We start from the raw sequence: 144179 nt of genomic DNA, 5'->3' as shown, positions 1-144179 counted from the left end.
GAAACTTCTGGATTCGTCTGGTTTCTGTTGCTGTGACTAAATACTGATTGGATGTACCTTGAAGAGCAAAGGTATTATTTGGCTTGTGGGTCACATTCCGTAATTGTGGGAAACCAGCTGTGGGGAAACTCCAGGAACCTGGGGGCAGGAACTGAAGCAGAGACCATCAAGAATTCCTGCTTACTGCCCGGCTTCCCATGGCTTGCTCAGCTATCTTTCTCATACAACTCAAGACTACCTGATCAGAGATGGTACTGCTCAGAGTGGACTGGGATTTCCCACATCAATCATTAATCATGAAAATGCCCCCAGCAGCACCCACACAGGCCAAATGGAAGGAGGCAGTCCCTCAGTTGAGGCTCTCCCTCCCCAGGTGACTCTCATATGTATCAAATTGACAAAAACCTACCCAGGACACTAAATAAGTGAATAAACAAACAAGAAACTATCTACATCCACCTAGAACCCGTTTGTGATGTTAAGTTAGCTCCAGTGGGCATCTCCTGCCTCCAACCCGCACTTGGCCTTCCTTGTCCAGGTTCTTCCTGCTCAGTCCTTCTCGAAGGCCATATCACTTTGTGTTAAAATGTTAACGTTTCCTTATTTCTTCTCCACATTGCTGGATGTACATCTATAGCCCTGTATATTATTTTTGTCTTATTTCACTATTTTCCTTCCTTTAGAGTACAATTGAAGTGAGGGAGGACCAATACTATAAACAGAAGAGTCAAGACCACGATGGGAAACCCACAGAATCAGCTGACCCGAGCTAGTGAGAGATCACTGACTCAGGTCTGACAAATGGGAACCTGCATAAGACTGAACTAAACTCCCTTAATATAGGTGACAATGGTGTGACTGGGACAATATATGAGGTCACTGGCAGTGGGGTCCAAGATCTAACTCTAATGCACAAACTGACTTAGTGGAGCCCATTCTATATGGAGAGATACTTTTGCTCAGCCTGGACACAGGGGTGTGGGGGGTGGAGAGGTGTCTTGGTCCTGCCTCAACAAATGAGGGGACAGACTTAGACTTCTTAGGGGAGGCCTTACCCTCTCTAAGGAGAAGATGGGAGGTGGGGGAGTGGGAGGAGGAGGAGAGGAGGGAGGGGAACTGGGATTGGAATGTAAAAAATAAATTAATTTAAAAATTTTTTTAACTAAAAACAAATAAATAAATAACTGGACTGCTCCACTAAGTGTTTTGTTTGTTTTGCTTTGATTTTGTTTATAATGGCAGACTCTTCATCCATAGTTAACCTAATAGACTGTTTTTTCTTTTTCTCCTCGAATTTCTGTTTAAAGGCGCCTCAATCAGGTGGACATTGTCTTTCAAACACACCCCTCCCTACCTCCAATGCATTCTTAATTGCTGCCAAGTCATCATGGATAAACATGAAGTTTCATGTGAACAACCCTTGCAAACTCCCTTTGTGTCACTCAGAAAAAAAACATCAGTTTCTTGTCTTTAACATGTATAACCACCCAGTTCCTACCTCTTGTCATTTTGTGACCACTAAATCAGGAGGAATCTACAGCAGTTCATACAAATGCCCTCTGGAACCCATCTGGCTCTACCCAAACAGCCTGGTTGGTCCTTGTTTCTGTCTACTGTATATAGTCCAAAACCACACCCTCCTCTCTGCCACTGTCTACACAGCCAGAACCCCAGGCAGATCGGAATCTAGGCCGGCTCTGTTCTTATTCTATTGGCAATGAAGGAGCAAGTTGGGAATGTGGGGCTTCCCCAAAACCTAGTTCCAAGCTATAATGTCAACTGTAAGAATAGTCAGTGGCCCTCTCTGTGAGAAGCTATCTTCTCAGAGTTCCAGATGCTAGACGTCCAAGCCCAAAGATAATTCCCCAATATTTATTATTTATTATTATAGGCTTCAAGTTCTTTACTGCCTCTCCCTAGCTAATTGCCCTCAATTTCGTACTTTAAAATGTCCGAGCTTCACTTTCTTTCTTTATTTTTATTTTATGAGTATTAGTATTTTGCTGGCATGTATGTCTTTGTGAGGGTGTTGGGTCCCCTGGAACTGGAGTTACAGACAGTTGTGAGTTGTCATATAGGTGCTGTGAATTGAACCCAGGTCCTTTAGAAGAGCAGTCAGTTCTCTTAACCAATGAGCCATCTCTCCAGCCCAAACTTCACTTTCTTTATAAGTAAATTGGACACAACCATTAGTATTCTGTAGATCTGGTGTGAAGAATAAATAAGAATAAACAAAGCCAGAAGTGATGGTGCATACCTGTAATTTTAGCACTTGGGAGGTGGAAGCTGGAAAATCAAGAATTCAATGATTCCCTTGGCTACAGAGAGAATTCAAAGACTAGATAAGACTGTATCAAGAAACCAAAAACAGGGGCTGGAGAGATGGCTCAGCGGTTAAAAGCAAGGACTGTTCTTCCAGAGGTCCTGAGTTCAATTCCCAGCAACCACATGGTGGCTCACAACCACCTTGAATGAGATCTGGTACCCTCTGCTGGCATGCAGGCACAAGACTGTATACATAATAAATAAATAAATAAATAAAATCTTTTTAAAAACATAAAAATAAACATATAGAAAGTACTTAGACCCTGGCGTGTGTGCACACACATAAATACACATGTACATGTACACATTTACACATATGCAGAGTCAATAAGATGGTAGCTTTTATTATTCCTCAAACTGCCTAACTGGGAACATAGCATAAAGTAAGTGCTCCATACATTTTATCATTCTTTGATTGGTGATTTGTTTACATCAACAAGTCTATGTTGTGTATCCTGCCCCCAAAGACCCAGCAGAGGAACAAAATGGGGTAAATGCCCCTCACAAGGCTTGAGCAGCATTGACAGTTCAACAACAGAATTGGGAGTGTGAGGAGATAGCGAAGCTCTCGATTGTCACTGATACTTGCTTGGGACAAAGAAGTCCCAAAATGGTCATCTTCTCACCCTTCCAAACAACAGAATTGTTGAGTTGAGAAAGTTGACTAACAGATTCCCGGAAGAGTGATTATTCAAACAGGCGAATGGTTGAGTGTCCTCGGCATGCTTCAGTATTTTCCACCACTGAGAGCTTTGGAGTCTCAACTGAACCATCAATTCTCCAGCTCAAGGGCATCACATCTAACATAGGGACAGAAAGGCCCATTAGCTCACGGGCTGAAAGGAAAGCTCGGTGAACCCCGTACATTGTTCTCCTCTGACACAGGGGCCACATTGGGGGCCCTTATTTCATTGTTCCCTCCAATTTATGAGACAAGCCTTGGCCCTAAAATCAGTGAGAGTGAGAAATGAGTCCATGGAGAAATATGTGGTTTGAATCCAACTGTTGAGATGGGAAGATTTGTGGGTAATTAGTTCATTTGCTCCGGGGGTTGGACTGGAAATGCCCAGGATTAAAGCCCAGCTTTTGCTATTTGTCCTGGAACTCCAATTCCCTCTCCAAAGTCCTAGTTAATTTAATGTCTATATTTTACTAAATCAATAAAGTCCTCAGAGCCCTCTCTCCCATGTTATTTGACACCTATGAATATTTTAAAGAAAAAGCAATAATAAAAAATTATACCTACATTCTCCAGCCATACCTAACCTATTTTTTAACTCCCAAATATTTGGTCAAATAATAACCTGTATTTACTGAGAATTCATCAATTGCCAACAGTATTTTAAGTAATTTACAGGCGTTACCATTAATCCTCATAACAATCCTATGCGATATATGTTGTCAACAATCTTGTTTAATAGATAAGGAAACTAAGGGACAGGCAGCTAAGTAGCTTGCCCAAGTTCATAGAATGGAGAGATGCAGAATTGGAGGACAGACTAACTAGTCAACATTCCTACCACCATGCCACGTAACCCTGGGCATAGTCTATGTTACTGTACCTCTGTGGCTTTGTTTACACTGTTCCCGCTCCCTAAATTCTCTCCTCAGTTCTGATTTACCATTTAGAAAGCTACTACTTGAGTCATCAAGATGGCTCACCAGGTAAAAGTGCTTGCTTAAAAGCCTAGCAGCCTGAGTTAAGTTCCTGGGCTCCACTTGGTACCAGAAGACTGACACCCACAAGTTGTCCTCTGACCACCATGTGTGCACCCAAGTACACATAAACACAAACAAATAAAGTGATAAACAATTTTAATTTTCTGAATAATAAGGTTACTATTCAACCTTCACAATCATATTTTTGAGATAATAATACAATTAAATCATTTATTCCCCCCCCATTTCTTCTCTGTACGTACTCCCCTCCCCTGCCCCACCATACCCCTCCTTACTACCTTTCACACTCAAAGACGGTGGCTTCTTTCCCTGACTCAACTAGAAAGTTAGATCTGCCCTCTCCATTTGCTCCCAGAGCACATTACTTAACACAGCCCTGTTTCTTCTGCATGAGATTATGGGTTCACATATCTGTCTGTCGCCACTACATCATATGAGGCCAAGGACCCTCAGAGATAACTCCAAGACTAAGCATGCATGCATGCATTCACACAAACATACATACATACATACATACATACATACATACATACATACATACATACATTTATCAAATTACTGCCATTCAAAAACAATTCCTGTTGAAGGTAAATTAAAGAGCAGGATTTGGGGACCTGGGAGATGTCTTCTTGGTGGGTAAAATGATTGCTCCACAGGCAGGAGACCTAAATTCCAATCTCTGATAACACATCTGTAATCTCAGTGTTTCTTCGGTGAGCTGAAAGGTGGAGATTGAAGAATACCAGAAACTAAACCAGCTAGCCTGGCATATGAGGCAATGAACAAAGAAACCTGTCTCATACGAGGCAGAAGACAAGAAGCAACACTCCAGGTTGTCCTCTGACTTCCATGTGCTGACAGTGGGACACACGCATGTCCGTGCTCACATACAAAAATCTACTCGGTCACATACAGAGAGAGAGAGAGAGAGAGAGAGAGAGAGAGAGAGAGAGAGAGAGAGAGAGAGAGAGAGGCACACTTACCATACACTCACAAAAGTAAATAATAAATAAATAAACGTGGGGTGGGGGAGATGCAGGTTTCAGTAGTAACCTGGTTAAATCTGGTGAACAAAGTAAACTATGTCAATCACAGATTTTAATCATATAAGCCAGGTGTGGTGGCACCCACCCAAGAGGCCAAGGCAGGTGGATTTCTGTGAGTTCAAGGCCAGCCTGTTGTACATAGCAAGTTCTAAAACAGCCAGGGGTACATAGAGAGACCTTGTCCCAAAATAACAAAAGTAAATAAATAAAATAAAATAAAATAAAGCCACCTTTAACTTTATATGAAATAGTTGGATCTAACTTCCAAAACACAGATTTTTCCAAAACTGAGTAAGATCCTCATCCCTAGAGACTTTTGTCTCTCACCACTCTCTTTGAGTATTACCTGAACAACTTCAAAGGGCACTTGCTGTGCTCCTGGCCTCTTCTTTTATCCCATCTAATTTGTCTACCACAGCATGACCAAGATGGAGTGAACTATCTAAGATAGACCGCCCCCTACCTTCATCCATGATGATTTCATATCAGCTCTCAAACGTCATTATTCCCACCTCTCCTTCACGCAGTCATATGTGACCATGACATTCTTTTGGTGCGTGAGACCCCCATTTCCCTAGCTGAAGTGATGCAGTTTAAATATCTAAATAATATTGTTTTCCCCCATCAGAATGCACCACTGAGGAAAGATGCTGAAGTCATCTTACAGGCTCAAAGCAGAGAAATGTTAAACTCATTGGTTTTCCATGCTGACCAAGTTCTATTTGGCTGGAAGCAAATAAATCAATCGCATCATTTTTCACTTAATTAGCCTTGAAGCTGCTGGCTTGGGCTTTCTCACTGCCAAGCCAGCACAAGGCTTGCCTTTGACCCTTCCCCCAGCCCCTGTTCATTAATTAGTCAGTAGAGGGTGCCACTCACAGTTACGTCTAAGTCCCTCAGGCGCTTCCTCTGGGCTCCCTGAGCCCTCTGCTCACGTTGGAAACAGTAGCTTCTCTTATTTCTTTTCCGTAGAAGGGATCGGTATCCTCACTGAGTTCTGCAAAGGCACAGATAATGCTCACTTGTCACCTGTCCTCATGCTTTGGCATAGAGTGGGGACTTCATTTTCCATCAGTGACGACACCTCATAAAGCACATTTAGGAACTAAATCTAAACTTGCTTTTTTCCCTAAATAACTGGACAGAGGTCCTGCTGGCCAGCAGTACAGTACAACCCCTCCAACGTCTTCTCTTTAGCTATATATATTCAAAATTCTGTTTGTATCCAGCAGAACCCCATATCTCTGAAAAAAAAACTCTTCTGAGAAATGCAAAAGGCAGACATGACTGAACCTCTCCTTGGCACCTTGATTTAGAAATCGGGCTGGCTTGATTTGTGTTCCTATAGACACTTCCAGATGAAGTGAGTTATGACTTGATGACTGACAGAACTCCAAGTTTTGTGTCAGGGAAGGTAATAAAAAAGGGTCCCGATACCCTTCACACCCACCCCATCATCATCACCAACAATGCCAGAGCCGGTGTGCTTGGTTACAACTGTCTGGATCTGCCCTCAGGGTCCCGCACTGTCCAAACAGTTAAGAGAACACCACCTTTGACAGAAGCCTGGACAAACGCAGGCAAGATCTGACTGTTGCTTAGCACTGGGTTAGGGAAGAGATAAAAGGGCAGTGAGCCACCTCCAACCACCTCCTGGCTTCCTGAAATGTATGTCTTACTGAATCAATTAAGTTATCTGAGTAGTCCTCCTCAGTTTCAACAATTTCTAAAATATCAGTCTGTAGGAAGAGATGTATGCTCTTACACACACAGCCATCAGCTCTAGCAAGGTTAGGAGCAAGTATACACCTAACCTTGCAAGGTTAATTCTAGCAAGTTAGCCAGCTTGACTGGTCTATTCTGTCCACTGCCAGGACTATCAGAAAAAGAATCTTCACCTGCAGGGTTCAAAGCATTGTTTTTTGTGCCAGATGAATCCATTCAACTCTCTCCCAATCCCCTCGCCTGAAACAGGCTCTCCATACTCGGTCCTTCGGGTCTTACTCCTTCCTTGATACTGTCTCCAAATCACCAACCCATCTGTAAGCTTCTAAACAAGTACTCAACTACTATGCCATGTCCCCAGCCCACTTCTCTGAATTTCTACAGGACCAGTTATTGAGTGATGCAACATCTCCATGCTGAACACACTTAGATATCCAGCAATGAATCAGTGAGGCTCTGCCTCCTGACTGCTGAAGCATCGTGACCATCTGCCTCGCCCTTTTCACCATGATGGTCCATAGCCTTTCTTAAAATGTAAACCCGAAATACCATCTCCCATAAAACAAAAAGTAATATTGCAACTCAGACTTTCCTGCTAGTCATATGACCAAATGGGTATGTGCAAATCACATAACAACAATAAAAATAATAATAGCTAATGTACCTGAGCATTGACTGTAGTGCTTAGCACTTTGTATGAGTAGCTAATTTAACTCAGCAGCTCAGTGAACTGGATATTATTGTAATCATTGAGGATGAGGGAATTGAACTTTAGCCCAAATTTGTACATTTTTTTTATTTTTACAAAATTATAGTTTCACGTGTCAATCCCTTTTCCCTCTCCCCCTTCCCCCCAACTCCCTACCAGCCTCCTTCCCCCTCCGCTCCCCATAGAGGGTAGGGCCCTAGAGGGGCTCCCCAAATTCCACATCATCATCCTGGGCCAGGCCTAGGCCCTCCCCCATGTGTCCAGGCTGAGAGTGCATCCCGTCACGTAGGATGGGCTCTCAAAATCCCTTCTTACACCAGGGAAAAATACTAATCCACTACCAGAGGCCCCATAGGGTGCCGAGGCATCTTCGTTGACATCCACTTTCATGGGTCTGGATCAGTCCTCTGCTGGCCTCCCAGACAGCAGACTGGGGGCCATGAGCTCCCCCTTGTTCAGGTCAGCTCTTTCTGTGGGTTTCACCAGCTTGGTCCCAACCCCTTTGATCTTCATTCCTCCCTCTCTGTAACTGGGTTCCAGAGTTCAGTTCAGTGTATAGCTGTGGGTGTCCCAAATTTGTACTTTTAACCAATAAACTAATTCCATGGTTGTGTAAGATTTATACAATCGTGTGTATATACACACAATTATATATGAACACTTGTAAGTACAGATATACGCATGTATGCATATGTAATATTTTGAGACAGGATCTCAGTCTGTCCCCCTCTTTGGTCTCGAATTCTGAAATTTGAGTGACCCTCCCCACTCAGCATTCCACATGGTGGTACCACCCCAGGAACATGCACCACCGCACCACCGTGCCTAGCTCATAAAAATCCTACATAAGTCATTGGAAATCTTATTAATAAATTCCAAATTAGACTCATAGAATTCTAATCCTCAAAGGATTTTAGCACTCAGCTAGTCCAACCATCCTACTTAAAGACAAAGGAACCAAGTACCAATGATGTGACATGACTTCCCAAGACTAGGTGGTTGGTAAGAAACAAAAGTACTTAAGACTACAGCAATGAGGCTCTTGCTCCTGAGATATCTCTATGGTTCCTATCCCTCTCCGTGCTCCATTCTCAACCTTCCCTCCTCCACACAAGGTGGACATCTTCAAATTTCTTCTCTAGTAGACTTGGTTCAAGTCTCACGTCTTGGGCTGTTAACTTGTCCCACTTGGTTGAGTTAGGCTCATATCAGCCCTCAGCTTCCTTTCCTTCTGTCCCTTCCCTGCCGTCTCCTCTTCTGTACTCTTTTGTACTACTGCATCAAGACTCCTGATGCCAGGTTGCACTGACCCCTGCCAAGCAAAACAAATTCGAATGCTTCTTGCGTTGTGGCAAATTGGACAATAACTGAGACTGCAACACAGAGGGCCCAAGCAGGGCTGAAGCCAAATTATCCTCCATGTGTGACAAAGGAGACCTCATCCCTGCTTCCCTCTGGCTCTTCACAGCAATCTCTACCTGTCCTGGGTTAGGGAAGTGGAAGAGCTAACTAATTACAGTGAAGACTCTAATCCAGTCACAATCTAGTCGAGCTCTCGGCTGTCGATAGCAAGCAGTTTTCAAGACACTTTGATCTCCTTGGTTGTCATTGCCAATGTTGCCTACATCAGTCTTCCTGGAAGGAAAGGGACCAGACCTGTGTACTCATCAAGCCAGAAGCTATCATAAAGACCTGCATTCTAAACAGAATCAAAAAGATTGTAGCGGCCTCAGGATGTCTCACTTGATGGGGAAACTGAATGCAGGTTCTTTGGAGAAGAGGACGATGGTCTAGAGATGACTCGGTTAATAAAGCTAGGCCAGCCCAGGGCCAGAGCCCGCTTAAAGCCAGATTCAGCAGCAAGCATCTGCGATGCCAGTACTCTGATGAGGATTTACGAGGCAGAGACTCCTGGGAAGTTTAAGGACAGGCTAACCTGGCATATGCACCAGCAAACAACAAGAGACCCTGTCTGAGAGTGGAAGATGAAGACAGCCACTCCCGACTGTCCTCTGATCTTCACACATGGTCTGCAACATACGTGTGCCCGCACTTATATACACAGAGACACGGAGACACACATATACACAAAGGTTTGGTGTTTTTTTTTGTTTTGGGGTTTTTTGTTTTTTGTTTTTTTTGGTTTTTTGGGGGGGGCGGGTTTCAAGACAGGGTTTCTCTGTGGCTTTGGAGGCTGTCCTGGAATTAGCTCTAGTAGACCAGGCTGGTCTCAAACTCACAGAGATCCGCCTACCTCTGCCTCCGAGTGCTGGGATTAAAGGCGGGTGCTGCCAACGCCCGGAGGTTTTTTTTTTTTTTTTTTTTTTTTTTTTTTAAGTTTGACAAGAGGAATAGACATCTCTCTTCTATCCAGCAAATAAGTATTTTTACTTTATTTCTAATCATCAACGCTAAGGACAACCCCCCCCCCAAAAAAAAGGCCAAATAACTCAGAAGTCAGTGTCTTCCTTTCTTCAAAGTTAACTGGGACACATCTAATAACTGATCTCCCCAGACTCCAATCCATTCTTAGAAAGATAAATACGTTTGTCTACTCAGCAAATCCTGCTTCAATGTGTGCACCACTGAAAAGCAAAGATGAGCAAACACCTGGCCCCTGGAAGTCCAACACAGAATGGACCATTTCAGGCTAGTATGAGAAATAGTGGATATATGAAGTAAGAGTCTCGGAGGGGCATGCCACTGTCCCATACAAAAGCTCCTGCGCACACCTGTTTTTCCCTATGTTAGCAATCCACAGTCCTCACCAATATTCCACTCATTTCTCTCCAGTCCTGTGATGGGAATTACTTCCCCTCCCCACATCCATATAACTAACCTTGACCAATAAGATGTGAGTGGAAGTGGCAAGTTGTCTTCAGATGGAAAACTGTAAGCACTGATGCCTTCCTCAGTCCACAGTGCAATGTGGCGTATTGCAGTTCTAGATGCTGAGGGCTCCATCAGTGTAAGTACAGAAGGAGGAAACTGAGAGGAGAGCTGCCGCCCTGGGATGGACAAGACATCTGTACTGCTTTTATCCCCTATGACTTAGATGCGTGGGTTTGCCGCATGCTGTGCCCTTCCATATTGCTTAGGCTGGCACTCAAGGCCTTCCCGTAAACCAGAGCACCTTGTCTTCTAGGCTTTTCTTCCACAATATTTACATCAATAATATTCTTTAGCTGAACTACAGCCAGCGTGACCTGGCAGGCGAGCCTCCCCTCAAGTTGGTGCTTTTGCCCACACTGTCTTCCTCCAAACCAAATCTGCCAGCTTTACAAAGTTCAGCCCAGAAATGAATCTACGTGTGAATGTAACCACCTTATATGTATCTGTCATAGATATTCTTCTTAAAGAATGACCTGGATATCTGGCCATTTACTTGTTCCTATCCCTGCCAAGGCTGTAGCTGGGCTTGGGGGTTTGCTGGCCTTTGTGCCCCACATTCAATACAATAGTTGAGGAATGTCATTCTCCCTGGCTGGGTTACTCCTGTAAGCACTTTCCGTGAATCGTTTGTCTTATTTCTCCATGAAACTATGGTGAGTTCCTTCTCCCTAATATTATAATCTGAACCACTGCTAACTCCAACCTCCAGCTTTATCTCGGCTTTCTATTTCTGGCTCACTCTCCGAGTCCTCTTCACTTTCTTTTCACCCACAGCCTCTGTGCTAGTTGTTGGCATCCTTTCAAAAGTCACTTGTCACCAAGACACTAAACTGTGAAGATTGCATGAGATACGCTTCTGAAGGGTTGGGGTACAGGCATGGAGCAGTCATCAAGCTCCCTCCCCACCCCAGGAGCTCCTTCTGCACAGCAGCCCACCCATGACACAAGCCAGCCTCCACAAGCCAACACCTTACTGCACACCTCTAAGTTGCTTAAGAACAGCTGAAGTTGTAAATGATAAACATTGTAGCTCCTATCTTACAGAGAGTTCGGTAAGGCTTAGAGACTGGCCCAAGTAATCCCTGGTATACAACAGGCACTCAATAAATGTCCACCACTGTTATTGCCATATAGCCAATCGGGTCATACCTGGTCCCTAACATAGTACCCAGCAGCCATCAGGTCACACATGGTCACACATGGTCCCTAACACAGTACTCATAATGGTGAATGGTCTTAGGAACCTAACATTTCTGTTTCCAAGACTTGTATTTTGCTGAGCTCGCCCTGCAGCATCCTTCCTACTACCTACTCCCCCTGACCTGGGTGTCCTTACTCAACATAGACCAGCGCAGCAATTCTTTCCCTGTATCACCTACACTAATGAGAAATACCAGCAATGTCTTTTGTAAGTTGGTAAGGGAAAGAGGAAGAATAAAAAGGTTCTCCCCTCACGTACAAAACCCTGGCAGGCCCTGAGGATGCGTGCTGCAGTCTAGGTTTCTGATTCCGGCTGCTGGTGGGGATGCCAGAAATTCAGCTGCTAACAGCAGCAACTCATGTCTTCCGTGCTCAGCCTCCCACATCTGCTCTTGGGCTGCAGAAGGGGGAAGGGAAGGCCCGGCACAGGAGGCCTCGGAGCAGATGGCAGCTCCACTCCCTGTGGATGGCTTCACTTGGGTAATTATGCCAGATGAGGAGGTAGGGAGGGCCCCTTGCCCAATGGTAATTATCCAAGATAAATAAACTGAGCCCTGCTTGGAGAGCTGGGAGGAGATAAAAGATTAATACTAGTGGCTGCTGGTCACAGGACACCTACGAAGAGAAGCCCTTTTATCAGTCATTTTTGTTAGCTCTCCCCACAAGCCTATAAGGTGTGTGTTTTATGATCACTATTTTACATTAAAAAAAACAAAAAAGGAAAAAAATAAAGTTCAGAAAACATGAAAGCCATCTACCAAGAATATACAGGCAACAGGGAACAGTTTCGAATCACAAAACTTAGTGTGATGCAGAAGCCCTGGTTTTTTCCTGCAGAACCACATATCCAGGATGCCAAGCCTGATCAAACAATAAAGATTCCTTTCACAGTACAAGTCTGTCCTTAATCTATGACACACACTAAAGTGGCTCTGAGCAGCTAAAGACAAACAAAGCGTCATTCCTAGCCACAGAGGCTCAGTCTAGGGGAAAAATAAAAAGACATATCGACACCATTGCATGGCTACCCTTTCCCAAGAGATGGTCACCTGGATGACTTTTGCTGCTGTTGTTCCTTCCTTCGTTCCCATTGTTCCTAGGCCCCTAATGGGCCATAGGGAGTGAAATGGTTTTGACAGAGTTGGGGGAGGGAAGAAGGGAGGGAGGGTATTGTGAATACTGTGTGATAGCTAATATCAACTGTTGGGGATTATCTTGATTAGGGTAGCACTATCTCCTGGCCTGAGATCCTGACCCGCATAAAAAGGAGAATGTGGGCTGAGCATAGGTGTGGTGTTTGGCCTGAGAGTGGCTCCCACGGGCTCATATGTTCGCACACTCAGTCCCCAATTGGGAAGGATGAGGTTTGTCCTTGTTGGAGGAGGTGTGTCACTGGGAGAAGGCTTTGAGGGTTCCAAAGACTCGTACCATTCCCAGTGTCTTTCTTTCTCTGTCTCCTACTTGTGGATCAAGATGTGACCTCTCAGCTGTTCCTGCAGCCATGTTTTTTGCCCTAACCTTTGAAAGTCTTAAGCCCAATTAAATGCTTTATTTCATAAGCTGCCTTGGTGGTGGTGTTCTGTCACAGCAATAGAAAAGCAACTAAGACAAGAGGTATACATCACTCTCTGCTTCCCGATTATGTGTTTGGTGTGACCACCTTCTCTGCTTCCTGGTTATGTGTATGGTGTGACTACCTTCTCTGCTTCCTGGTTATGTGTATGGTGTGACCACCTTCTCTGCTTCCCGGTTATGTGTATGGTGTAACCACCTTCTCTGCTTCCTGGTTATGTGTATGGTGTGACCACCTTCTCTGCTTCCCGGTTATGTGTATGGTGTGACTACCTTCTCTGCTTCCCAGTCACGTGTATGGTGTAACCACCTTCTCTGGTTACTGATTATGCTTATAGTGTGACCACCTTCTTCAAGCTCATGCTGTCTTGATTTCCCTGCCATGGTGGACTGTACCTTGAACTGTGAGCTAAAATAAACCCTTCCTTCCCTGAGTGTTTTTGCCAGGGTTTGTTATCACAGCAATAGACAAGGAAAGGTCAACTATCCACATAGCCAAGTTTTGTGTCTTTGAATCCAGCCAACCACTGATAGAAATGAGGGTGAGGGAACCATTTCTCTACCAAATATGTATGGACTTTTCACTGCCATTATTACCTAAGAAATATGATGTGATAAGTGTTATGTTACATCATGTTTATACTGTATTGGGTATCTTAAGTAATCTAGAGATGTCTTAAGCATATGAAAGGAGATACATAAGTTCTATGCAAATACTATGCCATTTTATGTGAGGGACTTAAGTGTCTGTAGACTTGGGTGCTTGTGGAGAATCTTGGAAGCATTCCCTTGCAGATGGATGCCAAGGCATGACTATCCACATGTCAGAACAGGGATCTCTACTCTGAGCTAAGAGCATACAATATGGAGCTTGTCACTCTAGGGACTTTGGCTACCAATACTCGGAGCTTCCGTTCACAGCTCAGAGATAGAGTCACACATCTGTTCCTTTTATTTGACAGGAGACACTGTGGCTTATCAAATGTCTTCCCACTCTTGGTCTCAAATGTCATCAGGCTTCCCATTGCCATTATCATCCTCCCTGAACACAAAAGATAAGGTCATAAGGCTAAGACTGGAAAGAGCAATTCCACGGTCACACTGGTTCTTAAAAGGCTCTGTAGTTGTTCCATGTAACTTCCCCAGATGGGACAGAAGACTTCCTGTCACTCTCCAAGGTTCCCTTTCACTGTGAGAGACCTATGCTACGTGAGGTGGTCTCAGAGACAGAAAAACATGAGACAACAGCCAAATAATGATTTGAAGTTGAACTGAACAAGGATGGGAAATAAAAAGAGTGAAGAATATAATGATCCGGTCTCACTGGTGGATTTTTTTAGTAAGTCCCCATCATCATTAGGCAATGGCTCTTTGGAGCAGTGAGTGAAGAAAGACCAGGAGTCTACACACTGGGCATATACATTCTAGGAAGAGGAAATAATCAGCACATAAAGAAACATAATAAGGTGGACCTGTGCAATGCCCCAGTGGTAAAGCATGGACCAGGAAAATCTAGGTTTGGTCCTCAGCACACTCATTAATGCCATGTGGCCATGATGGTCCCCGCTCTCAGGATCTGGGGACAGAGGCTCCCTAGATCAAGCTGACAAGCCCTGGGCTCAAATGAGAGATCCTGTCTCAATATATAAGGTAGAGCATAATCAAGGAAAGCATGTGATATCTACCTATGGCCTCCACGAGCATACATCTGAACAAACACATACATGTACACCATACACACACACACACACCTACACATGCAAAAAAAAACAAAAAGATGCATTACATTAACTTTAGGTATTGAGAAGTTCTTTTGAGTGTGTGTGTGTGTGTGTGTGTGTGTGTGTGTGTGTGTGTGTGTGTGTGTATACGTATGTGTAGAGGAGGGTGTATGTGTGGAGGGCATCCTCGTGAAAGTACAATTCCCTGTGTGTATGCATGTAGAGGACAGAGAACAATGTCCATTATCTTCTGTCTCTCCACCTTATTTTTCAGACAGGGTCTCTCACTGAACCTGAAGATCACTGTTCAGAGATTTGGGCTAGCCAGGAGCCTCTGAGATCTGTCCATCTCTGCTCCCCCACAGCACTGGGCATAAATTAAGCAGAGGGGTAAAATAACCTGATTTATGCTTTAGAAAGATGATCATGGCTGCTATGTAGAGTTCAGGTTAGAGGAGTAGAAACGGGAAAGCATGTTAAAATATTATGAATGAGACTCAGTATATTAAAAAGTAATCTATGATGATGAAGGAAGGTTTGCCCCATAAATATAAGACTAAGACAGCACTAAGAAATCCATGGAAATATTTTCTCACAATTTCTAAATGACAAAAGCACATGGTTATCTCAATAGAGGTAGTAAAGGCATTTAATAAAACCCAAATGCACTCCAAATAAACATTTTAAATGTGAAAATATAGACAGGTTGCTTCTCAACATGATAAAGAGGTCATGCTTTCCACTGACATTATTTTTGGCTGTCAAGGGTTAGAAGCCTAAAACAAAGATGCCTGTCATTTCTATTATGCTTTATTGCTTTGTTTACGATGTTCTAGACAATCCAATAAGACAAGAAACATAAATAAGAAGCATCAACTTGGAAAGAAGATTGTCTTCTCTGATAAACAGCTGTATTACTTTTTCCTGAGACGCTAACCTTTGATATGAGCCTCCATTGTGTTGAATGTCTCCTATTTGCCAACCACACAGGTCCTGAAGCACATTAGGGAAGCACATTTCCGATGGACAGAGACAATAACTTTCCTAGCTAGTGAGCTGGGGAGCTGCAGTGTGGAGGTGAGTTTGTACTTACAAAGCCTATGTTCTATGTAGCGTTACCAAAATACAAAAAGATGAAGCCAAGAAGCCACTGCCAACTTGCTTTCTTATATGCCTCAGAGCTGTGGAAATTCCAGACCTCATTGGGATGTAAGAAGAACCTAAAGCTCATTAGCATTTCAATTGTCTTGGTGCTAGAGAGGGTGATGTTGTTGGAAGCTGACACTGGCCCCCTACCCCCAGCCTTGGACCATTCCCCCTGGGAAGAGACCTCAGAGCCTCAGATGCTCTCCTGAAAACACTCTAATTACCCTGTATTCCAGTGTGAGCCTTAGCTGTTCCAGGAAATGTTTAGATTTCAAAATAAGGAAATGTTTTACCCAGTTGAATCAACAATAATTTGAGCCATGTGAACAATACTTCAACAGTGGAAGGGATGGCTCTTTCTCTATTTCCCTTGCCCTCTAACCTTATGCCACATGTCACACACATTCCTCCTATGCTAGAAATAAACCAGGACACTATGGTGAGTCTCTGGAACTGTGCTATCCCTGACCAAAACTTATTGCTGCTTAACTGAGGTGGGAAGAAGAAAGAAATCTGGACCCTGGAGACATGACTTCACAATCTGATTGACACTCAGGAATGCTGCATTATCTTGAATCAAATCACTCTGCCTTTTGAAGCATCCGGTGCCTGGTGAGACCATGAACTTTCTCTTCCCCTTTTGGATAGCAGCATCAGAATAAATATATCTCTTCCCTCTTTCAAATGAAACCCTTAATTCAAGAAACTGCATAGACTGACATCTCTCTATATTTTCCTCATTACTCTTGAAACGCCAGCACCTTGGGCAATAGACAAGTCATCAGCTGTCTCATGTCTAGTGAATCCAAAGCGAGCAAGCCCAAACTGGCCTCTCCCCAGCTGCCAGTCACTTTGAAGTTTTTCACTGTCTTGGGGAAGTTTTCTTTCATTCCACCATAAAAGCAGGCAGCCTATGTGACCTGGCCTTGCTCCCATCTCAACCCTCCACTACTGAGCAGGTGTGGGACAGGAGAAGAAGGAAGGATGGGGGAACTCAAGGATGGAAGGACCTGAGGAGGAAGAGAAAGGAGGAACCCTTGGAGAGGGGCCGAGAGGATGTCACAAGAGACTGCCTCACTGAGTGGGTATTCAGAGCGGTTCTTCTCCTGGTGCCTGAAGCACCTTTGTGGTACCATGAAGATCAAGCTCTCCCCATTTGTCTCAACTTACATTCCAGGCACATCTCTAGCCATTGTGAAACATGGCATCCCATTGTTTGTCGCCGTAGGAAGCCTGCCCTTCCAAAGGGTCTCAGTTTACTGCTTACTAAGTTTGCCAAGCACTCTGGAAGGATGGCCAGGACCTCGGACAGCAGCCCCTTTGCCTCCCAAACCTTTCAGAGTTCCTACAATCCTTCAATCTGCCTCTTCTGGATTTCAGCCATACCAATAATAAACACTGGTTTTTAAAACAAAAAATGGAACTATCTAATGCACAGACAGGAGTGTGTGTTCTACAAAATAGAAAAGCTCTTTAAACATGGCTCCCGCATCCCCTACAAGTTGCCCCGTTTATCATTTATGACAAGGTGTTTATTAGCAGTAGAGCAGTAAATGGTGAGTGAACATCTGAACACAGGGCTATGAACGCCTGTAAATCACAACTCAGCGCAGGCAGCTACAGGCACTGGGACCACCCCTCAAGTCACTACTCTAGAAACATGGCTGGCTTCCATCTGCATGGAATTGTTTACCTTCCATGCTAGAGAGGGCTTTTCCCTGGGAGACTTGGTCTCTCTGGTGTACTCTGTTTAGAGTGCCTACTATGTGCCAGATGCTGAATTCAGGCTCAAGCTATCAAGGAGGTCACAATCCATAAGCTAAAGGCAGGGAGCTGGCCCCCACAGTCTTTGCTTTCTCAGGTCCTGGTCTTGTCAACACGATGGTCCTAAGCTCATATTTTGGCAGGGTTGGAGATGTGACCTGGTTGGTAGCATGCTCTCTCAGCATGTGTGAAGCCCTAGGCATGAATAAACCAAGCCCAGCGGCATAAGCCTCTAGTCCTAGCACTTGGGAGGAAGTGGCTGAAGGAATAAAAGTTCAAGGTCAACCTCAGGTGTATAAGGAGTTTGAGGCAGGCCTGGGACATGTTAAGACTCTGTCTCCAAGACAAGAATGAAATACCTTTTAAAGCTAATATCATAGTTTGAGGTAAGGGTGTGTATGCAGTACTGGGGATTGAGCTAGACAAGTTCTCTACAGAGCTATACTTCCAGCCCAGTTTTTTGTTTTTTTTTCCTTTTTGTTTTTCCCAGTCTGGAAGTTCATACTTCATGTATAGGACCTGTCAGTTCCAAAGGAAACCCCATTTCCCCCAAATTCTTGCAGTTAGATAAAAACCAGCATTCCTGGGGAACTTGTGAAGCTAGTTCCCATCTACCCAAAGGAACCATCTTCCTTATTTCCAGCAGAAGGGACAAATGGCTGTCTGTGGCACCTATTAGCATACCAAAGCATATGATGGCCTCCAGGATCCCTTAGTATCACAAGTGCCAGTCACACATTTCAAAGTCCATGCTAGTGTCCTAGCCCTTCTCACCTCCTCTCCTGTCCTAAACTTCCCTAGCTCACAGGATATCTCCCTCTAGCTACTCATTTCTCCCTATAATTCAATTTCAGCTATATTCTCTCTCTCTCTCTCTCTCTCTCTCTCTCTCTCTCTCTCTCTCTCTCTCTCCCTCTCCCTCTCTTTCACTGAATTCTCTTTGTCTTCATCTCTCTCACTTCCAGTCCATTTTTAGTCTACTGCTTTCTCTCTGTGTTCTGGACTCTTCAAATGCCTCTGGTTGTACTCGCCCTCTTGACCATACCACAGAACAGTCATGTTTATATTAGACCCAGTTTGCATGCGTTCCAAAATGAGCTTGGTCATGGGGTTCTGTTTGGTGTTACTCCTGGCACTTTTGAATTCTTGGTGATCATAAGGAAAAAGGCCTGGTGCTGGGTGGGAGGAGTCATTGGGTTTTGGAATTGATGTGGCAGAGACCACATCATCAAAGCACTTGAATTTCACAGCTAGCTGGACCTGCTGCTTCCAGTCTCCCCTGTGTTCCAAGTCACAGGGTAGCAAAGGGCCTCATATGTCACTGGCGAGACATCCTGCCTCCCTCATATTGCCTCACACCTTCCTTTATGCTGAACCCACTGTAACTTTCAAACTCATGTGCGCGAGTGCGCACGTGTGTGTGTGTGCGCACACACACACACACACACACACACACACACACACACACACACACACACAGGTTAGCCCACAAAGCCCCTGTTGCAGCTGGCAAAAGAGTTCATTCCATCACCTATGATATAGGATCTGCCTTCACAAGCAGCTGCCTAAGATAACCAGGTAACACAAGCTGGAAGCACAAAGGAATTAGAGCCCCGTGGATGAGAACTCTGTGCCGATCAGCACAGAAAGATAAGGAGACAGTTATCCATCCTTCTCCCTCTTCTGAGCACATTTCCAAGACAGCGTTTCTGTAAAACTTCTTGGCGATTCCCCACATTTTGGGGGAAATGGCTTATTCTTTTTCATTATACCACAGTGCTTAGCAACACATATCTTTAGTTTGTTGCTGTCATTTAAGAAAGAAAGGATTTTGCCAGATGAAGGTTTGAGAGTATAGTCCATTGTGGTGAAAGAGGCGTGGAGGCAGCTGCTCACATTTCATCTGCAATCAGAAAACAGAGAGATGGGTTTGTCCTCTCATTCCGGCCTCAGTTTCCTTTCTCTGAATACTCACAACCCTGGGGTCCATTCCTGCATTCCAAGAGAGTATAAACTCAATTTTGCCTCAGGCTCCATGTCTAAGGGAATTCAGACCAAGGCATTTCAACTATAAACAACCTCCTTACAAGTTCCTCTCCACCAACCCCACTGCCTCCACAAGGTCTGCTTCAGGCTTTGCCTCAGAACCAGCTTCCAACCACAGGGAGGAGGAAAAAAAAAAATCCAAGACAGAATTTTTCAAAGGCAGCACAATGGCTGTTAATACTTCATCAGTGTCTCAGAAGTTTCCATGCACACTCTTTCACTACCAGTGTTGGGCATCACACTCAGCCCCTGAGGAACCCAGAAAGGATGAAGCATTACCCAGAGACCCTTGGGACCTAACAGGTGATGGTTTTCCTCCTGCCCAGCTCAGAGCATCACCACAACCACCCCGTCTTCTCAGTCTCCCCCGTCATTGCAACATTCTTCTCTCATGACATAGAGAAGATGTCAATACCGCAGCTAGCTACACAAGCACTGGCAATCTCAAGGGTTGCTCGTTGTGAAGCATGGTTGGGTTTTGTGGTTGTGTTGTTTTTATCTTAATCAGCATGTCATTTACTCCCACCTCCCAGGATTTCCACCAGACCCTTATCAAATATGCATCAAAAGGACTGAGGATTGGGCTCTTTTCTTCCTGAACATATTTCCAGGATATGGTACAGCCAGATACACTGCTAAGCAATTGGGTACTTTGTTATCTCAGTATCTCTCTGTGTCTCTGTGTGTGTGTGTGTCTCTGTGTCTCTGTCTTTTATGAGTATGTTTCCCCATCCCACCCCTCTTCTCTCTCTCTCTCTCTCTCTCTCTCTCTCTCTCTCTCTCTCTCTCTCTTCTCTCTCTCCTTCTCAGTATTTCTGGCTACCTAGTGGGTATTCTGAGCAACAAGCATCTCCATGTGGTTGTTTTTCCTAAGCCAGATGCATGTAGCACCTGGCAGCCAGCCGAGCTATTTGAGGAAAGCAGCTTCTTGTCACACATCTCTGCACTCCACTAGCCCAGGGAATCACTGGAGATTGAGAAACAGAGGTATGGAGGCTGGCACTGGACTTCCTCCTCCATAACAAAGTGTGGGAGGTGGGGATGAGATGAGATTCTGCATCCCTCCCTTCCTCTGATACACTCTCTAAGATTCATCTCAGCATGAGATGAGAATACATTCCTTCTCAACTGATAACATTTTGTTAATTTACATATAGATACAGTGTGCCACTCCCATGACAAAAGGAAACCACGAATGTCTCTTTCCTGGCAGTTAAGTGAGTTCAGCACCTTTTCAAGTCTCAGACAAGCTCACCTGACTCCTTTCTGAGTTCTATTGCATACTGTGCAGGGTGTTATCATCTAGGCAAAATCAAGCATCATCTGCTTTCCGAACCAATCCCTGATTGTCCCTCTTTTGTAATGTTAATCACGCCATCCATCCCTTCCTCTGTATCTCCCCAGCTGCACTTTTAGGGTGCCTCACTACATTCCACGTTTCCCTTCACATTACAGTTACTGATTGTTTTGTCTTCTCGGCTGTGTTAAAAGTTTCTTGAGGGTAGAGAGGCAGAATAAGCCACTTTGTCACTGGCAGTACCTTGTATGTCTTAGGCACTCATAAATGTTCCCCTGAATGAATGTTGCCTCAAAAAAGAACAAAAAGAGACAGTGAAACCCTGTTTAAAAAAATAAAAGAAGAGAGAACAAAATATCATGCCTTTCATGTCTCTAGGGTACCAGACAGCTCCCAAGGAAACCTGAATGTACTCATCTTTTGTAAGTTTCCCATGAAGCCCTGGGCTTACCTCTCCATCTAAGTCCCAGACAGTCAGTATCATGCTCTTGGAACTGACTGACCAATGCCCAAGAGATTAGACAAACTCCATTCCAGACCCACCACTTTTCCTGCTAATTATCTTCAATGCTTCCTGAATGAATTGCTGAGCCGTCAGTAGCTCCCCAGGTCTGACATAAGACGACTAAAGTGCAGCTCACTCCACCTCTGCATTAATGAGGGTAGTTCACTGGCCTGAGAATTGAAGCCTGGACACTAGTAGGTTTAACACGGGGACAAGAAGCCTGCAACAGCTCAGAGGGAAACTCTGTGGCTACCCAGTCTCCTCACTGTCTGATAAATAACACAAGAAAATAAAGAGCAAAAAGTGGAGGTACTTACCCAAGGTCATGGTCTCCTTGAATGTAGAAATAGGGTTGGAACCCTGTAGTCCTGATGTTCCTGGCTCAACACATGCTCAAATTATTTTTGTATATTTTTTTAACACAAAGCACCAAAGCAAATGGATTACAGCAGATACAAAACCAAGGATAAAATTTGACTAGTTTATGCATTAGGTATGATAAAAAGGAAATTCTAATGTGAGGCTGGGATTACAGACATGAGCAGAGGGCAAACCCCTATGGAAATAGCCCTACGAGTTTCAGAAGAGCAACAAGCAGGCCCAAGCATGTCACTCAGCAACAGAGCGCCTGCCCAACTTGACCAATGCTTGGTTGGGTTCATCCCTAGCACTGGAAAATAACATAAAAACAAAGCATTTCACGGATGGAAGAAATAGACTGGGTTGTGCTGCACCAGTGGCTCACACAACTCACTGCTGCCTACATAGGGAGGAGAGAAAACTTCAGTGGTGACCAAATGACTGGTAAAGTCTCCCTGGAGGAAGTGGCTGAGGAGCTGCTCCTTTGAAGGAATAACAACGGGTGTGAGAAGTAAAGACTGTTGAGACAGATAAAAATCTGTGGAGGCATCTGGGACAGCCATCACTATGTGTGGGGTCAAGACTAAGGAAACTTCAGGCAAATGTTAGAGTCCATAGTGAAACAAATGCTGCTCTTCGTGGTCACCTCTTCTGACCCTTCTTCCTTCCCTCTGCACAATTATTCTCCCTGCTGAAGTCATCCTAAGCCCAAATCTCTCTCCCCAAATGTCAGTGTAACCATGGCTATTTCTGATATTTCACCTTCCCAGATGACTGGCTGAAGAAATGAATACAGCAATGATACAGAATAACTGGGCATATCTGTTACAACAAGGTACTGAGCGCTAGGTACCAAACAAGAAATGTACAGCATCTAATTTAGTACTCATGGTTAGTATTTAGATTAGGTATTTCTATTATTTGCATTCAACCAAAGAATAACTTGAATGTGGCAAGCCAAACAATGATTGTCCCTCCAAAAATGCCCACGTCCTAATGCTTGGGATGTACGGATATGTTAGCTTTTGGATGTTAAACTATGCTATGAAGAGGCTTTGCCAATGAGATTAGAGACTACTCTCTATTCTCTGTGTGGGACATGATCACAAAGGTGTGTAAAAAAGGAGGTAGAAACACTGAAGTCAAAGAGGGGTGTGGAGTGGTGTGATTAGTGCTGCTTGTAATCCCAGCGCTCAGAAAGTTAAGGCAGGAGGATCACTGAGGTGTGCGGCAGCCTGGTCTACATAGTGAGTTCTAGCCCAGTCTGAGATATATAGCAAGACCCTGTCTCAAAACAGGGGAGGGGGGAGACAAGAAAAGAAGGCCGAAGAAGGGGAGGAGGAGGAAATGATGGAGGGAGAGGGCTAAAGGGAAATGAAAGAGAGAAGTATGATGGAAACAGAAGTTAGAACCATGTACCTTGAAAATGGAGGGAGAGGCTAGGAGCCAAGGGATGCTGGCAGTCTCTGAAAGCTAGAAAAGGTGGGAAACAAATCCTTCCTGGAGCCTTCAAAGAAATGCACCCCTACTGCCTTACGGTTTCTACTGCTGTGATGAAAGACCATTACCAAACAGCAAGTCGGGGAGGAAAGGGTTTATTCAGCTTACACTTCCACATTGCTCTTCATCACTGAAGGAAGTCAGGACAGGAACTCAAACAGGGCAGGATTCCAGAGGCAAGAGCTGATGTAGAGGCCAGGGAGGGTGCTGCTTACTGACTTGCTCCTCATGGTTTGCTCAACCTGCTTTCTTATAGAACCAGGACCATCAGCCCAGGGATGGCCCCACCTATGATGGGTTGGGCCCTCCCCCATTGATCACTAATTGAGAAAATGCCTTTCAGCTGGATCTCACTGAGGCCTTTCCTCAACTAAGGCTCCTTCCCTTCTGATGACTCTATCTTATGTCAAGTTGACACACAAAAATCAGCCAATACACCTAGGATTCATCCCATATGGCCTGTGATTATTAATACTGTCAACTTGATTTGATCTAGAATGACCTGAGAAACAAACCTTTAGACATGCCTATGAAGACCCCCTAGACTAGGTTCACAGAGGTAGGATGACTCAGGCCACAGCATTCCATGGACTGGGGACCAGAACTAAATAAAAAGGACGAAGGGAGCTTAGATCAGCGTCCCTCTCTCTCTGCTTCCTGATTGTGGATGCAATGGAAACATTTGCCCCCCCACACACACACTGCTGCCACCATCATGAGCTCTGTTCTCTCACACTGTGGACCTGAAATCAACCCTTTAAGTTGCTTCCTGTCAGGTATCACAGAAGTGAGACAAGCTCATTCCAGACTTCTGGCCTCCAAGACAGTGAGATGATCAATCCCCATTGTTGAGTCACTGTTTGGGGTAATTTGTTACAGTAGCAGTAGAGAACAAAGACTGCTGTACACAACCTTCACTCTTCACCCACATCTTTGCTACCTAACAGTGGTATTTATTCAATCCAAAGAAATGGTGGGAACTGGTAGACAGAAGTGTGTGTGCTTGTTGCCGGGAGTTGATTTTTCTGTGTGTGTGAGCAGCAGAGTATTATACAAGGTAACTGTAATAGAATGCTTAGAAGTCTGTTGCAATAGCAACCTCTGCTCTGAAGAAAACAATGTCCCAGGTAGTTGACATCTTCCCAGGTGAGATTCTGACCAGTTGCCTAAAGAGTCCTTGGTCAGAATGGACCACGCTAAGCCTCCCTCCTTCCAGGTTCCACATCTTCCCTGGTGCCTTTACACTGGCACCGGTGGCTGCAGTCTTTGTTCTCCAGGAGCCTGCTGTCAAGCTGACTAATTAGGGTGGTGTAATGATCAGAAATGGGAACCATAAAAGGAAAATTGCTGAGCGGTCAGCTGCCCATTAGAGAAGAACTATACTTGTCATATCCATTAACAAAGGAAAGGTGGGGCTTTGCATAAATCTCCCTAACATTGCCTGGTTGGTGTGGCCTTGGGAGACTGAGCAGGGGGTCCTGAAGCAGTTCAAACGCACTTTGCTGAACAAGAGCTACTTTGTATTCCACAGAAGCAAAGCAAGCTTGCTCTGTGGCCAGTCTGCCAGTGGTGGGGTAGCTGAGCGTTTTGTTTTCAAGAAAATGTAATCAGTTCCTGGGAGGCAAACATCAAGATCAGCCTCTGCTGTGAAGAGAAAGTCATTAGCTCTTCATAGACTTCTTCTCAAAAGTCCAAATCCCACTTTAATCAAGAGAAAAACACTTGGAAGAAAGAAAGGAAGATGGCTCAGTGGGTAAAGGTACTTGCTGCCAAGGCTGAGGACCTGAGTTCAATTCCCAGGACTCACATAGTGGAAGGAGAGAACTGACTCCTGGAAGCAGTGTTCTGATTTCTACAAATCACACACACACACACACACACACACACACACACACACACACACACACACAAATAAATAAATGTAATTGGGAGAGGAGAGAAAAACTTCAGATAAATGAGGGAAAGTCTATAAAATCATTGGCCAGCTCTCCTCCAAATACCACATACATTGATTGGCAACTGCCATAGTTTCCATTTCTATGCAATATGAGAACTCTGGTGTCTACACCATCTCCTTGATCTTAAAGGGACCCCAAAATTCTCTGCAACCAACTGTCTGAGTCACAGAAAAAAAACATCAATAAACATCAATATTTGTACCTGCATGATCAAGAACCAGGAGACAGGAGCCCAGAGAAGTCCCTTCCTCCTTCCTGGACAGAGCCTTATTTATGTCCCAACCTTTTGAATCTAATTTTGTAATCACCAGAGGACCTTGCTAAAGGTGCAGTTTCAGATTCAAGAGATTTGAGGCAGGGCCCAAGAGTCATCCAAAAACTTCTGACCCCCCAACTAGACCATGGTGGATTGTTTTAGAAGGAAATGTCAAGACTCACGGTTCTGAAAGGGACAAGTTTTGTTCTACAGGGGACATTTTTGGCAAAGATTGGAATGTTGTCTCAGTTGGAAGGCAGACACTGCTGAGATCTGTTAGGGGGAGGCCTGGGGTGCTGTTAAACACAGTGATGCACAGAATGACTGCTCACAATGAAGACTCATCCAAATCCAAAGTGTCAGCACTGAAGGTGAGAACCCTGCTGTCAGTCAGTGGTTCCCACACCTCACTCTTACCTGGATGACTTGTTAAAGCTCAAACTCCAGGACCCCACCCAGCAGATTCTGATGCAGAGAGGCTAATAAGAAACCTGAATCTGCAGCTGTTGAATGTGCCCGGGTGATGTTCCTGATCCCTGGTGTCCTTCAAGAACCACTACTTGTGATGAAGATCAAGATCCTGGCAGCTTCACCTTGATGCTTCCACTGCCATGCGCAAGAAGCCGGGACTCCTCATTCTGAAACACCCAACACAGAGTTTGTTGAGTTCCAGCTAATAACTGTGTGGTAGTTTGAAATAAAATGGTTCCCAAAGGGAATGGCACTATGAGGAGGTGTGGCCTTGTTGTGTGTCACTGTGGAGGTGGGCTTCAAGATCTCATATATGCTCAAGCCACACTTAGTGTCTCAGACCACTTCCTGTTGTCTGTGCAAGATGTAGAACTCTCAGCCACTTCTCCAGCACTGTGTCTGCCTGCATGCCACCATGTCCCATCATGATGATAATGGACCGAACCTCTAAAACGGTACATGAATCACCACTATTAAATATTTTCCTTTATAAGAGCTTCCCTGGTCATAATGTCTCTTCGAAGCAATAGGATAGCAATAAGATAGACTGTCATGCCCCCCTGTGATGTTTGATCCCTAGAGATATGGAAGAATTCAGGGAAAGAGGGCCAGCTACAACCTGAGGGTGGCTCCCTCCTGGTATGTATGGCCCTGTGTTGAGGTGGAGCCACTATTTTGTTTACTGGTTTGGTTTTGTTGTTTGCTTGTTTATGAATTTGTTTCAGACATCCAGGCTGGCCGAAAACCCATTAGGTACCTGTCTTAGGGTTTTTATTGCTGTGAAGAGACACTATGATCATGGTAACTCTTACAAAGAAAATAAAGTGGGTACTTACAGTACCAGAGGTTCAATCCATTGTCATCAGGATGGGGAGCATGGTGGCATTCAGGGAGATGGGGTGCTGGAGCCAGGAGTCCTACATCTTGACTCAGAGGCAATAGGAAGTTGACTAAAATTCACACTGAGGGAAGCTGAAGAAGAGACCTCAAAGCCCTCCCGGACAGTGACACACTTTCTCCAACAAGGCCACACCTCCTAATAATGCCACTCCCTTTGGGGGCCATTTTCTTTCATCCCACAACAGTACCCAAGAATGTCCTTAAAGTTGTGATTCCCCCAGCGGCTTCCTCTTAAGTCAGTTTCTCAACCTGTGGGTGTCGACCCCTTTGGTGTCAAATGACACAGGAATCGCTCAAGGCCATCAGAAAACACAGGTTATTTACATTACAATTCATAACACCAGCAAAAAATTTTGAGTAACGAAAGTAATTTTGTAGCTGGGGGGTCACCACAACATGAAGAACTGTATTAAATGGCACCAGCATTAGGAAAATTGAGAACCACTGATCTAGAGGCGTGCCTAGGAACTACAATGCCTGGGGCCTGCATAAGGATGTAGCACCAGAAGACACTCCAATCTGAACGACCTAAAAATGAGATTGTACCCTTCACCTTTGTGTGAGCTTGCACACATCACTAGCATTTCCAAACCTTGATCAACACAGTCTGTAGGTTAAAATGATCCAAATACCCACTGGTCCATATGGAGGATTCATTCAAACACCAATATGTGCTACTAACGTCCTACTGTGTGCTAGTGCCGCCTTAAAGAGCCACCCTACAACAGTGAGACACTAAAATTCCTGCCTTGTTCACTCTTGCTAGGTACTCAACATTTTTACATTAAATTTACTCAAGCGACACTAATGGGGGCACCTCTCCCTAAGAAATCTGTCAAACACAGCTTCTGTTTCAGTCACAAAGACAAGCTCCAACAGGCAAAGCAGCTGCATCAGGGAAAACGGAACCCAGTAAGGCCTTCTCTGGGATGAATTACTTTCAGCTCAATGCAGTTACAGCTCTCTGAGCTTTAAATTTTGGGTTTCATCATGACTATTCTGCTACCTTCAGCAGCACCAGTGGTAATGCAGTTACCCAGGGTGACTGGCCAAGGCAGGAGGTGAGATTTGCTGGATTCAGAAGCCAAGTCCTGCTATTCAGGGAACCTGAGCACTGGCAAACCATAGTCAAATGAGAATGTTTGGAGGGTGAGACATGTGGAATTGGGTTTCTTTGTGCCAGCCACTATGCTGGGGACACTGCACAACTCTTGGTTCTGTGTGGATGGTGCTGTAGGCAACTGTCAACCCCTGCCCAAGATGTTAAGGGCCAAGAGGTCCTCCATGCTTTACCTAGAGGAGAGCTGAGAAGTCCTGGTTGGTCAACACAGCAATTGGCCCAGAGCCTCCCCAAGCCACTGTGGTGAATGGGCTGGCTGCTGTGAGGTAATGCTGCCCTTAGTCAGCCTCATTCCTATAGCATACTTCTAGGAGAGATCTGTGTGGTCTGGCTAACCTTGCTCTCCCAGTATCTCAAAACAGTGCCCACTGCTTGTTTATCAGCACTCACTAGACCTCTGCCTCTTTCTGCCTGGCCCCCACTCCGTGGTGTCCATGTCTAATTAAAGTGATCTAAGTGGCCCTCTAGATCTAGGGCCAGAGAGTACTGGCTTGCTATGACTCTCGTTGCACTGAAACACTAAGTTCAAAGCACATATCTTTATCTTTCCTATTGGTCATCTGGAGATTATTCTCTAAAGGCAAGATGGATGTGAAATTTACCAGGCAGGCCCCAAATAAAGTATGAGCGTGGACGATAAAATACAGAAGAAACATTTACTTCCCCAAGACGTCAGCACTAAGAGGTAAATATTATTTAGGCAAATGTTTGCAAATGAGAAATACATGACTAATGGATTTTAAGGAACTTTCTTGAGTCACATAACTAGCCAAAGCCTAGCCAAGGTGTCCTGTGATGGTTTGAATGAAAATGACCCCTATAGACTCATAAGTAATGGTATTATTGGAAGTGTGGCCTTGTCAGAGGAAGTGGTGTGTCACAGGAGGTGGGCTTTGCGGTTTCAGAAGATCAAGCCAGGCACTGGCTGCCTGCTGATCCAGATATAGAACTCTCAGCTACCTCTCCAACACCATGTCTGCCTGCATGCCACTATGCTTCCTTCCATGACGACGATGGACTAAACCTTGGAGCTGTAAGCCAGTTAAATGTTTTTCTTTAGGAGCATAACAGCAATTGTGGTCACGGTGTCCCTTCATAGCAATGGAAGCCCTAACTAAGGCATGCCCTGATTCTAAACTCACCTGCCCTTTTACCTTTCTTGGGAAGAGTGACAATGTTGCATCCATTCAGGAGAAGCCAACTGTTAGCCACCATATGCCTGGCATCCTGACGATATTTGTGCTTGGGAACTTGAAGGAGATAGGCATCTCCTAAAACCTGTACCAAACATACATGCCCTCCTCACTTCCCTCCTAGTCCACCAAAGCCCTTCAGAGTCTAGTGACAGAGATCACAGAAAGGTGCAGCAGCCGAGCCAGCTTGACCTGAGTGGAGATGAAATGGCTCAGATGTCTCTTGTGAGATGGGACGATTAGCCCAGCCTGCTGAGACTTGGCTCAACTGGCCCTCAGTGGCCTTTCTCCCCCCTGTCTGGGAATGGGGGAAGCCATGGTAGCTAAGCTGGCCAACTGAAGCATACCCAGCCTGGAAACCTGCTCTCTTAAATGTCAGCCCTCCCGGGTCCAATTTGCATTTTAACCACCATCTTCACATCACCACTGGGAGAGGGAGAGCGAAGTCAGGGCTTTATTCAAGCCAGAGGAGGTTTTGGCCCTGTATACACTTTTTTTTTTAATTCTTAGCTTTCTCCCCAAGCCTATTCCTTCCTGCTTTTCTATGGCGGTGGCAAGGGCTCACTGCCTTGCAGGGCCCCCTGCCTGAGTCCTTTCTGGCAAGACAGCATAGCCTCAGCTGGGACTCCTCATTAGGCAAGGACTGCAGATAATGGACTTCCTAAGTCCTCCCCCAGTCCCACTAGCCATTCTAGGAGGGGCCACCTCTGCCCTTTCTGCTTTCTCTCCATGCACTGCACAGCACTCTTGCACTGCAGGGTAGCACAGCAGCTCCCCAAGCCTGCAGGGGATCTCTCTGTCTCTGATCTACTTTTGACTTCTGCATCCCAGCTAGCTGCTGAGGCTTTGATCATCCTTCCTGCCACTGACTCACTCTGCTGCCCATGTGACCACCATGTCACTCTCTCTCTCTCTCTCTCTCTCTCTCTCTCACACACACACACTCTCACACACACATTCATATACATACACACATCCACACACATACTCACACACTAATACACACACATATTCACATGCTCTCACACACACATACTCACACGCTCACACTCGTGTACACACTCACACACACGCACTCACATGTACACACACTCATACTCATACATACTCACACTCACACACATACATACACTCACACACCACATTCACATACACACACATACTCACACACACACACATACACACACACACACACACACACACACACCACCCCATGGTAAAATGAAAATGGCTGGCTTCAGACTGGAGGATTGTGTGTAGCTCCCAGGTCTCTGAGAAGCCTTACTCAGGTAACATCTCTAAGTTTCAGCTTCCACACATGAGATACATGGAGAAATTAGGTCCTGCCCACCTCAGAGGTGCGGAATAAGAGGGGTGGTAGGAGCCCAGTGACTGATGCTCCTGTCTTCACTCACGAGTTTAGAACTAATTGGCAGGGGTAGGGGGAGACAAAAATGAACCATCTTTTTTTAAATGTGGTTTTGGTTTGGTTTGGTTTTGGTTTTTTGAGACAGGGTTTTGCTGTAGCTTTGGAGGCTGTCCTGGGACTCAATTTGTAAACCAGGCTGGCCTCGAATTCACAGAGAGCCTCATGCCTTTGCCTCCCAGGTCTGGAATTAAAAATGTGCTCATTTAAATAGGTTTTATTGGCATCTGAAGAAAATGGATTAGATTTTTGGCCAAGGGGCTTCCCGAGATTATTTGACTGTGGGGGTGCTTTTCATTATTTTGATGGGGGGGGAATATGTCTCTAAGTAGCCCAGGCCTTGAACTAGAGATGCTCTTGCCTCAGCCTTCTAAGTGCTGAGATTACCAACAAAGAAGGAATATTTTGAGCAGCACACTGAGCTAACAGATATGTTGTTTGTTCTCCAATAACCACACACCATACTTGAAGCAGGTATACCCAGTACTTGCTACAAAAGAGAGTACTAAGGCCAGAGAGATGAAGCAGTTTATCCAAGCTCAAATTAATAGGCTGCACAGCTGGGATGTGAGCTAAATTAGCCTTGAAGCCCAGGCTTTCAGCACTGGTTTGGATCTGACAGATAATAGTAGCTTGGTCCAGAGGGCAAGCATTGAAGATGCTGAGAAGTGGTTAGACTGGGGATCTGTTGCAAGGGCAGCAGGATGAGGGTCACTCCAGAAGCAGGATGGGAACCCTGTGGCCCAGGACCAGAAAGGGAGTATGGACATGTCATAAGTGCAGTATCATAGATAATGAGAGTGGAATCAGCACTGGGAGCATCCCTCAGCCAGGGATCACTGTACTACCTGCATGGAGAAACCCAAAATATCCAGGGGATCCCCAACACCAGGCACTGAGCCATCCTCGGCCCCTCACCCCTCTCCTGGCAAGATGGCAGGCCAGCTGCACCATCTAACACTTACTGAGTATTTTTCAAATGACATTTTCCCAGTAGGGAAAACACAGCATGCCACTTCAGTGCAAGATGCTAGAACAAAGGAACAGCTCTGGGGCAGCATCAGATCATTCCCATTCAGGGAGCCATGCTGCACATCCCACAAAGAAGATGGTGGCTCTTCTTCCATAGTGTTCCTCAACCATGGCTGGCCAGGTGCTTGCTTGCATTCCAAGAACTCCAGGATGCTGGTGGAGAGAGAGGTACAGACTGAAGAGAAACAGAATCCTTCACCAGAGGCTGTGGGACATGGGAGGAGAGGAAAACACTTCCCAGTGTGGACCCTGACTCCATTGCGGGTGGTGGGGTGAAGGGAGCCTAGTAGGAGAGGGTTGAGCAGTGGTCTGATGTGATGAATGCCGAGTGGTACCCACAAGAGGCAGTCCCGTGTAGCTAGGACAACAGGAGTGCAGCGGAAAGAACAGATGCTGTGCTGAGCCTGCATCAGAGGCTTAGAGGTACCAACCACTGCGAGGCTGCCATGACTACCACTCCATCTCGCAAGGAAGCTGAAGTTCAAAGGGAAGACTCTCAGGAGCAGATAGAACCTACGTGCATGGCTTCCCTGGTGGGAACTATCACCCGGGTGCACAGATGGAACCCACCACTCAAAAGCCTCTCATTCCTCTCCCAGAAAAAGCCCTTTCTATCTTCACTTCCACCCCAACAGGTTACTTATAGAGAAGAGACTGACAACACCAGGTTTACCAGTATCCTGAACCCAGAAAAGTCTTTCAGCTTTTACTTTTTTATTACTGTGTATTAATTATACACAACGGATTCCATTGTGACATCTTCAAACATATGCATAATGTATTTTGACCATATTTACCTCCTACTGCCCTCTCTCGTTTCCGTTACTCTCACTGGTCCCAACTCCTCTTCTGAACTTACATCCTTCATACTTTAGCATCTCTTTTATGGCTCACTGGATTTCTTTAGGGTTGCTTACAGTCGCATGGGTGAGCAGTTATTTAGAGGCACGAAGCACCTTACCAGGGACTGCATCACTGAAGAAAATGCCTCTCCTTCCCTAGAAACCATTCTGTGTGTGGATCCCCGAGGACGGGTGGAGCCTTGGGAGCTGCACACCCCACCAACATCATGTGGGCCCCCTCAGTCTTATATGGGAACACACAGCTTCATGAGTTCAAGACCACAACAACTATGCCACGCCCTGGAGTCAGCACCCGACAGCATTCCGAGGATTCACCAAGCTCTGACATCTTCTCACTCCCACCCCCACCCCCACCCCCCCACCCCACCCCAACTATCATTGTTCCCTGAGCCTTAGGGAAGGAAACATCGAAGTCTCCTTTACGGCTGAGCATCCAATCTTGAGAACAGGATTTTTAGTCGGCCTGGTTATGGGTGGACAGGGCCTTTCTGGTCTGAGCTGGAATGTAGATCAGGACAAGATTAACCCTGGTTTCTCAAGCAGCATCTGCCACAGCTCTCAACACTTCTTACCTCATAAATTCTGATGAGAGAATTACTGGGAAGAAATGCCCTTGTCCTCTGTGCCAGTGCCCTCCCTAAAGTTAGCATGAGCTGAGCAAGCAGCCACCTCCGGGAGACACACTCAAACCCACATATGCTCTTATAGTGTCTAAGTCGGGGAAGGGCCTTTAAGACAAAATACAAATGGCCAGCTGTCGTGATACACGCCTTTATCCCAGCACTTGGGACCCAGGGGCAGGAGGATCTCTGCAAGTTCAAGGCCAGCCTGGTCTACATAGTGAGTTCCAAGCCATCCAAGCAGCCAGGGCTACATAGTGAGATGCTGTTAAAAAGATGAGGAGGAGGAGAAAGAGAAGTAGGAAGAAAAAGGGAAAAATACGAACTACAAATGGCAAAACCCATAATGGGTATGTATAAGGGTACTCATGCTTGGATGAACTCTTCAGCATAACCTACTGAAGAGCTGGGGCTGTGGGAACATGGGGGGCAGGGAAGAACTCTATCTTCAAGATAGCTGGACATAAAAAAGGTTTAGGATCCAAGCTTTTCAATCAGAAAAAAACAGGTTCAAATTGCAGCTTCTCCACGCATTGCTGACTCATCACAATTTACTTAACCTCCCCTAAACCACAAAACTCTTTTTAGAAAGAGAAGTAATATAATATACCTCACAGAATTCAAACGGGGTTTAAAACAAAATAATACTGTGACAGTCATACAATAGGAGTTATCTATACATATGGAGTGAGAGAAATTGCAAGTCTGCCCCCTGGTGGAATGTTAAAGCCTAGCATATTGGTGAATGAAAGAAGTGTAAAAGGTGTCATGGCCAAAAGACACACAGCCCATCTTGGCTGTGTCCTCTTTGCTGCTACAGAACAGAAGGAACTGAGTATCAGTCCACCTGCAACCAGGAGAAAAACCTCCAAAGCTGAGTGTGCAGAAGTCACATCCAAGAGTCCATTAGAGAATGTTCAGCCGGAAGATGGTGATTCTGACTGTGAGACCCTTGCGGGAACAAATAAATCTCTAACATAAAGCAGCCATCAAAGCATCAATAGAAACCTCTCAGGGAAACTGCTCTTTAATAGAGCCTCCCTTTTCATTCCCATTCCCATCCAGCAGCCCTGTACACACACACACACAGACACACAGACACACACACACACACACACACACACACACACACACACACACCAAAAGACCTACAACAGAAATCTCACCTTAACTGAAGTTTTTTTTTTTCAATTAGAAACAAGCAATCTCAGTTCCTTTCTCTCCCCTCCTCCTCTGCCCCCCTTTCCCAACCCCTTTCTGCTCCCCAGGGAGGATGAGGCCTTCCTTGGGGGATCTTCAAAGCCTGCCATATCATTTGGAGCAGGGCCTAGACCCTCCCCAGTGTGTCTAGGCTGCGAGAGTATCCCTCCCTGAGGAAAGGGCTCCCAAAGTTCATTTGTGTACTAGGGGTAAATACTGATCCACTACCAATAGCCCCATAGATTGTCCAGACCTCCAAACTGACTTCCTCCTTCAGGGGGTCTGGGAGAGTCCTATGCTGGTTTCCCAGCTATCAGTCTGGGGTCCATGAGCTCTTCTTTGTTCAGGTCAGCTGTTTCTGTGGGTTTCTCTAGCCTGGTCTTGATCCCTTTGCTCATCACTCCTCCCACTCTGCAACTGGATTCCAGAGTTCAGCTCAGTGTTTAGCTGTTGCTGTCTGCTTCTGCTTACATCAGCTACTAGATGAAGGCTCTAGGATGGCATATAAGGTAGTCATCAATCTCATTATCAGAGAAGGGCATTTAAGGTAGCCTCTCAACCACTGCTTAGATTGTTAGTTGGGGTCATCCTTGTAGATCTCTGGACATTTCCCTAGTGCCAGAATTCTCTTTAAACCTATAACGTCTCCCTCTATTGTGGTATCTCTTTTCTTGCTCTCCTCCATCCCTCCCCTGAATAGATCTTCCTGCTCCCTCCTGCCCTCCTCTCCCCTCCCCTTCTCCCCTTCTCTTTCTTCAAACTCCCTCTCCCCTCCCCCATGGTCCCCATTAGCTTAGCAGATCTTGTCTTTTCCCCTTCTCCTGGGGACCATGTGTGTCTCTCTTAGGGTCCTTCTTGTTTCCTAGCTTCTCTGGCAGTGTGGATTGTTCTTTGCTCTAGATCTAAAAATCCATAAATGAGTGACTACATACCATTTTTGTCTTTTTTGCGACTGGGTTGCCTCACTTGGGATGGTTTCTTCTAGTTCCATCCATTTGCCTGCAAATTTCAAGATTTCATTGTTTTTTTTTTTCCACTGAGTAGTACTCCACTGTGTAAATGCCCCACATTTTCTCCTTCCATTCCTCAGTTGAGGGGCATCTAGGTTGCTTCCAGTTTCTGGCTATTACAAATAATGCTGCTATGAATACAGTTGAACAGATGTCCTTGTTGTACAAATGTGCATCTTTTGGGTATATGCCTAAGAGTGGAATTTCTGGATCTCGTGGTAGATTGATTCCCATTTTCCTGAGGAAACACCATACTGATTTCCAAAGTGGCTGTACTAGTTGGCACTCCCATCAGCAGTGGAGGAGTGTTCCCCTTTGTCAGCATCCTCTCCGGCATAAACTGTCATTGTTGTTTTTGATTTTAGCCATTCTGTCAGGTGTAAGATGGTATCTTACAGTTGTTTTGATTTGCACTTCCCTGATGGCTAAGGATGTTGAGCACTTTCTTGTGTGTCTTTTTGCCATTTTAGATTCCTCTATTGAGAAATCTCTATTTAGTTCTGTGCCCTACTTTTTAATTGGATTAGTTGGTGTTTTGGAGACTAGCTTCTTGAGTTCTTTGTATATTTTGGAAATCAGCCCTCTGTCAGATGTGGAGTTCGTGAATATCGTTTTTCAGTCTGTGGGCTGCCGTATTGTCTTGCTGACTGTGTCCTTTGCCTTACAGAAGCTTCTCAGTTTCAGGAGGTCCCGTTTATTAATTGTCGATCTCAGTATCTGTGCTATGGGTGTTCTGTTCAGGAAGTGGTCTCCTGTACCAATTTGTTCCAGAGTACCACCTACCTTCTCTTCTAAGAGGTTCAGTGTGGCTGGATTTATGTTGAGTTCTTTGATCCATTTGGACTTAAGTTTTATGCATGGTGGTAGATATGGATCTGTCTGCAGTCTTCTACACGCCAGCATCCAGTTATGCCAGCACCATTTGTTGAAGATGCTTTCTTTTTTCCATTGTATAATTTTAGCTTCTGTGTCAAAAATCAGGTGTTCATAGGTGTGTGGGTTAATATCAGGATTTTCAGTTCGATTCCATTGGTCTATCTACCTATTTTTGTGCCAATACCAAGCTGTTTTCAGGACTATAGCTCTATAATAGAGCTTGAAGTCCGGATGGCAATGCCTCCAGAAGTTCCTTTATTGTACAGGGTTGTTTTGGCTATCCTGGGTCTTTTGTTTTTCCATATAAAGCTGAGAATTGTTCTTTCAAGGTCTGTGAAGAATTGTGATGGGATTTTGATGGGGATTGCATTGAATCTGTAGATTGTTTTTGGCAAGATTGACATTTTTACAATGTTGATCCTACCTATCCAAGAACATGGGAGATCCTTCCATTTTCTGGTGTCTTCTTTAATTTCTTTCTTTAATTAACTGAAGTTTTAAGAACATAATTTGTGATCGAATTGACAAACACTCTTGTTTAAATTGACTCTTAGGGCTGGAGAGATGGCTCAGTGGTTAAGATCACTTGCTGTCTTGTAGACCTGGGTCTGGTTCCCAGCACCTAAATGGAAGCTCATAGTTATCTTGAATTCCAGTTCTAGAAGATCCAGTGCTCTCTTCTGGCCTCCATAGGCATCAGGCATGCATGAAGTGCACATACTTACACACTGGCAAAACATGCACAAAATAAAATAAATACATATTTTCTTAAATAGGCTCTGTGTGGTGGGCATGGTGGCCATGCCTACAGTACCAGCCATTGGAATGGAGGGAGGAAGCTGGAGCTACAGTTCAAGACCCTGTCTCAAAAGACAAAACTGTTAGAAAGAAGAGGGGGCATGCATGATGAGGGGTGCAACCCTGTAATCCTAGCACTCAGAAGGCAGAGGCATGAAGATCACCAAGAGTTCCAGGCCAGCCAGAGCTACATACCCTGCTTCAGTAACAAAGGCTGGTGGTTGGGAGCCTGGAAAGATGGTTCAGTGTGTAAAGCACTTGCTGGACAAGTATGAGGACCTGAATTCAGATCTGCAGAACCCAAATGTCCTTGCTGGGATGAAACACCATGGCCAAACCAACTTGGAAAGGAAAGTGTTTGTTTGGCTTACACTTCCATATTTCTGTCCACCACTGAAGAAAATCAAGACAGGAACTCAAACAGCTGGAACATGGAGGCAGGAGCTGATGCAGAGGCCATGGATGGATGCTGCTTACTGACTTGCTCCCCATGACTTGCTTAGCTTGCTTTCTTATAGAACACAGGACCACCAGCCCAGGGGTGCCCCACCCACAATGGACTGGGCCCTCTCTCGTCATTCATTAATTATGAAAATGCCCTACAGGCTTGTCTACAGCCAGAGCTTATGGAGGCATTTCCTCAATGGGGGCTACCTCTTCTCCAGTAACTGCAGCCTGTACCAAGTAGACATAAAAACCACCTGGCACACCAAATAAAGGCAGACATGGATCATTGCATGTAATCCCAGTGTTTTTAATTGGCATAGTAGGAAGGTGAACATCCTTTCCCCTTTCAATACCAGATTGGTACCCTGCATCTCCCATGAGCTGGAGAAGGACTGTGCTTTCCCTCCATAGTCAGCGACCTATGGCTCCCAGAAGCCATTCAGTTTCTTTTATCCTATTGGTCCTGAAAAGCACTATGGCTTTCCTCCCTGAAAGCTCATCTCAGAAGATAGAGTTGTGGCACCCCCACCCATATAGCCTGACTCCCTTCTGCTCCTCTGAGGAACCCCACTTCCCAGAAAAAAGTAGACCCTGCCCCATGGAACCACTCTTATCAGATACCAGGCTGAATCATCCCTGGTTATGGGGGTAGGGTGGGGGGAATCAGACCATGGTGTTCAGCTAGACAGTTTGATGACTGTTATAACTCTTTCCACCAAAAGCCGCCAAGCCCCACCGCCATGTGCGCACTTTATGCCAGACGCCCACCTGAGTTAGGGCCCAAATTAATACACAGAGAGACTTGTATTAGGTTCAAAGCTGCTTGGCCAATGACTAGGATTCTCATCTCTTAGCTCAGTCTTATTTACCATAAATCTATATATTTTATAAGGCTTATCTTATAGAGGATGCCTTTCGCTGGCACCCTCTCTTGCCAGTGGCTCACATGGCGCCACTGGAGGAGGAAGGGGAAAATGGGACACTTCCTGTTTCTCCTTGCTAAATATGAGTCTCCTTGCTATGTCACTTCCGGCCTGGATCACCACTTCTCTACTACATTTCCCAGAATCCTCTTTGACTCCTAGTCCTGTCTAACTTGCTGCCATTGGCCAAACAGTATTTTATTCAACAATCAATAAGATGAACATACACAGTGCATTCCCCATCAGATGACCCTTCAAATTTGTCTGAACCAGCCTGTCATGCATTAAGTAGGTGTGGCCCTCCTCTTCTGGAAGATGTTCTGCTCTCACCAGTTGAGATCATGTCTACGTGGACCCAACCTTCTTAGGCTTTGAAAGCATTCCAAGGACATTTGTGTTAGTTATTTTAATGCCAGCTACATGGGCTTGGGGACTTTCTAAGCATTTTAGTGTTAATTATTTTGCTGAAGTCTGCAACAACCCTGTAGGAAAGCAGGGGCTTGATGAAGAAATTAAGGATGAACTGTTAATCCAGGATTGGGCAATTAATCAACTGCAGGGCTAGACCTAGGAAGACACTGGAAGGGAGCCAGACACAAACATGCAACATGTGTCTGAGGAGATTGAGACTGGGAGGGTGGGTGACAGGGCCTCAGATGTCCTACTTAAACACAGACAAGCTGGTCCTTCCATGCTGCCCCCTGTGAGAGCACTGTCTACACAGGACAAGCCATGGGCTGTTTATATGGTCCTTAAGGATGGGTAGGGCTTGGCACGGAACCTAGCCCAGGGTAGGTGCTCTCTGCGTTTCTGACTTGACTGTCCTCCAGCCCTTCTAAAGGTTTAGTGTGACTGCCGTGGCTTGCTCCCAGTACCTAGTGACCAGTGCTGAGACAGACTGACATCCCATGATGTTGAGATTGCAGGATCAGGCTGCAGACCCCACCACACCAAGCTACAGTCCACAGTCACCATCAGCTGCAGCCCATTTCCAGACCACCATGGTGGTCTTTAAGCACATGTGCCTATCACACTATCATGGGGTCTGCCAAGCATCCCATTAGGAAAGCAGCAGACTGTTTGGGGGCAGGTTCACAAGAGCAAGTCCTCTGTGAGGGCAGAAGAAGACAGGGAAAGTACAGTCGGCAGTTCTGACCCAAGAAAGCTTACAATCTGCTGTGAAGTGACAGTTCTCAGCCATCTCAGGGCAGGGTAGGTGATAGTCTAGAGCAGTGATAGTTGGAGGGACTCAAAGAGCCTTAGACCCTGTGGATGAAGCCAAATCCTCTGGAGGAAAAAAAAAAACAGTCTGAGAAAACCATTAAGACCCTTGGATAACCAGAGCTCTTTCTGACACAAAATGCCTATCAATTCATATGCTTATTATTATTATTATTATTATTATTATTATTATTGTTGTTGTTGTTGTTATTTCCCTAACTAGGATGGCCTTGAACTACAGGTTCTCCTATCCTTACCTTCCGAGCACTAGGATCACTGGTGTGAATCAGCCCCTGGCTTGTGCAGTGATTGGAATCAATTTCAGTACTTAGCACATGTTAGCCAAACAGTCTACCAACTGAGCTACATTGTCAGCTGGAAATGCCTAACAACAACAAAAAAAATGTTCTGCTTGATGCATAATTGAACACCTAAGGAATCGAAGAAATTTTGCAGGGGCTGAGAGGAGGAATTCAAAAGGTAAGTGTAAGACATCAGAGAACACAACAAACATTTTTCTTAAAGCTACAATGCAGGCAGTGAAATTAAAGACTATGGATAAGCTTTAAACAGCAGACTAAAGACATAAGTAAATTGTGAATTCCAAGGCTTTGCTTAAAGATAGTAACCTTCTGTGCTTTTTAAAAAGATGAATAATGGGGGCTGGAGAAATGGCTGTGTGGTCAGGAGCTCTTGCTGTTATTGCAGAAACCTAACTTTAATTCACAGCACCCACATCAGACAGTTAACCAACTCCAGTTCCTGGGGTGGTGGTGGAAAGAGATCTGATGCCCTCTTCTGGCCTCCACAGGCATTACACCCATGTGCCCAAAGGTCCCCTCTCTCCCCTCTCTTTTCTCTCCCCTCTCTCTCCTCTCTCTCTTCTCCTCTCTCTCTGTCTCTCTCTCTGTCTCTGTCTCTCTCTCTCTCTCTCTCTCTCTCTCTCTCTCTCTCTCTCTCTCTCTCTCACACACACACACAGATTATATGGAATCACTTCCTTTTAAAAAATTAACAATTGGCCTAATAGTGTTGGCCCATGCCTTTAATCCCCGCACTATAGAGGCAGGTGGCCAGCCTGTGAGTTGGAAGTCATGGTCTACAGAGCTAGTTCTAAGACATCCAAGGCTACACAAAGAAACCCTGCATTAAAAAAATATAATTAGAAAAATGAGAGCTCAGAAGACAAAGGAAAGAGCCAAAGGGCTCTGATTTCACATCATGGGCAGCACTGGACCTCACCACAGACTTAGGACAGCGGTTCTCAACCTGTGGGTCGAGACCCCCTTTGGAATCCAGAGACCCTTTTCACAGGGATCACATTTCATATATTTACATTACGATTCATAACAGTAGCAACATTAGTCATGAGGTAGGAACCAAAACAATTTTATGGTCAGGAGTCTCCACAACATGAGGCACTGTATTAAAGGGTTAAGGATAAGAAGCACTGCTTTAGAAGAAAAACAAGCTGCTTTACTAAGTCAGGGTGTCTTTGGTACTTTGGTCGCTACTGTATGCCCCTCAACCCAACCAACCCTTACTGACAAGCACCTTCATTCCTGCCTGGTACAGCGAGTGGCCTCACTGCTAAGACAGCAGATCTGGTGACAAGGTGACAGACTGACTTGAAGTAGAGGAAATCAACAGTTCTCATGCAGCTTGCAGGTTCACAGACATAGCCTGCCACCCAGCTGATGCTGGCTTGAAGGGACTCAGGAGGGACTCTCCCATTGACCTGACAATGAGGGTTAGTGCCGATTGTTAACTTGACAGAATCCAACAACACCCGGGCCTCTGGGCATGCCTGTGGGGGATTAGCTTATGTTACCTGAAGTGGGAAGGCCCTCCCTCCCCACTGTGGGTGGCACACAGTTCCCTGCCTTAGGTTCTGGACTGTCAGTAGAGAAAGAGCATCAACAGCAGTAGACTGCATCTGTTGCCCTCATCTTCCTGATTTGGATGTCCCTACGATTTCAACTTCCCCACAACTTTGCCTTGGATGGTGAGCTGAAATAAAACCTTCTTGCCAGGGCATTTTTTGATCATGGCAACTGGGAAAGAAACTGAGTAATACTTTGGTCTGAGATGAACTCAATTAACTTTCAATACCACCAAGGCTAGCTGCATATGGTACTGAACTGAATAGCACACTGGGAGCGTTATACTTTTGTTGTTCTTAATTCACCTAATTCGCACTGTGTCTGTCAGCTCATGTGATCTACTAAGCCCTGAAATCAAGAAAGGTGGCGGCCACATTCTCAGTTCTCAAAGAGGACCTGCCAGAAGCCCGTACAGTCCCAAAGCCTGCAGAAAGTTATGCCCAGAGGCAGGCTCCATGATTCTATGCCAGACATGTTCCCTGCTCTCAAGGAACTGCTGTTCCAGGTAGAGCTCATATGAGGTGGCATCTGTGTAGCCAAGTGGCATCTCCCTGCTGTCTGTTCTTAACTGCAAGAATTAAAGAACTCCAGTGTTTCCCTCTCTTTTCCTTGGATTGCAGTGATTTTTACTATTCTGGTCTCCATCTGGTCAGTGGAGGCCAATGCAATGCATGGGACATGCCCAGGAGAAACAGCATTACTGATGTTAGGAACACTATGGCTTATAAGGCTCCATGTAGCTAAATGCACAAGGTCCTGTCCCGTAGAGCTGATCCAACTCACCCAAACAACTTGTTACCAATGATTCTCTTCCGAGGCTTTACAGAATCAGAGTTCTCAGCAATACATCCCAGTGATGTTGTTAAAAAATAAACACACACACACACACACACACACACACACACACACACACACACACACACACACACCTGATTCTGATAGCAGCTTGTAAAACTACTATGCTAAAAACAATTGTAGCCTTGGGCCTGGGAAGATGGCCATACAAGCATGAGGACCTGAGTTCAGATTCCCAGAATCTACTGGGTGCTGTAGCATGAATCCATAACCTCAATTTATGCAGAGACAGGAGGATTCCCTGGAGCTCACAGGCCAGCCTAGTCAAATGAGTGAGCTCCATGCCTAGTGAGAGACCCTGTCTCAAAAAAGTAAGGTGGAGGCCTGGGGTGGTGATGCACACCTTTAATCCCAGCACTCAGAAGATAGGAGGCGGATCTCTGTGAGTTTGAGACCAGCCTGGTCTACATAGTGAGACACTATCTAATAATAATAATAATAATAATAATAATAATAATAATAATAATAATAATGCAGAGTAATTGAGAAAGACACTTGACAACTTCTGGCCTACACACACACACACACGCACGCACGCACGCACGCACGCACGCACGCACGCACGCACGCACTCACTCACTCATTCTTACACACTCATGCACACATACATCATCCATGCTCCCTCTCCCTTGCCCATCCACACAGGTTATAGCCCTGGAGAAATTAAGAGCTTCTACGTGCTGTAGTGGAGGTTTATATATTTTACAAAAAGAGAGGGGATGGGAAAAGTCATATTAGTAGTTAATACTTTTAGGGGCACCTACTTACCTGTAGGCAATCAAATGAGACAGTCCCAACAACCCAGGCCACCCCCTCCTGCTGCCACCTGAATCCTCCCACTAGATGGCAGACACACACCAGACAGACGCTCCATAGTTTAGTTTAGCCATTCCTAGCAGCTGAAATCAGTTTCGCCGTAATCCAGGAACACAGACACATTCCTAGCATGCTTCACAGGTCCGTTTTAAGGACAAGTGAACACATGACTAACACTGGAAAAGTTGAATGTAGTTTTACTGCAGGGGCTGGATACTGCCGAGGAAGTGGAGCTCCTGTGAACATCCATGGCGGTGAGCTGTCAGGACATGCTGGTTTGCCCCAGCCAGGACAGTCAGAACTCAACACACTGAACCCCTGGCGGCTTCCTTCTGGGCAACAAGTCACCAGTACCACTGAGTCCAAACAAGTCCTCACAATAAGGACAATGCCCAGGGTGGATGTGGTGACATGACTCTCTCTCTCTCTCTCTCTCTCTCTCTCTCTCTCTGTGTGTGTGTGTGTGTGTGTGTGTGTGTGTGTGTGTGTGTGTGTGTGTTGACATGACAATTGGCATATATAGAGAACATTTTTATGTTCTGCCTCTGATTGCTATCTAGTCCTGAGATGTATATGCCAGGGCTTGGTCCTGTGTCAAATGGGTTCCCACAGCTATTTTATTTTAGCTGATGGTTTACTAAAAGTGTATGTAAGCACACACACACACACACACACACACACACACGGGAATAGACTAGGATCTAGCATGGTGTTGTTTGGTTTTGCAGTGTTGGGGACTGAACCGAGACCTCTTGCTTATGCTACAGGTGCTCTAGTACCAAGCAAGGCGCATCACCAGCACAGAGAACCCCCTCCTTAAACTGTTCTTTTTTGAGGGGTAGGGAGTATCTTTGTTTGTTTTGTATTTTGTTTGTTTGTTTTTTGATTTTTCAAGACAGGGTTTCTCTGTGTAGCTTTGGAGCCTATCCTGGCACTCCATCTGTAGACCAGGCTGGCCTCAAGCTCACAGAGATCTGCCTGCCCCTGCCTCCCAGGTGCTGGTATTAAAGGTGTTCGCCACCAACGCCTGGCCCAAAGCCACTACTTTTTTTTTTTTTTTTTTTTTTTTTTTTCCTTTTGGTTTTTCCAGGCAGGGTTTCTCTTTGACTTTGGAGGCTGTCCTGGAACTAGCTCTTGTAGACCAGGCTGGTCTAGAACTCAGAGATCTGCCTGCCTCTGCCTGTTGAGTGCTGAGATTAAAGGCGTGCACCACCACCGCCCAGCGGGGAGCAATCTTTGAGACAGGTTGTTAGTATGTGGGCCAGGATAACTTCAAACTTGCCATCCTCCTGCCTCAGTTTCTCCAGTGTTGGGGTCACAGATATGTACTACAACACCCAACCTTTAAAACGAACTGTAAGATCCAGTCTCTTGAAGCTGACACTGTCATATATCCCAAGATCCGTTCTACTCTTTGTATTCAACACTTTTAAACAGGTATTAAGTTTCCTGCAAACCTGCCCCATTAATGTCTTCATTAAAGCGGTGCTAGTTTGGGGCTAGAAATGGCTCAACAGTTAAGAACAATGGCTAGGAGGCTCCCAACCATCTGTGATTCCAGTTCCAAGGGCAGCAGGCACACAAGTATTCCACAGATAAGCATGGAGGCGAAACACCAGTACACATAAAAATAATTTTAAAAAGCAGCAGCACTGCCCACCAGGGGAAGAGGGGACACGTCAGAGAGAGGCTCCTGTTGAGATCTATCCAGTTTCTACATGGGATGGCCTGGGTCAGCAAAACAAGCGGAAAGATGGGATCAGCAGAGGAACAGATGGAAGGACTGGGGCAGGAGCCCTCGGGGGCTGCAAAAAGCACAAGTCAGTTCTGTGCAAGCCCCTGGTGGTACGTGACGTCGGTCTTTATAAATAAGAGTCAATTGAATGTGACAGCGCTTTAATCCCAGGTGGGCTCAGGTAATGAGAGGTGGGTCTCTTGGAGCTCAGAGGCTAGCCTGGTCAATGTGGCAAGTTCCAGGCCAGCCTGGGCTACATAGCAAGACCATTGTTTCAAAAACAAACAACAAACGAGAATAGAAAGGCTGGAGATGGCTCAGCAGTTAAGAGCACTTACTGCTCTTTCAGAGGATCTGTGTTGAAGTGCCAGCACCCACACAGTGGCTCACAACCATCTGTAACTCAGTTCCAGATCCAATACTTGCTTCTGGCCTCCTTGGGCACTGCATGCACACAGTATACAAACACATGCAAACGCTAGTGCACATAAACCTTTTAGAAAGATATGCACACGCCTTCACTCATTTCAAAATGTTACAATTGACGAATACTTTCTTCCACTACACACACCTTCAAATTACTCCATTTAAGTTTTGTTTTCACTTTCAATATAGAGAACTGGGTAGGTAAGTTGTCTGGGAAGGCAAAAGAGGTAGAGGCTCTACAAACGACATTGTTGAGAACAGAGCCAGTATTCCAAGATTCGCAGCCTCCCAGAAACCGAGGCCCAGTGGTTCACAAGATAGAAAGTGCGAGGCAAGTAACATTAGGAGAGCCAGCTGGGGCCTGGAGTCTGCTCCACACACACACACCCCAGGATCAGGAGGCCTACACAGAACCCAGCAGGCTAGGAAACCAACCACACTTCCTCAAGAAATGCAAGGCCCAGGCCTCTCTCCCTCCACCACTGAGTTCTCCTAGCATGTTCTGGTAGGCTGCTAACAAGGCACCACAAAGAAGTCGAGTTGGGTAGTTTTTGCTTTGTCTTTATTTACAGCAAAGTACACAGGATGTGGTCATTCCATAGCACTAACAAAGGTAGGGCAGTAAAAAGCAAAGAAGGGAAGAGACAGCATCTTCTAGGGAAAGAACAGGCTAGGTCTCGTCACACCCTCACTCCAGAGGCAGGCCTGGGTGGGAGCGCACTGCCTGAGAGCAACAGGAAGCTGCTCTAAAGTCACCTGTGCCTGGCACCATGAGAGGAGAGCAAATCAGGCCTACAGCCAGACTCTTGAAGGGGACTTGTGCACACCAGAGGCATCCGTTTGTGCCTCTCCCAACCCACTCTCTTGTTTTGTCTGAACAACAAAGCATTAGGCCATCTGCCAGGAGTAAAAGTATAAACGGCAAAGGTGACAGAGAAGGCCAGCAGGTCCTTCCCAGAAGCACCAGCCTACATGTACTCAGGACTGACCAGAGCATCAACACAAGCTGCCTAGTGAAAAACATTTCCCTGCAAGAGGCTTGTGGTCTCCACTTTCACCTACTCAGGGGCACACCTGATCCAGCTTCGTCCCAAGAGACAGACAACCCACTGTGGATAGAGCAAGCTGGAGGCAATTTCCCCAGGATCTGAGTAGCCACCATTATGAATATTAGTTCTGAGACGGGTGCCTTGAACACCCCCACCCCGCAAGGCCTGAACCCATTCCCTTCCCTGGGGCCTACTCTACCCACCCCGTATCAGAGTCTTGCCTTTTTTCTCAGCAGAACCTCTGGTTCTCCAAAGAGAAGTCACAGCAAGCAGAAGTTGCATTAGCATGAAGTGTGAGGCTGGGCCTTCCTTCGACACAAGGCTTAGAAGTTTGTCTCCTAAATACTCAGCCCAGAGACAGTAGGAAGGGGGAGGCGAGCACCACCGGGTGGCTCTGAAGCCGGGGGATTTTTGCACCTGTGAGCAATATTGCTCAGCGCTGCTCAGCCATGCTTCCTCTCTGGGCAGCTAAAAGTCCCCAGATGACAAATGTCATGGTTTCCTAATAAGTTTACCTCCAACTCAAGTTCAAGTGCACAACTGGCCAAAAGCTGAGCAGCTTCGGAGCAGTAGAACTTCCATCCCTTCCCTGCTCCCAGCAAATACTGCTTCTAGCCAAGCCAGAATTGCTTACAATTTCCCCAGGAGGTAGGGATAGGGTAGTCCTAAAGCTTCGTCCATGCTGGGAATGGGCTGCTCAGAGGTCCTGCAGGGCATGGTCCCAACACCGTAAGTAGATGAGGAAGCGGCTAAGTAAAGGCTCAGAGATGAGAAGAATTCCATTTTCCACGGCAGTAGGGTAGACAGCCAAGGCACTAAGTGGTTTGGCACCTGGGAGCTTCAAGTAATGTTGAGCGTGCTACCCACTGAGAGGCCAAGGCTCTTGCAAACAGAAATGGGTTTCCCATGAGCACAGGCAATTCCAGCAAGGCCAGGGCCCTGTCCTTGGGATCCCAGGCCATAACCTATCTTTTATCTCAAAATTACCATGGACGTGAAGTTGATGTGATAAAGACTGTTCTCCAGACACTCTAGGATGCATCTGTCTGGGTGAGTGTGTGCCTCCCCATAGGTACCTAAGCTGAACACTCCCTGCTCCAGAACATTTGTTATCATGGGAATTTGCTGTGGAACCTACACCATGACCTCCTGATGGCCTCAGGAAAAGTAGCAAAGCTCTACTGAGGACTAGGTTCATGTCTTTTAAATAGAAAAACGGAATTGGAGGCCAATTTGAATCCTGGTTGGGGAACTGGACGGCGCTCAAACAGTGAGGGAACCTCACTCGGCTTGTTTGGATATTACGGAGTAAGAAGCTCACTGGGCCCTGAGAGCCACTTGGGGATGAGACTTCCCCGGTGTCCAGGCAGAGTGACTACAAGCATGTGGCCCACAAAATGCAGGATGGAGACCATCAACATGACAGTCCGTGGCTCCTCTCTAGTTGGGCACAGACTGATGCCCTATCTCACACCTGTCTCTTCTTGCTTGGTCCCTATTTCCTCCAGCTTTCTTCTCAGTATGTCAACTTCCTGCAGAGCCAAGAGTTCCTACCAAAAGAAGTGTTCAGGAAATCTCTACCTCAGACATCTTCAATATAAAACCCCAGCTTAGGTACCCATGATTTAAATACCCTCCCTTAATACCCTCTAAGAAATGCTTCCCTTCTCCTAACCCCTTCCTGCCAGGCAGCCACCATATTAACAGGGTGACAGTGTAATTCAGGAAATCATCCTGAATCGACTGTTCAAAGAGAATCTCAGGTGGGAAGCACAGACACTCCTTATCTCACTGCACAGCCCCAGCTCAAAAGGGACAAAAGCTTTTGCCAGCTCTGTGGGTGGAACTCTCACTCTCAGGGGGCCTCCTCCTGTGAAGGCCTGTCAGTGGTTAATACCAGATGTCCTTAACCAGAGCCCAGGCTGCAATGCGCCGCTCCATATCCAATAATATGCCCAAGGCAACCTGAACGGTCACTTCCCTACGAGGCAGTTTTTCCTTAAACATGCCAAGGAACATAGTCCCACCCTTCCCTCCTCCTCTCTCTCTCTTTTCCTGCAGGATGAAGCCCTATTAAGATCCGCCCCCGGGAAAGCAGAGTCAGCTCTGGCTTCCTGGGAAACAGAGACGGAAGATGTCATGGAGCCACCCAGGCAGCCAGAGCGAAACAAGAAGAAACACAGACAGATTGTTCTTCCTCAGTGGGCCTCTTCCCTGAGATTCAGTTTTTGAGTTGAGAAATTTCAACTCCAAAAAAAAAAAAAAAAAAAAAAAGTAATCTCTCTCAGCTCCAGTTTCAAGGAGGGGGCATCTGTCGGGGTGGGGGTGGAGGGTTCTTGAGAGTTGAGGCCCACGGTGCTGAGAGCAAGGGACTTCAACCAATCAACCACCCACTCCCATGGCTCCTCAGATGTCAGAGCCTGCTGAGTGGGGCTCCAGGCCCAACACCCACGCACAGATTCCTGCAGAATACTTATGGCAAACAGCTTTACAGTATTTGTACATTTACACAAAAATAGATCCTTTATATATATATATATATATATGTATGTATGTATGTATGTATGTGTGTATTTATAACTGGTTACACGTTGGATTCATAATTAGGCATCACCAGTAGTAGTTGGCACAGTTTGTCACTTAAGCTCGGGGTCAAGTTCTGTTTGATTTGCTGTTCCAAAGTACAAAAAAGGAAAACAAGAAAGTCAAGGCATTTCATCTCCGCGCTGTTTTCTTAAATACAGTAATTTCACAGGAGGCGTATGTACAGATGACCAAAGCCTCTCGACCCTCCTGTGTCTTGGAGCTGGGGGCTGGGATTTGGAGTCAGGGCACGGGGGTCAATGTGGCCGGCTGCTGGATTCTGATGCCTGCCTCTTGCGTGAAGGGGTGTAGCCATTGAGATAGCCATTGGTCTGCCGCTTGGAGAGCCCTCCATTGAGGATGTCCTGGATATGCTGCACGATGAGGTTGATGGCCACTGTGGGGCAGAGAGCAACACTGTTAGGGAGAGTGTGGGAGGGCGAGGGTGTGTGTGTGCAGAGCTGTGAGAATATGGCCTGTGTGCATGGAAGGGCACACAGGAGCCAGAGGCAGCAAAGACTTCCAGGAAGGTGGCCCTGACCCTCCACAGTCAGTCACCTGACCTTCCAAAGCCTCTAGCTGGGCTCACAGGACCTCCTTTGTGAAGTGTGCTAAAAGTGAGACCCAGTGAATGGACATTCTGCTAGTTAGAGTCCCCACTGGATAAAGCAAGCAACCCACAAATGTGTAGATGTGACTGGAGATCACATCTACACATTTAACATCACCAGTTACCTCTAAGTCCCTCTTATTAAGCATTTATCAACTTCTGTTCCAAACAGGGCAACAATACAGAAAGCCCTGTCTTCCCATAGAAGGGTGAGCTGCATTAGCATCAGAAAAAAACTTAGTACCTCAGCCAGCTGACCAATACTAACAACACCAACAAGAAAATCTGGCATGTGGTGCGTGCGTGCGTGGTAGGGAGGGGTAATATGTGTGAGTATATACCGGGAGGCCCAAGGAAGATGTCAGGTATGTCCTTTTCTATTGCTCTCTGCCTTATTCCCTTGAAACAGAGTCTCTCACTAAACCTGGAGAAAGACAGACAGGATTGGGGATTTGGGGGGGTTTATTTGGCAAGGGTCTCACCATGTAGCCATGATTGGTCTGGAGCTCACTATGTAGACCAGGCTAGCTTGGTCTTGAACTCAAGAGAGCCATCTGCCTTTGCCTCCTGGGTGCTAGGATTAAAAGTGTGCACCACCATTCCCAGCTCTCAATATATGGTTGCTAAGATCCAAACTCAGGCTCTCATCCTTGAGCAAGTGCTCTTATCCACTGAGCCACTCTCCAGCCCCAAACAACAAAGGAACACTTCCTGATGTGATCTACAAAGACATCATGTGGCACTTTTCCCTGCGATACTGACTCCTCTGGACTGTGCTAGCTAAGCTGGGGGCCACCAAACAGTGGGCCTATGCACTCCTGACAATGTCAGTGTGTCAAAACCTAACACAGGCTGAGGGGAAGAAGAGATCAACAGTACATTCCCTGAGCTTAGCTATAAATGAGAATGTCCTGCTTCCTTAAAACATACAGTGGAATGTCTGCTGCTATGATAAACACTCAAACAACGCAGTGAACACACTTCAAATGGAAGAAAATGAAATAAAAGAGAATGACAAGATGAGGTCCAGTCCTATGCAACAGATTAACTCGGCTACACTAGGTCAGGGCTGTGGACAGCCATCGCTTCCTAGACGTGTCAAACACATGAAGACCACAGTAATGAAGCTGTTGAGACAGCCGTTGAGAAGGACAAGCCTGGTGTGACAGCACAGCATTCTACATCAGATTAGGAAGGAAGTTCACCTGCACTGAAAGGTGGTCTTGGATACCAGGTGTCCAAGTGTCATTACAGGAGTGGCAGCTGAATGGAGTCTGTAGCCCTTTATTTCTGATGGAGATTCCCTGATTATGTCAGTCCTCAAACATGGATATGCATATGACCAAGGATCTGTTCCCAAGACTAGATCTGTAGATTCGAGTAGAAGGTATTGACCAGGAGGACACCCCACTGGTACTCACCAAGATTGTCTGCACCTCTAGGAATGATCACGTCCGCATACTTCTTTGTCTGTGGAGAGAGATATTTACAACACATTAAGAGGGGCATTCAGGGCCAAACCCGAGTCCCTCACCAATGGCACAAGGCAAGGGCCAGTCAGCCCTAAATGAGGGATGATCCAGCCAGATGCCGGCAGCAGTCTGAGGATTTGAATGCAATATCACAAAAGGCACCTAAAAACATGGCTAAAATATGAAAGTCAGAAGGAAGGGGATGAGAAAGGGAATGAAGGCTTTTACTTGTCAAAGAGCGAAAAGAGGGACCTTGCCAGACACCACTCTTCCTAAATGATTTCACTCAAAAGTCAGCCTAAGTCCCAATTTCTTCCTCTCTTAGTTATAAATCACAAAGGCCTGCTTTGCCAGACCCGAGCCTGCTCAGCAGGGAGGACACAGTGAGTCAAGATTCTCCTAAGTCAAATATTTCTTCCCAAACTAAACCATGTTCCCTATCTTCTCCCTCCTCACAATCCCACGCCACACCCCGGGTCTCTGGTGCTTCCCTTCACATGCCCTATTTGGTCTCTCCCGGAGAGATGTGTTTCTCTGGCTGATTAGCTGGGAGCCATTCCCCTTTGCTCTCAGAAAGCCACCTCACTAGGGAACTCAAGATGCTCCAGGAGGGGGGATACAGCTGTGCCAGGAGGGGGGCAAGGAAGAGGATTTCAGTTCAGTCCAGCACTTCCCAAATCCAAAGGCCAAGAAGAGGTTTCAAATGAACCACCTGTGGCAGGGCCTGCCCTGCATCAGTACTCTGACCTTCTAAAGCCTCCCGCTGCCTGAGGTCTATCTCAGGCTAGCTTCTGGGAAGTCTGACAGCCTTCCCAGGCAAGAAATGAGTGTCATGCTGGGAGACGCACAGAACTAGGGAGACCTGAAGAAGATGTTAGGTCAGAACCTAGCATGCTACCTCTTGGGACTTCAAGATGCTCACTCGAGAAAGGAGTAAGATTCAAACTGGGGAGACCCCAGCAACCTACGGGCTTTTAAATCTATCATGAAGGAACTAGAAAAATGGCTCAGCATCTCTCTAGATGATGAGAGTTCAGTGTTCTCACAAAGGACCCAGCATGCACATGCCAGACAACCACCATCCTTAAACTCCACTTCCAGAGGATCTCATGCCCTCTTCTGGCTTCCGAGGGCACTACATGCATGTGGCGTACAGATATACACAGGCAAAACCACCTATACACATAAAATAAAATACATATAAAATCAACCTTAAAAAGATTAAGTCAGCTGGGCATTGGTGGCGCAAGCCTTTAATCCCAGCACTCGGGAGGCAGAGGCGGGGGATCTCTGTGAGTTCAAGACCAGCCTGGTCCACAAGAGCTAGTTCCAGGATAGCCTCCAAAGCCACAGAGAAACCCTGTCTCGAAACACACACACACACACACACACACACACACACACACACACACACACACACACACACACACACACAAAAAAAAAAAAAAAAAAAAAAGATTAAGTCATTAAATGTCAAGATGTACATTTAGCAGAAACAAAGAATACAACTCACTGGTAAGCAGAATTCCTCAAAGGCAGGCTTCACGAATGTGATGTACTGAGATAAAATCTGCTCAAGGTCCCTGCCTCTTTCGCTGATGTCCCTCAATACTATAAGAGAAGGAAAAACAAAAATCAAGAACACAGTGCATGAGGTAGGCAGGCACGCCAGGCTCCTGCAGGTCACCCAGCTGATTGAGAAGTCAGGACTCCTTTGAGACTCACCCTAGGGTGGATCAGCAACAGATTCAGAAAAAACAAGTTACACTGAGTCTCACTACCATCAAATTCTACCACAGTAGGTTTCCCTAACATAAATGGCTGCCTGGTCAAGATGAGCAGCTTTCTTGTTTCAAGCAAACAAAATTTCAACATAAACCAGGAAAGATCAGGGCATCCCCAGAGAGTCGTGACAACAGAGAACTGTGGCACTAAGCTGCAGAATGCTCACACCTGTGTTCCCAAGTTGAGACCTAGAGCTGTGGGGTCAGCTAGCCACCCAACTCCCCCATCCTCTCCTGGGTGGGAATACCAGTGTGGGGAGCTCCTTCTGCTTTGCTAGGGCACAGAAGTTTACAAATAGAAAATAGAAACCTCACTCTAGGTTATTGTGAGCCAAAGCAAGAAGGAAGCCAAGATGGATCCAGATGTACCATCTTTCATCTACTGTCTTCCTTCAGCATCTTCTAGTAAGAGGCCTGCAATGAAGACGGTCAGTTTTAAGGGCCAGGGCATACTGGTTCTGTCTCTGTGCCCTGACCTCCCTAAACCTCAGCTCCCCTTGGTGAAGTAAGCTAGAACAACATCCTGGAGGTCCTGTCAATTGACACAGCCCTCTGCACAACTGCCACTTCAAAGCTTATTATCAACCTGCACAGTTTTCACGGTATCCCCAGAGATTACCATATCAGGTAATAGACACAAATCTCTGTAAACAAACATAGGGAGTTTCTGTGAATGAGATTCTGGAGAGCCCTGCTGCTAAGTAAGTGTGTGTGTGTGTGTGTGTGTGTGTGTGTGTGTGTGTGTGTGTGTGTGTACACACGCACGCACTCGAAATGACACCTGCACACACTAGAATGCCTACACTCAGGAACTGTTCCTCCCTGGAATCGGGTGCTGCCCTTGGAGTGCTTGGTGCTGGGTTTGTTTCGCAAGGCATACTTTTCAAGAAGCTACTGGCTTTAGTACCCTGGAAAGATTTGCCCTCCTCCCTATGGCACATGTGTGGGTACACCCCACACAGACCTCCTGCTGCCCACAGACCAGGGTCATGAAGTAAGCTCCAGTGGGAAGTGACACAGCAAGACTGCTTGGCTCTTGTTATCTAATGACTATGAACCTGAAGTAAAGTGACCTAGATTTGAGTCCTGTCCCCAGAAACTCCTGTTCCTGTGACCTTAAGCAAGTGACTTATCCTCTTTGAATCTTCATTTCCTTAAACAAAAAGTAGATAAAGAAGATCTTATTCATAATTGGGGGAGGGGAGAATCTCATGCAGCCTAGGCTGGTCTGAACTTAAGATCCATAGCTGAAGATGCCCTGGATCTCATACTCCTGCCACTGTGCACAGACTTATGCAGTGCTGGGAGATCAAACCCAGGGTTTTGTTCATGATAGGCAAGCAATGTACAGATTGAGCATCCTTCCCAGCCCTGATGAAGCTATTATTTAAGAAGACAGGGAGGTACAGACAATCTCCAGCATGGCGGCTGGCACACAGACACCTACCCTCCTATGACAACTGCGGCACAAGCACAACCAGGGGTGGGGGACTCCAGCGGGGGAGAAGGGGTGGAGAGAACCACACTGACTCGTGACAGGAAGATCTGTCGATGTGAGGAGGACAAGGTGCATGGGGAGAAGTGGGCAGAGGAACCCTGCAGAACACTGGAAAGGTTCAGGAGAGGCCAGCAGGATAGGAACACATGCAACGACATCTTAAAAAGGGGCAACTGGGAAAGAAAGAAGACTCACATCAAAGAAGGCACTGTCACCTAACTCCCTAAGAGCCTTCAAGGAAGTTGTCACCTTGAACAGACTAGGATGGCTCCGTGGCCAAGGGACAGCCAGCTCACTGCATTTGAAATGCCCTGCTCCTTAGGTGCTTACTGCCAGGAAGCAGAATCAGGCCAAGGGCTGAGTCAGAACAAGATCTTGGCACAAACTGAAAACTCAAAAAAATCCAACACTTCCACCCCTACCCCCACACCATCCCAGCCTGAGCCCTACATGTGTGCTGGGCAGGATAGAATCATTCCCAAAGGACAAAGTAATGGGCAGGAAGCTACAGGTTTGCCAGTTCCCTGCCTGGCCACTCGGCCCTTCCGAATCCAGCACTCTTCCATTTCTAAATGCCATGCCCCACTCTCCCCTGTCCTAATGCTGAAGTAGCAGGCAAGAGCAAAGGGTGGAGAGGGAAGCACTGGGGAAACTCAAGTCACCAGGAGCAGGGGAATCAGGAGGGTCCCGGCGACCTCGGAACTGCAGGGTACCAGGGCCAGCTCCTCCCTTATTGGAATGTTACAGTTACAGGAATAGGTTAGGAAAGATAGGTGGGAGCAAGGTACTCAATTCTCTTGGAATGTTCTCCAGTCCTGTACCTACAACCGTTAAGGACTGTCCCCTGCCCTGCACTCCACCAAGCATATGTCGAGTATATTTTTGTGCTACCTGGACAGAAGGGAACGTGTTAAGAACATTTGAAATGAGGAGGCAGCAACCTGCCCAGACAACAAGGGCCAAGCAAGCGCTGGCCACAGAACCTCCGCCCCACCCCCTGGGATGGGGGAGGGGCTGGATATACACACCTTTAATCTCAACACTTGGAAACAGTTCGAGGCTAGCCTGGTCTACCCAGCCAGGGCTACACCCTTTTCTCAAAACATCATTTTAAGGATTTCCCATACTCCTATAAAGATCACCTTCCACCCAGGCCAAAAAACAGGAAGGAGGCTGCTCTGCTTGATCTGCACCATGATGAGCTGATTGGAGTTAGAAGCCAAGACCTACTCTATTGCCAAAGACTTTACAACTACTCCAAATCTGGCTCTAATTCCCTAGAAGCTGTCTTTTCTACCTCCTTTAACGTCTTCCTAGGATTGAGTCCCACTTTGTAGACTAGTCATCAGCCAGTAGAGAGAGCCCAGACTCTCCAGAGGCCCGGTCAATGTTGAGGAGAAAAAGATGCCAGCCCCTATCTCTCCAGGGTCCTGGCCTGAGAGACAGCAATTGTCAAGCAATGTGTCTGTGGGCACTGTCCCTGCAGGACTAATTCCTGGATTATGTGATAGAAAAATAAGGTTCAGAGGTTAAAACACAACTTGCCCAAGGCCACACATCCAATGAACAGTGAAACTGGAATCTTCACCCATTTCACCTGACTTTGAAGTTTTTTTCTTAATATAGCACACTGCCTCTTTAACTTGGCAGAAGCATGGAAGTTGGGGGGGGGGCTTCATAAACACAAACCTGGGGTACCCTGGAGCCAATGTCACAAAGCGAGATGGGGACCTGCCTGCTGAAAAAGTGTGGCTCCAAATGAGCATGCAAACCCAGACTTGCTCCTCTCAGTTCTACTGGTTCCATTAACAGCTTTTCCTAATATTATATTATCAACCTATTTACTAGAATGTCCAATAACTCACAGATTTACCCTACTAGGATCTGTTTGAGACAGGGTCTAAACTGACCTTGCTATGTAGCTAAGGATGACCTTGAATTTCTAATCCTCCTACCTCTCTCTCCCTAGGGACATTACAGGCATAGGGCACCTGTTTGTGTACTGTTGAGGATTGAACTTCAGGCTTCACAGATGCTGGGTTAGCCTCTGCCCACTGAACTGAGCTATTTCCCTAGCCCAAGCTACTTCCTAATGTCTTGTTTACTATTTCCTGTACACTCCAGCCACATGCTGCTCTTGGAGCAGGCCACTGTGTCTGTAGAGGTAATGAGCATTTTTCTCTAGGTGCCTGCACCATAGTCCCTCCTCACCCCTGTAACCTGACCCTCCTCCTCCTTGAAAGGCTTCCAATGGAAGCAAATGACTCCATATCGTGCAAAGGTCAGCTCCTCGCCTGGTTCTGAGGTTCCTGAGAAAGCACACGCTGGACACAGCACAGGTGCACACTCAGGAAGGCCTGCCAGTAAATCGGCTCCAGGGCTGGGGAGAGAGGATGAGAGCATGCAACAGAAGCAGATGGTGAAACAAGGCATCCGGCACTGAAGGCGCAGGGTCCCTGTCCCCAGATGTCCTACAGTTACTTCCAAGACCAAGGCATCTTTCCTTGATGCCTCATGAGAAAAAAAGATTATTGCAAAGGAAACTCGACTTATTTCATCCTAGTGACCTCACAAGCCTTTATCTAAACACTAAAGTGACTAAGCCCTTCCTAAATGTCACCAAACACTGGGTGGCAGGATGTCCTGGGGTTGGGCCAGGTCACAGCATCACACAGCTGCATAGGGAAAGGTCCAGGCTTCAGACTCAGGAGGGCACATGCTTCTCATGGGCTCCCACCATCTGCTCCCAAGGTGGCCACCAAATGGGCCATCTGAAGTTTACATGAACGCACCTCTGCGAGAGAGACGAGTGTCTGCATCTGTGTCCACGAAAAGCTTCATCTGGAACAGGTCTCGGACCTCCTGGGAGTAGAAAGCCAGGATCCCTTCAAAGAGCACCACATCCGCGGGGTAGACAGTGACCGTCTCCTCCTTCCTGCAGAGCACAGAGCATAGATGGACTAAACTGCTAGGGAGCTGGGGTGACAGCAAGTGTCAGAGCATCTGCTGGGTTCTCTCCCTCTACAAGACCTAAACAATAGAGGAGCTTGGCTCCTAGGACCAGAGGCTACCACCACAGAGAAGGTGGCGTTAAGAAGGCTAGGACTAGCTCTTCTGAACTTTCTCCATAAAGCAGAGTAGGCACCATCATTCTTTAAATAAAATAAATGGGTTGAATACAGACATTGTCTCTAATATCTGTCTAGTTTCCAATCTCCTGTGTATTCCACCCACCTGCTGCTCTCCGAGCAGGCCACTGTTTGTCTGTATGGGTAACCATCATTTAGCTGCCTGTATGTGTGGACAGAATATACACAAGACAGTAAACAGGGTGTTTTGTCTCTACAAAAGCAGGTGTGACTTCTAGTTTCTCTGAAGGCATCTCCAGGAATGCTGTCGTGCCTGGCACTTCTGCAACTCAGTATTGTGAACTTAAGAATCAGATAGATATTCGGTCCTTGCTATACAATTCCACCCACTCCTCCATGCCTGGGGCAGCTTAAGAGGAAACAAAGGAAAGAGGTAGGGAGGGATAAAGAGAGGTTTTGGAGCACGATGAGATCATGAGAAAGCATTGGACAGAAGTTCAAAGTTCGAAGTCTCTGTCCACCTCTTCCTTATTGACAGATACCTCATTCACTCAGGGCTGGTCAGCCCAAGGCAGAACCTAATTTTTCAAAAGCCAGGTGGGTGACATATTGCAAAATGATCATGGGGTGGGTCCCTCACAGACAGGCCTGCTTGGGACCTCTCTGCCCCCTGAATCCCTGCAGTGCAATTCTTCGCCTTTGGTAAAGTATCTGCCCAACACCTCCTTACAGGCCCCTACTGCCTCTCATTGTGTTAACTCTCTAGAGTTTGTGATTGCCTAACTAGCGAGTGAGCTAACATTCGCAAAACTATTTTAAGCTCCTTAAGCAACAAAAGCTCTCTGCAAACACTGGGAGGTCAGCAGAACAGCCCATGGAAGAGGGTACTGTCCCTCCGGAAGTACCCTCCAAGTGAGTTTCTATCCAAGTCTCAAGTAAGCACTACTAGCTCCTCCATGCAAGCTGGCTAAACTCCTGACTCACACTACTCCTGTAAGCCTTCCTCCCTCCTTCACACTATCCCACAGGCCCATTTCTTCCTCCAGCTGGTCTGAGTCCTTCCCTGAACCTGGAGAGAAAGCCGTGCATTGGAGGGTCTCATCACTGGACAAAACCACCTCCCTCCAAGGCAGACAACTCTGTTTGCTCAGATCTTCCTGTGTGGACCCAGGTTGCACTGCTGACAAAGACTCAGAAGATGATGAGGAAAACCCACAATGTACAAAGACAGTAGAGAGGGACACACACAGATGCTTCGTTCCTTCCCTGTTCTGCCTTTGGTCCTCCCCATGACATCTTTTTAAGGAGCAGAGATTCTGGGATGTACATCACAACAAACACGCGTGCCACCTGTCCTGGCTGGTTTTGTATGTCAACTTGACACAAACTAGAGTCAGAGAGAAAGGAGCCTCCTCAGTTGAGGAAATGCCTCCATGAGATCGAGCTGTAAGGAATTTTCTTAATTAATGATCAACGCAGGAGGGCCCAGTCTATGGTGCATGGTATCACCCCAGGGCTGGTGGTCCTGGTTCTAAGAGAAAGCCAAAGAATGCAAGTCAGCAAGCAGCATCCCTCCCTGCCTCCTTCAGTAAGAAACAGCAATGTGGAAGTACAAGCCAAATAAACCCTTTCATCCCTGACTTGCTTTTTGGTCATGGTGTTGAGTTGCAGCAATAGAAACCCTAACCGAGACACCATTCATCCCTTACACCAATCCAGGGTGTTCCTGGAAACATCCTCATGAAAAATGGGGAAGGCACCAGGCCAGCCTGGCCGGTTAGGAGGAAGGAAGCTGAGTGCACACTCGGGATGCTCTAGGCTGCAAAAGCTAACAATCTCTGGTCCAGCCCAGCTTACTTACCGAGAGTGGGAGACAAAGTCATACACAGGTATCTGGACTGTTTTTCCTTCGGTGATTTCTTTGAGTGTTTTGAAGATGAGTTCGTTGTCAAAGGCATCTGAAGGAAATCAAACCATTTATTAAAAAAAAAAAAAAAAAAAACAGCTCTTGGTTTTAAACTAACCTGTTGTAAAATCACAACAAACTTCACACCCAAATCACACTGCCCCTCCAAAGCCAATGTCCAGCTGTGGTGGAATACAAACACTACAAACACTCCCTGGATCTTAAAACAGGGTGTGTGAGTAAGTTCTGGCAAACTAATCTGGTGTTTGTTTTCTACTGACATTCTATACCTGGTGTTGACACACAACCCCCATCTCTCCTCAAAGGTCAGCTGGTGCCCTGGGGTTGGCACATGCTAAGCATGGGTCCCATGCCAAAAAGAGCTGACTGCCAGCTATGAAAAACCTAAACCATCTGAAGGAGTGACCTGTTGATCTGGGATATCAGCAAAACTCACTTACGGGGCCACCTTAAGACAGCCCCACTTCCCTCCTTGATAGCCACCAAGCAGAACACGTGGGCCAAATGCACACACGTGGGGTAGTGATGGTGCATGGGTGGTGGTATTACAGGCTGCCACACATCGGAAGGCAAAAGGACCAGCTGTGTGTGCTTCTGGGGTTGTCCCATCTCTGAACAAGCTTGCATGGTTCACCTTCATTGCATACAACTTCAATCAGTTCTCTGCAAAGTGTTCTAAAACCCATTCTCTCGTGTAAGCCCATGGTAGCTATGCAAGGTGGTCATCAGGCCCTACATTGTAGACAGAACAGACTGGGAGACGCTGAGTCCTTCCTCATGAACACAACCAATACCCACTCTGCCTTTAACACACACACACACACACACACACCTCTCAACTCCCAACTCACCAGGGTGATCAAAGTTGAACTGGCCCTTTAGGGCCTTGGCCTTCTGTTCTGAAGTGAGGACTCGATAGAAGCTATCCTGACTCAGGATGACCACCTGCTTCTGGTGGTAATCCACCTCATTCTGCCCCAGGAGCTGCACGATCTTGGCACAAACGGAAGACTGTAAGGAGAGAAGACATCGGGGAATAAGAGAAGGTGTGTGGGAATGTACCGGGACAAAGGAGGACACTCTAGGCCTCCCTGTAAGGGAGCTGAGGGAGGAAGCCTGACCATCTGTGGTACACCCGTGAGGACCCGTGTGGTGGAAGGAAAGAATGGACTTCCACAAGTTGTCCTCTGGCCTCCACATACATGTACACACATGCACTAAAAAGATTTTTAATAACAAAATAAAAGCTGACGCTGGTGCTTTAATCCCAGCACTCAAGAAGCAGAGGGCAGATGGATCTCCATGAGTTTGAGGCCAGCCTGGTCTGCAGAAACCCTGTCTCGAAAAACCAAAAATTAAAAAGCTCCCAGAAGTGCTGGGCGGTGGTGGTGCACACCTTTAATCCCAGCACTCTCTGAATTTGAAGGTAGCCTGGTCTACAGAGTTACAGGACAGCCATGGCCACAGAGAAACCCTGTCTGGGGGGGGGGGGCGCTCCAAAAGCAATAACTCAACATTCTTGTGGGGTTGACTTAACTATTACAAGAGATGAAAAACTAGCATGTATAGATAGTTACTGGGCTCAGTTTGTTCTTGAACCTATTTTATGAACTTTGCCATCTGATTTTAACAACAACAAAACACACATACCAAAACATAAAGTCACAATTCTCATAAAGTTGCTTGATTAATCTGATCACAAGATAAATGTGATCAGATAAATCACCCTAATCTGACATATCAGACTGTTCTGCAAAGCACCATGTGGCATGTTCGTCACACAACCCAGTAGTAAGAGTACCTGAAGGAGGAACAATAGTTTGATGCAGTTATTTTTCTTTCCTGATGCAGTTATCTTTCAAATATGTTTTTCCTTTTGTGGCACTTGTACACAGGTAAGGGTTTAAAACAACTCTGGAGTTTGAGGGTAGAGATTTGCTCCCTGAGATGCTCTCCCACCCACAAAGAGAAGCTATCAAACAGAGGAAGGTGAGGTTTGCAGCTCTCTAATCCAAAACTGGAAACTACAACAAAACGTAAGCACACACTCAACATCTGGAGGCTTGGAATGTCCTTTTCCTAACCAGCATCTGACCCCTACATCTGAGGTGGTGAGAACAGGCTGCACCTGTGTACAGTCTTTCCTGGTACCCAGAACTCTTTCATGAAGCCTGTGTGTTTATATTACCTATATGGTTTTAGAAAATTTTTAGTCTATTAAGTATTTTTGATGCATGCCACCACTGACAAAAAACAATTTGCCCACAGGCCACTGTGGTGGAGGGCATTTTCCAATAGATGCTTTCTCTTCCAAATGACTCTAGCTTGTGTCAAGTTGACATAAAACTGGCCAGCGCATCTTTAAAAAAAAAAAAAAAAGTTAAGATTGAGGCTGAAGTATAAAATAGTGACAGAAAGCTTGCCTAGCATATTGGGATCTTTGCCCAATCCTGAGCACTGAACACATAAATAAATAGGTTAAGTATGAATGGTAGATCCTATAATATCTACATGAAATTAACAATAATCACTAGCACTTGAGAGGCTGGCAGGATAATCAAGACTAGCATGGCTATAAAGTAAGACCCTACTTCAAAGGAATCAAAATAATAACTATTATTTTGGTGACAAACTGGGTTCCACCCTTTTAACATGACTTTTTTCTGGTTATTATAATCTTACATTAATAGAAACCACCAGTCTGAAGGTGACAGGATTCTGAGCCCAGGCACCCAAAGCCAGGGCCCATCTCTAACAGACACCCTGTAAGAGCTCACAGGGATCTAACTAACACAGCCAAGGGAGCATGGGCACAGCCTAGCTTTGCGCATCTCCGTCCTTTTTTGTTTGGTTGCTTTTGTTTTTCAACAGGGCTTCTCTGTGTAGCCCTGGCTGTCCTGGAACTCCCTCTGTAGACCAGAGTGGCCTTGAAGGAGATCTGCCTGCCTCTGCATCCAGAGTGCTGGGATTAAAGGGGTGTGCCACACGTGCTGTATATCTCCACTCTTATCACAGGGTCACCAGAACAATTATCCTCTTGCCACCTCCCACACTGAATGTGGGATAAGAGTGGCCTAGAGAGGTGGCTCAGCAGTTAAGAGTACCTGCTGCTCTTAAGCCAGGCAGTGGTCTGGGGCCAACCTGGTTTGCAGAATGAGCCAGGGCTGCAAAAAAAGAAAAAACCTGTTTTTTGTTTGTTTGTTTGTTTGATTGATTAAGGGGGTACTTTGCTGCTCTTGCAGAGGACCCAGGTTCAATCCTAGAACCCACTTGGTGATTCAAATAATCATCTGTAACTCTCGTTCTAGGTATCTGACACCTTCTGACCTCCCTGGGCATCAGACATACACTTAGTAAATCATTCATACACAAGGGTAAAATAAATAAATCTTAAATCATTTTGAATCTTTTATTTTTAAAAAGTAGGGCAGGCCTATAACTGTGAGCTACTGGCTAAATACAACTAAATACATGACTTGTTCAGTGTTCGGCTGACCTTAAGCTTATTTTACACACACACACACACACACACACACACACACACACACACACACACACACACAATCTTCGTCACTCCAGAACTCAAGTGGGTTTGCGATCGGCTCCAATATTCTCCACACAAGTTTCTTCCAATCCCAGCACACAGCGGCAGGGGCAGGAGACACACAACACTGACTGGGCAGACAGTGTCCAGCCCTACTGCATCCTTCACTCACTGTTTGTGTCTGTGAAAAGGATGTACACAAGAGTTCTAGAAATGTTATGTGCAGGAAAGAAAGTCCAGCTGTTGGGAGCCAGTAACTATAGGCTGAGTGCACCAGATGTGCTCAACAATGGACTTTCTCTGATATGCTCATACTGCCCTGTGGGAAGCTCCAAAGTGTCAGTCAGTCACCAGGACCCTCCAACTGGCAGCTCCTAAAAGGGCAGCTGCTGAGCCTGCTGCAGTTTCTGGCCTAAAGAAAGGCTTTTTCTCTAAAACCTTCCTCACACAAGAGATGGTTCACACAGCCCAGACACCATCTGGCTATTCTATTTCTAGTGGTGTGTCTTCTGTGAGCTAATTCTTAGGATGCTCCTGGCCAGTTCCAATATTGCTGAGGGAGCAGAGCACCAAAGACTGTTCTGCCTCTTGCCATTCATCCCCCAACCCCCAGGGATGCACAGGCTCAGGTCAAGAACAGGGCTGGAGATCTCTGGTGGCCCCACCCCTTGGGGGGGGAGGACACAAGGCTGGGGGTGTCCCTTGAGGAATGAAGTGGCAATTCTCACCAGCAGCCTCACAGAGACATCCTGGCTAAGGGCCACTCTGCCCAGCATGCCACAATCCCATTGAGTTGCCTGTCATTCTGGGGAGGCTGCTTCAGAATCAAGAGGGAACAAACCCTCAAAACCAGTCAGCGAGGCTTAAAGGAGCCAATCAGCAGGCGTGCAGATTCATCACTTCCTTCCCCTCAGTTAACACTTGCCCTAAACTCAGGTGACCCCATCAGCTGGTGGTGGGAACAGGCCGGGCATGAACAGCCATCTGGCCCCTTTGCTCTGGCACCGTGTAAGTCATACCAACTACTCTTCAGTCTTCCCATTACTACCATTACTAAGTTCTATGGTGTCCACCCCAACACCCCAAGAAGAAAACACATGGCCCCCAGACATTACATCACTCTTTTGGGGGCCAGGGGTGTTCCCCACACAACCCAGAGGCTCTAATTTACAGGCTCAAGAATACCAAAAGACCCATAATTTGCCCTGGTCACAACTGAGAACAGAGTAAAAATCTATTGACTCCAAGAGGAGCAAACCAACCCTGTGGCAACAGTAGAGAGTTGTCGTCGCTCAAATGCTTCCTTGGAGTGGCTGAAAGCTATCTAGTCTTGGAGTGGGTGGTCCAAAATCATGCACTGCTAAGCAGGCAAACTACAAAGCACACCAGCTGTAAAGGCACACAGACAATCTCAAAGAGAAACTCACTAAGCAGCTACTAAGGCATAATGGTCTCCAATACCCCCAAGACGCCACAGAGCATTCTAACAACCCAAGAGTTCCAAGGACCAGGTGTGGCTTGGCTTTTAAATCCCCAGGGACTGACAGGGCTTTGCCACAACAGAAGTCCTTCCTCTCTTTAAAGCTAACATCTCCAAGGCGTACACTGCTCCTTTTTAGTGTCAGCCCTGATTTAGATTCCATCCTAACAGATACAAAACACTTAAACACTTGATAAAGATGGCTGGCTGTGTGTTCTGAATCTGAATGGCTGGCATTACAGACAGTGATATTCCCTGCCCTTCCTTGCAGTCTGCCATCATGCCAAATTCTGGTCACTTAAATATGCAGGTCTTAATCGAAAAGGTTCCTGGAATCTGCTTAAATCATTAAGTATGCCCTCTTTTTGTTCCTCCTTCCTGTTGGATAGTTAAGACTTGACAGCTGGGGCTTAAGCAGCCACCCTGCAGCAACTAAAGATGGACAGTAGCTAAATAAAATAAGCCTGAGAGTAAAATAATCGTAAATCAGATAAAAGAGTAACGGTACATGCTATGTTCAGAATATGTCCTCCCAAGTCATGCTGAAACATTCTTGTGAATATGACAATGTCAGAAGGTGAGGACTTCGGGCAATATTCTACTTTCATTTTCTATTAATGTGATAAAATTACAGACGGACAGACAAACACTCCAACAGAACGTACTGAGCACCAGGAACCACGCTGAGGATTTCACAGTCACTCCTCCTTGATACCCCAATGGGATCAGTTCCAGAAACTCCCCTAGACACCCAACCCCTATGTAAGATGGCATAGTATCTGCATATAGCCTCCTGTGGACTTTATAAATTATCTCTAGATTGCTTATAATACCTAATGCAATGTAGAAGTTACACAAGCAGCTGTCATGCTGAGGTCTGGATGTGACAGCTCTCTCTCTCCCTCCCTCCATCCATCCATCTATCCACCCATCCAAGTTTGGTTGAAATATAGACACAGAATGTGCTGGCTAGTTTTATGTCAACTTGACACAAGCTAACATCATCTGAGAAGTGGGAACCTCAAAATTAAGAAAATGCCTCCATAAAAATCAGACTGTAGACAAGCCTATATGTCATCTTCCTAACTAGTGGCTGATGGGGGAGGGCCCAGTTCATTGAGGTTGGTTCCATCCCTGGGCTGGTGGTCCTGGTTCTATAAGAAAGCAGGCTGAGCAAGTCATGAGAAGCAAGTCAGTAGCAGCAGCCTCTATGGTCTCTGCATCAGCTCCTGCCTCCAGGAGCTGCCCTGCTTCAGTTCCTGTCCTGACTTCTTCAATGATGAACAGCGATATAGAAGTGTAAGCCAATGATAAGTTAGTCACAAAAGCATGGAGTGTATCATCACAGCAATAGAAACCTGTGGCTAGAGCCACCTTAACCCTTAAACCAACCTATGATGTGGGTGTCATTATCCTCTCCTACCCAACAGGGAACAAATCATAGAGAGGATGATTAAGTGATCGGGTCATGAGCAGGCATGGAAAATCGGCTGGGCCCGTCTGCAAGCTCAGGCAGGCTGCCTGTAGTGAGGACAGATGCTCATATTCACTGCACTCACTCCCAGGACCTGCCACGCGTCATAGCAGACGGCAAGCTCTCTCTTCCTGGAGCCCAAGACACTTCAAATGTGGTGTAATGCCAATGTGCCTAAACCGAACACAGGAGGAAAGCATCATAGGCACAGCTCTATTCTCCCTGCAGGCTCTAGGGTGCTTACTGGGCCTCCTGGGAAGTTCTTTGTTCTGATACATACTTCACTATGAAGGGGAAGGTAAGCCACCTTGGTCTATAATTAGTTCTTCTGGTTAAAAGGCTGTCTGAGTACATGGTTAAGGAGGCACACATTGCCACTCTAGGAAGCAGGTGAGCCCCTGTAGTGTTCTAGAGGGAAAGGAGTGGTGTGGCAAAGCTCATCAGGTATAAAGTGCTACACTTGTGCTGGCATCATGCCATAAACTGAAGGAGGACCAGACTTAGAACAGCAGTGTTCCTACTCTCTTACCAAGCAGCAAGCTAACAACCATGAGTTAAGTGTGTAAGAGGAATGAGGGAAAATACAGGCTGGTGCAAATACTATGACTCTATGACTGTTGCCACAGGAGACAGATGGCAAACACAGAGAGGGAAAATACAAAAGGCAAACTGGTTAACAATAAAAGCTGTGGGGTCTGGGACTCAGCGGGTTAAGAGCACTGACTGCTCTTCCAGAGGTCCTGAGTTCAATTCCCTGCAACCACACGGTGGCTCACAACCATCTATAGTGAGATATGATGCCCTCTTTCATAAGATAAATAAATCTTTAAAGGGCTGCGGGGTTCTACATTATCAATATAAGCAGAAAGGTAGGAGTGGGAAAGCGCTGTTCACATAAAACCAAGGTCTAGGGTCATTCAGTCTGGTTACCAGCTGTGCAAAGGCAAAATCTCAGGCAGTGCTGTGTGTGGGATTCAGGTGGCCATGTTACCCTCAAAAACAGCCATTGTGTATAAAGAAATGAATTATTTTAGGCTAGAGCTGAACATGGAATCTGTGGCCATGCACACAAACTGAAGGGACCTGGGTTTGCTGCTAGCTTTGCTGAATCCTCTGGATAAGGTCCCTTCTGAGAGCTCACAGCGGAGGGGACGACCACACTGGAGGCTCAATGATTTCTGACTGGAGGACAAAAGTGGAGCTGGTCCACTTCCTTCACCTCTTGCCTGGGGGTTAAGAGACAAACCAGGGTAGTGAAACTCAAAACACAAGGCCCCTTGCCCCAGGAGGATACAAACCCCACCCACTTCTATACACCTGAGAAATGAGAGACCACTGACTGCAACAATGAAGAGCGGGCAGGGGCAAGAGAGGGAATGGGGCAACTATGACCAAAGTACATAATATACACCTGTGAAAACCCACCACAAAAAGCCCACCATTTTGTACAACCAGTATACACTTATGAAAGAAGGAAGATGCCTGGATAAGGCAGAACAGTGGCAGGATGAGGGAAGGACCACATGGACCAACAATTCATGTAGACACAACGTGACAATGCTCAGCTGAAGGAAACATTTTCACTCTGCTCTTCTACTCACACCTATGCAAGCACTGGAACCCAGAGACCCACCAAAGTAAGTAACACTTACTTTCAATGTCCTTGCTCCTCCTCACCCAGCATCGGTGTTTAATGCCCAAGTGCAGGGTGGCGGGGAGGAAACAGCATGTGCCAAGCACCTCCGTACCTTCCTCTCTCTCCCTCCCTCCCTCCCTCCCTTCCTTCCTTTTGGCAAGTCTTCTTTCACTATCCTTGAGAACTAACTCATTATTCATTCTTCATAACTCCTGAGAAGTATTCAAATCCTTTACTGGCAGTCAGTTCTCTAGGATGCTTCCTTGCCAGTTTCATTGACTTCGTTATTCATCACCACCTCCAGGATCCCCAAACTCCTCTGGAATCTCACACTATATATAAAAACTAACTCATGTCTTAGGAAAGACAAACTACAGAGATAGTATAAATATCGGAAATAGGAGTTAGTCCCTGTTTACCCATCTCTTCCTCATGCCTATCAAGGGAGGCAAGTCCCGCTGCTACTGAAATAGTGGGTGGGCATGTCCAAATCCACAAAATGCACAGCACCGAGAGTAAGCCCTAATGTGAACAATGGGCTTTAGTGATTACATTGTACCACTGTAGGCTCACAAAGCACTGAATGGACCACTCTAATGGGTGGTTATAAAGGAAATTCCTTTACTTAAGGCTCAATTGTTCAATGAATCTAAAATTGTTTTTAAAAGTCTACTTTAGCAAAAGAAACTAGTCATGTAATTACTATACGTTCCTGCAATTGTACTCCAGAGAAATGAAGAGAAATGAAAACATGACCACAAAGAAGTATGGACATAAATGTTCACAGAAGCTTTACTAATAGAATAGAAAACTCTTAGGAAAGAGAACAGAATCTGTGGCTTAGGTGGAAATCTAACACACAGGTTGGACTGTTCCAATCACTGGCTCAGAGAACATCCCTAGGAAGGTAAACTCCCATTAAGCCAAGCAAAGGAGATAGGCAGAATAATTAATCCTTGAAGGAGACAGTATACTCACAGGGTAACAGAGTGTAAGGGGCAGGCAAAAGTTCACTGGCCAGCCAGTCTCTTGGGTTCAATGAGAGACCCTGTGTTGAAAATCAGGGATGGAGCAGAATCAAAGAAAGTCACATCAACCTTGGGTCTCCCCACACATGTGCACACATATGCAACACCATACATACACAAAAGTACACATAGTTAGAAAAGTAAAAATGAAGAAAGTTTTATTAGCATTAAAAAAATATTTCCTCACCCATAGATTTTCTTCTAATTTCCTAATCTTTTCTCCATTTCATGCCCTTTTTATTACTCGGTGGTTCCTTCATCCTGTTTGCCTCCCCAAATAGCAAACAGGTCACAGGAGAACCACAAGAGGGCACCGATCCAGCAGCTCCTGACCCTGTAAACAGGCCAGACACCCCCTACCCCCACCCCACCCACCCCCCTACCCCACCCCACCCCCGGCCAGTGGTGAGGAGCTTCCTGGGAACACTCAAGAGTGCCAGACAGACCTGCAGCTGTGTGCCCCATGGAAACTGTCAGGACAGAAACCCAGGCTCTGCTTTCAGTCTGCTGGCTCACAGCTGCACACACAAAAAAGGCCTAAGCTAAAAGAGCAGGAACCCACAGCAGATCTGAAAGACAGAGACAAAGGTCTTCTGTGCAGTTCTTGTCTTCTTTAAATACATGAAGTATTTCCCACTTCTGTTCTGTTGAGTAAGATCTTGTTTCTCCCAACCACAGGAAATAGCTAGTGCACACACACAAATATGCGTGTAAATGTATACAGACACACACACAACTCCTCACACTCACCCAACACCACTTGCCTTAGTAAGATCAATGAGGAGTTTCTGCCCTCCCCAAGCCTTTGGTGAAATAATGCCACATATAACTGGGGATGGAAAATTAAGAAAGATAGTGTGTGTTTCTAATCTATCCTGGACAACCTCTTACTTCCCTCAAGATCTACTTCCTGTATCTCGTCGGCAATGGTTCGTGTAGAGTTCCCTCAGCAAAACTCCCGGTGTGTGTGTGTGTGTGTGTGTGTGTGTGTGTGTGTGTGTGTGTGTGTGTGTGTACGTACTAGCACGCTATCGGGCCACAGTAGGGTGAGAAACTTAAATAAAGCTCTCCCTCCTGCATCATTTACACAAAAACCCACTTGGCAGCAGACACTGCGTGCAGCTCAGTAGCACCTGAACAGCAGCTATCATCTTTCCCATAAGCAAATTAGCCTTTACCAACGGTACTGAGAAGACCTTACCAGTCCTCCTCAGACCCAGCTGAAACCTTGCTTACATTATACCACAAACAAAGCCAAGCCCAGAAAAGCTAAACTAAACTTGGAAAACAAAGGAGGAGAAAACATCCTAACACAAAGTTTGGAATGGTCTGGGACATGATACCCAAAGCAAAGAACCAAAAATCAGGAAAGTTGGACTTCATGGAAACTGGGAAACTTTTGTGCATCAGAGTACTATCCACAGAGTAAAAAGGAATTGTGGGGGTGGGAGAAAGTGCCTGCACTCACATATTGGTTGGGGAATGGTGTCCTAAATACATAAAGAACTTCTACTACAACAACCAAAAATGGGCAAAGTCACGGCCCAAAGATCCGTAAACAGACAAAAAAACACAAAGGAAGGTGCTCAACACTGATAACCCACTGTAAATGCAAATCAAACCCACAAGGAAATAGCCTTTCACACACATTAGAATACTTTCAAGGGGAAAAAAAGTGTTAGAAAGACATGGGGAATCTGAAAGTTTTGTGTATATGACTGGTATAAAATGGTGCAGCCACTGTGGACAACGCTATGTATGGTAATGCCTAAAAACATTATTCATAAAATCACCATGTGACATTGTAATTCCACGTCAGGATGTGCCCCCCAAGAAACTGAAGGCATAGGTTGAAATGCATAGGCATGCACTCATGTTCACAGCAGCACTGCTCACAATAGTCGAGATTTAAATGCAATAACCAAGCCCATCTGACTGACAGATAAAGGGGTAAACAAAAACAAAATGTGGGCTATACATACAATGGAATGAAGCCTTCAATAATAACTTGTGCTAAGCAAAATCAGGCAATCAAAAACACAGATACTAGAGGCTGAAGAGATAGCTCAGAGATAGCCTGCTCTTCCAATGGTTCTGAGTTCAATTCCCAACAACCACAAGGTGGCTCACAACCATCTGTAATGAGACCTGGTGCCCTCCTCTGGCCTGCAGGCAAATATGCAGACGGAACACTGTATACATAATAAATAAATCTTAAAAGAAAATACTAACTATCTCTTCTCTCTATCTCTAATCCTCACATCTCTTCTCTATTATTAGGATTTTTTTCTCCCTAAGACAGGGTTTCTCTGTGTAGCCCTGATTGCCCTGGAACTCAGAGATCGGCCTGACTCTGCTTTCCAAATGCTGGGATTAAAGGTGTGTACCACTATCACCCACCCAACATTTCCGTCCTTTTCCCCAGCATCACCCAAGATTCCTGGAAGCCTCCTGAGGTGGAAGAGCACCAGGAGCTGGGAAGATAAATACCAGGATTGACAAAATCAATGGCTGAAAACAAGAGGAACACAGCCCTGGAAACTGGCCAGGCAGCAGCAACAGATAAGACACTGTACAACATTTGTAGTGCACGAGGAGGACCACATTCTAGGAAATTCTCTGTGGGATCTGATCATGAAGAAACCAGAAGTAGAATTTTGTGGTTACACTAAGACCCATCCTTCAGAGATCAAATTTAATTTGCTCATTCAGATGCAGGGTATTCTTCCAACTGGTGAGCTATTTCAGACAGGCCTGGCAGAGGTCATGAGTGTCTGCCAGCCATGTGCTTGACAAGTTTGAAACTGGCACAAAGGACCAGAAAGATCGAAAGGCAAGCAGAAATGAACCCTTAAAAGTCCCTTAATAGGATCCAAGCAGGTCCGCCCTCATGATGGTTCAGAAGCCAGAATTTGAGTTAGCAATTACAGCATGGTTTGTCCTGCAGGAAAAGGTGTGGGTCTAGCTATGGACCCTTTACAGCTACGGATCCACCCCAGCCAGCTGCTGGAACCCTGCAAGAGCATACGCCTAATAAATCTCCTTTTTTGTTTAAGAGAATGACAGATACTGTAAGTCTACAGTAGCCAAACTCATTGAAACACAGTAGAATGATGATTGTCAAGACCTGGGGAAGAGGGGAACTAGGAAGTAGTAGCAGGTGCAGAGCTTAAGTTGGAGAAGACAGACATTCTAGAGATGGCTGTGACGGCGGCAAAACTTAATCCCCAGAATGTGTGTATTTTACCACAACTTACACACACACACACACACACACACACACACACACACACACACACACACACACACACAGCCTTCTTCTCCCTCTGACTCTTACCTATCTAGATAAATCACAGGCAGGAACCCTATCTGGTTAGCCTTTGTAACAATGCCAGGGAGAGTCAAGGCCCTGAACTACAGTTGGTTGGGAAGGTCTCATCCTGTGACCTTTTCCTGATTTTAGAACTGGTTTATTTATTAACAAATGTTTCATTTTAAGAAAAAGAACCAATCAGTGTACGACCAACTCCCATCCTGAAGTGGGACTCTTAAGGTGTTGGCTTCTTGGTACAAGCTACAATCCCACATAGGCTCCAATGTACCAGTGAGTTCTCTTTTCCAGGAAGACATAAAAGACTGCTCCATCAGAGAACCTTTGCTCTCTGCCTCCTTTCCTCCCTCCCCCCCCCTCACTCGGGCTTACAATTCATTTCTCCTTCATTCTTCAGCTTCCTGCCAGACACATATAAAGACCTGTCTGTCCACACAGTGCAGTTTGGAATGGAGTCATGTGAGAAACAGGGTTTAAGAAAGCAACTCTAGCTATCCTTTTACATGTGGGTGTGGGGGTGGGGGTGGAAGGGGAGATAGAGATTGCATAGCACTGAAAACAGATGTGTGCCCATCTTGGGGAAAAAAGCGGGAAGATACGATTCTGGGAATGGCTATTCCCCCAGCTTCGTGCCCTTGTGATCACCATGCTTGCCCACAGTACAGCAACCCCAGCAATAGTGCACCTGGGAAACTTCCTCGGCTGCGTGTTATCAGCAGCTAGCACCAAAAAGTCTGCCCAATAGCTAGGCTAGAGTATACACTGTTTATCTTTTTAGCCAATAAATTCCATTTCTAAATATTTGTTCTAAGGAAATAAAAACAAACAAAAATTTGCTGGGCTGGAGAGATGGCTCGGAGGTTAAGAACACTAGCTGGTCTTCCAGAGGTCCAATTCCCAGCAACCACATGATGGCTCACAACCATCTGTAATGAGATCTGGTGCCCTCTTCTGGCCTGCAGGGATACAGAGAGATAGAACACTATACATAATAAATAAATCTAAAAAAAGAAAAGAAATAGGAAAAAAAAACCTCAATTTTGTCTAAAAGCAAAAGTAAGTTCTATTAGAAAAAAAAAAAGGCAAAGGAAGTTCCATTGACATGAGCACATATTATCTATAAACATGAATTCGTGGGGGACTGGAGGGGATGTCCATTGGTTAACAGGCTCGCCGTTGGTGATCACCAGCACCTGTAACCTCAGAGCTGGGCACAGCATCTGGTTCCAATGACAGCTCCACTTACCCCACAGAAGCCCTTGGATTGAAAAGAATGTCTCCTTCTTCCTGCAATACTCCACAGTTTCCAACTTAGACACACTGCCACCAGAAAGTACACTCACTGTATGGAACAGCGAACACATTTTTCCCCTAAACAGTGGGACACGGAACATGCCAGGCCTAATTGTTCTGGCTGCTGTTGTGGGTAGAACCCAGGGCACTGCACACTCTAGACAAGCACTCCACACTGCTCACACCCCAGCCCTAGCATCTCCTCAAATGCCAATGTAACCCACACAGCTGATAGAACACTGAGGCCCGCCCAAGGCAGCAGAGAAGACACTGATGAACGCTAACTGATGCTGCTTGAAGATACAACAACCTGTGTTCCTCGGTTTTTTATTTTTATTTTTCTGTATATACTCACAGCAAAGGGCCAGCACAACTTGTTTCCCAACACACAACATACATAGTCTGCCACCCTCTACAGCCTCCTCTACTCCCAACCCCTCCCCTGCCCTGTTCAATGTACCCTGAGAGATGAGCCCTCAAGTACTAAAATAATAATGATCTGTAGAGGCCAGAGCTCTACAAGGACATAACAGTTATTCAGCAACTTCCCTTGCACCGGCAGGCCCACATTTCCTATGCTCCCCTCCAGGATGGAGGCAGCCGAGGGCCAGGGAAGTAAAAATGACCTCTACTGAACCAAGTGCCTGATGGACTTCTCTAAATGTGAAAACTGCATCCCTTGTTCTCTATTTCCACATACAAATCTAATAGGCTTCTTTTTCCAGATTTTAAAGGCTGCAAAAGAAAAGTCACAACACTTCTCGATATCTTCCTGTCCATGACAAAAATGGTGAGGGTGTAAGTGTCCTTACAATAACAATAACAAAGACTAGCTAACTGAAACTAGAACCAACAGTTGGAGAGTCTAGTCCCTGCCATCTGACAGGCATCAGAAATAGCCACCTGCCTGTGCAGTTAAGGACATCACAGATGCTGGACTCGGGCGCTGCTACATCCCATTCTCTAACTGTACTTATGAAAACAAGATGCTAGGAAGACTTCCCTTCTGAAAGACCAAGTCTTCCTGAGCGTTGGCCCTCAAGACTACCTGGGCCTGGGGAGATAGCTCTGGTGGTGAAGTGCTTGTTTGTTGTACAAGTATAAAGACCTGAGTTCAAGTCCCAGAACCCTCCTCCTCAAAGGCCAAGCATGATGGCTTGATAAACCCATTGCTGGAGAGGCAGAGACAGGAAGCATCCCTGGGGTTCAGAGGCCAGCTAGCATCGCCAGATTAGGCCAACTAAGATCCTGCCTCAAAAAGCAAGGTGGACAGTGTCTTAAGACACCCAAGTTTGCCCTCTGGCCTTCGAACAGTCACATGTGAGTGCATATGCACACGCACACGCACACGCACACGCACACGCACACGCACACGCACACGCACACGCACACGCACACGCACACGCACACGCACACGCACACGCACACGCACACACCCTGAAAGTCCTAGTGACCTCCAGGTTCCAAACTGGTGTGTGTGTTGGGGTGGGGGGAGGTGTTACAGCAAGAGGCCTCCAGTGCTCCCTGCCCCTGACTGTGGTCACCAAGACTGCTTTGGCCAATGCTCACCCCAATGCGTGTTCTCTGCATACAGCAATACCCTACCCAGATGACTGGGAAAGGGCAAGGCTGCTTTGTCATGCTGCATGAAGACACCTTTAGGGCCAGAAGTAAGATTAGCACCCCAGAGTTTTACCACCTGAGACTAATCCAAAGAAAGAGAAAAGGACTGTGTAGCTGGGCAGACATCTGAAATCCCATCACCTGGGAGGCCTGGTTGGACTACAAAGCCAGGCCAGACCCCAACTCAAAAGAACAAACAAGTAAGAAAAGACGTGAACAGAGACTGGTGCAAGCTAGACCAGGAGATTAGTGTTTTTCAGTCAAACATTTGGCAAGAGTCTCCAATGTAGGACTTGCTTTTTAATAAGCTGTTTGTTCGTGGGAATCATAAAAGAAAAAAAATGTCAAAGGCCTCCATCAGCGGCCCTTTGAATTCAAGGAGTGTCCAATAATTATCATCTGCCTAAGCAAAAAGTGATTAGCTAACTGACTGGAAAAGAGACGGTATGATTTTGCTGGAGGTGAGACAATACAGTGGTAAAACAACAGTTGTAAGCCTGAGTTTTCTGGCCTGGCAGGTCCTGCAGCCCTTGACCCCCAAATGAACACACAGACGCTATATTAATTATGAAACTGTTGGCTGATGTCTAGGGCTTATTAGTAGCTCTGTCTTAATTATTGACCCATTATTATTAATCTATGTATCTCCACGAGGCTGTGGCTTACCCAGTAATGCCCGGCAGCATCGCGACTCTGTTCTGGTGGGCTCTCTTGCCTACCTTTCCCAGACTTCTCTTCTCCTAGTCCTGCCTATCTTCCTGCCTCATTGGCTGTTGACCCAACAATGTTTTATTTATCAACCAATAAGAGAAACATATACAGAATAACATCTCCCATCAAACAGTAACAATGACAAAACCCAACCTAATTTATACAAAGCCATGTCTGACTCTAGATGTGTCTTCTGAGTTTGGACAAGGTGGCTCTCCTCCCAATAAACTCTCTCCATCTGTAAGATGACTAGTATATTGTATGCACAGGTATAACTTGTCTGACAAGTTACTGCTTGGGTCTGGTGTTTGCCTGCGCGTGGGGCGCCACCCCCACCCCATCCCACCCCCACCCACCCCCCACCCCCCACCCCACCCCCCCCCGCCACCTCCAGATTCACTTGTTGAGACCTAATCCTCAATGCAATGGTAATAAAATGAAGGGCTCTGGGTCATGAGGACTCCATTCTCATGGATTCCATTGGGACCCTTAGACAAGAGGGTTGGGGGAGTCCTCATACACAGCCAGCCCTCACCAGACACTGAATCTGCCAGTCCCACAACTGGGAACAATCTGTGTCTGTGTATAAATTACCCAATCTACAGTATTCTGCTACTAACAAACCTAGCAGAGAGACAGTGGCTTTATTTTCTTTTTCTTCAACAGGAGCAGTTTTAAGTCCCTATTTACCCCTGGTAAAATATTAAGCATTTTAAATAAAGTCTGAAATGCCTTATGCTCTCGTTATCAATTGTCACAGGTCTAACAGTATTAACAGAAACCAGGGAGTGAAAAAACGGTGAGAGGGTCTCGGTTAACATTTTTAACAATTTACCCTGCATAAATATATCCTGCACATCTATCAGGAAGAGTAAGTGCTGGAGTCCTTACATTACAGTGTTAGGCCCACTGCTTCCACCAGCAGTGGAATCAAGCAAGGGCTTCAAGGGAGAAAGGAGGCATTCCAGGAGTGGTATGTGACTTTAAGACACGGCAGTTGGGGGGGGGGGGGATATGCACAGAAAACAATAGCAACTATAAGAGTGACTGATGCAGATAGGCCAAGTACCTCATGTTTGCCCTGAAGCATCAAGGGGAATGCAAGGATTCACAGCAATACAGTGACCCAAGTCTGGGGATCTGGACCCCAGGGACATATGGTAGGGATCTGAGCCCGCAAAGTTAAACAACCACCACTGAAGACCCTGGCTCCAGGCACAACACAAAGAGTGAGAGTTGGGTACCAATAAAGAGACTGGAACCCTGGTGCCAGGCCCCTGCAGTAGGCACAGGAGGCCAGTGGTGGGCAAAGAGGAGGTGGGGTGGGGAATGGGGGACACAACACACCTTTCACTCTCAAACCCATTGTGTGTGGACACTGTACTACTCATAGGTTCAAAGATATCAGCCCAAAGGTACAGGATGTCACTTCACTGAGAGCCGGAACATATACGGACATGCAGGAGACCAGAGGTTCAGTGAGAGCTAAGCAAGTCTGACAACACCCATGGACAGAAAGCAAGCCTCCGACAGAGGAAGGAGAAGAGGGCTGGAACAAAGCCACTAGTGTCACCTCTATTCCCAGAGCGCAGGCAGCCTTCTCCACAGGGGAGGGTGAGAGAATGAATGACAGGATAGCTTGTCCTTGGAACACCTGTCCCCAAAAGTTGAAAGTAAACCCAGAAGAATCCTGTATCCCTGTTCGTGAAGATACAACTCAGTTAACATCCTTGTTCTTCAAAATTCACAGCTACTGATACATTGTAGCAACAAAATCAATCCCACCTGATATATGCGGCAGGTGCCATGCTAAAGCATGGTCTCTTCAACTTATTTCACCCCTTTACACAACCCTAGATACAAATCAAATATTTACTATTCAATATTGAGGTTTATTTTAAAACAAGCCCCTTGATAATTTTGCCATTCATTAAAGATAAAAGCATGCTAAAAAAGGGTAGGCTTGCTTGTTTTTGCATTAAGAATTCTTTACTTTCTACAGAAAAACCCAGGAAAATAAACTTGTAGTATCAGAATGTTATTCACCTAGATGCTATTTACCTACTTGTAAACAGTGGTGAAAAGTGGTCAATAAGTAGTTTTAAATTCTTTTTGTAGGAGCACTGAACTCCCCCGCGCCCTCCTGCGGGGAGGAGAGGCGGGAGCTGTGTTAGGGGCTCCCTAGAGGACGAGGAGCCTGGAGGCAGGATCTTGGGGCAACACACAGGTAGAGCCAGCCATTAAGCAGTGCCACTTCTGTGCCAGACACTGAACTGGGCACTCTTAATCCTCAGAACATTCCAGGGAGTTTTACAAAATCCCATCTCCTGGGCCATGAGTGAGCTGAAGGACTGCCCATTGCAATTCCATGATTTCAAGTCAGTGGACCACCTGAAGGTCCGTCCCCAGTACACAGCAGTGCTGGCCCGCTCCAAGGACGATGGCATTGGTATTGAGGAGCTGGACGCTCTGCAGCTGGAGCTTGAGACCTTGCTGTCCTCTGCAAGCCCACAACTGCGTGTACTGGAAGCTGAAACCCAGATCCTTACTGACTGGCAGGATAAGAAAGCTGGGTCGAGACCATGAGCTTGGTGCTCCCCCCAAACATGGGAAGCCCAAGAAGCAGAAACTGGAAGGGAAGGCAGGGCATGGACCAGGCTCTGGCCCAGGACGACCCAAATCCAAAAACGTTCAACCAAAGATCCAGGAATATGAATTCACTGATGACCCCAATCAACGTGCCTCGGATCCCTCCGATCCCCAAGAATGATGCTCCCAACAGGTTCTGGGCCTCTGCGGAGCCCTACTGTGCTGATATCACCAGTGAGGAGGTGGGAACACTAGAGGAGCTCCTGAAGCCTCCTGAAGATGAAGCCGAACATTCTAAGATTCCCCCACTGGGAAAACACTACTCCCGGCGCTGGGCCCGGGAGGATCTGCTAGAGGAGCAGAAGGATGGTGTTCAGGCAGCAGCTGTGGCTGACAAGAAGAAAGGCCTCATGGGACACAAAAGATGTGGACGCCCTGCTGAAGAAGTCTGAGGCCCAGCACCAGCAGCCAGAAGATGGCTGTCCCTTTGGTGCCCTGACACAGCGCTTGCTGCAGGCCCTGGTGGAGGAAAATATTATTTCCCCTATGGAGGACTCTCCTATTCCTGACATGTCTGGGAAAGAATCAGGGGCTGATGGAGCAAGCACCTCTCCCCGAAATCAGAACAAACCCTTCAGTGTGCCCCACACCAAGTCCCGGGAGAGCCGAATCAAGGAGGAGCTGATTGCATAGGGTCTCCTGGAATCCGAGGACCAGCCTGCTGAGGACTCAGAGGAAGAGGTCCTCGCTGAGCTGCACAAACGGCAGGCTGAGATGAAGGCACTCGGCACTCGGTGCACACCAAGAAGCACGGCCTGCTGAGGTTGGCAAAGGAGGAGGTGAGCCGGCAGGAGCTGAGGCAGGGGATCCACATGGCAGACAATGAGGTCATGGATGCCTTTCGCAAGATCATGGCTGCCCGGCAGAAGAAGCGCACCCCTACAAAGAAGGAAAAGGACCAGGCCTGGAAGACCCTGACAGAGCGGACGAGCATCCTGAAGCTCCTGGACGGGCAGCATCACCTGCTGCTGGCAACCTTCCTTGCCTGTCAGAAGCCCACTTCCTTTGAAACCTTGGCTGGGGGCTGCCCATCAAATGACAACAGTCTCAGGCCACTCAGCTGAGCTTTGTGCAGCCAGCAGGCAAGGCCTTCCTATGCTGGCCTCGACCTAGCATCTGCCTGGTGCCCCAGATGAGCAGGCTTCTTCCTGGCTGTCCCCTAAACATAAATCTCAGCCACATATATGCCTTTAATACCAGCACTTGGGAGGAGGCAGAGACAGGAAGGAGTCAGTGCAAGAGACCTACAGAATGGGAGGTAAGGCAGGAGCTGTAAGCTCAATAGATTTGGGGATGTGTCCAGCACGTCTGCTTCAAAACCTCGACTTGGCCACTCTCCAGAGGCAAGATCCCAGACCAAGCAGAACAGCTGGCTGCTTGCTTGTTCACCTGTCAGCAAACAGCTAATGTACGCAAAGCTGCCACGGGGCAGATGGGGACTCACAGCCACTCGGCAGGACAAGCAGGGCGCTACTAACACCCACTTCATGGAGGCCCAGGGCTTGGAGGAAGAGCGGGGCAGACCCACACATGAATCTTTGTTTCCAACTCTGTTAACCAAGCAACCCTGGGCAAACTGTTGAGCTTCTCAGAGCTGCCATGTGCTTCCATTTGCTTTCTCCAGTGTAGCAGCAAACTAACCAGTGCCTCACACCTCAGGACACACTAGAACACTCCCCCACCTTACACACAAGCCTAATATATTCTCAAAACAGTTTTCGGAGGGGTCTGATAGGATCAAACTTTTCCCAGTTCTACTCCCATGCGCAGTCCCAACCTTCTCAGAGAGTTAATTCTGGACACTTGGTACATCATTCATGCACTGTGCTATTAGCCCATGTCTGTCAAACTGACCCCAAACTGCCGAAGCTGTCTCCATTTCCTACAGCATTCAGAGTGTGCTCACACCGTCTTCCAAGCCAGTTCGGTCTCCAATGCCAACCTTCCCATGCCTGGCCCCACCCTCTTCTCATCCTGGCTAATTCCTGCTCACTCACACTTTCTTGCCATCTGCCTACTCCATCACCTCACCCCAGCACGTCTGCTCTCAGTGTGGTACTTCCTTGTTACAATGCACTCAGTATCATGTGGCTCACTCACACCGGTTGTCTATAGCCTTACTCCTCTTTGCTCGCCAGGGAATGATGAGTCAGTATCTTTACACCTTAGGATGCCTGTCTTAGTCACTTTTCTGTAAGTTGCAGGATTAGCTGGGTGGGGTCTTTCCCTGAGAGCACCACTCCCTTTATCCTCAGTTCTCCTCATCTCTTTCAACACAAACCAAACTTTAAATTCCCTCATGTTCTTTTTCTCCTCAAGGTGTACATTTTGTATTTCATTGAGGATTTGCGTAAGAGTGAACTATGTGACAGAGTCAATGTGACCAGAGAGTGATCTCGTGTGTGTGTGTGTGTGTGTGTGTGTGTGTGTGTGTGTGTGTGTGTGTGTGTGTGTGTGTGTGTCCTCCCTCTCCCCTGCCCCGCCTCGTGGTGGTCACAGACTGACACCTTCTGAAACTGTAACCACCCGCCCCCCATTTAATGCTTTCTTCTGTGGCATCTCTTCACAGCAACAGAACAGTAACTAAGACAGGTTGATACTGGAGTATTGCTGTGGCAGGCCTGACCATGATGTTTTACTGAAAATTGTGAAAGACTTAACAGTCCATCCTAGCAAGGAGCTTGGAGGACAGTGGTGCCAAGAGCCATGTGGACTATGAAGGCCCGGCTCAAGGTTTTCAGAGTGGAATAACATTAGCAACTGGGCTAGAGACTATTCTTGTGATATGTTGGCAAAGAATGTAGCTGCTTTTTGCCTGCTTGTGCCCCCTATCACTGCCAAGTTCATCCATCCTGTTCCTGAGGCATTTTCCCACTAGTGTTATGTTCTTCTTCCTTTCTGATTCCATCACAAGCTCTCCAGGAACTCCAGCACCAGACTGACAGTGCTGAGACATCCAGACATCCAGTTGCACTGAACAACTTCTGGATCCTTGGCCTGTCCATCAGGAGATAACCATTGTTGGACTACTGGGACCACAGCCTATAAGCTACTCTGATAACCTGCTATGATATAATAATATATCTATTAGTTCTGTTCCTTTAGAGAACCCTAATCAATAATACACTGCCTAGTGGATGCCTTGATGAGCTCTGACGAGCTGAGTAGAATATAGGAGTCAAAGACCACAGGTCAAGCACTAGCTACCTGTGGTACCTTAGGAAGACGTGTCTTCTCAGCCTTAGTTTTTACCACAAATTTATGGGGGTTTTGGGGTGTGCTGTGTGGTGTTTGTGTGTGTGTGCTGTTTTATTTTGAGCTAGGGTCTCTAGGTCAGACTAGTCCCTACCTTACTATGTAGCCCAGGATGATGATGATCTTAACCCTCTGATCCTGCTACAGTTCTAGGTGTGCACCACCACACACAGTTTTATGTGGTGCTAGAGACCCAAACCATGACTTCCTACATACTAAACAAGCATGCTGGGCAGGCAAAACTGAGACAGGAGGGCCTCCGTTTAAGATCAGCCCATGCTGTATAAACCCTTGCCCACTAAATAAATACATAAATAAATACTTTAAAATGTTAAAGCTCATTTCTTTGAAATTTATCACAAGTTACTTAAAGGAACAAATCTGAAGACACCTAACTCCACACTGAGTTACACCCCAGCTCTTATTGGGAGTGGGGGGGCGGGGCGGGGATGAAAGTCACCATTTCCTCACTTAAGACTCTGGTTGACTAAGGATCAGCTGAGAAGGCAGGTGTGAGAAACAGAGTAACTGTGGGCCATGGGTGCTGAGCCAGATGCTTTCCAGAAACCTTTAAATCATCTCTGCAGGTGGTGAGGCCGGAAGCACATGACACCTCCTCCCCGTAATCGTAATCGCCAGTGTCAATGTGTTAGTGAAAACTGAAAAGAAACCCCAGGCCTGTCAAGGGCCCCTAGTTAACACATACCCTTAATTTTCTGACTCTGGACACTTGTCCCAGTTAACATGCGCAGCTGCCAGAGGAATGACATCCACTCTGGGAGTGTGTTGCAAGTTAATTATCGACTAAAGAAGCTTTCCAGCTTCCACCGAGTGAGTAAGCCCAAAGCCAGAAAGCTGAGAAGGTTAACAGGGAACTCATTCCGGGTAAAGTGAGCAGATGTGATTTGTCATGATCATGTGTCACAGCCCAAAATATTGACTGAAATCATCTGAAGTCTCTCCTCCTTCCAAGATACTCCCCTCCCAATGACAACATAAATACACACAGACGTCAACTAGGGCCTTTTATGACTTAGAACTGGCTGGAGGTCGGGGCTCTGGGGCAGAGCACCTAACACCTGTAAGGTCCTGAGTTTTATCCCCAACCCCATGGTAAACTGAGTCAATGGGTGGGGTACTCAGCTATAGTCTGTCTGTTATATAAGCTATGCGTAGTGGTTTAAATAAGAATGGTCCCCATAAGATCATATATTTGAAGGCTTGGTCTGCAGTTGGTGGAACTGTTTGGGAAGGATTAGAAGGTGTGGCCTTGTTGGAGGAGAAGCATCACTTAGGAGCATCATTTCTTGTTAGTGCTAGCTCACATGTGTCCCGTCCCTCTGTCCATCCTCCCCACCCCGCCCCTCTCCCTTGTGGTTGTCTCAAGATAAAAGCTCTCAGGCTACTGCTCCAGTACCATGCCTACCTGCTGGCATGCTTCCCACCATGATGGTTACAGACTCCGCTACCTGCTGGCACTGTGAGCCCCCAATTTCTTTTATAAGTTGCCTTGGCCATTGTGCTTTATCACAGCAGTAGAAAAGTAACTAGGAAAATACCATGTCCCAATAAATAATTATTTAAACTTAAAATTTAAAAGTCACTACATTGAAGACCACTACAAGTTGCTTACAAAAAACTAGGCATGGCAGTACATACCTTTAATTCCAGCACTCAACAGCAGAGGCAGGTGGATCTCTGAATCCAAGATCAGCCTGGTCTATACTGCAAGTTCCAAACCAGTCAAGTCTACCTGTCTACCAGTGATACCCTGTCTCCAAAAACAGGAAAAGGACCAGGAGTGGCGACACACATCTGTACGCCCAGCACTAGCACTATATCTACTACACTCACCTCAGGAGTCAGAGGCAGGGAGACCTCTGAATTTACGGCCAGCCTGGTCTACAGAGCAAGTTCTGGAACAGCCAGAGCTACACAGAGAAACCCTGTCTTGAAAAACCAAGAACAAACAAACAAACAAACAAACATTTACACAGTGTTTCTGTATTTAAATGTTATATGCAATCAAGAGATGACTTTTAAAGTGTATGGTGCATGGAGCCTGCAGGATGGCTTAGTGGATAAGGCCGTTGCCACACTACACCTTATGACCTGAGTTTAGTTTCCCAGATCCACACGGTAGAAGCGGAGAACTGACTCCTGCAAGTTATCCTCTGACCTCCAGACACATATACACACACAGCAAATAAACAAAATGTGGTATTTTTAAAAGCTAACAAGAACATAGTAGAATATGCATAGGTTATTTGCAAATATCATACCGCTTTATTTAAGGGGCTGCAGCACCCTTGGAGTTAGGTTTTACTTATATAGAAATATTTTAGATTATATGATATGCTGCACTGGAATATATATATATATATATATATAATCACTTTATTATGGAGAATTTTTCATGATTTTAAATTTTGGGGCCTATTTTCACCCTTTCTTCTCATAACCCCAGGATGTCATGGGCAGGGTACTCTTCCATTTCCTAGATGATCAGAGATTTCAACTGGAGGCATACTTTGGTGGTAGAGTACTGTCTAGCATGCTTAGGGTCCTAGGTTTAATCCCCAGCAACCCCTCCACCACACACACAGACGAAAGAGAGAGAGAGAGAGAGAGAGAGAGAGAGAGAGAGAGAGAGAGAGAGAGCATATTAATCGTCTTGCACTGGGGCATGCAGAAGCAGAGCAGGCTGGTTCCACTTCTCTGTCCCTCTTCCCAGTGCCCCTTTCTGGTGATGATAAGGAAAGATTTTTGTTCTGTAGCCCTGATTTGTTCAGACACCCACAGAAACCCTGCAATGTACAACTCAGTTCACAGACGATATGTGGGCTAGGCAGGACAAGAAGGAGCTTGCAGGGGGTGGGGGTGACTGAATATACATGTAAGACGGTTTTACTTCCTGCCATGCTGAAGTCTGTTACTGTTGAAACCTGTTTAACTGTGGGTGCCACTCTGCAGCAAGATGTGAGGAAGCAGGAGCTGCTGCTATATATAAATGTCTTATTTCGGGGCCGTCTCTCTTGTAAAATAACAAGCCATTCAGACTGGGGCTAGGAATGGCGTTTTGTGAACTGAATTCAGAAAACCTGACACCTTGCAAATGCCCTCCACACTGAGGCCTGCTGCTAAGACCTTCTGAACAGCCCCAGACAGACCCTGTCTGATCACGATCTGCCGTATCAGGAGAAAACAATGGCTTTTTTTTTTTTTTTCATTGACTTCCCCTCTCTAGAGTAAGACAGCTTCAAACAGGGAATGAGGGCTGGATATGGCAGTCTACAACTTTAATCCCAGCACTGATCTCTGTAAATATGAGATCAGCCTGGTTTTTATTAGGCCAGCCTAGTCTATATGAGGCTAGCCTGCTCTACATAGCAGGTTCCGTGTCAGTCAGGGATACACAGTGAAACCTTGTTCCGAAAAAACAAACCAAAGAGTAGGCTGGCAGTGTAGTACAGTAGTGGAGACCTGCCTAGCACAGGTAAGACTCTGGGCTCGAGGGCCAGCAATGCAGAAAAATAAATGATGAAAAACAAAACAAAGAAAGAAAGCATGGGCTGTCACGCATTCTGCACTGCAGTAGTCTCCCCTTTCCCACCTGAACTCAGATTAACAATGAGCTATACGTTTTCCTCTATGCAAACATACATTGGATAAAGTTCAGTTTATAATAAGAAAGTAACCCTAACTATTAATAATTATAACAGTAGCACTAATGAAGGCTTTATGGTTATCATCTCTATGTTAGTCAGTGTTCTAATGCTGTGAAGAGACACCATGACCATGGCAAAGGAAAGCATCTAATTGGGGCTGCTTACAGTTTATCATGGTGGGCAACATAGCGGCACACAGGCAGACGTGGTATTGGAGAAGTAGCTGGATCCAGAGGCAACAGGAAGAAGAAGCCACCAGGCCTGGCTTGGGGCTTTTGAAAACCTCAAAACCCACCTCCAGTGACACTTCCTCCAACAAGACCACACCTCCTAATCCTTTCAAATAGTGTCATACCCTGGTGACCAAGCATTCAAATCTATGAGCCCATGTCTCTTTCTCCCTCAAAGATCTTTTTTTAAACTGATTTCTCTTATGTGTATGAGTGTTTTGCCTGCACATGTGTGTGTGCACCACAAGCACGTCCGTGCCCAGGGAAGCCAGAAAAGGACATCAATCCCCTGAACTGCGGTTGTTGATGGCTGGCAGCCACCATGTGGGAGCTGAGTCCTCTGCAAGAAAGACAAATGCTCTTAGCCACTAAGTCATCTCTCCAGCCCTTCAAAGACCTTTTCCAATTGTTACTGAAGGAACCCTCTTCCCTTTTGGCAGCCATAACGGCCGAACACGTGTTTCTATGACCTTGACCTAGACACTAGAAAGTCAGATGCCTGCCTCGTGACAGGGAGCCAATCAGAGGTTAGCTGGTGGCGCTATGCTTTACGACCCTGGGTGTGCTTTACGGACTAGCGCACAGCAATGACGTACAGAGCATAGCAACCGCCCTGGGAGGGCCTATGGGCCATAACAACCAGTTGACCAATCAACACAGGGCAAGCCCTCCAAGCCTGGAGGCACACCAATCGTGAGCCTGTGCGTACCCCTAGACACTCCCCTTACGCTGCCCTATAAAGATCTATGCGCAGCAGCTTCAAGCCGTCTTTTCTAGCTGTCCGCCATGGCGGGTGGGTGAAAGACCCGAGCTAACATGGGGTTAGCTCGTTAAATTACAATAAAGCCTCATGCAGTTTGCATGAAGCTTTCGCCTCCATTCTATGTTTGGGGTGGCCGCCGTCCTGGGCTAAGATTCTGGAAGCCTCAGCTTTTCGAGGGAAGCCTCAGCTTTTCGAGGGTCTTACATTACAAACACACAAAACACGCCAAATCAATAATTCTTTTAAAAAATTTGTCTTGAGTGTTTTAACTGCATGTATATCTGCAAAACCTGCTTGCCTAGTGCCTACAAGGGCAGAAGAGGATGTTGGTCATCTGGAAGAAGTTACAGATGATTGTGAGCCATCACCTTGATGCTGGGAATCAAACCCAGGTCCTCTGGAAGAGCAGTCAGTGCTCTTAACCACCGAGCCATCTCTACAACCCCTTTAAAGGATTCGTACATGCTGGGAACCTATAAAGAAAGAGTGTGAGAAGGAGAATAGAGAATTTAATATAGTTATTAGTGGAGCGGAAAAGACATTGTGAGGGAAGCTGCGTGAGAAGGAGCTCCTCCCATTTCTAGTTAGACCCAGGAAAGAGCGGGATTATATGGTGTTCCCAGGAACAAGCCCCATAGCCCGACACCAGTGAAGTTTCAAACCCTATTCCCTGTGGCCTGTGTGATTCTGTGCTGGGGTTCACACAACTAACTCACAATAAAGAAACAGGAGCCAGGACAACCTTGGAAGTAACCTTTAAGAGGAAGATGATCCTGGTGTTTGACAGATGTGTGCCTGTCAGAGCTATCTGGGCATTATCTAAAGGGCCACCTACTTCCTGGCCCAGTACCCCAGACTGCAGAGGGGAGACGGGGAGGTAGAGAGAGTGTCTACACAAAACCATCAGCCGCAACTTTACTAGCATGGCTTTGATCCTCGTCACTCTATAAAAGGACCTTCCAGAATCTTCAAAGGAAACCACACAACGTGGAACAACATCTAGGCTTGGGCTGTGAGGTCACTACTAAGAACCACACCCAGATTTTAAAAGACTAGAACACAAAAGGCTGAGTTTTCACATGTTCAAAGGGAAGGTAAGACAAAGAAAGGGGCTGTGCACTGGGGGCAACAGGGGAGGGGTGGAGACGAACAGGACGGGGACGGCAGAGGGCACACTTAACACACTTGGGGCCTTGCAAACCACCCTACTGCTCTGCAGCACTGGCGCAAGACCCAGGTCCTCAGATGAGACAGGCAGGCTGCATGGCCTGAAGGGACTCTTAGGAGCTGCTCAGTGCAGCTCTTGGGAAGGACACATAGTTATTAGGGTCTTCTCACTATTTCAAGCCATTTGGAGTCACCAAGACAACAGTCTGACCTGTTAATCTAGACAGCCTGAGGAATAGGTGTGATTAACTACGTCTACTTTCCCTGGAAGATGACCAAGTACCAGAGGCAAGGCGTTGCCAGGAGCTACTCAGCAAAACTCGGTTGAGGCTGGATGAAAAACTACAGCAAGACACCAAAAAGGACAGAGACAAGCAGGGCTACGTGTGCCACACCCTCTGCTGCTCACCCAGGAGCCCCATCTTCCTGTCTAAGGGTAACTTTGGGGCTGCTGGGATGGCTCCATTGGCAAAGTTGCCTGGCTGATGCCAAGTTACACAATCTGAACCAAATTCTTGGAACCCACATGTTTCAGAGAACTGACCTCAAAGGGTGAGCAGGTGTGTGCTCACACTGACACATAGACACTCATAATAAATATAGCAAGAAAATTTTAATGAAAGCAACTTTTCCAGTTTTACTGGTTTCCCTATTCCCTCACTGCAACATTTAGGGGCAAAGACAGAAAAAAAAAGAACTGTTTCAGAAGACGTGAGTTCCTTGCTCCTTGATCCCTGATGAATCTGGTCATTTAGGGTCAAACTATTATTAGTGTCCCGAATGGCTTCCTTAGGGGAATCTAGCTTGGCTCTCTTCTCCCGGGCTCCAATGCCCCACTGCTCTGCCCTGCCCTATCCTGCCCCACCCCATCACACCCTTGAGGGGAAGGAGGGACAGATCCCTTCAGGACTGAATTACAGACACTCTGCTTTCCTTATGTGCCCCCCCCCCACCTCCCAGACCAGTAACCCACAATTCCACCACATGCTGTAATGATAGGGTTTTGGCCTCCAATCCAGATTCCCAGACCCAGGCTCTCTGCCACCTGACCTCTTCCATCTGGTTTGTTGGCAGAGGGTTGAGCTCAAGAAAGCCACAAGCGCTGGTTGCTCCTAACCCTCCACACTTCTTCCCTCACTGTGTGGGTAAACTATCAAGCAAATCAATATTGGTTTTCTCGATAGGAGAAGCCGCCTAAGACAGCAAGCTTAAAAAGCCTCTTCTGTTCCCTTCCAGCCTCTGTGTTTACTTTCCCTGGTCATACCCACCTGCCTTTTCCCACATTAGGCTCATCCTGGACCACAGCCAACTGGACAGTCCAGAGCATGCTTCCCTGTGACCTCATTACCTTTTCCGGAAGATGTGAAGGCTTGCTTCCTAACCGTAGACAATCTCGGCTTAAGGATAAGGTTTGGAAAGGCAGCTGGTATCAAAAGGTGCGGACTTGCTGATCACCCCTTTCTATGGCAAACATCCATAAACATGGATCTCTCAACAGGTTTAATCTCACAAGGCATGGTGGCACATGACTGTAGTCCTACCACTCAAAAGAATGAGACAGGAGGGCTAGGTACAGAGACCTACGTTTAAAGAAGTTAAGCCTCTCGAAATCTTTCAAAGATAAAGCAAGGTGACACAAATAAGCACAATCACCTAAGGGAACAAGTGACCAGGCAGACCTCAGCGGCCATAGCCCATAGCAGTCTGTCCTTTCATTCCTTCTGTCCACAATAGTCTGCATCACTGGTTTGTTGTTGCTTTGTAAAAATTTATTTTATTTTATTTTATTTTATATGTGTTTGTCTTCCTGTATGTATATACACTGTGTGTGCAGTGCCTATAGAAACCAGCAGAGGGCACTGTACCCCTGAAGCTGGAGGGAAAGGCAGCTGTGAGCCGCAACTGGGTTATGAGAATGGAACCTCAGGTCCCGGCAAGAGCAGCCAGGTGCTCCTAAACACTAAGTGGCATCTCTAGCCCCATGGCTTGTCTCCTCAATTCAGTTTAACAGTTAAAATATTCATGAGAATGTAAATACTGTCAACTGAATCAAATCCCAATAAAATTGCATCACAAGGAGACATGGAAAACGGACAGATGTCAGTGAAGGATCCGTTCATCTGATTTTCTGTAAGGAAGTCAATAAAACTGCCTACTACAGATGGGGGAGTGGAGAAATGACAGTACAGTTGTGTGTTTGTTTTAAAATGCTAAGGTAAATAAAAGGAGAAATAACCAGAAGGGGTGAAAGGAATTCTCTGGGAAACAGAATGAGTCAATACAGGGAGGACTGCTGATCTGGAGTAACAGGGCTTTCAAGAGGGGTAGCTGTCAGCATCACGACTGTCGTCACCAGAACCACATGAGCCCTCTGTCACCAGCAGAGCAGCAGCATGAGATGATGGCTAATGATGCTGCCTCTGTTGTGCCAGGCAGACAACCATTCATAATTGCCTTCCCTGCATCGTGCTACATAATCTCCATAGTCCTCACAACAGAGGCAAGCTCTGACTTGGAACCCATTTTACAGAAGAGGAAAGTGACACACAAGAAGTAGCTTTGACCAAGATCATTGCCCCAGGACTTGGCAGAATAAGACTGTATGTGTGCTGTCTGTTTTTTGTTTGTCTAGAGACAAGCAGTGCAGCTCTAGATGGCATGAACTTTCTATGTAGGCCAAACTGGCATACAATTCAGAGATCCAACTGCCTCTGCCACCACAGTGCTGGCATTAAAAGTGTGTGACACCACACCCAGCAACATACACTTTGTCTGTTACTGGGCCCTTGAACTCAGGACCTTGAGCAGTCTAGTCAAAGCATTATAACCACTGAGCTTATCCCCAGCCCCCTTTCAGAATTTACCATGTGTGGTGTTTTGAGTAAGCATGGTCCCCATAGGAGGCCTTACCCTCTCGAAGGAGCAGATGAGAGGTGGGGTGGGAGTGAGGGGAGCTGGAGGAGAGGACAGAGGGGGAACTGGGATTGGAATGTAAAAAATAAATAAATTTTTAAAAATAATTTTAAAAAAATGAATGGTCCCCACAGGCTCACACATTTGAATGCTTGGCATTACTTGACAGGGATTGGGAGGTGTGGCCTGGTTGGTAGGTGTGGCCTTGTTGGAGGAAGTATCACTGGGGGTGGGCTTCGGAGTTTCAACCATTCTAGACAGGCCTAGTGTCTCCCCGTCTCTTCCTGCTGCCTGTGGACCCACAGGTCAAACTCTCAGCCACCTCTCCAGCACCATGTCTGCTGCACTGCCGCCATGCTTCCAGACATGTGACAATGGACTAAACCTCGGAAATTGTAAGTTGGCTCCAATTGAATGTTCTCCTTTATAAGAGTTGCCATGGTCATGGTGTCTCTTCACAGCAATAGATTATCAACAAAGACGCCTTGAGACAGGGGTTTCAGATTGGTCAGGCTGCCCTCAAATTTTCAAGCCTCCTGTCTGTCCTTATAATTTGGGATGGGAGGTGCATACAATTGTTTTTTTTAATTACAAAAGTAATCCTTTTTTTTTTTAAAGAAATAATATCAGTTACTTTGTTATGTGAGGGGGGTATATATGGGTGCCACAGGATGCACATGGAGGTCAAGACAACTTTCAAGACAAGAGTCAATTTTCCTTCCACCACGTGGGTCTCAGGAATCAAACTCGGGTTGTCGGGGTCTGGTAGCAAGAATCTTTCTTTTCCCAAGCATCTCACTCCCACACGGTTTTAATTTGTTAAAATTTTAATGACATGCATGCACACAGTCTGTGGAAGCAGTAGAAAATAAAAATAGCCAATTAAATGCCAGGTTGTCAGCTTTTCCTTTGACTTCAGGCTCAAAGGGGGACAAAGCAGGCATTTCATCACACTGTCCAAGAACCCCTGCAATGTCCACACTATCCTCTGGCTTCACTCACACCTTACTTCCTGAACTACAAAAATATAGCACACACACACACACACACACACACACACACACACACACACACACACACCAATCCCATAACCAAATTGGCATCCAATGTCCTTGTCCCCAAGGAAACAATACCCTGTTAACCCAAATCAAACTATAGGTCCTAGCTGACACCAGCACTGGGGAGGTGGAGTGCAATGCCTGTCCTGGGAAATGTGTGCTCAATAAAATCCCACAAGCAATTGGGGAGGGGATAATTGGCCCCTACTGAAACTGCCCGTGAACACCCTCCCCTGAGGACATTCTCCCCTGGTAATCTAACTAATCTGTCCTACAGAGAAACTGGCTACTTCTAGGAGTAGAAGTACAGGGCCCCCCCCCCAACCAGGTGTTGTCAGCAGTGCTCTGGTTTAGAGACTATTTGTCCACAGGTGTTGAAGGTTCAGTGCTGAGCACTACAGTGTTGGAAGGCAGTGGGGTCTCCAAGAGGTGGGATCTACAGTTGGTAGTGGTGTACTGTTCTCAGAAGTGATTTAGGTAGTTCTCACAGGACTTGGTTAATGCCTGAGAATGTGTGGTTATTAAAGGGAGAGCCTGGCATCTGCTACACTCTGGTTTCCTGTCTCTCACACAGGCTTCCACCATGGCACCATCAGCCATCAGGCACTCATAAGTGAGCAGCAAAGTAAATGAGCCCTTTTCTTTACCCATTACCTGACCTCAGGTATTTTGTTTTGACAAAAGCAAACAGACCAACTCAGTCACTAACATGGATGCTCAAATTTCCAGAAGGGATGATGTCACAGATACTCTGGAACACTGACTTTCCTCACAAGGAGTCACTTTCCTGTCAGAATCCACAGACCATGATGAGTGAAGACACCTACAGCAATGATAGGATATTGCTGATGAGGCCAAAATGCTCCCCAAATTTCAAGGAGACTGACTTTTAGTTCATGTAAAACAAGCTAGGATTCAGCTGATTGCCACATAGTCAAGATAATATCATATCTCAAGGGACATGAGTCCCCAGGGAGTCATGGAGGAGGAAGGAGGAGGAGGAAAAGGAGGAAAAGGAGGAAAAGGAGGAGGAGGAGGAGGAGGAGGAGGAGGAGGAGGAGGAGAAGGAGAAGAAGAAGAAGAAGAAGAAGAAGAAGAAGAAGAAGAAGAAGAAGAAGAAGAAGAAGAAGAAGAAGAAGAAATATGTTTGCCAAGGAGGATTTTTTTTTTCTACCTGGGCAGGCTGGTACATGCCTGTAGTCCCAGGACTGAGAAGTTCAAGACCACACTGGATAACATAATAAGACACAGTCACACACACACACACACACACACACACACACACACACACACACACCCGCTTAAAAAGACAAAACAAAGATGAAGACTGTAGCTCAGTTGATAGAGTGCTTACCTATCATGCAAGAAGCCATGGGTTTGATCCTGGAGGTATACAGGGGTGTGGAGTTACACACTTGTAATCCTAGCACTTGGGGTGAAGAAGTTGCAACTATAACAGTGGGACCCTATCTAAAACAGAAAACTTGTGAAGTACTGCTCTGTGCAGAAATGTGTGTCTACAACTGAAATGAAGGGCCTGATGAGGAAAGCCTCTGAGAACTACTGCCTTACCTACCCCTCGGGTCTCTCTACAGAGTATTTCCTCCTTGCTCACCAAAACGTATGAGAATTTCTGCCATCAGCAACCAGTCAACTCTCCAGTGGACCAACTGGGTGCACTACAATTAACTCCAGTCTTCATGAACCCAAGCTGAAGACAGAATCAGCTCTGCAGTTTAAGGGCTTAGGCCCATAATACTTCTGAAGGGACCAGCTCCCCATTTCAGCAGCCATAACAGCCTAGCACATGCCTGTCTGACCTTGCCTTGGTCACTAGGAGGTCAGATGCTTGCCTCGTGGCAAGGAACCAATCAGAAGTTAGCTGGTGGTGCTATGCTTTATGGATCTGGGTGTGCTTTAAGGACAAGTGCACAGCAATGCCACGCAGAGAATAGAACCCTGGGAGGGCCTATGGGCCATAACAACCAGTTGACCAATCAACACAGGGCAAGCCTGGAGGCACACCAATCCTGAGCTTGTGTGTCCCCCTAGACACTCCCCTTACGCTGCCCTATAAGATCTCTATGCAGTGGCTTCTCACCGTCTTTCCTAGCCATCCGCCATGGTGGATGGATGAAAGGCCAGAGCTCGTTAAACAACTACAATAAAGCCACGTGCTGTTTGCATCAAGCTTTGGCCTCCACCTGGTGATTGTGGTTGAGGTCCTGGACCAAGATCCTGGGGGCCTAAGCCTCCGGGGGTCTTTCACTTCCCCCACCTCAGATGCTTAAGTCAAGCCAGTTTTGTGTGACCTGTGCTTCTGACCCAGGGGATATGAAATGGGGTTTCCCTATTCCCTACTTGAACAGGATTAATTTGTTAGGAAGACCACAGAACCCAGGGAGATCTCCATTATAGACCATTTGAATAGCCAATAGAAGAGGAGCATGGCACACAGTGCACCCGAATGCTGTGTGAGTGCCTCCCCCAGTATATCTGTCCGTTCATTATCCAGAGGCCAGTTTGAGCCTTATCCTGCTGGGTTTTATGGGAGCTTCATTTTACAAGTATGACTGATTACAGCACTAGTCATGGTGATCAACTCAGTGTTTGCCTCCTTTCCTCTCCCTGATGTCTCAAGATTAGTAAGACCATGAAGAATCTGGTTCTCATCAACAGGTCAACTCTTTTTGTTGTTTTGTTTTTGCTTTTTTTGTTTGCTTTGTTTATGCTTTTTTAAGACTTAAGTTTCACTATGTAGCCCTGGCAGACCTAGAACTCTCTATGTAGACCTGCTGGACTCAGAACTCAGAGATCTACCTACCTCTTCTGGAATTCAAAGCCTGTGCCACCACACCTAGTTGGGATAAATTCTTTGTTGGGTTCAAGTTTGATAATCTATTGGGACCATAGGAAAAAATGTAGACAGTATGGGCTGGGGTTATAACAGCAGTCAGTTGGCAGAGTGATTCATACACCAAGCCTGGTTCCATTTTGAGCATCCCATAAACTGTGGTACAAACCTACAACTGAGTATGGTGGTGTGCACCCAGCACCCAGACAAGAAAACCAAGATCATCCTTCTGCTGTATGTGAGTTCCAGGCCAGACTGGGATACATGAGACTATCTCAAACCCCCCTGACCCTCCACATAAAAAGGTCAGTTGAGGCAGGAGAATCACAGACACCATTATAAGCAGAGCTTACTCAAAGGAAAAGGACAACAAACACGCATTAGGAACTTCAGGTGGTGTCAGTGACAGAAGGAAAATTAAGTGGTAAGGGGATTTCACAGCACTAGGTCCGGGCTTTACAAGAACATGTGGTGCTTTATATTAAAGAGAAACAAGGTGGACTGGGGAGGATGGTGCAGTGGGTAAAGACCCTTGCTCCCAAGCCTAACCAACCTGAGTTTGAGCTCCAGAACCCACAGGGTAGAAGAGAACCTACTCCAAGTAATCCTCTGAACTCCACATTCATGCTGTGGCATGAGTGAACATGCCTGCGCATGCACACACGAACATGCCTGCGCATGCACACACTCACACCACAAACATAAAACCTAATTTTAAGCAGATCGGTCATCATGCTCACCTTTAATCCCAGCACTCGGGAGGCAGAAGCAGACAAATAGTAGATCTCTGTGAGTTTGAGGCCAGCCTGGTTCACAGAGCAGTTCCAGGACAGCCAGAACTGTTACACAGAGAAACCCTGTCTCAAAAAGAACTAACTAAATGAATGAATAAATAAATAAATAGAAGAGAGGAATAAATGGTGGAATAAATGTAATAAAGGTTATTTAGTTTTCACTGTTGTTGTTTAGAGATTTGCTCTGTTGTTTTAAAGTTTTGTAGAAACAGAGAGTCTCACTTCAGCTGGCCTGAAGCTTCCTGTGTAGATCAAGAGGGCATTGAACTCACACAGATCTATCTCCCTGTTTCCCAAGTGCTGGGATTACAAGTGTGAGCTACTATGCTGTGTGTGGTGGTGGTGCATGTCTTTAATCCCAGCACTCAGGAGGCAGAGGCAGGCAAATAGTAGATCTCTGTGAGTTTGAGGTCAGCATAGTGAACAAAGTGAGTTCCAGGACAGCTTGGGCTTTACACAGAGAAACCCTGTCTGGGAAGTGGAGGGTGGGGGACAAACGGACAGGAGTAGGCCAGAGGAAGGTTGTTCTTCCTAATAAAGTCAAGGGCTCTGCCACACCTCAAAAACGGAGAGCCAACAACTTCCTGAAACTCAAACATCTGTCCAAATGTTCAACAGAAGAGCTATGGTTTCTGCCGCAGACAGTCTGTTTAAGGCTGGCTTTTCCAAGAAATAGCACATGAGACTAAACTTCTCAGATCTCAAATTTGAAAGTTAGAATGGGGGGAGAGGGGACAGGCAAGCTCCACTTAAGACAAGGAAGGACACCTGAATACACTGTCTCAAGTGCCTGGGCACCTGCTACATCTTACAAAGACATAAGAGCCATGTCCTTATAGCTTCCTACTGGGAAGATAAACAGTACAGAGGAAGACAGAAATCCCAATTCAGACTTAAGTGGAGTGGCAGATACAAGCAAGGGAAGAGGGTAACTGAAGAGGGCTTTAAGAGATGAGCAGAAGTGCCCAGGTGGGAGAAGAGGGGGCAGAAAGCTCAACAGAGGCAGCTCTGAGCTTACAGGTGTGGAGGTGAGCTAAGATCTGGGCCCCGGAAGAGGCTGGCAATTAGGGAGGGAAAGGACAGGTGTGGCGTGTGCAAGACAGCAGAGAGACTACGATTATGGCCCAGTGGGTTGGAAATGCTGAGGGCAGGAGAGGAGACAAAGAACCACAAAGAATGCCCTGGGAGTGACGGGCAGGATCAGAGCTGTATTTGTTTAAAGACCACTCCAGCAGCAATGTGGAGAATGCTCTGGAGGTAGTCCAGACTGCTGGTTGGGAAGTCAGCCACTGGAGAGTCATGCTGTCCGGAAATGACGGAAGCAGGGGTAGGATTCCAAGGAAGATTCACAAGTGGAGCTGATGGAATGAGTGGCCTGGATGGATGTGGAAGGGGCTGGATTTGCAGACGGACAGAGGTGACAGCAAAGTGTCTCTCCCGTTCGTGGCTAGAGAGAATAGAATGTGCAGGTCAGACAGTAAGGTCTGTGGTAAAGAAGCCGGGCAAGATCAGCAGGATCCAAGTTCTCACGCCTTGAGTAGAAATGCAGCGTAATAATTGAATAAATGAGAAAGGGCTTGGGACAAGAAATAACTGACCAATCACTGACAAATGAGAATACACTCTAGACAGGGAGAAAAACAGTGAGCTGAGAAGCTCTGAGGCAGGACCCCTGTCCAGGCAGAATGAATCCATGAGGCAGCTGAGAGAACAGTGAGAGGCAGCCAGGAGTGCCAGAGCCCAGAGACACGCTTCCCAGGATACACAGCAGTCATGCCACACAGAAAGGTGAGACTAGGAACCGATGGCTTCAGCAGCATCCGGAGACTGGAGTTATATTCAAATCCAGCTAGAAAAGCTTCTCCACAGCCATTAACACTCTCCAGCTTCTCTTGACCTGCCCAGGCCTGACTACCACTCGTGTGGCACTCATCAGCCGCACTCATCACTACCTCAATCATCACGGAAGCTGTCTCCATGCAAGAGGTTGAGGATGCGAGGCACGAGCCTGCACCCGTCATCCTGAAATCACAAGATCACAGGTACAGTCAACCATGACACAAGAACAATGCAACAGGAAACAATTTAAGGGGTCCAATCTAGTCCCTCTCAACAAATGCTCATGAAGCACCTACCCAGTGACCAAGCATCATACCACATGCTGCATTAACAGGGAAGTGACTTAGAGCCTGGCACGGAGGATCCCTGGGGTCAGGGGCTTTCTCTCAGGCACTGCCATGCCCAACACCTTAGAGAACCCAGCACACGATCAACATTCAAATCATATGTACCAAATGAAGAGGACCTGGCTGAGGAAGACTGCACCCTCTCCCCTCTGGAATACGAAGGAGTGAAAGCTCCAAGGGTCATTATGGTTTTTTTGTGGTTTGTAACAGGGTCTTGCTATATATTCCAAAGCTTAGACCTCATGGTCATCATGTCTACACACACACAACAGTAGGATTACAGATGTGCACAGCCACACATGGCTCACAACATGCTAAGCACCATGGAAACTACTTTCTTCCTATAAAAAAATATATATATATATATATTAAGTTGGGCTTGGCAACACACGTCTTTAATCCCAGCACTCAGAAGGCAGAGGCAGGTGGATCTCTGGGTGTTTGAAGACAGCCTGGTCTACATAGTGAAACCCTGTCTCAAAAATAATTTGTTAATTTTTTGCTTTTTTTTATGTGTATATGTTGTTTTTTTGCCTGCATTTATGTGTACCGCATGTGTGCCTGGGGTCCTTGGAGACCAGAAGGGTGTGCCGGAGTCCCTGGAACTAGAGTTACAAATGGTTGTTAGTCACCATGTGTGCTGGGGACTGAACATGAGTCCCCTGGAAGAACAGCCAGTGCTATTTATCTTATTTTCATATCTATGTCTTTCCTATATGTAGAGGAACATGCTAGTGCCTCAGTTACACAGACCTCCATAAACTGAGTGGTAAAACAGGGGTGGGGGGTGTAATCAAGACACTCAGAGAATGGCAGTGCCTAGGGCATGTGAAGCGGGCGGGATGCTGAGGGGCTGCAGATGGCTTGCCTGGTACTTAACATGGATGAGTTCAGCTTGTGGTAATTTAGATTTATCAAGCCTATAAACTGGTATACTGTGTTGTGTTGCTTTTAATTAAAATAATTTTTAAAGGTAATGTTAAACTGTGTCTTCCCCTAACTACCCATTTAATTCAAGTTGTTAGGGACAGGGTGGCTCAGGAGTTGAAAACGTTTGCCACAAAGGCCTAACTACTTAATCGTGATGATTGGAACCCACACAACAAAAGTCATTCTCTGACCTCTCTTCAAAAGCACCCATACCACTTATAATAAAAAGGTTCACAATTTTAAATCTTAAGTTGATTGAAGTATTTTTGAAAGATACGTCTGGGACATGACGACACAAGCCTAGAATTCCAGCACACGGGAGGTAGAACCAGGAGAGAGGAGGCAAGAGGACTGCTACTTATCAGTTGGAAGTCGACCTGGGCTACATACATAGCAAGACTTTGCCTCAAAAATAGCCGGACAGTGGTGGCACACACCTTTAATCCCAGCACTCGGGAGGCAGAGGCAGGCGGATCTCTGTGAATTCAAGCCAGCCTTGTCTACAGAGCGAGTTCCAGGACAGCCAAGGCTACACAGAGAAACCCTGTCTCGAAAAGCCAAACCAAAAAATAAAAATAACTAAATCAGATTTTAAAAGGTCCACCTAAGGCATATAGGGAACTGCTAACAAGAATAAAAGAATTGGTACAGTACCTCGAATCCACGCAGCCCTGGGCTGTATCCCTAGCACTGTACAAACCAAATGTGAAGGGTGGGATGAAAATGTCCCCTGTGGAGTCTGACATTTGAATACTTGGTGCACAGTTGGTGGCGCTGATTGAGCAGTTAAGTATGGCCTTGCTGAGGAAGTACAATCACTAGGGAGGGCCACCCTGGCTTTGAGGTCTCAATGCCAGACACCATTCCCAATGAGCTCTCTACTTGCTGCTTTTGGGGTGAGACAGGAGCTCAGGTCTCAGCTCCAGCTCCAGTTGCCATGTCTGCTGCATGCCATGCTGTTTTTGCCATCCATTGTGGCCACTAAGTCCAAATAAACCTTCCCTTCTATAAACTGCCTTGGTCGTAGTGTTTTATCACAACAGAAAGTAACTGCTCCAGTGGCAAAGGGAGCCGGGTGGTGGGGGAGGGGGGGTACGAAGGCAAGAGGATCAGGACCCCAACGTCATCCTGGGACACTTAGCAACTTCAAAGCCAGCTTGGGATACATGAGAAGTGAAGACGTGGGGATGGGGAAGGGAAAAAGAAGGAGAAGGGGGGGGGATCCAGGGGGATGGTGAACTGAGAAGTCTACCCTGGCTATGAGCCTGGTCAATAGAGAAGGGCAAATGCCCTAAGTTATGAACACCGTGAACATCCAATAGTCAGATAGTGACAACAGGGCTATAACGGGAAGAACCTCATTGCTCTCTCTACTCCATTCCAGGCACCACCAGGCTGTGCCCCTTCCTTAGTTTTATTTTAAGTATTTTCATATCAAAAAAGCAGGGTGATAAATGTGTTGGTTACTGGATATGGCCATTCAACAATGTGAACATACATCAACAAACACATCATTAAAAGTATTCCCCAATTAAACAAACACTGAGACTCTTATTTTCAACCAAACAGACTGGTTAGAGGGGCTATTCCAACAGCACAAAGGCTCTAGACTGAATGCAGGTGTAAGGGGAGGGCACTTGACCCCAGTTCAGACACTGCTATGTATACACTGGGGCCATGCTTCCTCACTTATTCTAACAAGTTAGACCCTATCTCCTCTTCACAGAGGTACGGATGGGTTCAGAAGAAAGAGATTAAAATGGGTTAGGCCAGGCCAGGAGCACAAGCCTGACTGAGTGCCAAGGCTATGTATGTATGTATGTTCCCTGCTCCACCAAGTCAGGAGACTCCCACCTCACCTGAAAGCATTTTTGCAACAAGCCTAGGGGGGGTCTCCATCCTAACTGGACACAAGCACCATAAACTTTCTCTACCACAATGAAAGACCTCAGAGCTCATGCTGCCCCACACCCCCAAAGAACACAATCCCCTGGAAGGCCTGGTGGAGCTCTTCTCAAACAATGTGTGTGAAATAGGAGCCTCCCCTGCATTCATCCAGGAAGCAAAAGGTCAGCCCAGCTCCCGTGTGTCCTGTGTGTCCTGGGGTGTCAGAAAGGGAAGGTCCTGCAGCTTGTATTTCCTCCCCAACAGTGTTCAAGCCTCCCTCATTCAAATACGCTGTACTGCTCCACATTGCTCTGCTCTCAAGTGTTTGCTTTCCCCACAAGAGGGCAACTGGCTAATCAAAACGGCATGTCTAACCTCCAAAGATCAATAAGCCACTAGACACAGTAAGGCTCCAGACACAGTCTCCTCCCCAAAATGGGACTTCTGAAGACATTCCAAAGTCCCCTCAGACGATCAATACATCACACAAAAAGCAGCAGCACAAGCCCTCTTCTGAGAGTTGTCACAACTGCTTCTGTGGGATTCGGCTCCCAACACACTGTCAGCCGAGGCAGACCTGTGGGCTACCTGCAGTCCCAGTTCCAACCCTGAGTTCTGAGTCCTAGTCAGGACTACTCATTACCCACACTGTCACAAGTCTGTCTGTTTGTTTGTGGAGGAAGGTTGCTGAGACTGGGTCTATCTGTCATATAGTTCTGACTGTCATGGAACTCACTTGGTAGTAGACGAGGCTGGCCTCAAACTCAGAGAGATCCACCTGCTTCTGCCTCCCTAATGATGGGACTGAAGGTGTGCTCCACTATCCCAGGCTGAAACTATCTGCTAAATTTTAAATGTTTCTGGGGAGCCAGGCATGCCTCCACTGGATCAGAGACTTTAAAAGCACACTGTGTCACTCTGTATTGTCTCCTTTAGATGATCACCGTTCGTTCAGGACAGATGATATATAATTATATGTATTATAATCTTCCCTTAAGGTCCTAGACACTGCTATTTAAAATGTCCTCTTTTTTTGAAAGGTACACAAAGCCGGTGTTTTCCATTCTAACAGGCTTGTGATAGTGGGGCTGGAGGGCTGTGGCTGCTCACTGCAGAAGATCTGGATTTCATCACTGGCACCTACACAGCGCCAGACAAGGCACCCTCTACAGGCATCTTTGCACCCCTGCACAGCAGGACCCTCATAGTACTCATTCTCTCCCTCTCCATCCCTCCCTCTCTCTCTGCCTCTCCCTTCCTCCCTCCTTCTCTCTCTCTCTCTCTCTCTCTCTCTCTCTCTCTCTCTCTCTCTCTCTCACACACACAATAAATCTAAAAAAATCTGTGCTGGGCAGTGGTGGCATATGCCTTTAATCTCTGAGTTTGAAGCCAGCTTGTCTACAGAGGGAGTGAGGTCCTGACAGACAGAAACCCTGGGAGGGGAGGGGAGGAGGGGTGGGGGAAGGAGGATGTGTCTGGAAGAAGAAGAAAAAAAAAAAAAATCCTACCAGCTTAGGCTCAGCAGGGCCCAATTCCAATCCCCATTATAAAAGGCCCCTGCTGAGGTCCCTGCAAACTGACCAAAGCAGGTGGGTTTTCTCCAAGCAAGGCAGATCTCTACCTTTTCCTAGAAGGTAATTGGGCTTAAAACATCTACTCTTTTAAGTATCTCTTGGGTTGAAGATCCAGTTCCTATCAGTAAGCATTCACCTAAATAAAACAGATGACAACTGAAAACGTGACAAGTCACTCTCCAATTTATAGTATCATTTTTCTAAGCCACCAAACAAGTGTACTTACAATAAGTCACATTGTTGTAATTTAACAAAGAGGCGCCAAGTGTCAGGGTTCAAGCAGAGGGTGTTTTTTGTTTTGTTTGTTTTGTTTTGTTTTGTTTTTAAATCAGGGAAAGGAATCATAACAAGGAGAAAGGGAAGATGGGGAGACCAGCCTCGGAAGACTGGAGCAGCAGGAGAGAGGAGAAAGGAAAGGGGGGGAGAGAGAGGAGACAGGGAAGGAGAGAGAGTAGGGAACAGAGGAGACAGAGAGGGAGAGAGAGGGGAACAGAGGGAGAGGGAAGGGAGGGGAGGTGAGAGGGAGGGAGGGAGGGAGGGAGGAGGGAGGGAGGGAGGGAGGGAGGGAGGGATGAGATGTGTCCGCAGCAGGCCCCTTTTATAAGAGAACACAGTGAATGTGCACAGGTGGTGCTCTTAGTGGCTGTAGTTGAGGGCGTATCCTGTCAGGACCCTGAGGACAGGCCATTACAGATGCCTGAATACTAACACATTTGACTTAGAGTATGCCAGCAGCTCCTTCCAGACGAAGGGGCCCTCCTCCCCAAGAGAACATGCAAGGGTGAACAGCACTGTCCACATCTCCCAGCAACAGTCAAGGCGAACGGGCTGAGATGCTGCTGAAACAGCCTGGGGGCTGGAAGGTAGTTCGTTCAGTGGGGGAGGGAGTGCATGCTCAATACACAGGTTCAACACCAGCACCACAAAAACTGTTAAAGGAGGTAGGTAAGGCCGGGCACTGGGGTTACACGCCTTTAACCCCAGCACTTGGGAGGCAGAGGCCGGCTTTTCTCTGTGAGTTTGAGGCCAGCCTGGTCTCCAGAGCAAGTGCCAGGATAGGCTCCAAAGCTACACAGAGAATCCCTGTGGTGGTGGTGGGGGGGGGGTAGGTAAATAGGCAAAGAAGCAATCCATTCTTTAGCCATTCACCCAACAGATGAGCTCATCACAAACCCTTTACTTTCCAAGGGTGTGAGCAAACACTGAAGGAAGTCAAGAAGAGAGAGCTGGCCACAGCCTGCCTACTGTCAGGGCAATTAGAACCAGAGATAGCTGTGCTACCACCTCCCGCTAGGGAAAATACATCCTGGGGAAACAATCAACACAACAGAGCCATTTACAGCCCCTTGTGACCTCCGTGTGGACTTTTCCTTTAAAAATAAAAAAAGTGGGGGCTGGAGAGATAGCTGCACCTACATGGACGCTCAAGACTGTTTTAACTACATACACTTCAAGGGATTCCAACATCCCTACACAGACATACATGCAGGTAAAACACCAATGCATATAAAAAATACATAAATTTTTAAATGTTTTATAAAAATTGCTTGTGGTCAGGTGTAGTAGTGCAAACTTTAAATCTCAGCACTCCAGAGTCAGAGGCAGGTGGATCTCTGAGTTCAAGGCCAGCCTGGTCTACAGAGTGAGTTCCAGGACAGTCAGAGCTACACGGTGAAACCCTGTCTCGAATTTTAAAAGTTTTAAGAGGAACAGGCAGTAGGGAGGACCCCGGAGGAGGAGAAAAAGCATAATATCCCTACTGGGAGTGACTGCAAGAGCAAGAGACTGGCAGATGGTAGAAGGGCACAAGGGGCTACAGCATTACCAAGACTAAGGCAGCAACTGGGGGGTAAGAGAAAATACACAGTGCCGGCTCCAGGAAACAGCCCAGGGAACAAAGCCCACACCCTGAATAAGCCACCCGATAGACGGGGAGCAGCTGAGGTTCCAGAAATGGGGCAGCAGAAGCAAAGATGACATGGCCCCACAGCATTCTGAAGCGGTCCAAAAGCAGATGCTGACTCACAGTCAAGCTGAGCTGAGCTATCAGCCCACACCTCAGTGGGGACTGCTTGCCCTGTATTGCTCACTCACAGCCCAGCCTCCCTAAAAATTCCTTTGAGGGGTGGTCACTGCTCACAGAAAAACTCAAATGAAGCAGATTCAGAAGAAAAGGATCCCAGTCCCAACTCTGTCCCTGAGTCAAAACCTGCACTGTCTCTTCTAGAAAGGCACCTGCAGACAAGTGCAGCGTGAGCAACCACGGCATCTGTGAAAGCAGTTTAGTTAGACATGTGCAAAATACACAGCCCAGGACCACATGGGAGGGCCCCAGGGATTTACTCTAGACCATGGAGAGACCTCAAGGTGTGTGAAAAGGAGTGACAGCAAGAGCTAACACAAGGAAGACCACCTGAGATGGTACCACAACGAGCAGATCCATAGGCTGGGTGTCGTCCCAGTCCCCCTCCCCCCCAGGCTGTTTCTACTGCTCAAGGTCAAGAGCAAAAGCCAAAGGGGGGGAGGGTGGGAACAGTACCTAGTGATAACTGTATACAGACAGGTGGGCTGGTGAGGGCTTATTTCTGCCTCCCTTACAATGTTATTTCTTGCTATCGTCTGGATCTGTTGTTTAGGAGGAAATAGGAGTCTGGCCTTTTGATAACCTTCAGAAAAAACTCACCCACTAGAGTGGCTTCATGTTTTTGAGGCTCTGGGGATCAAGCTCAGGGCCTTACAAATAGCTCTAGCATGGAGTTACATCCCCAGTACATTTTAATTTTTGCTTAGCTTTTGTTTTTGTCTTGTTTTGTTTTTTTGAGGCAGAATCTCACTGGTCTGGAACTCACTATGTAGACCATACTGGCCTGTCTCACAGACCCACCTAGCCTCTACCTCCCAAGAGCCAGGTCAAATGGTGTTCACCACTGCATCCAGCTTAACAATTTAAGTGTATGAATGTTTTTGCCCGCCTATATGTATGTTCACTACATGTGTGCCTGGTGCTTATCAGATCTCCTAGTACTGGGGTGCTAGAACGCAAACCCCAGTTCACTGGCAAGACCAGGCTGAGGCATCTCTCCAGCAGCACCACTGCCAATGGGAAATTTTAAAATGACCTAACAATGATTTGCTTTGTCTGTCTAGAAAAGTTTAAATTTCTCATTCATCTTCATCTATAAAACAAATCTCAAAAAGTGCCAGAGTGTGGTGTCAGTACATTGTGTAATCCTAGCACTTTGAAGGCAGAGGCATAGAAGATCACCAGCCTGGAATAGTGAGTTAGTCCAATGCCAGCCTGAACTACAAGGAAAGAACCTTTCTCAAAAAAATAAAATATACAATGCAATACATGGAGCGGCAATCACTATTTTTGCCTTCTACAACCAAAATAATTTAGTCTGGGATAAGAAATATTCGTTCTCTGAACAGCCACGACATTGAGACAAGGGGAGTCCCATAGGAAAAGGCCCCGTATACCTCCAACGAGCGGTCTATTCTACAGGAGAGACTAGAAAAGGAGATTGGGATCTATATATATAGTGTAGGGCTGCGAGGTACCGCCATTTGCTCTGTGTTAATTAAGTAGCTGTGAGCCCCAATGCTCATTCCCAGCTTTCTCCACATATTCCCTGTCTGATTTGACAGTGGGAAGCTAGGCTATCGCTCAGCGTCTCAGGTCTTAAAGAAGCCAGCCAGCAGCAGAGACTGGGCAGTGATGCTCTCTCTAGTCCCACTCTGCCACTAACCATGTGATCTGAATACATTATTAGTTCAGCCTCCTTTCTCTCTTCTACATGTGAGGACAATGCATGTGCAAGCTCCTGGGTTCCAACACCACCACCCCAAAACAAAGATTTTAAAATAGTTAATTAGATTGGTGGCCTCTAGAGGGTTTGAGGTCCCTTGTAAATTGCCATTTGCCTCAACCCCTTTGTCGTTTTCCAATTTCCTTTCACCAGGAGGCACGGTATCAGCCTGCCTTGCTTCCACCCCCTATTGCACCAGCCTGCCTTGCATCCCACCCCCTATTGCACCAGGTTTGTTTGAGACTCCCAATGCAGACTTCAAAAACAAAAAGGGTAGAAAGGGCGTCCAATTCTTCAGTGGGAAAACACTAAAGACTGGGATAATAAAATTATGACATAATTACAACAAACTGACCACAGCATGAATTTCTTTAGAAGTCCAATGCTCTTTTAACATTCTGAGACAGTGTTTTGTTAAGTTGCCCTGGCTGGCCTCATACCACATGCTGCTGGACTTTAAAAAAATAAATAAATACACACAGCCTGGCGTGGTGGCCCATGCCTTTAATCCCACTACTTTAGAGGCAGAGGCAGGTGGATCTCCCAGAGTGAGGCCAGCCTAGTCTATCTACATAAAAGAGTTCCAAGCAGGCCAGGAGACGATGCCTTAAAATAGATTGATACACAGACACACAGTTCTTTAACCATCACAAGCCATCATATGACCAAGATGTACATTTTGAAAACTGCACGAAGAAACCCTTCTCTCCATTAGGAGTTCCCTCTTCTCTGTTGCTGAGAAAGAAAGTCGGCAGAGAGCTGGCTGCTCCTACAGTGGCTAACTGTCCCTTCCATTCCAACTGTCTAGGCGGCCCTTGAAAACCCATCCTTCATTCACATCAACCTCCAATGCAGTGTAACAGTAAGTAACACAGAATAAGGATGTGTTAGCCTTTTCAGTGTGTCCGTTTTCCGCCTCTGCGGTAACTGAATTATTTAGGTGACGACCAAGGTCATTGTTTCTAAATGTTCCATTCATCTCCATGTTTAGCCTTTTCCCCACTAAGAGGACTGGCCTTTAGGCTAACATGCTACCCCCAACTTCACTCCAGGCATCACTCTGGGAATACAGCCACAAATGAGAACCGGCCCCTTTACAGCAGGACACGGGGAAGAGAACAGGGCAGCAGAGGTAATTCCAAAATGAGCTGATAAGGAGTCCTAATAGGATTGGCATCCTGGTTTTGTCTAGCATTCCTAGACACACTAGTGAAGGAACATATTTTTAAACTTAACATACTATAAGGGAAAGGGGCAAATAACCCAAGTTCAGAGACCTAAACAGCATTGCAGAGTGCTAGCCGTGGAAGCTAAAGACGAGGCTAACTTAATACTGGAGTTCTAGCTGGGCGTTGCTGGCGCATGCCTTTAATCCCAGCACAGGCAGGCGAATCTCTGTGAGTTCGAGGCCAGCCTGGTCTCCAGAGCGAGTGCCAGGACAGGCTCCAAAGCTACACAGTGAAACCCTGTCTCGAGAAACAAACAAAAAAAAAAAAAAAATACTGGAGTTCTACAGCACACAACGCTGAGTCGGGGCTGCTGGCCTAAAGTACTCCAGACCTGGAGGGAAAATACGAAAAAATCAAAATGGAGGAGGGGCCAAGGAGAAATGGGCTGGAAGCAAAAAACCTCGTGGCTCGTGGCGCGTGGCGCGCGTCTCATGGCGCCATCCAGCCTTCCTGCTCCGCGCTCCCCAGCCTCGGGAATCACCATCCCGCCTGAGCAGCGGCCGCACGCGGCGCCCAGCGCCCCCAGGCGCCCCTCGTGGAGGCCGAGTGCCCACTGAACCTGAAGGCTGTTAAACGGCGGGCGAGCAAGCTGCCGCATCTGAAAAGGCAGCGAGAAGGGGGGTAAAGAAAGAACCGTCTGGGAGGGCTCCACCCTTCTCCACCTGCAGAACAGACCCGAGGTTAAGCCAAGACTCCTGTCACTGCAGGGGAAAAAAGAAAAAAAAAAAAAAAGGCAGGAGGTTCCTCGGAAAGTCAGACTCGGTAGCTCCATCCCTGCGACCCAAGGAGAAAGAGACCCGGACGCCGAAGAGCACGAAACCAGGACAACTTTCTCACTGAGACTGATCCCGTTTTTCTCTTCCAGATGTAAAAGACAGCAACCCCTACTGCCACCCCATCCGCGACAGCGCCCACCGGGGCGGCTCGCCTCTCTCCCGGAAAGCCCAGCAACCCCCAGGTGGGCTCCCCGCAGCCGGCGCGCCACCTCGCGCATCCCCGCCACCCTCGCAGCCCCACAGGCTTGGGCGGCCGGCCAAGGCCAGGCCGGGGCGGAGGAGAGCACCGGGGCTCGCGGGGGAGCCCCGAAAGCCTGGTTCCCATCCCCGACTGGGAAAACAATAAGCATCCGCTTTCCGCCCCTCCCCCACGGGACCCTGACCACCAGTCCCAGCCGCCGCCGCCGTCGCCGCCGCCGCCGGGAACCGGCGAGGGAGCGCACCATCCCTGCGGGGAGAGGGGGACCCACACCCGGGACCCGCAGGCGTCCCCGTACCCCACCGGTCCCCAACGCCGCGCCCCGAACCTGCGCGGGGCTGGCAGCGCCTGAGCGCGGCGTCCGGGAGCGAGGATCTCGCGGGCCACGCGGTGGCAGGCTGCAACTGCCACGGCCCGCGGGCGCCGGCCACATGTGGCGCCCGCCGAGCGGGTAGGGCGCGCGGAACCCCTACCTTGCCGCTGGCCGTGCCCCCGCTCACGCCGATCAGGAAGGGCTCGCCGCCGTTGGGCTGCTGGTGGTTCTGCAGGGTCTGCTCGCTGTCCCCGGCCATGACTCGCGCCGCCGCCCCTCCTCTCGCAGCCTGTGCGAAGCGACGCACGCTCCCCGCCCGCGACCGGGCTCGCTCAGCGTCTCACAGCCGTCGCCGGTCGCCGCGCCGCCGCCGCGAGGTCGAGGCTGGGCCGGCCGCGGCTGGAGCCCGGGAGGGGGGTGGGAGGGTGGCCGAGGTGGCTTTCCCGGAGGTGCCGAGTGCTCTCCGGTGCCCGTGGCGGCCCCCGGGGTTTACATCCCAGGCAGAGGTCAGCGTGATGAGGCTGCTCCAATCCGGGTCGGCTGCGCGCTGCTATTCGCCAGGAGTCTCGGCCCCAGCCTCCGCCCCGCCCGGGCCCCGCCGCCGCCCGAGGTCTCTGGGAAAGGTGTGAGCGCCACTCCCCTCCCCACCCGCCCGGTTAACCCTTTCCCGCACGGAGCCGGGAGAGAAGAAAACAGGCTCGGTCGGCGTTTTAAGGCGCCTGTCGGCCTCCTATTTCAAAAGAGATCGAAAAGAAAAAAGCGAGAAAGAGGCTGCCGAGCGGATCCGAGCATGGAAGAAGTGTCTCAGGTTTGAGGAAACGCGAACCTGGAAAAGGCTGGGAAGATGGAGAGATGGAGCACAGTTAATGCCTGGACCCTTTATCCACACGAAAATTTGCCTTTTCGGAGACCTCCCACCTCGTGTATGCCAAAATAGTGTGTCAGCCGCTTGACTTAGAGATTTCTTGTCTTGGAAACCCCCAAGTGCCATTTTCTTTAGCAGTTCTATCCTCATGTGACTCCCTAAAAAAAAGGGTGACTCGAGGACGGTTTCCCCCTCCCTGGAAAAATCAGTGCCCTTCCAACACCCCAGCATCCTGGACTGACATCCCTGTGACGCTAGGGTTAATGAAAATAGAAACACAGCAAAGCCATTTCGATCCATTGATGACCTAGTTTATTAGAGGCAGGTCATTTGTCACTTGATTAGGAATACAGTATTAAAGACTAAGGAGGAGTCTTCATCTCCTTCATGCACAACAAGGTCCATGAGCAAGTGAGCCCTTGCCTCAGTGTTCCCATCTATTAAATGGGAATAATAATGGTCCTCTCACGCTAGGATTTTTGTTGGGCATAAATGAATATCACTGTTGAGCCTATATTTGGGCCTCGAAAAGACTGCTGAAGGACTGAACCAGAAAGGGCAGTTTTGCTGGGCACACCTGAAAGGTGGGACTAGAATCTCTGCTTCTCTGAACTCTCAGTGAACTGGTGGGGCCCTACAAAGGAGCTTAAGAGGCTGGAGAGATGACTCAGCAGTTGAAAGCAGTGGCCAGTCGTCCAGAGTTCCCGGGGTACAATTCCCAGCCCAGGACTAACTCCTGCTTTAGAGGATCTGATGCATTTCTGCCCCCTGTCCAGGCACACATGGTACACAAACAAGCAGGCAAAACACCTATATACATAAAACAATGTTTAAGTTTCAAAAAAGTAAAAATTTAGAAGAGCTTAACTCCATCGAATTCTCTTGAGAATATTAGTTTTGAAAACATCGTTAAAGGGTATCAAGCACAATCAGGTATGATGGCGCACACCAATTTTTTTTTTTCTCCTGAGAAGAGGCTTTCTCTGTGTAGCTCCGGCTGTCCTGGAACTAGCTCTGTAGACTAGGCTGGCTTCAAAATCCTGCTTCTGCCTCCTGAGTTCTGGGATTAAAGTCATGCCGCCACCACTACCTGGCTAGAAACTTGAAAAAAAAAAATTTTAAGATTATATATACAGGCCGGCCGTTGGTGGCGCCCGCCTTTAATGCCAGCACTCAGGAGGCAGAGGCAGTCGGATCTCTGTGAGTTCGAGGCCAGCCTGGTCTACACAGTGCCAGGATAGGCTCCAAAGCTATACAGAGAAACCCTATCTCGAAAAACCAAAAAGAAAAAAAAAAAGTATAGTGTTCGGCCTGCATGTATGCCTGCACACTAGAAGAGGGCACCAGATCTCATTATAGATGGTTGTGAGCCACCATGTGGTTGCTGGGAATTGAACTCAGGTCCTCTGGAAAAGTAGCCAGTATTTTTTGGGGGGCGGGGGGGGGGGGGTGAGACAGGGTTTCTCTGTGGCTTTGGAGGCTGTCCTGGAACTAGCTCTTGTAGACCAGGCTGGTCTCCACCTGCCTCTGCCTCCTGAGTGCTGGGATTAAAGGCGTGCACCACCACCGCCTGGCGCTTTTCCATATTTGTATACAGTCTTCTGCCTGCATGCCAGCAGAGAGCGCAAGATCTCATTTAAGGTGGTTGTGAGCCACCATGTAGTTGCCTGGAATTGAACTCAGGGCCTCTGGAAGAACAGTCAGTGCTCTTAACTGCTGAGCCATCTCTCCAGCCCACTTTTCCATATCTTAACACAAAAAAATTTCAAATGTATTTGAAATATCTTAAAACAACATCCCTAAGCTGGATGTAAAGGCAAGCACCTTTAATCTCAGCACTTGGTAGGCAGAGGCAAGCAGATGTGTGAGTTGGAGGCCAGCCTGGTCAACATAGTAAGCTCCAGGACAACCAAGGCTGCATAGAGATTGCTCTGTCTCAAAAACAAACCACCACCAAAAACCAAAAGCACTGCAACAAAACCCACAATATACCTACTACCTGGCATTCATCCACCATTGATGTCACACAAACCCTGCTATATCATGTGAAAGGACCTTGATTAACCTACTCTGAACTGACATGTCTTGCCTTTTCCCCCCTTCTAATTACTACATCCCAACACCTAGAGCAGTGGTTGGCATATAGTAGGGCTTCAGGGAATGTTCCTTGGATGAATGAGACATCTCGTTTCTGCATTCCCAAGATCCCCTGAGGAGAATGGCAAGCAAGTAGGATGCATTTGATGTGTGGTTGTTGAATGAACAAACAAGGATAAAGTTAAAAAGGTACCAACAAGGGGCAGAAGTGATGGTTCCGTGGTTAAGAGCACTGAGGCTCTTTCCAGAGGACCTGGGTTCAATTCCCAGCACCCACATGACAGCTCATAATTCCAGTTCCAGGGGACCAGACACCCATGACAAAACACCAATGCACAAAAATTCTTGTTTTTTGTTTGGTTGGTTGTTTTTTTTTTTTTTTCCAGAGTTTCTCTGTGTCCCGAAACTCACTTTGTATACCAGGCTGACTTCGAACTCGCTGAGAACCATCCACCTCTGCCTCCTAAGTGCTGGGATTAGAGGAATTGACCAACATTCTGCAAATTTTATTTTTTTTGAATTTTCCCCCCTGGCTGTTACATTGTCTCCACCAAAATCTCTAACTGATATTTGATTCCCTATGTAACAGTATAAAAAGTTCTTGGGACCTTTTAAGAGGAACAGATACAGGAGCTCCATTCTCAGGGTGGGATGGATGGAGCTCTCCCAGGGTAAGTCAGTTATCAGCAAGTGTGGTCTTGGCTTTCTGTTGCTTCCTCTTACAGATTTCACCTCGGCAGCATCTGCAAATCCCTCCCCACACCCAGACCATGCTTTGTCATCTTCCTATTGTGATGAAACATTAAATCAGTTCCTCACCAGAGCCTTCCATGTTGTGATGAAAGGTGAAATCAGTCCCTCATAGATCCCAGGGCTGTGCTTGAAGACCTTCCTACTTTCCAAAATAATTGCACAGGAACTTTATACAGCTAGTCCCCGTGGTGCCTGCTAGCCACCCAGCTGAGCTTACCTAGCAGCTGAACCTTGCTCAACACTAATAATAGTATTTGACCTCTGTATGGGAGTGAATATCCACAAAAAAAAAAAAAAAAAAAAAAACGCTCTGGAAATATTGGACTTTTTCTATATAAAGATAAGGCCTGGTTAGCAGAGGAGGCCAGCTGCACAACACTGTTTTCACTTTCCCCTCCCCGTCCTTAGGGAGGGCTGGCTTGCCTACACAGAAGTTGCTCTCTGTTTAAAGTATTTAGAGTGCTCTCAGGATGGTGACCTCAACAAGGACTTAAATGCCCTGCTCTCTACAGAGCAAAGCAGGCTGCTTCTGCTGCTCCCTGTGCTGTGTCATCCTCTCTTGAGAGCCAGTCACAAATCCCATAGCCAGGGATGCTCATGTCGCATTCGAGTCTACTCTGCAATTACACTGCAGATCCAAATTAAGTGATTTCAGTTTGGTCCTCTGCCTCTCTTATCAAGGGAAAAAAAAATGTGTGTGTGTGTGTGTGTGTGTTTATATAGCATATATGTATACATGGATTTATTAAGAGTTCCAACAGACTCAAGAAAATGTGTTTTCTTGTTATCTACAATCTTTTTCCTTTATACAGATTCAGCCTGCTCAAGTCCTGGCCCGGTTAAGGGTTGGGAATGAAGTCAGCAAGAGTATGCCGATACAGCTGTAGCCAAAGAGCAATGAGACATTGCCTTTGACAGTCCTTTGTCTGCCTGCCCCCTCTCCCCAAAGCACCAGCACCCCCTCCTTCTGAAAAGCCAACTGAATCTTTCTCCCTGCAGGTGCTTCAGGAACAATGACTCCATTTGCCTATTCACCCTGCACCAGAAGAATAGAGGCTACCACGTTTCAGCACCATCCTGAACATTATTTTTTTTTTTTTTTGTCCTCTCTGCTGCCCTTCTAACTTCTTTCCACCTCTCCCTCAGTCAGCAGTTGCTTTGACAAGCCATACATAACTGTTCTGAAAAGATGACCTTCTGATAGGAAGGCCATTTCAACTTCCACCCCTCGACCTTCATCACTTATGCTGCCGATGCTATCAGGCATAAAAGCACAGTGTCGCGGGGCGGGGGACGGGCGCGGGGGCGGGGGCGGCTAGGACACAGTGCAGTGCCAGACCTGCAGTAGCAGCAGCAACAGCCGCAGCTGCTGCAGCCATCACCCAGCAGTGCGGCTGGAGATGCTAATGCTTGGGCTCCGCCCCAGAAGTTGTGAATCGGGAAATCAGCAGATGGACCTCCAAGCCCCAAGTCTTCCACAGGCTCCCAGAGAATTCTTTCGCCCACTGAAGTGAGTGAACCACTGGCCCAGCTTAAGGATGAAGAAGGGCCAGTTAGAAAACCGAAGTTTATGTCCTGGCTTTGTTGCTAACTTTGAGACAGGGTCTCACCTACCCCAGACCAGCCTGGTTCACAAACTTTTAATTGCAGAGCACTGTTCATGTACTTCTGGGGATCAAACCCAGGGCTTTGCTCATGCTAGGCGAATAGTATTGTGTACCAAGCTTTTCTTTTTGGGCCACTAACCAGCTCCCAAATCATGATACAGAGTCATAGCTTTGAATGTTTGGCCTAGTTTAGGCACATTTCTGGCTAGCTCTTTAAAATTTTGTTTTTTGTTTTTTTGTTTTTGTTTTGATGTTTTTTCGAGACAGGGTTTCTCTGTGGCTTTGGAGGCTGTCCTGGAACTAGTTCTTGTAGACCAGGCTGGTCTCGAACTCAAAGAGATCCACCTGCCTCTGCTTCCTGAGTGCTGGGATTAAAGGACACGAATGCCCTGCCTGGCTGTTCAGCTTCTAATGAGACCAAACAGGTGCCTTAGGCAGGCAAAGTGAAACAAATGCAACTTATCTTTACATAATCAAACACACATCCTTAACATACATCCAAACACACATCATTAAACAAATGCAGCACAAGCAAAGTTACACACACTTAATGGTTAAAGTGATATTCCATAGCATAAGCAAATATAAGACATCTTTGCCCCTTTAAAATATTCCACAACAGCACTCCATCAAGCAAGCCACAGCCTCAGCCCTGTTTCTAGCTTTGTAACTTTTGGCAAATTATTTTAAGTCTGTAAACATTAGCACCGTTAAGTGATAAAAACTGCAGTATGGTTGTGAAAATCAAGCCCGGCAGTGGTGGCGCACACCTTTAATCCCAGCACTCAGGAGGCAGAGGCAGGCAGGTCTCTGTGAGTTCGAGACCAGTCTAGTCTACAAGAGCTAGTTCCAGGACAGCCTCCAAAGCCACAGAGAAACCCTGTCTCAAAAAACCACACATAAAAAAAATTACAAACTACCACACATTCATTGCTAAGACATCCTATCCCTGCTCTTTCTCATAGCTGTCTGCATTACACAGAGTATACAATTGGGGAATTAGGTGTTCAAAAGGAAGTATTCCTAATCTGCAAGGTCTCTTTCTAGTAAAAACCAAGACATACTGTCCTCTCATAAAGGTATGATAAATATGCACGTGGTACACAGACATACATTCACTTATAATAAAAAACCCTCCAAATAAAAAGAAATAATAGTGTTAGAATCAAATATCTAAACTGATATTTACATTATCCGATGAATATAAAACGCTCCATAATATACCACTAATACATACCACTTTTTATGTTTTATAGATCTGTTTAGAGCTACCACTTAATTGAGACAGGGTCTCATTCTATAGCTTACAGGGGCTATAGAGACTGTGCCTCAAAGGAGCAATAGCAAAAACAAAAGGACAATGTTGAGAATGGAGAGAGGGTTCAGCAGTTAAAAGCTCTCGATGTTCTTGAAGAGGACTTGAGTCTGGCTCCCAGTACCTAGTTAACTGGTTATAACCCACTATAGCTCCAGTTGCAGGGAATCTGGCACCTTTTCCTGGCCTCATGGGACACTTCTTTCACACGCACTAAACCTATCACACATATGCACATAGTTAAATTTTGTGAAAGCATATTTTTTTTAAAGAATGATCAGAATAGAAACATCTATAAAGTCAGAAATAAATTATCTAGGGGGGAATGGGTTAATGACTATGAATGGGTCTAGAATTCTTTAGGTTGTGATGGTTTCACAACCTTGAACATACTGTAAAACACTGAGAGGCTAGAGAGATGCTCCTGTCAGTAAACATCCTGCCACACAAGCATGATACCCCAAGTTAGATACCCAGAACCCACAAAAAGTGCAGATTCAGCAAGCCTCTACACATAGGGCTAGGAAGGTGGAGACATGAAGATTCCCCAGGGACTGCTAGCCAGCAAGTTCAGATAAATCAGTAAGCTCCAGGTTCATTGAGAAATCTTGTCTTAAGAAATAAGATGGAGAGCCCCGTGTGGTGGTGCACACCTTTGGATTCAGCACTTGGGAGTCAGAGGTAGGCAGATCTCTCTCAATTGGAGGCCCAACAGGGCTAGAGAGACCCTGTATCCAAAAAAAGGGGGGTGGTTTAGGAATTGGCAAAAGAAATGAACAAATGCATAGAAAAATGGCTGGGAATTTAATTCCTCTTTTCCTCCCACAATCCTTATGTAAAGTATCGGAACAATTTAGCAGCCTTTTAGTCTTTGCAAGTGTCCTTTTGTCCTTGTCTGTGAAATGCCTGCAGTACTCCATCAGGACACCGGTCCCTCCATTCCATCCCCAGTACTGATACTTTCACAGGTCAATACCAGAGAAATCCTTTTATAGATTTGGATTGGGATTTTTGTTCCTTGATTTATTTTGTTGTAGTCGTTTTCTTGTGAGGAAGGTTCTTTTGTAACGGCTGGCTGGCCTCAGATTTGCTGTGTATGTAGTTGAGGATGATCTTGAACTCCTGGTCAACCCCACCACCACCACCACCCACTCCGGAGAGCCAGGATTAAAGGCACCCATATCCTTTCTCCACACCCACTTCCTGGGAAGGATAGCCTTCTCCATCTGCTGAGCAGATGTGAGCTAGCCTGATAGCCTCATCTTACTAACCTTTTAAAAGGGGGGAGTGAGTGAGTGAGAGAGAGAGAGAGAGAGAGAGAGAGAGAGAGAGAGAGAGAGAATCATGCCAGATGTGGTGGCATGCCTTAATCCAAACACAGGGAGGCAAAGGCAGACAGCTCTCTGTAAGTTCAAGGCCAACCATGTCTACATAGCAAGCTCCTGGCATTCCCAGGGCTAAATAGTAAGACCATGTATTTTTTAAAAGAGAAAGATGGAATGTAAAAAAATTAATAAAGAAGTGTAAAAAAGAAAAAAAGAAAACAGGGAAGTGAAGAGATCCTCATGGAAAGGAGGTCCTATTTTTATTTAGTGGAGAGGGGAGAGGCACTGACCTACTTCAACACAAAGGAACACGTGTGTTGGGATCGGAGGATAACTTTTAGGAGTCAGTTCTCTCCTTCTACTATGTGGGCTCTGAGGACCAGACTCCCGTCATCAGGCTTGAGACAAGGGCCCTTTCCCACTGCCCCCACCAAAGCCTATCTTCTTGGCCCATTCCTAGTAACTTGTATTGGCCTGCTTCCTCCAAAATGCAGGTGTCAAGATGAAATTATACACTCGGACAACTTTATTAAGGGAATCGTGTGGGATATAGAAAATAGGGACTGAGCCTGGGAGAGCTTTCCAACTGCAATACAAGCTATGACCTGAGGGAAACAAGGCAGGGTAGAAGCTCCTACACAAGAAAGATTGTGCCAAGCTGTTGGGAGTTTTCGAGCCGAAGCTATTGACAATCAGAAGAGCCAGCTGTCTCCTGGAAATGAACCTCACTTGATATCCCAACTCCTCCCATTCATTGGCAAGAAGTAGACAAAGGCACCACAGCCAGGGAGAAAATGCAACGGTCAGCCTCAGAGGCCAAGAGCCGGGCATCTTGGCCATCTATGGTCCTGTAGGCAAGTGGGCACTGAGACTGAAGTAGTAAAATGTCAAGCTAAAATTGTTGCCTCAGGAGACAGGCAGAAAAATCTCTATGAGTTCAAGGCCAGCCTGGTCTATACCGTAATTATTAGGGCAACCAGGGCTAACTAGCAATATTTTATCTAAAAAAAGAAGTAAAATATGTTAAATTAAATAGTTGGATACTTTGTTTTTTTAAGTATATCAGTATTTTTCCTTCATGTATATTGATACTCTTTTTTTTTTTTAGCAGAGTCTTCCTATAATTTAGACTGTCTCAAATTCATTATTTTCAGCATCCCAAGACATGTGCCACACTGCTTATCTCTTTTGTTAGAAGCATATATGTACTAGTTGATTATATATTTACACACATATATATGCAATATGTATATATATATATATATATATATATATATATATATATATATATGTAAAGAGAGAGGGAGGAGGGAGGGAGGGAGGGAGGGAGGGAGGGAGAGAGAGGAAAGGTTGGTCTCAAAGTAACAGTGTAGACAAAAATAACCTTGAATTTCTCATCCTCTTGACTCTACCTCCCAGAGGCTGCAATTACAGGCCTGTACCACCATGCCCAATTTTAGTCAGTGCTGGGAATCAAATCCAGAGCTTAACGCTTGCTAGGCAAGCACTCTAGTAAGTGAGCAAAATCTGTCTCCATTGTTACAATTTTTTTATATATTACTTCTTATTATGAAATGTCCCATTTATCCCTAGCAAGTCCTATGTTCTAAACCTATTTGGAACCCAGGGACATAGCTCACTCAGCAGTATAACATTTCCATAGCATGCAAGATGCCCCGAGTTCAACCATTTGAACTCCAAATAGCTTGTCTGATATTAAAGCCCTGGATGTCCTGAAACTTGCTTTGTAGACCAGACTGGCCTCAAACTCACAGAGATCTGCCTGCCTCTGCCTCTGCCTCCTGAGTGCTGTGATTAAAGGTGTGCACCACCACTGCCTGGCCCCAGCTCTCTTATAATTACTATTTATATAGAGTGTCCCTTCCCGACTTTTAGGGTTTTTTTTTGTTTTTTTTTTTTGTTTTTTTTTTTTTTTGGTTTTTCGAGACAGGGTTTCTCGGTGTAGCTTTGGAGCCTATCCTGGCACTCACTCTGGAGACCAGGCTGGCCTGGAACTCCCAGAGATCTGCCTGCCTCTGCCTCCCAAGTGCTGGGATTAAAGGCATGCGCCACCAATGACCGGCCGACTTTTAGTTTTAATAGACTTGTGCTTATTAATCTTAACTACGCCTCTTGTTGACAGCCTGTAACAGGATCTTGCTTGCCACCTTATCCAAGCTGACAATCTATGATGGGTCTGCTTGCAGGGTAATAGGTTGGCCAACTACATGTTCTTTCCGTGTTTTTTTTTTTTTTCTTATCTGTTAATGTCTTTTTTTTTGTCTTTATTTTGTTTTACAAAAATAATTTTGCTAGATAAAGAACTCTGGGTTGAGAATTTTGTTTGTGTGTGTGTGTGTGGTTTTGTGTGTTTGTTGTAAAGACTGTGTGTGTGTGTGTGTGTGTGTGTGTGTACTTGTTCATCACTATCTGCATCACATGGTTGTGGACACCCCCAGAGTCCAGAGTGGGTGTTGGATCCCTGGAACTGGGGGTTGGGAACCACCGGATGTGGGTGCTGGGAACTCTGACTGCGAGTGCCAGGATAGGCTCCAAAAGCTACACAGAGAAACCCTGTCTCAAAAAACAAACAAAAACAAAAACAAAACAAAACAAAACAAAAAACCTATACAGGGGGTGGGGAGATGGCTCAGTGGTTAATAGCACTGACTACTCTTCCAGATGACCCTGGTTCAATTCCCAGCACCCACATGTCAGCTCACAACTGTCTGTAATCTCACACAAACATATATGCAGAGAAAACACTAATGCACACAAAATAAAAATAAAAAATAAAATTATTAAAAAACAACTACAGCAAAACCCAGAAGCTTGGCCCAAGAATATACACAAAAGCCCAAAGTATTTAAAATAAAAAAAAAAACCTTATACAGCAAAGAACACACTTTTAAATATAGATAAAAGCTGTGCATCTGGGCAGTGGTGGTGCATGCCTTTATTCCCAGCAATTAGAAGCAGAGACAAGCAGATCTCTGAGTTCAAGGCCAACTTGGTCTAACCAGGGATACACAAAGAAACCTGACTTGAAAAACCAAAAAAACAACCCCCTCCCCCCCAAAAAAAAGCTGTGGTAAGTATGAATGAACCTTTCCTTCCTAGAATGCCCAAAAGCAGTATTTCCCAAACTTTGCTCCTTGCAACAGACTGGGAAGGAAAAAGATAAAGAGGATAAGTAAGTTTGAGAACGCCTGCATGCCCTTCCCACTCTATGTCTTGGAGAGTCGAAGTGCCTGGTATTAGCACATCAAACACATTGAGCAACACTCTGGGGAGGATGTTAGCTTATCTTTGCTTAAATAGCTGTTCTTCCTCTAGGCAAACATAGCATCTTTTTTTTTCTGAAGAAGGAATCTGCACTGGCTGTTCCATTGGGCAATGCATGCATTGCCTTTCTTAGACTAGTGTGCCCTCTAGCTAGTGGAAAGAGCCCCAGTCCCGCAGACTGCAGTCTGCCAGTAAGTAGCTGTATGCTCTCTGCTATTTCATTCTCATTTCTGTCAGTCTATTCCTCTGCAAAGAGAGGAAAATGGCATTTAGCTGTTTAAGCACCTGACCAGCTCTGGATTTATATTATCATCACACGCTGGCCATGCTTCTCTACATTCTTACATGTCACAGAGAAACTGAGCAGTATGTCCCCAGCTCAGCTTCCCGTTCACCAGGAATCGATTAATGTCAAGCACGTACTTAAACGTGGCAGCTTAAAACCTCCAGGGTTAAGCCAGTGCGGTGGGACACGTCTAACCCCAGCACTTGGGAGATGGAAGCAGGAAGATAAACAGTTGAAGGTCTGTCTTGACTACACAAAGTCCAACCTGGACTGTATGAACTCTGCCTCAATGGGGGAGGGGGTGTGAGGTGGCTCAATGGGAAAGGGCTCTTGACTCAAGCCTGATGAGATGAGTCTGGACCCCAGAGCCCACATGGTGGAAGGAGAAGATTGATTCCTGAAAGGTGTCCTCTGATCTCCACACGTATTGTTAAGTGTGTGCACTCACATATAAATAAATGTAATTTAAAAAACAACATGTGGTCGGGCATTGGTGGCAGCACTCCGGAGGCAGAGGCAGGAGGATCTCTGTGAGTTCGAGGCCAGCCTGGTCTCCAGCAGAAGGGCCAGGATAGGCTACAAAGCTACACAGAAAAACCCTGTCTCAAAAAACCAAAAAAAGAGTAAATAAATAAATAAAATAAAAAACATGTCTTGAACACATTATCTACTTTTGTTCTTTTTTGCAGGGTGTGGGGAAGGCAGGGTTTCTCTGTGTAGCTCTGGCTGTCCTGGAACTCTCTCAGTAAACCAGAGTCGCCTTGAACTTATAGAGATCCACCTGCCATTGCTTCCTGACTGCTGGGATTAAAGGTGTATGCCGCCGCCGCCGCCGCCGCCGCCGCCGCCGCCACTGCCACTGCCCAGCTCATTTAGGCATTTTTACATTAAATATTATGTTCCTACTTAACATACCAAAAGATAAATATTATTCCTATCCTTATTGAGCTTGCAGTTTAGAAAGACAGGCATTTGTTCAATGACAACAAAATGCGATGCTGGAGAAGAAAACATTTGCAAGCATCACAAGCAAGTTTCTGTTGCTCTTGAGCATTTTATTTACTCCATGACAGTTTCATACAGGCATATAACATGTTTTGATTATATTCACTGCCTGTTCTTTTCCCTTCCTACTCCTGCAGAACCTCTTCATCCCCAAGGCCCCACTCCTAGGTTCATGTCTTTTGTTGTTTCTGTAATCCACTGAGTTTCCTCGGTGTGCTGGCTATTTTTTTTTATATTAACATTATCTGAAAGGAAACCTCAAATAATATCTCCATAAGATCCAGCTTGTAAGGCATTTTCTTAGTTGGTGATTGATGGGAGAGTGCCCAGCCCATTGCAGGTGGGGCCATCCCTGGGCTGGTGCTTCTGGGTTCTGTAAGAAAGCAGGCTGAGCAAGCTATGTGCAAGCCAGTAACCCCTTCATGGCCTCCGCATCATCTGCTGCCTCCGGGTTCCTGCCCTGACTTCCATCAATGATGAACAATGATATGGAAGTGTAGGTCAAATAAACCCTTTCCTCCCCAAGCTGCTTTGGTCATCACAGCAATAGTAGTAACCCTAAGACTGTGGGTTAGGTTATTTACTGAAGCCTGGAAAAGTTTCTAGTGCCTACACCACTAAAGAAAACATGTTTCCCTCCTTCATTAACTTCCAATAGCTCTTTAGTGGTGGAGCCTCGTGAGCTCCTCTTATCCTTGGTAGAATGTTGATGGGCCCATCATTGTCCAGGTCTGTGTAAGTAACCGTAGCTGCTGTGAGCTCATTGGTACAGTGGCATGTCATATCCGGAAGACAGTGTTTCACAGCGTTCCTCCCCAGTCTTCCAGCTCTTGTTGTGGTCTGAGGCGCTGAATCAATCCAAGCAGACACAAGAGGTTACTGCCAGGCAAGATTTAATGCAAGGCAGCACAAAAGAAGGGGGAAGGGGAGGGGGCTATTGATCATGGCTGCAGAACAGACTCAGGAGCTGAACTTCCAATCTCCGAATGTCAGTTCAAGAAAGTATTTAAGCACAAAAATCACAAACATTTGCCATCAAGGCTACAGTTACAATTTTCACCAATCCGGATTTAGAGATTAGGGGCTTCCTTGAATGTTCTCTCATTGTCCACCAACATACAATTCATGCCTTTTAGTCCAACCAATCAGATCCATTTGTTCCTTCTGTTGTTAGGAACAGCCATGATGCTTCTAGAGAACTAAAGATACATAATGACCATTTCTATGGTTTTAGGAGCTGGGTCAGCTATGGAAGGTTTCCAGCTCCCCTAGGGCCTGGGAACCTGAACTTTGTTTCACCCTACAGGTATAATGAAGTCTGAAGTCAAAATGGCAGTACTTAGCACAAGGTGCTTTTTACCTGTGCCCAACATTACATCCTTCCAGTTTCTTCTTCCAAGCTCTTTCATATGCCTGGAGTAGAGTGTTTGAGATAGCATCTTGTTCTGTAGCCTAGGACAGTTTCAAGCAATTTTCTTGCCTTTGACTCTCAAGTTCTGGGTTAGAAGTATACACTACCATGCCTAGTATAATTTTCAATTTATAAAGTAACTCTTTGTCTTGACTACTTGAAACAGAAAATTTAAACAATTTACATACAAAGCCCTCTTTTTATTTAAAGAAAATAAATTAAGTAACAATGTTTATACATTCTTCATTTTCCTTCCTAAAAATAAGTCCATTTGGGGCTGGATTCCATGGGTGACCATGCTTCCTGTGCAAACATGAGTTCAAATCCCCAGCATCCACACAAAATTCCTGGAGCAGCCTAGCATGCTTGTAATCCAATGCTTGTAGGGTGTGACTGGGCAGCTTCGGGGGAGGAAAAGGCAGGATTGTTGGGCTTTCTAGTCAGTCAGCCTAGATGAAAATACTGCAAGATGCAGGTTCCGTGAGAGACCCTGTCTCAAAGGAATAAAGCAGAAAATCACAGAGGACATTTGGTGTCCCTTTGGCCTCTCTGTATATGCATGCTCAGGGCACGTGTACACAAACCCCTGATGTGTGCAAACACCCACCACAAATACACACATTCATTAAATAAATAAAAACAAACATTCAAACATTTGCGCGTGTGAAAACAACTCAGAACCAAAGGAAATCATTGTCAAACCTTTTAATCTCTTGAAAGAGCTGGAAGAGTTACCTCTTTTGTGCAGCAGTTAGTAAACAGCCTACCATTTCCCCAGTGATTGTTCAGAAATGGCCCTGTAGAAGTAAAATGACTCAAAGACAATATAATTGATTCAGTGTTCACAGAAACACCTCAACTGTGTTCCTCATGAAGTGCCACAGATCACCGTGACACATTGCACAGGAACATAATTGGCTATCATAGTAATATGTCATGTATTTAGCTGAGTAAGGCTTCATTATTGTTGGGTATTTGTTGTTGTTGTTGTTAAGCATTAAGATAGCGACTTCCATTATTTCCTTATCATACATGTACAATAGAATTGTAGATGGTTTAGAAAGCCTGAGGTTTTTCTCTTTGCTTTTTAAAAGTGCAGGGCTAGAGAGATGGCTCAGTAGTTAAGAGCTCATACAGCTCTTGCAGAGAACCAGACTTAAGGATTCAGTTCCTACACACAGACACAGACACAGACACAGACACAGACACAGACACACACACACACACACACACACACACACACACACACACACACACACACACACACACAAACACACACACACCATACTTAAGTGTTTTTAAAGTGCTAGACTTACCTGTAAGGCTCCAGTCAGAGATACATATTCTCTCTTTTGTTCCTCCTGTTTGATACAAGGTTTCATGCATCCTGTGCTGGTTTCAGACTCATCACATAGCTGGGTATGGCCTTGAACTTTGGAACCTCCAGCTTCTACCTCTTCAGTGCTTACGCTATCATTCTTGATTTATGTGGTTCTGGAAATTAAACCCAGGGCTTGTGCATGCTAGACGCTCTACCAACTGTACTTTCCCCTCTCTCTCTCTCTCTCTCTTTCTCTCTCTCTCTCTGAGGCAAGGTCTTGCTAAGAAATTTTTCGGCTGCAGAGATGGCTTAGTGGTTAAGAGTGCAGATGCATTTGTGTTTTGAGACAGGGTGCCTTATAGACCTAGAGTTCACATCAAGCTCAGGGTCCACTTGTTTTTCCCTGCTCAGTACTGAAATTAAAGCACACATCACCTTACCTTGATTGTCTTTTTTGAGACAGGGTTTTTCTGTGTAGCCTTGGTTGTCCTGGAACTCACCCTGAAGACCAGGCTGGCTTCAAACCTACCTCTGCCTCCTGTGTGTGCTGGGATTAAAGGTGTGTGCCACCACTGCCTTGCTATACCTGCCCTCCCTTTTTGCCACCCTCCCCCCACCAAGACCGGGTTTCTCTGTGTAACAGCCCTGGATGTCCTGGAACTCACTTTGTAGACCAGGAACTCAGAGATCTTACTTTAATGCATGAACCACCACTGCCCGACCGTATCTAACTTTTTAAAGTGTGTTTATGAGTTAAACGCAGGTTCTTAGGGGCTGCAGAAATGGCTCATCTGTTAAGAGGACTAGCTGTTCTTCCTGAGGACCTGGGTTCAATCCCCAACACCCACATGGTGGCTCACAACTGTCTGTAATTCCAGTTCCATGGCATCCAATGCTTTCCTCTGGCCTCTGATGGCACCATGCATGCACTAGATATACACAGAGTCCCTCTCTTCCAGTAAGTGTCATAATAGAAAAAAATGAGGATTAACTGACTACAAAAATCAAACTTCAGCTTCTCTATTGTCTTCTTACAGGTACAACCTAAGTGGCAGATTTATGAACTCTTGAGAATTTGAGGAAAACAATGATGGGGCTGGACAGTTGGCTCAGTAGTTAAGAGCACTGACTGCTCTTCCAGAGGACCCAGTTCACCCACGTGGCAGCTTGCTACTTTCTAGAACTCAGTTCCAGTTCTGTGCTCACACAGACATACAGGCAGGCAACACATGAAATAAAATAAATATTTTAAAAAATGAATAGAAAAATGCACATAAGGCCTGGAGAGATGGCTCAGAGGTTAAGAGCACTGGCTGCTCTTCCAGAGATCCTGAGTTCAATTCCCAAGAACCATGTGGTAGCTCATAACCATTTATTATGAGATCTGGTGTCGTCTTCTGGTCTACAGACGCAAGTGCAGACAGAACACTGTATACATAATAAATAAGTAAATCTTTAAAGAAGAAAAATGCACATAGAAGGTTATACATAAAGTACTAAGACATTCATGGGTCTCCTTAAATTTTATTGTGCCCTTCTTAGTTACCATCTGAATTCACCTTACCTTGCCAGTCCTTTTAGTATATGCATTTTCATGTGTGTGAGGGGGTATGCATGTAGACTGCACACACATTTGTGAAGCCAGAGGATAACTTTGTTGCATCCTTTGTTCCTCAGGCATCCTCCACCTTTTCGTTTGAGACAGGGTCTTCCCCTGGCCTGGAACTCACCAAGTCGGCTAAGTTAGCTGGCCACTAAGTCCTAGGGAGTGCCAGTCTCAGCCTCTCCTACTCTGGGGTGATAATTGTGTGCCACCATGCCTGACATTTTTAATGTGGATTCTGGGGACTGAACCCAATCTGTACGTTTGCAAGCACGTTACCAACTGAGCTACCTCCTTTGACATAGGGTCTGGAAGTTGTTATCAGAATACAACCCTGAACAGGGTGGTGGTGGCACACACCTTTAGTCCCAGCACTCAGGGAGGTAAAGGCAGGCAGATCTTTGTAAGTTTGAGGCCAGCCTGGTCTACAGCTAGAGTTCCAGGACAGCTAGAGCTACACAGATGAAACCCTGTCCTGAAAAAAGAAAAAAAAAAAAAAACAAGCCAAACAAAAAGACCTTGAGCCTCTGATCTCCATCCCCCAAGTGCTGGGACTGCAGACATGCACCACTACTCCTGTTTTTTGTTTGTTTAATATTTTATTTATTTATTATGTATATAACATTCTGCTTCCATGTATATCTGCACACTAGAAAAAGGTACCAGATCTCATAATGGATGGTTGTGAACCACCATGTGGTTGCTGGGAATTAAACTCAGGACCTCTGGAAGAGCAGTCAGTGCTCTTAACCTCTGAGCCATCTTTCCAGACCCTTGTTTTTGTTTTTCAAGACAGACAAGGGTTTCTCTGTGTAGCTTTGGAGCCTATCCTGGCACTCGCTCTGGAGACCAGGTTAGCCTCAAACTCACAGAGATCCTCCTGCCTCTGCCTCCTGAGTGCTGGGATTAAAGGCGTGCTCCACCAATGCTCGGCTACCCCTGGTTTTTATTCATCACTGATAATCAGACCCAGAGCTCCCTGGATGCTAGGCAAGCACTCTACTGAGCTACTTCCCCAGCCCTTCAGTCCTGTTTCCACAAACACACGTCCTCTTGAAACCCTTCCAATGCTTCTGCTCTACATCTGCTCCCAAGGAGCACATTTTCATTGCCAACTCAGTGCTTTTGATCACAGCTTTTCCTGTGTCTTTCTTAAATTTTACCTTTTCTTCTGTGTCCTAACATTTGATTCTCTCAAGATACTTGTACAGACCACCATCCTCTCTCCCACCCAACTGTCATTTGTTCCTTCAATTACCTTTGTTATACCGTTTCCCTATCCCAGATCACATTTCAAAAGCTAAGGGTGCAACAATAAAAATAATGTCTCTGTCCTCAAAACAGTATTGATCATCCTAAAAGCAAATTAAATATGTACTTAAGACAAATATACAAACCCAGATATTATTTGGGGGAACAATATAATATAAAAACACACTGTACATTTATTTTAGTATTATATTTTAATTTTTCTTTAGGAAGACATGGCATTTTTTTTTTGTTGTTTTTCAAGACAGGGTTTCTCTGTGTAGCTTTGGAGCCTATCCTAGCACTCGCTCTGGAGACCGGTGACTTGGCAATTTTTTTAATGCTCAAGTTTATGAAGTTCTTTATTTAGTCCTGGTAGTCAAAAATGGAGGTGGGAGATCCTTTCTTTTTTATAACGCTTTTTTGGGGGGCGGGGGTTTCGAGACAGGGTTTCTCTGTGGCTTTGGAAGCTGTCCTGGAACTAGCTCTTGTAGACCAGGCTGGTCTCAAAATCACAGAGATCCACCTGCCTCTGCTTCCTGAGTGCTGGGTTTAAAGGCATGAGCCACCACTGCCCAGCTGGGAGATCTTTTCCTAAAAGCTTGATTCCTCTGCTGTGAATATATTCAAGTGTTTAGGGGAACAAAGACTCTGAGCAATAACTTCAATTCCTTCTCTCCATCCAGTCACTAGGCATTTGATAACAATCATTATTGCCTACATGGAAAAGTGGCTGGGTGAGGGGACAGAATTTTGCATGAAAGCCATACAACAAATGAACACTGTCCAGGTCTGAATCAGTCTTAAAGACAACTGGGTGTGTGGGGACTCAGGAGATAAACTGAAACGGGGAAACTCCATAGGACTTGGTATGTAGATTTGTCAGACGAAGGGTGTTTCTGGGAACTGCCTTCATTCCGGATTTGCAAACCACTTAGATGGTGGTGCTACTCATTGAAGGCAGGAAAAAAATTTTATACTTGGGGAAAAATATACAAGCTCATTTTGGCCTAATGAATAAAATGTCAGTCCAAGGGTTATGTACTCAGTGGTTTAAAAACCAATAACACCATTAGCAATCATTAGCAATAAATTGCAATTATATTTATAGACCAGGCAGAATAAAGTCTTTTTCTTTTTTTGGACAGGGTCTCACTATATACCCCTGACTGGCTGGCCTGGCACTCACTAAGTAGACCAGGCTGGCCTCTGCCTCCTCACGACACTGCTGTGATTAAAGACTTGTGGCACTATGCCTAGCAGGTATAGTAATTCTTTGTTGTTGTTGTTGTTGTTTGAAAGTGGGTCTCTACATATCCAAGGCTAGTCTTTTTCAGGTGTGATTACAAGTGTGTGCCACCAAGTATAGCCAATTTTTATGTTACAGTAAAATAAATAAAACATTTGGGTTTAGGCACTAGCATAACCATTATTCCATTTTACCTTCATTACACTTGGGTGATTAGCTGCCTACAACTAAATATCTAGTTCATCAGTGGCTCTAGATTTGAAGGAAAGTAGTTCTTCTGAATTCAGAACATTGTACTTAATCCTACATACCCTCACAGTAACTATTAAATGAAGGGATTTTACTCCCATTGAACAGATTTTTGTTTTCAAAATGCTCAGAGAAATTAAATGTCAATAACTTGCAAAAGTAACCAGTTAAAGAGTGGCTAAGATTGAAACCTAGTACCCATACTGTTTTATACCTGAGTATAAATAGAGATAATTCTCTTGAAGTATTTCATTTATGACAGCTAGTCTGGCACTGTTTAAAGGATAGTACTACGAATTCTACTAATAATGTATGAACATTTGAAGGTTAGTGCCTACTTCCCACAGGAAGGCAATGGTAACACAGCAGGTGGTAACACAGCAGGAAGCAAATATCAAATAAGGAGGGTACTAGCTATCACCAACAATACTAGATATTACTTACGAGGATAAAGGAAGTCACAGACAAAGGCATGCTGCAGTCCTAGAGACTGGGGCAGGACAATGAGCTCTGGGAGAATGGTTTCCAGGTGAAAAACTTTTAAATCTAAATACTATCTGTAAAAGCTGTAGGGAAAGCATTATTTGAACTAAGACTGTTCGTTAATAATCTGCAGTGCTATTACATTACATCATTGTTCTAATAAGTGTCTTAGCACCTGCTGTTTACCCAGTAATACCTGAAAAGCTTTTTATCAGTCCATTTCATTTCAAACATTTTTTTTAAAAAAAGATTTATTTATTATGTATACAGCCTTTTGCCTGCATGTATTCCTGTATACCAGAAGGGAGCACCAGATCTCATTATAGATGGTTGTAAATCACCATGTGGTTGCTGGAAATTGAACTCAGGACCTCTAGGAAGAGCAGCCAGTGCTCTTAACCTCTGAGCCATCTTTCCAACCCTGATCAAACAGTTTTTAAAAAATTGTGTCTGGGTGTTTAACTTGCATGTATATGCACCAACTGTCTTTGCCCTGGGAAGCTAGAAGAGGGGGTAGGATCCCCTGGAACTGGAGTTACAGTTGTAACAGCAACTATGTAGGTACTGAGAACTGAATCCAAATCCCGTGGGAAAGCAGCCAGTGCTCTTAACCACTGCTGAGCCATCTCTCCAGTCCTCCTTTCATTAGCTTATTTATTTTTAAATTAGTCAACGTTTCTCTGTGTAGCCCTGGCCATTCTGGAACTTATTCTGTAGACCAGACTGGCCTCAAACTCCCTAATCCCCTGCCTCCCAAGTGCTGGGATTAAAGGCATGCATGACCACACCTGGTTTATTTTTATTTTATATGCATGAATGTTTTTGTTCTTTTTTTTTTTTTTTTTTTTTTTTTTTTTTTTTTTGCCCCTAGAAATGTGCATGCCTAATGCCTGCAGAGGCCAGAAGATGGTGCCGGATCATATGAAACTGGAGTTAAAGCTGTTGTGAGCTTCTATGTGGGTGCTGGGAACTGAACCCAGATCTGCAAAAGCAGTGTTTTTAATTAGAGAGTCATGTCTCCAGACCCATTTCATTGAGTCTGACACTTCGTTTTTCATAATTCTAAGGTGGTGCATCTAGCTACAGTGTGGTGGTTTAATTAGACTGCTTCCGTAGTATACAATCAGCATCATATTCACCTTGATGAATTCTGCACCAGTCATAGCTTTAAATGCTGTGTAGTATATACTCTCTCTCATTCAAGTGTCATAATGGTTTTGTGCAGTTGGTGTCATTACCGTTTTACAGAACACTGAGGCTCAAAGGTGTTAAACAGTATATTCAAAAACCACTGTCAAGCAGCAGAGCCAGAATTGAAAATCTGGCAAATTCCAAAGGTCACCTTCTTGTATCTCAACATTTACCTTGGGTGATGTACAAGATTGAATAAAAACATACCCTTGTCTGAACTACTAATCAAATCAAGACTGAGCTCAGATGCAACCTTTCTAAATCCTCCAAGAAGAACCAGTCCTGCTCTCAACCCTTTAAGAATAACACTATTAGCCGGGCGGTGGTAGCACATGCCTTTAATCCCAGCAGTCCGGAGGTAGAGGCAGGTGGATCGCTGATTTCGAGGCTAGTCTGGTCTACAGAGTGAGTTCCAGGATAGCCAGGGTTACATAGAGGAACCCTGTACCAAAAGAAAAACCAAAAAAAAAAAAAAAAAGAAAGAAAAGAAAAGAATAACTCTATTATATCTATTGTATCTTATTATTAGCACACACTTCCCTGGGGAATTTTGGAACCAAGGAATAATATCTTTAATTTTTTTTTTTAAATTTTGTGTGCATTGGTGTTTTTGCCTGCATGTATGTCTGTGTCAGGGTGTCAGATCCTCTGGAACTGGAATTACATTAGTGAGCTGCCTTGTGGGTGCTGAGAATTGAATCCAGGTCCTCTGGAAGGTTAGCTAGAGCTCTTAGTCGCGGAGCCATCTCTCTGGCCCCGGGGAATATTACCTTAATCCATCCTTCTGACCCTACAGTGCCCAGTACTGCTCCTAACACACAGGAACTCAATCGCGTCTGTTAGAAGGCTGCTGCTAAGTACAAGGGAAGAGAAAATTTTAAACTAATGTCACGGAAGATTTATAAATCCTGCGCAGTGAATTTGAAGGAACCAATGACAGACTGGCATGGAAGGCTGGGGCAGGTGGATCTCTGTCATCAGCTAGGGCCACACCGTGCAATCCTGTCTCAAAGCAAACACGCCTGCCCAGAGAAACCAGGAGCTGGTTCTCCTAAGGAGGACCATTTGTTTGGGACCTAAACAAACGCTCCTCTCGGAGAAACCGAGTGCTCTCATCCGGCCCGGCTTGCACAGGGTAATTTACAGGCCCTCACGGAGGACGTTGGAGTTTGTGACCCTCTCTCGAGACGTTCTACTTGCTGCTCTTTTACACACCACGCATTTATTTTCAAACACCGTTTCCCCCTTCACTTGGCCTAGAAAGTTCTGTGCTTTCTGTAAGACCTCTTCTAATCCTCGAACCCAACGTCTCCGTCCCTTTCCAGTCGACGGTGCCCCGCAGCAGGCCGGCCACGCTTCCAGCGTGCAGACACGGTCCTGCCTCCGGCGTAATAAAGGCTTGTTTTAACCAGCGACCAGTCACTGCCACCTCATCTTCGCGCGCCCAGCTCCGCCACTGGGGGCGAGCATCCAACGCCTGGCGTTCGGCGCCTGTTAGCCTAACTTTTTGGCCACGGAGATCGGGGCTGAAGGTAACATTCAGACGCCAAACGACAGGACTCTGGTGCCGAGAAACGTTGTCGATCCGACTCGAGGCGCAGACAACCCCGCTGCGGTCCTCAGGGGAGGACGGCGCTTTCATCTCTCGCGAGACCGGGTCTGAGCGCGCGCGCCATCAGCCTCCGAGACGCGTGGGCCGCTCTCCTCCAATACAAGTGGCCGCCCAGCCAGAGGGAAAACTTGCAATTCCGGGTCAGTGTCCCGGAAGCGGAAGTGCAGCCTGCGCGCTGTCAAAGTTGTGGTGTTCCTCGGGGGTCGGTCCCGCCAAGCGTCTCCCAGGTCTCTCCTGCTGGCCCTGGAGCGCTTCCCCCGTGCAGGGTGGGAGCGCGGGGACGGACGAGCGAGATGAGCACCATGTTTGCTGACACGCTGCTCATCGTTTTCATCTCCGTGTGCACCGCGCTGCTCGCCGAGGGTGAGCGCCTGTTTCTTGGACTTTGCCTTAGCCTCGGGGTGGAAGGGCGCCGGGGTCCCTCGGGCCCCCTGAGGAAAGATGGGGAGCCCCATTTCCAGTGGCCTGCGTGGTCCGTGGCAAAAAAAAAAAAAAAAAAAAAAAAATCCTGGGCGATTCCTGGAGAGAAGCGAGAGGGTAGTGTGGAATCCGATTTCCTTTGACGTATTTGTGGTTACATTTTTTTTTAAGTGTTTTGATCTGACTTTGGAAAGAGTTAATTACTGGTATAGAGCAAAATGTTGAAATCCTCTTGGCTCCGTCAGTCACAAAGACAGTTTGTCGTGACCTTTCCAATAATTTCTCACTAGCACGTCCCTTTTCATGTTGTAGGCATAACCTGGGTCCTGGTTTACAGGACAGACAAGTACAAGAGACTGAAGGCAGAAGTGGAAAAACAAAGCAAAAAATGTGAGTATGACACAGGTTGGTAGTTTCAACACGTGAAGTTCATTGAGTGTGTGTTCACGCTATTTTAGGAGCACCAACTAATAATAAGAATACAGGAATAGTCCCGTGTACTTGGTTTGGGCACACGCTGAAATCTTAGCCTTCAGGAAATCAAGACAGATTGTGAGTTCCAAGCCATGGTGGGCTACATAGGTTGATCAGCCTCACATAACCATAACAAAACCATAATGCAACTTGGTAAAAACAGATATTGAAGACTTTTGTTACGGGTTTTTTGTTTTGTTTTGTTTTTCAAAACGGGGTTTCTCAGTAGCCATGGAGCGAGTCCTGGAACTTGCTCTGTACCATTCGCCTGCTTCTGCCTCCTGAGTGCTGGGATTAAAGGCATGTGCTACCCACTCTCCGTTGGGCAGTGTCTTTAATAAAGCCGAAAGGAATCCGTGTGTGGTGGAGCTCCACTTTAATCCCAGCACTCAGAGATAGGGCAGGCCTGGTCTATGTAGTGAATTCCAGGCTAGCCAGAGCTACATACTGAGACCCTGCGTCAGGGTGGTGGGGGGAGAAACTAAAGAGGGAAGGGAGTCATGGCAGATATGTGTGCAGTCTTCATGCCAAAGAAGAGGTCCTAATGTGTTGTGAAGGCCTCATGACACAGGTGGTCATAAAGTCCCTTGTGGGCAAGTTAGAATGTAGATAGAAAATGTAGATAGAAAATAAGCTAGGGGGAGAAAATTCTAGGTAAAGGAGAAATCACATTGGTAAACATGGAGATTTTACTGTGTAAGTTGTGTTTGGAGAATTATGACCAGGCCATATGACTAATGTCCATGTGAGTGGTACCCTTTAGGGAAGCCAAGTTTCAGTTGGTTGAGAAAGTTGAAAAACTTTGAAAAAATTATTAAAATAGGTAAAATTCACTGCTTTTGAAGTAAGGTTAAAAATTCATCAGGGTACCAACTTAACATATATAGCCCAAATAGGCCTCAAATGTATGATACTCCAACCTCAGCTCTCCAATTACTGGGACTTTGAATGGTTCTTCTCCCCCCCCCCCTCCCCCCCCCCTCCCCCAGACAGGGTTTCTCTGTAGCTTTGGAGCCTGTCCTGGAACTTGCTCTGTAGATCAGGCTGGTCTCGAACTCACAGAGATCCACCTACCTCTGCCTCCTGAGTGCTGGGACTAAAGGTGTGTGCCGCCACTGCCCCTTGAATGATTCTTTATAGGCACAATTGGTATCCAGTATTATTATTATTTTCATTATTTTTTGTTTTTTCAAGACAGGGTTTCTCTGTGTAGCTTTTGGAGCCTATCCTGGCACTCGCTCTGGAGACCAGGCTGGCCTGAACTCACAATGATCCTGCTGCCTCTGCCTCCCGAGAGCTGGGATTAAAGGTGTGCGCCACCAATGCCTGGTGTTTTTTTTTTTTTTTTTTTTTTTTTTTTTGAGGTGGAGTCCCATTTAGTTCTGATTGGTCTTGAATTCATTATGTAGCTAAGGAAGATCTGGAAGTGATTCTCCTGACTCTGCATTCCAAATGATGGAATTTCAGCCATCCACAATTGACAACCACAGCTAGCTAGATTTCTTAGAATTCCTACAATTAGCTTTATTCTCATTTCCTTACATCTTTGTAAGTTTTATGAGTGTTCCCCCACCCCTTTTTTTAAAAAATTTTTTAAAATTTTTAAAAATTTTTTAAAAAATTTTAGACAGGATCTTATGTAGGTCAAGCTTGCTTTGAACTTTATGTAGCTGAGGTTAACCTTGAACTTCTGATCCTCCCGTTTCTGCTTACTAACTGCTAGGATTGCTGGGGTTTGTACTCAGGGCTTTGCAAGTGATAAGTAAGCACCCTACCAACTGAGGTGCATTCCTCAGCTCTCTTTCCATTTCTTACCCCCTAAATTATCTTCCTTGAGGGGCTGGGAGTATAGTTCTATGATGGAGTTTGTGCCTAGCATGCCCAAAGCCTTGAGTTCAACCCTCAGCAGTGATTCACACGGTAACCACTGTGGTTGATTACATAAATGTCTCCGCCTTATGGGACAGGAGATTGAGATGCAGAAAGTTAATGATAGACTTACATCACAAGAAAACAAAGAACTGGAGACTAAACTCAGACTTTTGTTTTCAAGCCTAGACTTTTAAAATTACAGTTCACCATTCTTTATTCAGTGTTGATAATGGTAGCTCACCATATTTAAAACCAAATTTATTATAATTACCTTCACAAACATGACTCTCTTCCAGGATTTTCTTACCTTGTTGACTTTGTGCTTCTAGCAGGGAAATCCAACTCTTAAAAAAAAAAAAAAGGTCATAGATTTCTTTGTTGCTTGTTTCTACTTACTAGCATAAAAATGTTGCTAGGGCACAGTTCTTTGTCAGTGTAACTTTCTTGTAATTCACCTGTGATAAAGCATCCTTTTAATATATAGAGTTTTTTGTGTTTATGTTTACAGTAGAAAAGAAGAAGGAAACTATAACAGAGTCAGCTGGTCGACAACAAAAAAAGAAGATAGGTGAGATAGTAACCCAAATAAAACTTAAGTTTTTTTTATCTTTTTTTTTTTAATATATTTTTAATTAAATAGCTGTATCACTTTACCCTTCCTTTCTCCAGCCCCTCCCAAATGCCCTCCTTCAAACCCTTCCCATAACTGCCCCTATGGTCAAATCGATAGCTTCTTATCCTTTTGATTATTATTACTACATATGCACTCTCGAGCCCGAGTGCGTGCGTGCGTGCATGTGTATGTGTGTGTGTGTATTGTTTATGTATATACAGTTTCAAGGCTGACTACCTTGTATTGGATAATCAATAAGGAGGCACATCACTGAGCAAGGCCAATTCTCCCTCTCCCAGCAGTCATTCATTGTCTATAGTTATTTGTCTAGGGGTGGAACCCTGTGAAATTTTTGCCCTTCCATGTTCCCATGTCTATTAATACTGCCATGGATCTGGTCCTCTTTATGCAGCCATTTCTAGGAGAGGCTGTTTCACAGCAGACTTACTGGTATTCTGGCTCTTATAAGCAATCCTTTTTCTCCCTCTTTTGTGATGTTCCCTGAGCATAGATGCAGGAGTTGTGATGTAGATGTAGTCACTGGGATGGATTCTGCACGATCTGTAGATCTCTGCTTTGTGTCCAGTTGTGGTTTTCTGTTATCTCCATTTGTTATAAAGAGAACCTTCTTAGATGAGGGTGGTGGCTACACTTACCTGTGGATATAAGGATAAGATTTAGAGCATAGTAAGGAATTATGCTGGTCTACCAAAGTGGTGATAGTAGATTCTTTTCTTTCTTTCTTTTTTTTTTTTAAAAGATTTTATTTATTATGTATACAACATTCTGCTTCCATATATATATATATATATATACACACACACCAGAAGAGGGCACCAGATCTCATTATAGATGGTTATGAGCCACCATGTGGTTGCTGGGAATTGAACTCAGGACCTCTGGAAGAGCAGTCGGTGCTCTTAACCTCTGAGCCATCTCTCTAGCCCCCTTTTATTTCTTTTTTTCAAGCTTTTATTATGTGAGCCTCCATGTGGGTGCTGGGAATAACAGTGCTCTTAACTGCCGAGCCGTCTCTCTAGCCCCAGGAGTCTTTTCTATGATTTCACTACCTCCAGGAAGTTGGCTAGGTTTCTAAGCAAGATTTCCCTCTTGTTTAGTGAGCTTTGAGTCCAGTCAGACAGCTGTTTGTTACCACCAATCTGTGAGCACCACTTATAGCACTTTTATTTAAATAGAAATATTTTGGCACTGCTATATTTAAACATTCTGTTAGTATAAAATAAGTAACAAACCATGTATTCACTTCATTTTATTGAGTGATATTGAAACAAAATGCTTTTGTAATCTCCAAACAGTGGTAATTTATTCAAGAATTATGCTGTGTTTAATACTTTTGTGTTAACCAGTTTATTAATTCTTTTCAGAGAGACAAGAAGAGAAACTAAAGAACAACAATAGAGATCTGTCAATGGTAAGAGTAGAGCCCAGAGTATAACTTCACGTGAACCATATAAGCTGTTTTTTTTTTTTTAACAGAAGTCCTATTTGCATCAAATACATTGTGTTTAAGTCAGTTGGTTCGTCCATCCTTCCTTCCTTATTTTTTTTGGAGACAGGGTTTCTTTGTGTAGCCCTGGAACTTGCTCTGAAACTTCAATTTTTGTAGTAGGCCTTACTATTTTTTTTTCCTTTAGTGTGAAATGACCATGTATTTGTTTGTTTTCCTTGTAGGTACGAATGAAATCCATGTTTGCAATTGGCTTTTGTTTTACTGCCTTAATGGGAATGTTTAATTCCATGTGAGTAACCTTTTATATTCTATGTTATTCTATGTTTGTATACAAGTGAGCATAAGATTTTCAGTAATATTTCATTTGTCAGAATTTCAAAGTTATAGCCTTGTACTCGGAAACCTAAAGCCATAGTATTCTGAATTTGAAACGTGTCTACTAGACTTCATAGTCAAATCTTCTCTCAAAAGTAGTGGCAGAAAGAAAAACAAAATTTCAAAGTTAAAATAAAGTTATAAGAATAACATATCTGGGCTGGAGAGATGGCTCAGAGGTTAAGAGCACCAACTGCTATTCCAGAGGTCCTGAGTTCAATTCCCAGCAACCACATGGTGGCTCGCAACCATCCATTATAAGATCTGGTGCCCTCCTCTGGTGTGCAGATATACATGGAAGCAGAATATTGTATACATAATATATATATAATCTTTAAAAAAAAGAATAACATGTCTATTATCCATATTTACAGTTGTTATTTTGCCTCAATTTTTTTCTCATATACATTATTGTTTTTCTTTTTTTTTTTTTAAAGATTTTTTAAAATTTATTATGTATACAATGTTCTGCCTGCATGTATGCCTGCAGGCCAGAGGAAGACACCAGATCTCATAACGGATGGTTGTGAGCCACCATGTGGTTTCTGGGAATTGAACTCAAGACCTCTGGAAGAGCAGCCGGTGCTCTTAACCTCTGAGCCATCTCTCCAGCCCCAGAGAGCGCTTTTTTTCCAAGTTGCTTCTCTTTTCATAAAGTAGATTTCATAAAGTGGAAATAAAATGTTAGAACTAGAAAGCTGCTGACAATGCTCTAGCAGTTAAATTTCCAAATTTTATTTCTATAAGAGGAGCTTAATGTTTCATGAGAGGCCATACTTTGTGAGTAGGTTTTAGGATCTGAAAAATAATTCCTGGGGCTGGGGATATAGCTTAGTTGGTAGAGTGCTTGCTTGCCTGCCTGGGACTGCATAAGCTGGGCCTGGTGGCACACGCCTGAAGTCCCAGCGTTTGGGAGGTGGAGGCAGGTCGTCTAGGGTCGCCCTACACTAACTTAGACTCTGTTATTTAAGAAGAAAATAGCTCCTTTTTTGAGTCGGAATAGGCTTCCCTGTACCCCTACTCCCGAGTAGCAGCCCTGCTCTGGATCTGCAAAGTTCAAGTTACTTAAGGAAACAATCTACCTTGCCCCAACTCTTTCCTTTATTAGATTGGACACAATGTTTAGCTATTCCTCATAAAATCTCCTAGCCCTCTGGGGGAAAAAATCAATTATAGGTAAGACTTTGCTGAGGAGCTTTAGGGGAGGGGAAGGCAGGAGAATTGTTGGGGCTGAAGCAGAAAGATTGTAGATTTGGGGATAATTTGGAATATATCAAGACCTTGTCTAGTTTTTTTTTTTTTTCCCAAGACAGGGTTTCTCTGATAACAGCTCTGGCTGGCCTGGGCTACAGAGGGAGATCCAGGACAGCCAGGCTACACAGAGAAACTGTGTCTTGAAAACACGAAGTGGGGAAAGGAGGGGAGAAAAGAAATCGTTGCAGTCGGAGAGTTTTCATGGTGTTCCTAAGATGTTACTCACTTTCACTTTCATTGCCTACAAGTGTGCTATGGAGTTTTCTAGACTGTCATGTTGTGTGATACCGCATCACCCCAAACACTGAGAGAATTGTGAACCCAACTATTTCTTATGAAACCAAACATTAGATTTTGGAAGTTAAAACATGTCCCTCTTCTTACTAGTTCTTTGTTTTAGAATACATTTTCACCTAAAGTACTTTAAAAAAAATTTTTTTAAGATTTATGTATTTATTATGTATACAGCCAGAAGAGGGCATCAGATCTCATTATAGATGGTTATGAGCCAACATATGGTTGCTGGGAATTGAACTCAGGACCTCTGGAAGAGCAGTTAGTGTTCTTAACCTCTGAGCCATCTCTCTAGCCCCCAAAGTACTTTTTTCTTTTTCCAGACAGGGTTTCTCTGTGGCTTTGGAGGCTTCCCTGGAACTAGCTCTTGTAGGCCAGACTGGTCTCGAACTCACAGAGATCCACCTGCCCCTGCCTCCCGAGTGGTGGGATTAAAGGCGTGAGCCACCAACGCCCGGCTCCCCAATTGCCTTTTTTAAAGCTTTAAAATTTTTTGTGTGTGTATATGTTGGGGATGCAGTTATGTGTGTTGAGGTGCTTATATGGAAGTCAGAGGACAACTTGCAGGGGTTGGTTCTCTCCTTTCACCATGTGGGTTCCAGGATGGGACTCAGGTCATTAGGCTTGGCAATAGGCACCTTTACATAAGGAGCCATCTTGCTGGCCCCCCCAAAATTACTTTTCATTTATATGCATGTTAACATATATCAGGTTTCTTGCTACTTAAGAAGATACATATATAGGTGTTTTGCCTGCATGTGTGCACCTCTGATGTCTGCAGAGGTAAGGTAACTCTTGGAACCGGAGTTACAGACTCTTGTGAGCTATGACGTGGGTGATGGGAACTGAACACTGGTCACCTGGAAGAGAAGCAAGTGATGGCAACTGCTGAGCCATTTCTCCAGTTTCCCCTTCTTTCTTTTCTTTTCTTTTCTCTTCCTTTCCTTTCTTTTTCTTTTCTTTTGTGTTGTTTTTGTTTTTTGACACAGGGTTTTTCTGTGTAACAACTTGGGCTGTCCAGGAACTCACTTTGTAGACCAAGCTGGCCTTGAATTCACAGAGATCCATCTACATCTGCCTCCTGAGTGCTGGGATTAAAGGGGTGTGCCATCACGCCCAGCTTAGTTCAATTTCTTTTTTTTAAGATTTTATTTATTTATTATGTATACAACATTCTGCTTCCAAGTATATCTGCATGCCAGAAGAGGGTACCAGATCTCATAACGGATGGTTGTGAGCCACATGTAGTTGCTGGGAATTGAACTCAGGACCTCTGGAATAGCAGTTGGTGCTCTTAACCTCTGAGCCATCTCTCCAGCCCTTAGTTCAATTTCTAATACAGCATATATTAATAGCTATAATGTACACACTAGTCTTTTGGGTCCTCTGTAATGTGAGTTTGTACAGGTTCTTCAGACAGAAGCATGGAGAACCACTTGTTTAGAGAGCACTGATTAGCCTGGATTCTTTCTCAAGTGACTGCACTTTCAGCCTTGGTCAAAAGGTTCTACTTGTGCCCACATTTTTTTTCTAAAAGTTCTTTGCTTATTCTTCCGTTTTAGATTTGATGGTAGAGTGGTGGCAAAGCTCCCCTTCACTCCTCTTTCTTACATCCAAGGATTGTCTCATCGAAACCTGCTGGGAGATGACACCACAGACTGCTCCTTCATCTTCCTGTATATTCTCTGTACTATGTCAATTCGGCAAGTGAGTATCCACACCCCTTATTCAATGTGTGTAGCTTTCCTTTCTGTCACTGCTCAAACTAGCTTTACTTCTGTTATTCTGGGAACACTTATCCGGACTACTGAGTTTTCAGTTGCTCATTTTAGAGTTCTTTTTTTTGTGTGTGTGTGTGGGGGGTTGTTTTGAAACAGGGGTTCTCTGTGGCTTTTTTGGAGGCTGTCCTGGAACTAGCTCTTGTAGACCAGGCTGGTCTCGAACTCATAGACATCCCCCTGCCTCTGCCTCCTGAATGCTGGAATTAAAGGCATGAGCCACCACTGCCCAGCTCATTTTAGGGTTCTAGCATTGTTTACAACTGTATTAAATGTCTGAAAATCTAGATTACTGACTTTAGGGATGAGGGGAATTGTAAAATCAGGTATGGCTTCCACATCCCATTCTTTTTAAATTTATTTAACTTTATTTTATGTGCATTGTTGTGAAGATGTCAGATTCCCTGGAACTGGGATTACAGACAGTTGTGAGCTGCCATGTGGGTGCTGGGAATTGAACCCAGGTCCTCTGGAAGAGCAGCCAGTGCTCTTAACTGCTGAACCATCTCCAGCCCCCACACCCCATTCTTGAGCTCTGTGTTTTCTTCATTTTATCTGTCTAAAGTATAGTGACTTCATTCTTTCCAGTTTCATTTCTCTATCATGTATTAATGCCTTTTGTCAGTTCAAGGGTGTTTACTACTCTTGTGGCAGTGGGACCTGGGAGAATGGAGCCTAAAAATAAGACAGACTAAAGTCTCATGCAATAGCTGACTTTGTTCAGAGCATCAGACAACTTTCAGTCTGAGGGTTAAAATGATTCACATGAGCCGAGAGTTGGTGGCACACGCCTTAATCCCAGCACTCAGGAGGCAGAGGCAGGCAGGTCTCTGTGAGTTCGAGACCAACCTGGTCTCCAGAGCAAGTGCCAGGATTCTAAAGCTACACAGAGAAACCGTCTCGAAAAACCAAAAGAAAAAAAAAAAAAGAATGAATTCCATTCCTAATTTCTTTCTCAGTGCTATTATAGAAAAGCTATTGATTTCTTTTTCTTTTCTTTTTTTTTTTTTTTGGTTTTTCAAGACTGGGTTTCTCTGTGGCTTTGGCGGCTGACCTGGAACTAGCTCTTGTAGAGCCCAGCAGAAAAGCTATTGATTTCTATACGTTGATTTTGTATCCTGCTAATTTGCTGAATTTGTTAACCATTTGTTTGTAAGTACAGAGAGCTAGCCCATTGTGCCACTGGGCACCCTTGCTTATCTCTTCTAAGGATTCTCCAGTGGAATACTTTGGGAATTCTCAGTATGGGCTCACATCATCTGCAAACAGGAATAATTTCACACCTGACTTCTATATCTGACTTCTTCAGGGATTCAGGTTATTTTGTTTTGTTCTGTTCTGTTTCCTTCTTGTATTTTTTTTAAAAGATTTATTTATTATGTATAGTGTTCTGTGTGCGTACATGCCTGCATGTCAGAAGAGGGTACCAGATCTCATTACAGATAGTTGTGAGCCACCATGTAGTTGCTGGGAATTGAACTCAGGACCTCTGGAAGAGCAGCCAATATTCTTAACTGCTGAGCCATCTCTCCAGCCCCCTTCTTGTGTTTCTTATGGTACAAGTTTGTTGGTAACAAATTTGAAATCTTCATTTATCTGAAAATATCTTTTTGTTTGTTTGTTTATTTGTTTTTCGAGACAGGGTTTCTCTGTGTAGCTTTGTAGACCAGGCTGACCTTGAACTCATAGAGATACACCTGCCTCTGCCTTCCTAGTACTGGGTTTAAAGGCGTTTGGGGGTAGGGGAGTCTGATTCCCCTGCCTGAAAATACCTTTAATTCATCCTTTCTGTTGTTGATTTGAGGCAGTCTTAAGTAGCCCAAGATGGTGAACTTGTAACTGAGGATGCCTTCGAACTCCTGGGTCCTCTTGCCTCTACCTCCTGAATAGTGGGATCACACGTGTGAGTTACCACACCTGGCTTATTCTCATTGTTGAAGGATTTTGTTGTTTTAAGATGTGATCTCTCTATGTAGTCCTAGCTTTCTTGGAGCTTGCTATATAGACTAGGCTGGCCTCAAAACTCACAGAGATACTTCTGCCTCTGGTTTCCAAGTGCTGGTTTCCAAGGGCCACCATGCCAGGCTCAAAACTTGTTTTGTTTTTTTCAAGACAGGGATTCTCTGTGTTGCCCTGACTGTCCTGGAACTTGCTCTGTAGACCAGGCTGTCCTTGAACTCAGAGATCTGCCTGCCTCTGCCTCCCAAGTGCATTCATCACCATGCCCATCTTAATATGTTTTATTTCCTGAGACTATCATATGTTACAAATGTGTTTTGTGTATCTAGCCCCTGTACCTCACTTTAACTTCTCTAGACTCACCCCTGATGTTTCCTCCCAATTTAGTGTCTCCTTCCTTCCTTCCTTCCTTCCTTCCTTCCTTCCTTCCTTCCTTCCTTCCTTCCTTCCTTCCTTCCTTCCTCCTTCCTAATCCATTAGGCCTAGTGAGTACAACCTGTATGTAAATGGGTGTAAGGCCACACTGGAGCATGGGCAGCCTACCAGTGGTCACAGCCCTTTGACCAGTTACGGGGTCTCTGTATTAACCCCTGCTCACTGAAAAAGGAAGCTTCAGTGGCCAAGGTTGAGAGCAGTACAAAATATGGAGTGACTTGCTGGCACTGCTGCAGAGTCTAAAGGTGAAGGTCTCCACGGTAGCATGAACCTCTTAATCTATCTATTCGGTATCTTGTCTCTCCAAATAGGTTTTACTTTCCTTTCCATTTTCTACTTTGTTTCAGTAAACCTGTCATTTAAAAGCCATCAGAGTTTTAAAACTGGTTTTTATTCTGGAAAATGACAAGGACTCATTTAATTGACCCGTCTCTGCTGAATAACCAAGTAAAGAGCCCTTGTATATTTTGTCTAGAAGTGTATTGCTATGTTTGTTGGCTGGACAAATGTGGTATCATTCTGTGTTCTCTAATGTCTTATTTCAAATTGTTCTTATTTTACAGAATCCTTAGCCTAATGTTAAAAACATTGTAGGTACCCAGGAAATACTTGTCAATTTTTATTGTTTCTAATTTTATTTTTTGAGACAATCTTATAGATCCCAAGTGGCCTTAAACGTCTAATTCTCCTGCCTCTACTTTCCAAGTGCTGGGATTACAGGCATATGCCATCACACCTGGCTTTTAATGCCCAAATTTTAAAAACTGGAAATTGGTCAGACATGATGGCATGTGCCTTTAATCCCAGCACTCAGGAGGTGGAGGCAGGTGGATGTCTGAGTTCAGGTCAGCCTATCTACAGAGTAAGTCCCAGGATGACCAAGGCTACACAGAAACCTGTCTCAAAAAACAAAAACAAAAAACCCTGGAAATTGGTAGCACATCGTTTGGTTTTCTCACTGTTTTGTTCAGTATTTTTGTTTTTAATTTTTTATAGATATGTGTGAAGTTAATATATAGTAATACAAATGCAGATATTTCTTTCTCTAGCTTGACCTACTAATGATTGGTCTTCCTAACTCATTTAAAAATTCTCATTAAAGTATAAGTTATAGTGTATGCTATGTATATTTAAATGCTTTATGATAAAAACAATTCAAGGTAGTCCTTTAAGTTGTATTTGTTACTTCATTATATTCTGACAAGGGATTAAAGGAGTATGTACTTCCAAAGGAGCCTACATCTGGGCAGCCTCCCAGTGTCTTAATCGAAACAGATAATGGAGTGTTGAGGGATAGGTAGTTCAATTGTATGAAATTGTGTACACCTAATATCATTTGTTCTCAAGACAGAGTTTTAACATAGCAAGTGTGGCTGAAGAGAACTCACTAGACTAAGATTTAAACCTATATCAATCATATAGGTTTAAAATAGAACTGTTTTGAAATGGGTCTCATGTGGCTCAGGCTAGCCTTGAACTCTTGATCTTCCTGCCTTCACCTCCTGAGCAGTGGAATTACAGATATGTGCCACCACACCCACTCTACTTCTCTGTTTCTAATTTAGCTTTTTTATTTTTGGAGAAGCCATTATTCCTTTCCAAAGGTTAGTGTTTTCAAATTGCAAATGAAGGAATTGAGTAATGAGATAATCCCTAAGTCTTTTCTTTAAAAATGCTGGGTCACAGTTGGCCTTTACTTAACCTTTGCCCACTCATCAGCCCTCTCCATTCTTGTTAAAGCTTATGCCAATTGATTTTTAGTCAGCTGTCTGTTCAGGAGTGCTCTTTAGCACACCCACGCCTGTCTGCTCCAAAAGTCCATTGTTTTTCAAAACCTGTTTATGCTGGTTTTACATGTTACTGTTGTTATGTAATTAAATTAAATATTGTATTTGAAAAAGAAATCAGAAGATAATTGTTTTTGTTGGTGTTTTGTTTTGTTTTCGAAACAGGGTTTCTCTGTAGCTTTGGAACCTGTCCTGGCACTCCTGCTGTAGACCAGGCTGGCTTTGAACTTACAGAGATCCATCTGTCTCTGCCTCCCAAGTGCTAGGATTAAAGGAGTATACCACCATCGCCAGGTTTCAAAAATATTTTTTATAGGACTACTTCAGTACTTTTTTACAAAACTGAATAGATTTTTTTAAAAACCTATTTGTTGCATTAGATACTGTTGGCAGAAGTTTCTGTCCCACTAGCAGGTCCCAAATAAGTATACTGAGGCTCATATTAATTATAAATGCTTGACCAATATCTCAGACTTATTATTAATTGGTTCTTACATTTTAAGATAACCTGTATTCCTTATTTACATTTTGCCATGTGGAGAGGTACCTTTATTAGTATGGCACATTCATCTCCTGCTCCCTCTGCATCTGCCTGGCAACTGCAGACTCCACCCTTCTCCCAGCATTGTCCTAGTCTGG

General features: G+C 45.8%; 2 protein-coding genes and 2 pseudogenes across 2 annotated transcripts in view; 3 read left to right on the top strand and 1 right to left on the bottom strand.

Moving 5' to 3' along the window:
• Nucleotides 1-46062: 46062 nt before the first annotated feature.
• On the bottom strand, nucleotides 46063-108426 carry Uck2 (uridine-cytidine kinase 2). The gene is made up of 7 exons (XM_027417104.2): nucleotides 108064-108426; nucleotides 60381-60540; nucleotides 59464-59560; nucleotides 57306-57448; nucleotides 52745-52842; nucleotides 51181-51229; nucleotides 46063-49546 (listed from the first exon to the last, which is right to left on the bottom strand). The coding sequence occupies exons 1-7, from the start codon at nucleotides 108160-108162 to the stop codon at nucleotides 49407-49409; spliced, it is 786 nt and encodes a 261-aa protein (XP_027272905.1). The 5' UTR covers nucleotides 108163-108426; the 3' UTR covers nucleotides 46063-49406.
• On the top strand, nucleotides 69618-71557 carry LOC100761281 (annotated as a pseudogene).
• On the top strand, nucleotides 77966-79362 carry LOC118238848 (annotated as a pseudogene).
• A 22534-nt stretch (nucleotides 108427-130960) lies between the features above and the next one.
• Nucleotides 130961-144179, top strand: part of Tmco1 (transmembrane and coiled-coil domains 1) — a 14774-nt gene continuing 1555 nt past the window's right edge. The window contains exons 1-6 of the mRNA XM_027417103.2: nucleotides 130961-131171; nucleotides 131541-131618; nucleotides 134083-134142; nucleotides 135573-135619; nucleotides 135880-135947; nucleotides 139144-139288. Of these exons, the coding sequence (XP_027272904.1) occupies nucleotides 131102-131171; nucleotides 131541-131618; nucleotides 134083-134142; nucleotides 135573-135619; nucleotides 135880-135947; nucleotides 139144-139288 (468 nt within the window). The 5' untranslated portion in view covers nucleotides 130961-131101. The remainder of the gene's footprint in view (nucleotides 131172-131540; nucleotides 131619-134082; nucleotides 134143-135572; nucleotides 135620-135879; nucleotides 135948-139143; nucleotides 139289-144179) is intronic.

Source organism: Cricetulus griseus, chromosome 5 (assembly GCF_003668045.3).
Source record: "Cricetulus griseus strain 17A/GY chromosome 5, alternate assembly CriGri-PICRH-1.0, whole genome shotgun sequence".
In the NCBI taxonomy this organism is placed as follows: Eukaryota; Metazoa; Chordata; class Mammalia; order Rodentia; family Cricetidae; genus Cricetulus; species Cricetulus griseus.
This window is presented reverse-complemented; position numbering and strand designations above follow the sequence as displayed.

Bases quoted from the DNA above. Each gene is read 5' to 3' on its own strand.
- Uck2 (XM_027417104.2), bottom strand. From the start codon at position 108,162: ATGGCCGGGGACAGCGAGCAGACCCTGCAGAACCACCAGCAGCCCAAC. The intron at 60,541-108,063 runs GTAGGGGTTCCG...CTCTCCTTACAG, and splicing joins GGGGCACGGCCAGCGGCAAG to TCTTCCGTTTGTGCCAAGAT. The intron at 59,561-60,380 runs GTGAGTTGGGAG...GATTTCCTTCAG, and splicing joins GTTCAACTTTGATCACCCTG to ATGCCTTTGACAACGAACTC.